Genomic DNA, 144179 nt, shown 5'->3' with positions numbered 1-144179 from the left:
TCCTGTGAGAATGATGCCAAGGTGCTATAGTTTACCCTGAATCTAATGTACCACTTCATGTAATGCATCACTACAAGGCATGGATTATTACAACAAAACTCCAGGGCTGGAGGGACACAGTGGTAAAGATTTTCAGGGAACATTTGAGAATGCCTCATGTGATGCTAGAAACTGTTAGTAAGGATAGAGCAAGTCTTTTCAATCCAGTCTAGTTTGTTGCACCAAAAAACTGCCACCAGTCTTAGTGAATAGGAAGTAAATAAACAGTGTCCAATAGAATACATGAAAAACACAATAAGTAATGTTTCTACTGACAGTGATAAATGTATTCATATTTGTCTAAACAGAACAGAAATTTCTCTAAGAATTGATTACAACTTACTCTGTCCTTGTCGTGCAGCATATCAGCATAAGATGACCTGAAAAAAGAAAAAAAAAAAAAAAGGTTAATTCAATTGTGAAAACTGACATTGACTATGCTATAAATATAGTTTTCAGACTATTTAACAGCAATCAAAACCATTGATGTCCATGAAGGTGAGAATATGTAAATACATACAGTCAAAAACAAGTTACTTAAAAGGCTATTATCAGGTAGTTTTATTGAAGGCAAAAATAAAATACTGATGGATAAACAAACAACTTGAGGATTAGATAGATAGATAGATAGATAGATAGATAGATAGATAGATAGATAGATAGATAGATAGATAGGAGATACTTTATTAATCCCAAGGGGAAATTCACAAGTACAGTAGATTTACAGTAGGGTAGATCTAGATTGTAAAGATTGTCCTAAAAAGGAAGTACACATTAGTAATGTGCTCAAACAAAACTCAAGTGATCATGATGGAATGAAATCTGACACATTGAGTTGACTGGCATAATACTCAGTTCATGTCATTTCCGGTAGATTAAGTACATGGTAAGGATTAATAATGCATCTACCTTGCTGCAACAAGTTAAAACTGACCAGGTAACATGCGGAAAGTTAAAAAGAATGTGTTGGTATAAAATGACCATGGTGTTTTTCATACCACAGTACAATTACCTGTAACTTTAAGACAGCTGAGCAGTCATAAAGCTGTGTGACTGTAGTTAAATTTATGAAATGTGACACATTTCTCTCTATTATAAAAAGAAATCCTGTCCTGGAAAGCAAATGCAAGGCTACGATACGTGATCATCTCGGAAGACATTTTAAAGACCCATGAGACCAAGTAGACTTGCCACGGTGCGTCTCGTGGGGACCATAAACATGAGACTTGGTGCCAAGACATTGTCCCAGGGCCGTAGCAAAAAGGACGGGCAGCGTGACAGCAGCTACCCAAACCACCCCCCCCACCCCACCAAACGCGAGCAGCGTTATACATCCTGCAAGAAACAATTCAACAACGCCCGGGGCCAGAAATAAGACAGGTATTGCTTTTACAATGTCACGCGAGACCAGGCAGTGAGCCATCATTTAAAACAAGTCAACAGACCTCTAAGCTAGCAGTTGTTGGATTGCTTTTGGCAGGCAAGCATCATGTGTTCCCAGCTCTTAAAACAGCGACATGCGACAGGCAGAAGAAGCAGCTAGCAAGCAGCAAAAAGACAGCAAAATGATCCAAAGGCATATCCTTAGCATACATTCAGCCGCAACACCCTTCACAACACGAGCAGCATTATACGTCTGGCAAGAAAGAGATGTAACCACGCGCGGGGCAGAAAATAAAGAAACAAGTATTGTTTTTACAAAAGTTTTTAAAGTAAAAGTGAAAATAATGCATATGTAACAATTCCCAAGAAAATAACAATCTATTTAAATTGTAGATTGCCTGCCTAAGGTAAAGTCATCCCTGATGAATGGGGACGTGGGAATGAGGGGTCCTTTCATCAGATTAGCGCTATTTCAGATGTGGAATGGCAAAATGGGGGAGGCAGCTTGATTAATGAGGTCTCCAGGACTTAAAACAAATCCAAATCATTATTATGTGATATCATCTAATGTGAAATTCTACTCCGTACTTCTAGAATTTTTATTTTTATACTGTATTGAGGATTTATTCTGTTCTATGTATTATACTGTATTGTACTGACCCCCTTCTTTTTGACACCCACCGCACGCCCAACCTACCTGGAAAGGGGTCTCTCTTTGAACTGCCTTTCCCAAGGTTTCTTCCATTTTTTCCCTACAAGGGTTTTTTTTTTTGGGAGTTTTTTCTGGTCTTCTTAGAGGGTCAAGGCTGGGGGGCTGTCAAGAGGCAGGGCCTGGTAATGCCCATTGCAGCACTTCTTGTGTGATTTTGGGCTATACAAAAAATAAATTGTATTGTATATCCGGTAAAACAAACACGGGTTGGCGAGCGAAGCGAGCAGGGAGTGGAGCCCCTAGTACTTGAAATATAATTAACATATTCATAGCTTAGGTGGCACATTAGTGCACAATGACTGGCACTGCCACTTTACAGATTCAGCATACTACTTTAAAATCCAGCACTTGATTGTCTGCATGGAGTCTGCATGTTCTCCATGTGTTCTTTGTGCAGTTCCTCTCGGTATGCCAGCTATCATCCTCCTGTGACACTGCCTTTAATATAAAAAAACTTCTGTACCATATATACATTTGGACTGATCATTAAAGTGTACAGCTCAGTGAGTTATTTCTATTGCCCAGCTGTAAGTTGTTCTATTTAGTAGACATCATATAGCTCTCTCGGATATTTACATTTTTTTGATACTGTTGCATATTTATTGCTATCGCTTTGTTTAGTGGTATTTGTCACTGAAAGCCACAGTTTATTCTGCCAGAAATGCACATAAAATTAAGTGTTGCGCTTGTGTGATGCCCCAGGTTACAAAAGACTTGTCACTCGTCTCCTGGGACATCGATAGTCATAACCATGGACTAGGACAATGATGACACAAACAATATGTCTAGTGCAAAATGCATTTATTTACAATCAAATCATGTTCAAAAAGTGCAGTGCAAAATTCATCAATAAATAATCCATAAAAAACAGTGCATATGGAGGTTAAAATTGTAAGTAAATTCTAATAAAAATGATAAAAATCAAGAAAAAAAAGTCAGAATCGGGTTGCTTCCTTGTTGATCCCAAGTGTGTGTTTCTCTCTTTTGCTTTCCTTACTTACCCTCTGGGTTTAAACAGCGGGGCTGAGACTCCACAGAATGCAGCCAGCCCTTTTCGGCTCTCATCCCAGCCACCTTAGCTGGTACCCATCGGGACTCCCAGACCCTGACTCTATCATCCCACCAGCATCATTCAGCATCCATACGAGGATCCTTGGAACTCTAGGCCACTGCTGTTCCTAGATCTCAAATGGAGTGACTTTCCCCTAGAGAGCCATTCAACCAACTTCCTCACAGGGTAACCTGACCTTTTTATTTCCTTGGCTCTGCACTGAATCAATCACTTCTACTCAGACCCTTTTAATCCATGGTGGTGTAGGTGCTTTCTTTAATGACACAAGGAGCGTCATTGGGATGTGGCTGTGCCAACTGTACTCTCACACATGAATGAGCAATCAGCCAATTTCTCCATTAAACACTCTGTGGCTACACAGCTTTCCACCAGCATGCACCTACACTCATGAGGCATAAGCCACACTCTGTTACCACGGTCCAATGACATGCTGCATTACAATGTGACGTCCATATCAGAGCAAACCATCGTAAATACCAATGCAGAGAGAGAGAGAGAGACAGACAGACAGATTGGGACCATGCGCTGATAGTGCGTTGCAGCATCCACCACACGAAGAACCACTTGGATTGGGACCCGAGTGCAGCGGGTGACACAAAATGCTAAGCCAATTTAAAATTACTAACTACCAGCCTGTAGTCCAATAAAAATGGAATTCTCTTTCAAAACAACACACACAAACTGATACCATAGTCAGTAATTAATTAAACCACGGTCAAAGCACCACGAGAAGAAGACACTGCCAGCAAAAACAAAGTTGTGCCGTGCTAGATAGGCCACAAAATCAGGACTATTCAGGTTGCTAAAGAATATGAATTAAACTAACCGTGAAAATCTGTGAAATAATTCTGTAGGTGATGTGATTGCAAGATCATTTACTGTAAAATCACATTTTAAAGGGAAAAAAAACGTTGCATAGCTTTGAATTTACAACCTATATGAATATGGCAAAATCGTGAGTAAAAATAGCGGCTTGTTCAAGCTATGTAAAATTTCAGCTTAGTCTAAGGGAATGTGGCTCGTCTGTATATTTTGATTTATTATAAATTTGTACGCCTACTTAACCTGTTTGTATAATTAATGAGCATGTGGGATTTTTTTATTTCCTGATGTAATGTATTTAATATACATACACAACATCAAAACTTCCCCAAAGCTATGTAAGTGGAAGAGCCATCGAAAACAAACTTTTATTAAAAATACGTTTATCAATTAGATTCAAATTCGAATTAGATATTGCATTCTCCTTAAATATTCACTCAAGCGTGTGTCATACCTTGCTATCTCTTGATGATAATCATATTCCTCGTCTTCTGCAATCCATTCCAAAACCCCGGTTGTAGGGTTTGGTCGTCCACAAAACGTCTTCATACTTAATACTGACACAATCTGCTTCGATTTCGAATTAAAAATAAAGTTACAGCAACAAGTCCCCTAAATTAGCATCGTGCTCCAGGGCGCAGCCATCTTCTACGGATTTCTCAAGTCACGTGACAATACGTAATTCTACCCGGGATGCCTCACGGGATTCACAACACGCTTGCGCCTTAGTTTTAGTAAAGAAAGAAACGGATGTAATTGGGATAATATTAGTAGATTCATAATTAGTAATGATCGGACGAAGCCCCGTTAGTCTTGTGGGGCTTCTTCTTTTTGATTGTGCCGGAAAACGATTCAAAGTTTTAGTAATAGTGACATCTGGTGGTTTACAGAAATCCTAGCTGCTATGAGCTCGATTTAGCCGTGGAGGACGGGCACATACCAGCACTTACTTGCTGATTACATTGTTTGAATCGGGCAGGTGGACTAAAAGCCTAAGAACGCTCTCTGTGTTCCTTTTGATCTTATGATAATCATGTTTTCTTTAAAATGCTGAAATAAATGTACATGTTCATATGGGCGGCAATTTTCTAATAAATAAAAACAATGTTTAAATGTGTTGTCCTGAATTTCCCCATGGGATTAATAAAGGTTATCTAAGATGTAATTTGTTGCAGTAACAACACCCATTATGAATACTGTAGCACTACATCAGTACCCACCTGCAGTGAGTGCTGATGGTTTCTTACGCATTACATTGTTCTTTTAGGTAGCTCGCTTTCTTCTCCCAGTTGTGGCATTAATTGGAATTTCAGTGTGACGTTCACAAGCTTGCTGTTTTTCTAAGATCCCCTGCAGCTGGTATTGAACCTGCTTCTTTGCTGCACATTCTGTTGATGACTCATTTCCAGGGTTATGCAACTTGTCAATGCCGTTACAAAAGGGATGTAGACAACAAAAATCCATCAGCACTCAAAACTGGCAAACACGATTCTACAATACATTATACGTAAACTGCCTTGAATTCATAATTACATTACAACTTTTTTATGTAATGGGATTTTTTTCTGTGAGACAATGTGACAGATTCATATTTTTCCTTCTGAATTTGTGGAATGATTGCAGTAAGGGCTAAAAAGAATCATAACAGAGTTTAGGGAATGTGCTTGAGGAACTTGGCATGTATAAGTGGGTTTTGAAGATGTTGTCTCACAAAGCCTGGGGACAACCCGTTAAAAAGTGTGTAGTGAATAGAGGCAAAATCCTGTGCTGCAAGGGCTATACCCATAGGGCTTCTTCCTAAAGCACCCACCTCCAATTTCTCCAGTCTATGTGTTTTAAACTGACGCAGAGAGAGAGAGAGCAAAAGATACTGAACAAAAGACTTGACGCTAAGAGAAAATAAAAGCTAAAATTGCTGTTATCCATTCAGGAGCTAAGTTATTACAAGATAACTGAAGCTTAATAGTTAATTTGCACGTGGTAATGAGTGCTGTGACAGTGGACACAGTCAGACACACACACATAAACCACTGGGCTTCACAAGTTTGACAAGTGTTTCTGTCTGCTACAGTATATTTCTGTCATTTTAGCTATTGCATCATTAAATGATGTAATAACAGCAAATAGAGTTTAGATAAGCATTTTGGTCAATAGATATATAAAATGATTTCCAATTAGTCACTAATGTTACATTTCTTTAGTTTTTGGTTTAGATGTGTGCAGTTAGAAGATGTCATTATGCAGATTTATTAATGTGGGTGTTTTGAGTACTGAAATCTGCATGTCCTTGGATTCTTCATTACCAGATCTCTTAACAGCATTGAAATGCTACATGAGATGGACGGGCATCCCGGCCAGAAAAGAACATTCCTTATCCTGGTGGAAAGTGTCCTGACTGGACATATTTGTAGTACCTTCCCTGGCCAGGATGAAAGGGAAGAACAGGGAAGAGCTGGCTGTAAGAGATTTTTATTTCCCCATGACACTAGATTGCAGCAGCCCTGGATAATGGTTCCTGTTTGGACACCAGCAGAGAATGCAAGGGATTGTAGTCAGGTAGCACAGCCCTGCTGTGCCCTTGCCACAAGAGGGAGCTGGAGGGAGATGCACTAATTTGGGACTTCCGTGCAACTCAGAAGTTCTTCAAATGGGCCAGAGCCCTAGCACCGGAAGTACTCCCAGGTCCTTAATAAAAGGAACTGCACTGCCTTGTCTAAGCGAGTCGGAGCTGGGAGGAAGGAAGGCAATACTCGACGGGAGGTGAGCAGTGTGGGGGAGGAGAGGAGAGGAGAGGAGAGAAAGCGAGAAAAGACAACTCGTTTTGGTGCTTGTGTATGCAAGTTATTTGTGTAATAAAATACCTTTTGTTTGAGCCAGTCTTGTGTGTTTGTGTTTGGGGTTTAGTGCCTCCTAGCTTTGACAGAATCTGACACACTATTTACTTCAAATGCGTATTTTGCAGTTTGTATTTTCATGAGCATAGCTGTCAATGCTTTCAAGCATACATCGACTCCTACACTATCATCATAACACTGAACAACAGAGAGAGCACACAGCACCCGCAGCAATATGTTGTTTGCCATTCATCTACAGTATTGATGTCTTTGAATGTCTGTGTATAATCTGATGCTACAAAAAAGATTTTCTCTTTTTTTATTTTTCAGAAAGGTTATGTTTATAAAACTCCATGCATACTCTCTGCTCTCTGCATATAATATACACATCCATCCATCCATTTTCCAACCCGCTGAATCCGAACACAGGGTCACGGGGGTCTGCTGGAGCCAATCCCAGCCAACACAGGGCACAAGGCAGGAAACAATCCTGGGCAGGGTGCCAACCCACCACAGGATACTATACACATTTAGATGTCTAATTGGGTTGTTTTAGGAAACTGTAGGTGATTCATCGTAAATAGATCGTTCTTTGTTGGACCAGGTTAACAGGAGCATCTCTGATCTTTGCAGTTCAAAACCACTGCCCCTGATTTGAGTGTCGCCTTCATAAGGTGTTGGATTGGTTTAGAAATGTGACACTCAGTTAGCTGTTTTAATTGTTCTCACCCACTTTTAAGCACAATTCCCTCAGGGTTGTTCCCAGATGTATATATTATATGCTTTGCTTCTGCAAGACTGTAAAAGATGTGCCTACAGTAGGCTAGAGTATAAGTGACACATTATAAGTTCAAGTACATAGCATGGTATTGTTGAATAACAAGTTCCATGTCATCTGTCACGCAGTAATGAAGTATCAATACATGCTTCAATACACTGTTTTCAACAGTGTGCTTCATTAAAGAATAAGTTTGGCATTTTCAGGTAAAAGGTATTTCTTCATGGTCACAATATATATTAATTTATCCTCATGAAATTGTGTTCTAAGGTGAAGCATATTTCATAAATTTAAAAAAATAACTAGTTTTATAATGGAGCTAATGAGTACCTGGGTCCCATTGTGAAGGAAAGCCTTAAAACTTTTGGAAAATGTTCACTTTAAAGTAGCAAAGGTTTTGATTTAAGAAAATGGACCTTCTGTGTTTTTGAGGCATGCTTGTGGCAATAAAAGTGAAATGGAAACACTACATTTTATTACAGATGAGTGGGACTATTTTCTTGAGGTAAGGATATGTTTCTTACTGTCTTGTCTGCTTACAGCAGGGGCTGTTAGTAGTGTTATGGCAACTCACCCTTCTGCAAACTATATTTTGCTTATTATGCTACTTTTGCTGCTGCAATTCTGTTTCTCTAGCTGTTAATTTCTGCCATGGCTTACAATAACATGCTCAAATCATATGATAATTTCTTCATTAACGGCACCTAGTTTTTTGCATATTGGAGCCTATGGAGCAAAATTCATACTGAGTGGCAACTTCATGGTGAACAGACCACACAAGAGGTTATATAGTACTTTATACACATACCAATAAATCTGAACTGAACTGATTATACAGCATTGTATTTTTAATAAAACTCTTACACTTTTGAAAGAGTCAAGCCTCCTGCACATCACACTTTCCGTTGCAAGTTGTGCATGCTCAAAATAAAAAAAAAAAAATAAAACCTCAGAAATTTTAAAAAAATGAGTATGCAACAGAGCGGAATGAAGTTCCACAAACCAATTATTATTTTTTTAATCATAATGATTTAGCAATTGATATTGTTGATGAGATGCTTTAACTGACAATCAGATGAAAATGGTCGCATGTCTCTCGCCCTCTCCTGGGGCCTCATGTATAAACAGTGCGTACGCACAGAAATGTTGCGTATGAACGTTTCCACGCTCAAATCGCGATGTATAAAACCTAAACTTGGCGTAAAGCCATGCACATTTCCACGGTACCTCATACCCTGGCGTACGCAATTTCTCGGCTCGGTTTTGCAGACTGGCGGCACCCAGAGTCAAAGCAGTGCTACTGTTCCTGTGTGGTTACCCTTTCTTTCTTAGATCCACATTCCTGACACAGCTTTATAAATACACTGAAACTAACTGCATATTGTTTATTAGTGTAATGCATCTGATTGTAATTAACCTGTAGCAATATAATGGTCCAGGGAATAGCCATAGTATTCCAAATACCATAACTGCTTTAGCGTTGTTACTTTCACTGCATCTTCTCCTTCTTTCAGCTGCTCCCGTTAAGGGTTGCCACAGCGGATCATCATTTACTCTCACTGCACCACTCGGAGTATTTATATCACTGTATCTGAGTGGGGAATCACAGCAGCAGCTGATCGGAAAGAGAATTATCGGTATACAGCATCAAGCAAATGCTTCAAAGCCTTTCCTGTATGGACCTCGCGGTTCACAAACAGTTTAATCCCAAGAACTATAAACGCACTCAATCAAGTGCTCCTTGTAGAACTGTTTGTACTTATAAGTACAATTACCTCACTGTAAACTTGCACTACAGTTATAATATTGCACAATCTGCGCCACTTTATAAAGCGCGTATGATGACAATATCATTTTAAAGATGAAATGCAGCAAAATATGTTGATTATATTATACAGGTAAAACTTTAACTTCATTTAAATAATCTGTATTGTTAATAATTAAACATGTGAGGACACGGTGCCGCAGCGCTAGCTAGTTCACGGATTGCTCCTGCCTTGCACTGTATTCTTGCTGGGGCTGACGCGACACTGGGAGGATAGACGGATAGAATAATTAAACATGTACTACGAAGATATTTCAATGTTCCTTAAAAGTTTTGAAGAATCGGCGTTCTAAGCTTACAGATGGCTTAACGTCTATTACAGAGCTGATTGTGTGGCGATTGGGTATTTGGATAAAGAAAAGTAAGGACAGGAATTGGAGGTTAGTACATCTGAAAGAGACAGTACTTCTGTAATAAATTATTTCATCGAAGGTCACGCATGGCGCAGCAAGCCTCTTGCGTGAGATATGAACAATCACTGTGCCTACGTGTTCCCATGTTTAATAACATGCTTTCATTCCTATCATCATGAAAAAGATATCACGTATACATCTCAGTATTTTAATTATTCAGAGAGCTGTAATATCAAGAATGTAATGGATTCTGTGTCCTGTCGGAGAAAGAGAAAGAACGGAAGCACATAGTGATTCACACACACAGAGCATATAGAAGATCAAATACAGAACAAAGCATTTAACATGCTACTTTATTTACGATGGGATTTGAGAAACTAGTAAAATAAATGATTTTAAGATGAAGTTTATGATGTTCTACTTTTATGACAAAATAAACTACGTGATTAAAGTGGAAATTTTGAGATTAAAGTTGATATTTCGTGGTTTTTCCCCACTGTGTGCCTATTTTTTTTCTCTATACCCTAATAAGCTTTCATATGACATTCAGACGGTGGGCTACGACTCGCCTTTCACAGCGACTTTGATATGTGACAACTTCTTTTTTATTTCGGGCACTGTGCGACTTTGTGAACTTGAGCTTTCGAGTTTCTCCGACACTATGTCACTCGATTAACTTCCTTTTGTTGATTATACCACTGTTTAAACCAACAAATAGTACGTTTTTCCTTTGCCTCCACTTGGTATTCGCTGAAATTCTTATATTTTCCCCCGTGCTTTTCCCATTGTCTTTTCACAGAAGGCTATTTATATTGATTTGCATATTCAAAGAGGCATAATTCTGGGAGGAGTTGGGGCGGGACAGAAGGCGTGTGCACGTGCGTTACTTTTCACGCTGATTGGGATTTATGTAGCGGAAGAACGTGGAAGTTTGCGTACGCACAGATTCCTGCATCTGGATTTTTCTGTGCGTACGCACATTCCCGTTTTTGTGCTTACGCCATGTTATAGTGTGAGTTCTACGCACGGCGTTATACATGAGGCCCCTGATGTTGCTTCACCCTCCTCTGGTATCCAATGGCATTTGCAGAAAATGCTGTTGTGACCATCATGTTTTTCTAATTCTGCAGAACCATCTATACTGTAGCTGCCAGAAACTGGAACTGAAGGTATTGTACATTGTGAATCATTGTATCCAACATTATGTCAATGTAGCAGTCTGAATCTCTGCCTGTTTTCCTTTTGATCTCTCACCTTGTTGACTTGGCCTCTGGATTTAAATGTAAATGTTGTCTAATAAGTTGAGTCAGAACATTGATGGAGGGATGCTTGCTTCACCATGGAAGGATATTGTATAAAAGCAAGGGTAGACTGACCATGATTTGACAGCCATGTTGAAAGAGCCTGTACTGCACTCTATATGTGGAGAATATACTGCAGATTCAGAATTGCCCATAAATTGGTTAAAGTGTGTCTTGTTTTTTATGATACAATGTGTGTTTTGAATTCTGTAATGTGGGTCAGGACTCATACACTATGTTTTCAATTTCAGTTGTTGCCATCAGGTTGTAGGTTTAAGGTTCCAAGGATAACAAGCAAGAGGTTCAAATAGTTCTTCATCCCAATGGCTATAAATCTTCTAAATAACTTAAACTTTAATTAATGTCCGCATGTTTAATCATGGAATGAGCAGTTATTATTTGTATAAATCATTAGTCAAGTCTAAATGTTGGTTTCATTTTTATTTGTAAAATGTTTGATTTAATGTTTCACCACAAGTATTATACTCACTGCTATATTGTATTTATTTGTACTCAGATTTTGATTGATGGCTGAGTTTTTGGTGATGAGTTTTGATAGATAGATAGATAGATAGATAGATAGATAGATAGATAGATAGATAGATAGATAGATAGATAGATAGATAGATAGATAGATAGTGTCAGAAAGGCGCTATATTGCGCCCAACCCGGCACAGACTTGACACAGGAGGCACGTATACATTACAAATATTTTATTATTCTTCAGCTGGAGGGCACGTCTTCCCCGTAAACCCCCCAGCTACAACACAGTTCCAAGCACTGTTCACCACCAGTACAGCCCAAGCACAAAACCTTCTTCTGCTTGGCACCACCACTCCTCTCTAGCAACCTTGTCCTACTCCACCCGACTCTGGCCCTCGAGTGGTGGTCGCTGGCTCCTTTTATAGGTCACCTGGAAGTGCTCCAGGTGCTTGATTACCGAGTTCCGGCGGCACTTCCAGGTGTGACAAATCTGTTGCCCATACGGGCTCAGGAGCCCCAAACACAGTACCCCCTGGCGGTACCTGCGGGACCCAACAGGGCTGCCCCCAACTCCAATTCCCAGGGAGCCCTGTGGGAAACCCAGGCACTACTCCGGCCCAGGGAGGCAGCCATCTAGCGTCCAGGGGGAGGTATTGCACTTTCTAGGGCTGCTCCCCCCGAATATAGTGTGCAGGGGCGTCCCGGCTGGGCATGGATGCCAGCCACCTGCCACAATAGATAGATAGATAGATAGATAGATAGATAGATAGATAGATAGATAGATAGATAGATAGATAGATAGATAGATAGATAGATAGATAGATAGATAGATAGATAGATAGATACTTTATTAATCCCAAGTGAGTACATTTTTACCAGCTTAGCAAAACATTCTTCTATTAAAATGGTCTATATGGTACAATAGCAAGTCAGTCCATTTCTATTGTATCTTGCATTTATGAACCTCTTAATAAAACTCTTACACTTTTGAAAGAGTCAAGCCTCCTGCACATCACACTTTCCGTTGCAAGTTGTGCATGCTATGAACCTCTGTGCCTTACATCCCTTCTTCTTTGTGCATGTTTTTGTCTCTTTTTCATCTAGCTATTTTAACCCTTTTTCTTGTTGCCTTTCTTTGATGGCATTCCCGTCCTGTTGTTGATGCTGGACGATGTGACGGCCAGATGCATGGATGTACGCTGTACAGTTTATGTGTCTTATGCTGTCTACATACTTTTGAGTATCGGACATTTTTGCCCTCTTTGTATGTACAGAGATACCTAATTATTTGGACTGTTTTTTTCCTTTCTGCTTTGAAAAAACTAAAGTTTGAATCCTGAATCTTTATTAGGCATTGAACTTTAAGACTATGGAAAGCTGCTAATGAAGTGTCACTTCAAATGATGATTCAGAAAATTAAGTCTTTGGGTAAATTATGTCTCAGAGTCCATCTACCAGGTAGTACAAATGTTTCCAATGAGTTCTCTAGTGAGCAGAAACACAAACCACAACTCTTCCTCCTTTTGAGCAATGCTCTTTGTGGTTTGTTAGTTACTATTGCAAAACTGCCCATTTGGGGTTTAGTTACTTTCCGGGCAGCTTATCTGTTTTAGCCTCTTTTGCAGCAGCCTCTAAAAAATTCTAAAAACTAACAAACTGAAACTGTTCTGGCAATGTGTTTTTATGGAACTGCTCTGTAAATCTCAAAATAAATAAGATATAGAAATATATCATCACAGTCATTTGAAAATATATGGTGTATTAACATAAAATATTCTTGTGGAGCAATTACGTTTCTTTTTCTAGAAAAAAGTAATGTCTCCTGTAAATGAAATTATTACACAGATAAGTCTAGGCAGCAACCTAGTCTGTCATAGTATACACATACATATAAACTTGGAGTCATTCATGGAAGGTGATTTTTATTTTTGTCTAAATAACACTTTTCAGTCAGGTGAGTGGTAGAACATGAAAACAGTTAGGGGGACTACGTTTTATTTGTGAATTTTCACACTGAGGGGTGTTTCTCTGTATTGAATAGAAGAACAGTTTGCTTTTAACAGTATTTTGCCTGTATTTTCTCACCTGGTAATTAAGTGCACATTATTAAATACATGTATGTAGAGGTGAAAGCACAATAGTCAATATGTACATAGTATTGTCTTTGGTGATTCAGTACTATATGAGCAAGAATGTTCCTTAGTAGCTAAAGACCCAACTGCCTAATGGGCAAAGGTATGCTGGACAATCCTCAACTGGTGCACAGAAATGCAAACACAGTTTTAGTAAATAGTCTGAGCGTAGTGAAGTATTGAGTGAAATTGAACTAAGTAAAGGTGTACTTTAATGGCTGAAATCCCAACTGTCCTGTGGGCACAATATGGGTGTAAATTTCATAGGTGAAAGCTCTATATACATAATACTACAGTTTAGATTATATACTGCCATATAGAAAAGAACCTAAGGGTTAGGGTCAGTGTGAAATAAAAAGCTTGTTCCATGATATCACAATCACCAAGACAGATGCCTTTAACAAACTGCTAGCAGGTACCACAAACACTGTGGTGTGCACAGGTAAACTGGCTGTGGATGCTCCTTTAACATTAGCCTAACTGTTGCATGTAAGTTGTTTAGATCCTCCAGAACCCCAGGCAGTGATGGTCTTCTAGCTAAACTCAACGTAGTGCGTTGAGCATTTACCATCTTGGCCCTGTTGTAGCTGCACAGAAAAATGTATTGCATTAGATATAAAAAATACAGGAGAATTATTATAAAGCCATCCAAGAGATTAACAAGATGGGAAGCAAAGGCCAAACACAAAAAAAAACACCATGTTATAGTTAACCCAGCCAAACCAAAAAACTAAAAAACAGTCAAAAGAAAAGCAAAGATCTAAAGCACTGAATCAAACAAAAGTTAAAGTTCACCACGTAAAGGTTTCTCCTAGCAATCCAGAGTATTGACTTAAACATACTTAAACATACTCCACGTCATTGTTGTCATCGTGTACATCCCTCCTCGGGCAGACGTGGAGACAGCGAGTGACATCATCCATTCTGCTGTTGCTAAGTTACAAACACAGCACCCTGAGACGCTTGTGCTAATCGCTGGAGACTTTAACCATGTGAAGCTTGACAACACATTACCTGCCTTCTCCCAGTATGTGGACTGTAACACCCAGGGAAATAAGACTATTGATTTACTGTATGCAAACGTTAAAGACGCATACAGCGCCACCCCGCTGCCTGCGCTTGGGAAAGCAGATCATAATCTGGTTCTGCTTCAGCCTCACTACAAACCAAAAGTGAGGGTCCTACCTGCAACCACATGATCATTCAGGAAGTGGACCCCGGAGGCTGAGAATACTCTGAGAGAATGTTTTGGAACTACAGACTGGGATATCCTGCAGGGATCACATAGTGAGAACATTGAGGAAGTTGTTGACTGCACTACTGACTACATCAACTTCTGTATGGACATTGTAGTTCCAGTAAGAACTGTACACTGCTATGCTAACAACATGCCATGGATTACAAGTGACATCAAGGGCTTTTTGAACCAGAAGAAAAGGGCTTTTAAAGGCGGTGATCAGCATGAGCTCAAGCGCGTGCAGAAGGAACTCCGAGTCCAGCTCAGGGCGGCAAAGGAGCATTATAGGAGAAACCTGGAGCAGAAGTTGCAGAATAACAGCATGAAGGAAGTGTGGGATGGGATGAAGATCATCACTGGCTGCAGCTCAAAGCGGGGTACCACCATCGAGAGAGACGTGAAGAGAGCAAACCAAATGAACAACTTCTTTAATAGGTTTGACCACCCTAACTCACTCTCACTCTCACCTCAGAGTACTGCACCCTCCACACATCCTTCTGCTGATACCAGAATAGGACAGACATCCCCACCCATAATTACAACAGCGCAGGTGAGCAGAGAGCTGAGGAGACTTCGTGCCAGCAAAGCAGCGGGTCCAGATGGAGTATTGCCACGACTGCTGAAGGTCTGTGCATCGGAGCTGGGGGGTCCTCTACAGCGCATCTTCAACCTGAGCCTGGAACAGGGGAGAGTCCCGAGGCTTTGGAAAACATCTTGCATCACCCCAGTCCCAAAGGTATCACGTCCTAGTGAGCTGAATGACTTCCGGCCTGTTGCTCTGACATCACATGTGATGAAGACCATGGAGAGGCTGCTGCTTCACCACCTGAGGCTACAGGTTCAACACACCCTCGAACCTCTGCAGTTTGCATATCAGGAGAAGGTGGGAGCGGAGGATGCCATCATCTATATGTTACATCGATCCCTATCTCACTTGGACAGAGGCAGTGGTGCTGTAAGAATTATGTTTCTAGACTTCTCTAGCGCCTTCAACACAATCCAACCTCTACTCCTTAGGGACAAGCTGACAGAGATGGGAGTAGATTCATACCTGGTGGCATGGATCGTGGACTATCTTAAAGACAGACCTCAGTATGTGCGTCTTGGGAACTGCACGACTGACATTGTTCAGCCTATATACATCGGACTTCCAACACAACTCGGAGTCCTGCCACATGCAAAAGTTCGCTGATGACACTGCTATCGTGGGCTGCATCAGGAGTGGGCAGGAGGAGGAGTATAGGGACCTAATCAATGACTTTGTTAAATGGTGCGACTCAAACCACCTACACCTGAACACCAGCAAAACCAAGGAGATGGTGGTGGATTTTAGGAGGCCCATTATATAAAGTTATTGTCTATTTTTACCTGCATTATTATCAATCTTTAATATTGTTTTTTGTATCAGTAAGGTGCTGCTGGAGTAAGTGAATTTCCCCTTGGGATTAATAAAGTATCTATCTATCTATCTATCTATCTATCTATCTATCTATCTATCTATCTATCTATCTATCTATCTATCTATCTATCTATCTATCTATCTATCTATCTATCTATCTATCTATCTATCTATCTATCTATCTATCTATCTATCTATCTATCTATCTATCTATCTAAACAGTGTTCCTATGGTGAGATGTCTCTGGATTTATTGTAAGTGGTGAAAAGACCAGTGGATAATAGCTTGAACCAGATTCATAGGCAAGGTTGAAACCAGGGAATTAAAAATATATCAAGCAACCAAAGCTCTGGGGTAAACCAAATCTGAAAGTCAAAGGCAAAGAATAGATTGAAACCAGAATGAACATAGCACTTGGCCTACTTAAAACTGAAACCAACTAGCACTAAATATTACTGTTATTATTTATATCCAGCTGAAGGATAATCCTAAATCACGTTGCGACCGTATTTATTCTGGTTACATCACAACCACAATGCCATGTATCTCATAATTTGTAAATGCAGAAAAAACAAACAAAATAATACTCAAAAGTACCAATTCACGACAGGAAATGTCAGTAGAAGGTACGATGAACCGTCACGAAAGGAATGGAGGATCACTGCTCTAATTTCTGTTTACACAAAGCACAAAAAGTGGAGCAGATTTCATAACTGGGCCTACTGAAATGGCCTCACCCCAAAGCAGCCTAACCCCAGCTCAGTGGTGCAGGCTTTTGGTTGAGGACTGGAGCTAAGACTTTTAATGTTCAAAAAATGTCAAGTCTAGGCAAGAATATGAATACTGGACTCTGTGATATGTGCCAGTCTGGATTTATGTGTATTTTTGTTTTAGCATTATTTTGTTATTTTTAAATTATTATTTTTCACATTTTAATGCAATTTATGTTATGTTTGTTTATGATTTTACATTTTTTACCATCTTTTCAAATGTTCCTTGTATTTTGTGGATGGAAGCCCAAGAGATTGCAGTGGGCTGGTGCCCTGCTCTGGGTATGTTTCCTGCCTTGCACCCTGTGTTGGCTGGGATTGGCTCCAGCAGACCCCCGTGACCCTGTAGTTAGGATATAGCGGGTTGGATAACGGATGGATGAAGCCCAAGAGACAGGGCAACCCTGATGTTACTGCTGTTGGTGTTGTGGAGAAATCTTCAGGAAAAATGAGCATAGTCTTCAGAAAGGCAGTCAGAATTTATTTTATTGCACAGCATTGAAAACAATTGCAGAGCACATAAAGTCTGTCTCAGTTCATGAAGTGAACCCCGAGCATTCCGTGAGCCACAAATTTATTACAATTCTTATCACAAAAATTATACTGTTTACCATCATCTACTGTACAGGGTTTTTCATAATAATGACAACATTCAGCACCTTTTCTCATAACAATCACATGGCGTTCCAGACTTTCTCATAACAATACATGTGTCCCCTTAGACACCCCCATAATAATCTTCTTCCCAATCCATCTTCTCATAGCAACCATTTTGGCTTGAAGGACAGATTTGCCACCCGGAGGTGAGCATCACCTGATTATCCCTGCCTTTGTTTTCACGTCCTACGATTGAGCCATTAAAGAACGATGGCCTTTCGGTTAATCAACTCTTAGAATTAAGTTGGGATCAGGAGGACCCACATATGAAAACTGGATTGCCTAATTAATAATTCAATTCATGGTTACTTGTTGCACTAGCATCCTGTAAGGCTAAAATAATAGACAGCTGTGTCAGTAAGCAGCGGCGCACAGCTTCACTGATAAGGGCCAAGCTGCAGACAGCCTTGACACAGTGCTTCATACTTCAAAGAAGGAAAAAAGAAAGGCCTTTTTACAATTGATTCTTTGATAACTAATGTGTTCTGCTGTAACTTTATCTATTATCATTAGGATATACAAAGAAGTATTGGTATATAAACTTAAATTCTAATCTGAAACATATATGTGCATGCTAATATAAATGCCCATGAACACAGACATCTGCGCTGTTATGTTGTAGCGCACAGCTGCACACTTGTCTAACAGGGCTAAGCTGCTGCTTACTTCACAGACATCTATGTGCAGGGAAGGATCCCTAACCTTCAATAATCAACTCTTAAGCTCCTATATAGCTCAGACTAGCTTGATATTATAATGCATTTTATTGTAACTTTATTGCCTAAGGTATTGATGAGCCCTAATACATCTAAATGCCATTTGAGTGCTTATATGCTTTATGCTCTAGCTTGAGAGCTTGCCCTTTACTCACACAGGCAAAGGCCCAGAATGTAGTTTGTTTAGTCTTCTGTCAATAAGAAACTCAGCACTTGCTTTCCCAAAACAAAATCTGCCTGCTTGCTTCTTTAGAGAACATAAAAACCTTGACTCACAGAAGTTCAAAACAAAGCAAGCAAAAGGTAGACAGGCAAAGGCAATTCTGCCAAATACATTGTGTCCTTTTAAAGCTGTTTCAGGCCTACACTTTTCAAAGCGAAGAGCACTAAAACTAAAAATGAAGCATATTGATCCTTGATCAAAATTCTCAATGCTGAGATCTCCCGCTGACCATACTGTATATTGAGTCAGTCAGACAATCTCTGCGGAACACTGAATGTTGTTTGGAGAGTCATGTACATGTAGCTTTTTGTGGGGATTTTATGGATATTGTGATTTATTTGCTCTGTTTTCTGGATTTCAGCCTTTGTCAGACTTCATTAAAACTTGTTTGTTTAGAATAACATTTTAGGCAAATCCCTTTCACCCTTTTGAGTATTTTTTCTACATATTTTTCTACTTTGTTAAAAAATCTTAATTTTCATAAAGAATCTTCTTTGCTTTTTTCTTTACAAGCCAGAGGTTTATGGTCACCCTCTCCCTTGTAAGGCATTTTAGTACATTTCTGATATATACATTTGTTGATATAAATTTTATTTTTGTACTCTCAAAACCAGTGCCCTGTTCAAGGTCTGTCTAGCCCGGTCTGGCTGGTTCAGGGTAAGTCTTTTTTATGCTGACCAATGAACATTCTGGCCTAATTTGTGTAGCATTTTGGAGTCCTCACACCTCTTTTTTTCATGTTGCAGCCTCAGAGTTACAACACTCTTGTACTTGGTAAGTATTATATAGTTCATTATTTTAAATATAAAAAATTAGATTCACAATAATTGACAATTATAATTAAATGAATTACTTGAATTATATTTAAATGGTGGAATGGTGAGGATGCGTTGAGTAGAGTTGGTGAAGATGGATGAGTTTAAATACTTGGGATCAACAGTACAGAGTAACGAGAATTGTGGATGAGTGCCGCTAAGATTCACACAGTTGAAGAGATAGTGATTTTTTTTTTTAGTGGAGATTCCAGGGATGCACCCAGCCTTGGCCGAGCCTCATGCACTCACAAACAGAGACAAAAAGCCAATGGAAATAAAACAGTAAATATAGAATGTATTAACAATAATAAATGAAAACAACGATCACACCCCAGTTCTCATTACGTGATTAGGTGATTATACATTAAGTACAACAAACCACAAACAAAAACCACACACAGTAAAGTCCATGAAAAAACAGCAACTGATGTAATGTAAAGATGATGATAAATAGTCCAAAGATCCGCACATTGAAGGGGAATGTAAAGATAGTCCTACCGGTAGTTCCAGAAATGGTGAAGACAGGTAGACGGTTCAGGAGTGCTCATTTCTTCACAGGATGGCCATAAATCCACATACAGTCCTCACGTAACAGGCAGACAGCAGACAATTCAGACCCCGACCCAGAAACGATCCAGGACAAAATGAGAAGGCACAGGTATCACAACGGAAAGTAGACAGACAGGAACTTTAGACACAAAACACAAAATGCTTCTCCCTTTTTTGGCAACACTAGCCCCCTTTTAAATGTCGCGCCGGCCTCTTTGTACCCAATAGCCCCTGCACCCTCAGCAGATGACCAATCAGAGCCACTGCAGGGACTGCTGGGAGTTGTAGATTCAAGCACCGCTACAGTAGAATGGATGGAGAAGAGTGTCAGGAGTAATTTGTGATAAATGAGTATCAGCAAGAGTGAAAGGGAAGGTCTACAGGATGGTAGTGAGACCAGCTATATTATATGGGTTGGAGATGGTGGCACTGATCAGAAAGCAGGAGACAGAGCTGGAGGTAGCAGAGTTAAAGATGCTAACATTTGCACTGGGTGTGACGAGGATGAACAGGATTAGAAATGAGTACATTAGAGCAGTGGTCCCCAACCTTTTTGACAACAGGGACCACTTTACTAGAAGCTAATTTTCCAGGGACCGGTTTTTTGAGGATTCGGGCCGGGTTCGTAGGGCAGTTTTATACACAATTTACATTACATTTCTATTATTATTAAGTTATAATATCGTAATAGAAATTATACAACTTACCATAATGCAGAATCAGTGGGAGCCCTGAGCTTGTATTCCTGCAACCAGACGATCCCATTTGGGGACAATAGAAGACAGTGACACACGAAGTGTGTTGCTTATGTTCAGTCTACTCCGTAATCTCGTTTTGGTTACTGTCATTGCAGAAGACACTGCCTTACAAAGATAGGATGTTGGAAATGGAAGCAGACTTTTCAGTGCTTTTGTGGCAACCTCAGGATATTCTGCCTTGACTTTAATCCAAAACGTATGGAGATTTGAAGTTGTCTCAAACATACTTTTAAGGCCACAATCATTTGTTGCCTCAAGCAGTTGATCCTCTTCAAGTACAGACAAAGTTGATTCACCTGGCTTATTCACAAATGGGTCACAGATCCATTCCTTCCCATTTCGGGGGTCTTTTGTAGTTGGGAATAATGCTCAAACTCTATTGAAAGATGAGATAGGTGATCATACACCCGCTGGGAGAAAGAAGGCCCTGGCTTGGTATCTTTAACAACATCTGCTAACGTTTGAAACATATCAAAAATCCCAATGTTCACTTGTCGGCCCCATAAATTAAGTTTGGCTTTGAATGTAGCCACTTTATCTGCCAACTTGAACAACGGGTATCTTCTGCCTCTGCCCCATGTGCTGCTGCTCCACCACTGCCTCAGATTTTCCTCCTCAGGCTCCTCCAGCCTGGCTGGATACTGAGTCTGCAGAGTGGGTAAAGGTGGGGTGCCCTAGTGCCTGAATGCCAGTTCATATCGTGAGGTTTCAGAACTCTTTGGGATCCCCCACTACCTCCCCCCCCACCACCCAACGGGAACATCACGCTGAAGTGCGTCCCGAAGTGCGATTGCTTCACAGTAGAGCTGTGAGCCTGATTAATAGTCTTAAACAGATGTGGTGATCGCATTTCGGGATGCTTTTCGGCGTGTTGTCCCGTTGACAGAGGTCCCAAGAGAGTTTAGAAACCTCACATTTTCTTGAATGAGTGCCGCATTAATAGAAATGTTTCTTGAACGAGCATCACTGAACCACATAAAAACTGTCTTCAAATGCAGCAGTTCGCATACGTTTGCAACCCGAGATTTTTCTTCTTTTTTTGCATGTAACAAAGACATATGCATTGCATTTGTCATTCCAACAGATTGCACATCACAAACATTACGACTGTTATCGTTTTTTCGTGTCTACCATTTCTATAGGAGGGTGACAATGAGTTAAATTCCAATGGATGTTTTTCAAATGTTGACAAGCAATAAGCAAAAGGTATCACTGAAAACCACAGAAAACAAAAATAGCAAAAAAAAAAAAACAGTACGAGGAAAGTTCGAAGAAAGAAATTTTTCTTTTTTACAATGTTTCTGTTTGGGGATCGTTGTGCAAATGTGCACAACTGAGCTGGGACCACAGATCTAACTGCTCTGTGGATGATTCATTCAAGCATTTCAAGGTCACTTCATTGTAATGAAAGTATCTGCTGAATGTACTTCATAGTAACGAGATTTCTATAGAATTGTGTCATATAGGGAAACTGTCGAGACCATAAAAATACTTTGTTGTAATAATCTCTCACCTCCGTCTCTCTCCTCTCACTGCGCCGCTGCAAAGCCCCGCCCGCTAAGCATTCTGAAAAGTCTGAGTGAGTCTCCATTGCTAGCAGTCCTCTCGCGGCCCAGCTGTCAGTAGTGGGCCGTGGACCGGGGGTTGGGGACCCCTGCATTAGAGGGTCAGCTTAGGTTGGACGGTTTGCAGACAAAGTCAGAGAGGCAAGATTGCGTTGGTTTGGACATGTGCAGAGAAGAGATGCTTGGTATATTGGGAAAAGGATGCTAAGGATAAAACTACCAGGCAAGAGGAAAAGAGGAATGCCTAAGAGAAGGTTTGTGGATATGGCGAGAGAGGACATGCAGGTGATGGGTGTAACAGAACAAGATGCAGAGAACAGGAAGATATGGAAGAAGATGATCCACTGTGGCAACCCCTAATGGGAGCAGATGAAAGAAGAAGAAGAAAATATAATCAAACACAATATTTAGGAATATTTATTACAAGATAGCAACTTTTTATAGAAAAAATTGTTAATATCTCCAGCGTTGCTGAGTACTGTAAACAGAGCCATCTGAATGGGAGGCAGGCGGGTGCAGAGGTAAACCTTTGTGTAACTGAATTAGAGATTTGGCAACCATAAGCAAAAGTGGAAACAAATTTAGAAAATCCTTCAGTTTCACTAAAAAGAGGATGAGAAAAATAAATAGAGAAGAAGCAAACAGAATACTTAAAAGGTTAATTGAGAAATTCTCCAGCCTACTCAACATAATGTTGGCAAGCATGTTAGGTCTGACACGAAGGTTATTGCGAAGGTTATTGTGGGCATTTAAGAAACATCGAAATAAATGTATTTCCAGATATCTGTAATTCATATTAAGATATTTTAAATATTTTTCCAGATATTTTAAAATGCATTTTGAGACACCTCTAAATGTTAGCTTGGCTTACCTTAAATAGATCACAAGTCATCAGAACACTAGACCATTCCATATAGCATCTGTACTTTATAGAAATGTTTTACAACTCCACAAACTAATATCACTTCAAGGTGGATCATCACTCTAAAATTCATGGCCACATTTTGCCTTGAGTTGGGTCTCTGGACTTATGAGTGCAGCTAATCATATATTTAAAAAATGACTGATTAGTAGGACAAGTAGCAGGAGGACATGAATCTGCTTTAAACAAGAGCAATAGCTACAGATAAACATGAAGTCAGTTACAGTTTATTGTGGAAGATGAATCCTGGGACACAGACAGACAGACTCCAAATGTCCAAAAACACCCACGTTTATTTCTGTCAGCACATTCCCAACCAATACAGTGCATAAATGACTATCCAGCTCACAGTCCTTTTCCTTCTCTCTATGTCTTCTGCCGCCTTCACCCTCCTCACGCAAGCTCCATCTTACTCCTCCCGACTCCGGCTCCCCTAATGGAGTGAGGCGGCCCCCTTTATAGTGCCCCAGATGTGCTCCAGGTGTTTCTTGATAGTCTTCTGACTGCTCTTCCTGGTGTGGCGGAAGTGTCGTATGAGCACCTGGAAGCACTCCGGGTGTACCTGGAATTACTTCTGGCAGCACTTCTGGTTGTGGCGGAAGTGCTGTATTCCAGGGCTTCTTAATCCTCCGGGTGCCCCCTGGCGGTGGCCACGGGCCCCAACAGGAATGAGCTTCCCAGCTCTGTTCCTGTGGCCCCCATACAGACCAGGGTGGCTGCCCTCTCGTGGCCCAGGGGAGGTATTGTCCCTCTCATGGTCCTTCCAGGAATCCCAGCTGGGTAGGGTCCCCAGCTGTCTGCCACAATATGTAAACTGACTAAACTCAGAGCCTAAAGTAAAACAAAAACAAGAGCAAGAAGAGCCCACTTAAACATGCTCCTGTCACAATTTAATGGACTTAGGCAGCTTCTGAGTAACTGATGTGGCCAAATAATAGTAGTTTTGTTTGGTGTGATGAGACAGATGACATAGTCAAATGAAAAAGAAACCAAATTGGCACAATTATATCCACAGTTTAGTTGCATATTAAAAAAGTACTTTATGTATCAGTTTTGTATCTTCTTCAGTGTGGTTTCTTGACAAAGATTAAGGACGACTGGATTCATATCAAAGGGTCCCCATAGTCAAAATTATTCTTATTTATAGGTGATTAACTCCTTTGCCTCCCGGTCCTTCAGTGAAGAAGATTGTAACTGTCTCCCAAGCAAATCCATATGATTATGTTTGAAAACTACTGCCCTTAATATGAGGGATTCAGAATTTGTACATTTTATGTGTGGAGTGATGTGTGCTGTTACCATCTCCTTGGTTGAGTGGCTATTCTTTCAACTTTAATTTTAATCATCTTCAACACAAGTTAAAAGCACTAGGTGGAATCACAAACAGGCAAGGGAAACTGCAATGATGCCCAAGAACTGTTGCTACAGAATTATGTACTGTATATCAATAGGCAGTTAGAAATAAGGGAGTGAGAAAAACAACTTGTATTAAAAGAGAAACAGTTGATAGAACGTATATAGCAGTTTTAAGGGCCATAGGCAGGTAAAGCTGCTGTTCCACCAAAAACAAGACTCTTAGATTCTTTGAACAAGAAGGATTAAAGCCAAGACTGTCACACCACATGTCATTACCTCCCCCCACTGGCTGATTAATGGAACTGGTTGTTATTATTATTTTTTTTTATCTTTATTTCACCTTATACAATTTCTTGTATTAGGAATTTGTTAGTTTTCACATACCCCTTGGGGTCAGAGTGCAGGGTCAGCCATTGTACAGTGACCCTGGAGCAAATACAGGTTAAGGGTCTTTTGGCAATGACAGGGATTTGAACCGGCAACCTTCTGGATACCAGCACAGATCCTTAGCCTCAGAGCCACCACTCTGCCCCATATTGTCAGTATAGAACTGCACATTCAGTATTATTTGATATGCTTTCTCTGTAGGGGAGCTAAAAAGGAGGACATCTCCTCATAGGACTAGATTTGGGTATTAACAAACCCCACACATTACAAAGACAAATATTAGCATCTCCAAATAAGGCAAATTAGTCTTAGAATAATACATGGCCTGGATCACCTAGTAATAGTAGAAGGTTTGGAGGACACAATGGGACGTTTCTGGAAGTCTCAGCCAGGTTTGGGTTTGCAGCCTCAGTTTAAGGTATAGAGGACCATTAAATAATAGAGCCTCAAGTGGATACGTTGGAATGACTGATGAGAAAAGTCATCTTTCTTATGTGGAAGATATTTTCAAGCTCCATGTGAGCATCAAAAGAGAAAAAACTCTCCTCTCCAAAAATGAAGAAGTGAAATCATACCAACGTATAATGTTTGACTTTGTCACCCAGGCTAAAGAAATTCTGAAATAAAGAATGTTTACGTTCCTATACACCAAGAACTTAAGCAGAATATAATGACTTTATTTACTTAAATACAAATCTTAAATAGCATCAACAGGGGTTATTTGCACATTAGCTTCATATTATACAACAGAATCACTAACAGACAAATATTTTTCACAGATGAAAAAATGATGTGATTTACAAGGTGCTGCAAAGAACTCTTTGTTCATCATGTTGGCACAATTATTTCCATCATTGTCTTGCAAAATCTTTGGTCGATATCTGCTCAAAAAGAAAAGTGTGTTTTAGAATATCATAGTAAATCCTGCCCTACATCTATTGCACTTGTAAGACTAGTATGGCATTTCCTTAGCTAATCAGCTAACTGTCAAAAATGAACCCCTTTTTGTGCTCCTTCTCCGTGCTTTGTTGAAACTCCACTGTCAAAGACTTTTCCATTTAAAATACATATGAGAAAGAGATTCTAGGTATAAAAATAACTCTGAAGAAACAATACCTACATAACAATCATCCATTACAGATGATGGAACACTCTTTGAATAAGAAAGTCAAAACAGGCCAGATCTTCACCTCTGCAAGCACTGATGGACAGTCCCATTCACCAATGACACCAGTTGAGCAAATTGTCTGAGCCTGCTTGAAGTGTACACTTTATATAATAGACAGCAGGAAACACTACCCTTAAGAGTGTTAAAGATGTCCTTGAGTATGCAATTCACTATTTGATTGAAATAATTGTAATACATCAATTTCATTCAATGCCCTTGAGAATTGTGAAGACCTGGGTTAGGGCCCCATGTAGTCTTCTCTGCTCAAGACTTAATTCCCCGAGATTTGCTTCAACTTCAGGCTCTAGAATTGTACTCAGTTGTTTTACTCTGTACAGTTTCTAGTGCTAACACACCTTTTTAGACCAGAACTCCAGATGTTATATACTTTGATTTAAATGCTATTGTCAATCTAACTTCTAAATCTTTTCAGAGGATGCTTACTGCAACACAGTGCCACCCATCTTGTAGTTATAATTAATGCTTCTTTTGCCTGCATGCAGCATTTTGGTAGAATAGCTTTTCCTAAATGTTTGCCCAGTTCTGAAGAGTGTTAGGGTTTTTTGAATTATTTTTGCTGTCACCTCAGTGTCTGCTGTCTCTTCAGTTTGCAGTGTCATCTACAAGCATTTACTAAGCAAACCAAAATTAATATTAATATGCAAGGGATGGAAAAATCCAGTAGTACTTTGCTATTATGGATCAGGATATGAAACATAGTCTCAGAATATAAGGTTAGGCACTGGGAAAACAAAAACTTGAAGTACCAAAACTAACATGGTAATCCAAATCATTGTCATAAAGCAAAAGCCAAAAGCAAGGAATCAAATACCTAGAACTTTAAACCAACAAAGATAACACACTAGAAAGTCTGGCTGTATCCTTGATCTTGGACAACCAGGAAATCCATAATGCTGATGTTTATGGACATCACACGTTGCTCACTTACAAACATTCTATCATAGCAATGTGGCAGAAACTACAAACAAAAATCCACAAAATGATGGCACCCATAATAAATATATATATTTTAAGTGACACTATTTCTATCTATTTTATTCAAAAATGTACTAAAAAGTAAAAGAAAAATTGTTTTTCTTGTACTAAGATTTTCTTGGTCATACGTGCCAAAAAATAAAATTGTGGGGCACCTATAAAAGAGTTAATTTAATTCAATTTAAATGCATAGATTCATTAAAGTGAAAATTCTACCCAGCTTAACTATTGAAAGAAAATGACACATCATATACAAGTTGATTAAAGTGTGTAGGATAATGGTTATTGGTATTGAACCTTCGCTAAAAGTATAATATAAGCAAACAAGAAATTTAAATTTGTAGTAATTAACGTACTGATGCCGGGTCAAAACTGATGAAATATTACATTGTCCCTGGAGATCAACATGCATGCAAAGTTTGAAGGAAATCAAATCAGTAAAAGTGGGTAAAAAATTGATTGCAAAATTTGACCCAGACAAACAGAGAGGGCAAATAGAGTAAAATCGTGTAAACATTCAACACACTAAGCACCAATGCTGCTTAATTTGCCTACTGAATCAATTTGACAACTGTGGTGGGTTGGCACCCTGCCCGGGATTGTTTCCTGCCTTGTGCCCTGTGTTGGCTGGGATTGGCTCCAGCAGACCCCCGTGACCCTGTGTTCGGATTCAGCAGGTTGGAGAGTGGATGGATGGATGGATCAATTTGACAAAACTTTAATATCAATTAATAAAAATGATTTTTTTTAATTAATTTTGTCTACATTGGTCTTGAACCTTCAACCATTTGATCGAAAGTCCAACATGCTAACCACTTGACCAACACTGCTAATTCATATATGGTTGTTGGCTAAAAGCACTATATATATGTGTGTATTTGCTAAAAAAAATAATATAAAGAAATGAGAAATTTAAATTTGATGTAATTAACATACAGATCCTAGGTCAAAACTGATGAAATATTGCATTGTCACCGGATATCAGCATACATGCAAAGTTTGAAGGAAATCGGTTTGGTAAAAGTGGGTAAAAAATTGATTTCAAAATTTGATCCAGACTAACAGAGGGTAAATTGAACAAAATCTTGTAAAAAATAAAATGGCATTGTGGGAATACATGAAATAAATCCAACAAATTAAAATGAAAATAAAACTGTCTCATAAATACTTCCAAAATTACCCACTAGGGGGGATTACCATCAAAATCCTGATTAGAGGGCTTTAAAGAATGGTCAAAAGACAGCAAAGGTTTCAAAAATCCGGAAAATCATAATAAGCACATAAGTAAACAATCCATTCCCTAGCGCATTTGAAATGAACCACCAGGAACTATGGAAGGCCTTCTAAATTATAGGGTGGAGGGCAGTTCCTGGCAGTGATAGACAGGTGGCCCAACCGCTTAGGGAGCCACCCCTAAAACACATGGTACATAACACAAGCTACATATAAACATAGGAAAACCAAAAATAAAGAATGAACATTATGTACATAAATTAAAGAATCAAAAATGAAGAAAAGAGACATTACACAAGAACTTGAATCCCAGGCAGAGGACAAGCCCTGGCTGAGATATGACAAAAACTAAAATTAAACATTAGAAATGACTACAAAATACCAAAAAGGAGCAAAGGAAAATACAGGAAAGTTCAAAACAAACAAGATAATAACAATATCATTAATTGGGATACTTAAGTCATACCAGACAAGGTGTCGAGTCCATTCAAAAATTGTCTGTAAATGATGTTTAATAGTAATATTTTAAAATAATTTTCTTAATGTATTGACTTTCGCCTGCAGTGGACAAATACATTTTCTTTTTTTGTCTGCAGGTAGCTGAATGGTTTCCTTATTCTGTTGCGTCTCTTAATGACAAAAGTGTTTTTTGAGATTTTTCAGTTAAAGAAGTCAGTTTTATGGTAATGCAGCTATGCTCAGTAATCGTGCTGTGTGTAACATGTCAATTAGAATACTGTATTCTAGAAAGAATTTCACTGTATTCTGTACACAGCACAATAATATCATATAAAAATATAAACCTATCATATAAACTAGAAAAAGTCCAAGGACAGGCATGTAAAAAACTCCACTGTTGACAATACCTACAGTATATAGAATATTCTCCTCTTATATGTACTATTTGCCTCTGAACAATTAACTATCTTGTAGTCCAGTTTTGTAAGTTAGTTGTGATGACAATAGCCACTAGCTTTAGCATTAATCTTCAGCAAGAAAAAATAATAAAAATTAAATTTATAACACACATTTTGTTGTATATTTGCATTTGCCTACTGCCGCAGCTGCCAGTTCAAAAAACAGGTCAGTTTGCCAGAATCTGTCTTTTTTAAACACACACTGCCTGTCATTTATTATGGTATTTTAGCTAGTCTTGTAACTTACTGGATTTCTTTTTAAATGTTTTATTTTTTTATGGAATAGAAATAAGGACTATTGGTCTGTATTTAATGGGATCAATTTTGTCTCTCTTCTTGTGGATTGGAAAAAACTATTGCAACCCTCTAGTCATCAAACATGTTCTTATTTTTGTGATGCTTGATAATTTTTATTTTTTTTTTATAATTTGATTATGACATTGACCTCATCAAGTAACCATTTTGCTGTTTTGTTTTCAGTTCTGTTGCTGCCATTTTGATGAAATATTTACCAATTCCTACCAGTTGCACTTCTCTATTCCTCACCAGTGCCCAGCCTATGAACCTTCAGGCAATACATGAATAAGCATGGGACATAGAAAAATGTAAGGCATTATGTCCACTGCCTGTTTTCCTGCGCCTCAGCTTCCCAGAGTCAGTAGGTGGCGCCCAAACAACACAACACGACCTGTAAGCTAAACTTGAGGTAAAGTGTGCACGCCATGTTATATATATGCACAGATGCCAGAGGCCACAAGCAAGCCGTACACAGTACAACCTCCGCCCGAACGCGACCGCGCACACCAGCTCATATACCTCCTTCGTTTAGTAATGTACCCCTCCAAGCCCGGATCCGTCGCCATGGTCACTTCACCATGCGAATCCGCTGCCGTCAGCTAACGACTTCTAACTAACGACACAGCCATAAAAAAACAAATACGAGACCGCAGGGATAAAAACAATAAACGCAGGCGCCTACAACGCGCTTCTGAAACACCAGAACCAGATGAGTGACGGCTCCAAAAAGAAACCACTTTAGTACAAATTCCATCCATCCATCCATTGTCCCCCCGCTTATCCGAGGTCGGGTCGCGGGGGCAGCAGCTTGAGCAGAGATGCCCAGACTTCCCTCTCCCCGGCCACTTCTTCTAGCTCTTCCGGGAGAATCTCAAGGCGTTCCCAGGCCAGTCGAGAGACATAGTCCCTCCAGCGTGTCCTGGGTCTTCCCCGGGGCCTCCTCCCGGTTGGACGTGCCCGGAACACCTCACCAGGGAGGCGTCCAGGAGGCATCCTGATCAGATGCCCGAGCCACCTCATCTGACTCCTGTCGATGCGGAGGAGCAGCGGCTCTACTCTGAGCCCCTCCCGGATGACTGAGCTTCTCACCCTATCTTTAAGGGAAAGCCCAGACACCCTGCGGAGGAAACTCATTTCAGCCGCTTGTATTCGCGATCTCGTTCTTTCGGTCACTACCCATAGCTCATGACCATAGGTGAGGGTAGGAACATAGATCGACTGGTAAATTGAGAGCTTCGCCTTGCGGCTCAGCTCCTTTTTCACCACGACAGACCGATGCAATGCCCGCATTACTGCGGATGCCGCACCGATCCGCCTGTCGATCTCACGCTCCATTCTTCCCTCACTCGTGAACAAGCCCCCGAGATACTTGAACTCCTCCACTTGGGGCAGGATCTCGCTACCAACCCTGAGAGGGCACTCCACCCTTTTCCGGCTGAGGACCATGGTCTCGGATTTGGAGGTGCTGATTCTCATCCCAGCCGCTTCACACTCGGCTGCGAACCGATCCAGAGAGAGCTGAAGATCACGGCCTGATGAAGCAAACAGGACAACATCATCTGCAAAAAGCAGTGACCCAATCCTGAGCCCACCAAACTGGACCCCCTCAACACCCTGGCTGCGCCTAGAAATTCTGTCCATAAAAGATATGAACAGAATCGGTGACAAAGGGCAGACCTGGCGGAGTCCAACTCTCACTGGAAACGGGTTCGACTTACTGCCGGCAATGCGGACCAAGCTCTGGCACCGATCGTACAGGGATTGAACAGCCCTTATCAGGGGGGCCGGTACCCCATACTCTCGGAGTACCCCCCACAGGATTCCCCGAGGGACACGGTCGAATGCCTTTTCTAAGTCCACAAAACACATGTAGACTGGTTGGGCAAACTCCCATGCACCCTCCAGGACCCTGCTAAGGGTATAGAGCTGGTCCACTGTTCCGCGACCAGGACGAAAACCACACTGTTCCTCCTGAATCCGAGGCTCGACTATCCAATGGACCCTCCTCTCCAGGACCCCTGAATAGACTTTTCCAGGGAGGCTGAGGAGTGTGATCCCTCTGTAGTTGGAACACACCCTCCGATCCCCCTTCTTAAAGAGGGGGACCACCACCCCGGTCTGCCAATCCAGAGGCACTGTCCCTGATGCCCATGCGATGTTGCAGAGGCGTGTCAGCCAAGACAGTCCTACAACATCCAGAGCCTTGAGGAACTCCGGGCGTATCTCATCCACCCCCGGGGCCCTACCACCAAGGAGTTTTTTGACCACCTCGGTGACCTCAGTCCCAGAGATGGGGGAGTCCACCTGAGTCCCCAGGCTCTGCTTCCTCATTGGAAGGCATGTTAATGGGATTGAGGAGGTCTTCGAAGTATTCCCCCCACCGACCCACAACATCCCGAGTCGAGGTCAGCAGCGCACCATCCCCACCATATACAGTGTTGACACTGCACTGCTTCCCCTTCCTGAGACGCCGGATGGTGGACCAGAATCTCCTCGAAGCCGTCCGAAAGTCATTCTCCATGGCCTCCCCAAACTCCTCCCACGCCCGAGTTTTTGCCTCAGCAACCACCAAAGCCGCATTCCGCTTGGCCTGCCGGTACCTATCAGCTGCCTCCGGGGTCCCACAGGACAAAAGGGTCCCGTAGGACTCCTTCTTCAGCTTGACGGCATCTTTCACCGCCGGTGTCCACCAGCGGGTTCGGGGATTGCCGCCACGACAGGCACCGACCACCTTACGGCCACAGCTCCGGTCAGCTGCCTCAACAATAGAGGCATGGAACATGGCCCATTCGGACTCAATGTCCCCCACCTCCCTCGGGATGTGGTCGAAGTTCTGCCGGAGGTGGGAGTTGAAGCTACTTCTGACAGGGGGCTCTGCCAGACGTTCCCAGCAGACCTTCACAACACGTTTGGGCCTACCACGCCTGACCGGCATCCTCCCCCACCATCGAAGCCAACTCACCACCAGGTGGTGATCAGTTGACAGCTCCGCCCCTCTCTTCACCCGAGTGTCCAAGACATGTGGCCGCAAGTCCGACGACACGACCACAAAGTCGATCATCGAACTGAGGCCTAGGGTGTCCTGGTGCCAAGTGCACATATGAACACCCCTATGCTTGAACATGGTGTTCGTTATGGACAATCCGTGACGAGCACAGAAGTCCAATAACAAAACACCGCTCGGGTTCAGATCAGGGGGGCCATTCCTCCCAATCACGCCCTTCCAGGTCTCACTGTCATTGCCCACGTGAGCATTGAAGTCTCCCAGCAGAACGAGGGAGTCCCCAGAAGGTATGCCCTCTAGCACCCCCTCCAGGGACTCCAAAAAGGGTGGGTACTCCGAACTGCTGTTCGGTGCATACGCACAAACAACAGTTAGGACCCGTCCCCCCACCCGAAGGCGAAGGGAGGCTACCCTCTCGTCCACCGGGGTAAACCCCAATGTACAGGCTCCAAGTTGGGGGGCAATAAGTATACCCACACCTGCTCGGCGCCTCTCACCGGGGGCAACTCCAGAGTGGTAGAGAGTCCAGCCCCTCTCAAGGAGATTGGTTCCAGAGTCCAAGCTGTGCGTCGAGGTGAGTCCGACTATATCTAGCCGGAACCTCTCAACTTCGCGCACTAGCTCAGGCTCCTTCCCCTTCAGAGAGGTGACATTCCACATCCCAAGAGCCAGTTTCTGTAGCCGAGGATCGGACCGCCAAGGTCCCCGCCTTCGGCCACCACCCAACTCACACTGCACCCGACCTCCTTGGCCCCTCCCATAGGTGGTGAGCCCATGGGAAGTAGTACAAATTTATTTATTTAATTATGTGAAAACTTTCCCAGGACGCACCCACCGTCCATGATTTTTCTTCCCTCCAAATATCGGAGGGAACAGAAAGTGATTGCCATTCTTAGATTTGCGATTCTTTCGAGAATCGCGGGTTTGCTGGTTTTAACATAAAACTTTTTCTTTCTTTCTTTCTTTCTTTCTTTCTTTCTTTCTTTCTTTCTTTCTTTCTTTCTTTCTTTCTTTCTTTCTTTCTTTCTTTCTTTCTTTCTTTCTTCCTCTAGGGCAGGAGTTCTCAACCTGGTTTGTATTTGACTGGGTGCAACAAAGATAAAGACAATATTGCAATTTGCCAAAATTGAGTGAAGTGCATTCTTTGATTTTATTCAGGTTTCAATTGGTGTCTTGCAGTGTCATTTGCAGATCATTTATTAGTTAATGACCTGTGAATGAGCCGCAATGCTCCATAGAGAAGGAAGAGGTCTAGCATTGATTTCTGTGCAAGCTATGATCATGAAATGTCACTGATTTCAAAGTTTGTTGGACATTTTTTCCATGGGTGGACAAGAGGGAGTGAATTGGATGTGAAACATCACCTGCTTACACTCAGCCCAACTCTCCTATTGGCGGTCCCGGCAGTAACTGTGTGACACATATGTTTTTTTTTTAACTACAATGCAGGTGTTATCGAGGAACAAAGCTTGTCAACTGTGTTTCATTGCTTAGCAGTAGGCTGGTGCCCATAGCTTCACAGGGGTCTCCAATCCCCCAAACCCCTAGATCACAGATTGTGTGTCATTTCCTTGCAGAGCTTGATGCTGTGCAGAATACCCCAACCCTCGGATTGTCAATCTTGTGTCTAAGCTTCACAGGGACACATTTACAAGATGATGGAGATTTATAGAGGTAAATTGCTCAATTTATATTTAAATTTTATGCACTGAGTTAAAAACTTATTTTATTTAGTTCCATTTGTTCACCTGCAGCACTGTATGTGGTTCTATTTATGGTTTAAAAATGAGAAATTTCAGTTCTTCACCTTCATATGTGACAATACTTTTGTAGTGGGTGCAAATATAAATCAAACATTTTGTAAGGTTACGGGGCATATAAAAAGTTGGGAAACACTGCTCTAGGGCTCATTGAGACCTCTCCCTGTACTTTGCCACTCTTCCATCCATGGTAGTTCTTGCCTGCTAAGCAACACATCACAGTTCATACAAGTTTTGATCTAAGAGATATCAATAAAATATTCATTTTTTTGACCGTCTTCATTCTTACATGTATTCCTGGTTTCTACGTTTCTAAGTCTAATACATAACACTAGCTTTTAATGTGACACACAGGCAAAGTTTGCGTGTTTACATAAAAATTACACTAGATGAAAGCCTGATTCTTTGTCAGTCAAGAAAATCATGAAGTGAAACAAAAATGTTGGCTATTAGATTAAAGTAATAAAGTTCAGTAGCACTTCTAGAGAGTCAGCAAGTCTGATACAGCAAATTAATATGATACTGTTATTGTGTATTGTCTGAATAATACTAATGAACACAGTTACTAAATAAAATTAATTTTACATCTTTCTAATAAACAACAATCTTGCTTAAATAAATCTGACTACAACACCTTAGTGCATATTTTAAAAATATAAGATTAAATACTAAAGAGGCTGTAAAATAACTAGCCATTTTTACAGAATACAGTATGCTTTTACTACCCTTATTAGACTTACCTTGCTGTATTTATTTTGGCTTCATGGACCCAGTGCCACGTTTTGCCAGGTTCTCTTGTATATCCAATCCAAATGCTGCCAACTGAGTGATTTGAAATGAATTCCTTATTTCCTTCCTGACAAAGAAATGTATTTCTTAAATTAAACAGCACATCTTTGCAGAAATCTGAGACTATTATTAAACATCGATCTTCCTTAATGTTATCTTACCCAATCATTTTGTTCTCTGAATACTATTAATGTTGCTTTGTGTTTACGACAAAACTCAGCTGCAGCCTCCCATTTAAGTTTATTATTCTTTTCAAAATAATACAAACGATCATTAAATTTTCTCCATGGTATTTCTTCACTTATATTTCCTTGATATCCTGTAAATACAGTATTTATAGTAGATAAATAAGCTGATCACACCTTGACTTGAATTCTTTTCAGTTCCCCTTGTTGCTAAGTTGCATCCACCCTAACCTCCATTGAGAGGTACTGTATCTTTAGAAAGGGGCATTACAGGGTTCTTCCTTATTCAATTATCTGAAAGTACAGTGGATTCAGTTTTTGGTTTTTAATAAATTTGCAGACATTTCTGAAATGATGTTTTCACTTTGTCATTATGGGTTATTGAATGTAGGTTCATGGGCAAAAATGGCAAACTTATCCTTTTATGATTAAATCTACAACACAATAAAGTGTGAAGAAAGTGTGATATCTAAATACATTCTGAATTCAGTGCATCTAAATAGAAATTTGAATAGTACAACTAAGTTTTTTTGTTAAAAAAAATAATAAAGAGAACTGGAAATGGGCTTAATTATTATAATGAAGCCATTACCAAGAATCTACACTTTAGGGAAGATTATGACCTTTTGCATTTCAGAGGTGAAAGTAGCTAAAGCAGAATTCTAAAACATCAACACAACAAAAGCCTAACTTTAGTTTTGCAGGTCAGATTGTTCAAAAGCTTTTACAAAACTACAATTTTTTATTTAAAATCTTTTGAACAAAGATTATGAAAATTCTGCATAGGCTGTTTCAAGCAATTTGTGGGATGATTGTGGGCTGTTGGACTGGCAACCATTAATTATTACAGTATTAGAAGTGATTCAGTGAAGTCTTTTGAAATTCAGTTGCTTGGCTTTCTGAATCACCTGACTATGTTTAATAAATGTTGCACAAAATTTTGTTTTATTTCTTGTTTAAAGGGTGAAAATGCTATAATATGCAAAAAAATATTCAGTGATGGTATAATAGTTTACAATTATCAGCACCACAATTACTGTAATATGATAGCTCATTAAGGACAGTTCTCTCTGAAACAGAGTGCCTCAGGAAGCAAAATTTTCTTGAAAATTTTTTGACCTTGTCCACCTATTTAGTATGACAACACCAATGCTGAGGATAACACACAAGTGTAGAAAGCAAGAGAGGGTTAGATGCACCACATATTTAAGTAATGGTTTCCTCCACCTACATTTTGGGCATACTCTACTGTTCCGAACTAAAATGTAAAGGTGTCACCCACCCCCAGATCAGGACTTGAAGGCTGCCAGTTTGAATCCTGACAGCGACTGAAGGAATGCTGTTCCGTTGGGCCCTTGAGCAAAGCCCTTAACCTGCACTTGTTCCTGGGGTGCTGTACAAATAGCTGACCCTACCCTCAGAACTCCCTGGAGAGTAAGTTGGGGAATGCAAAAAAAATGACAAATTCGAAATACAAGAATTTGTATATGGTGAATAAGGTTTAAAAATCACTAAATCAAAAAAAAATTCATTTAGTAAACAGTTTTAATCAATCAAGGCCAGAACTACCACATTACATAACAGTACTTACTTGCAAAGCTAGCTACAAGATCCATGATCCACACAAATTCTTCAAGCTAATTGTATACGTGTTTTGTTGAAATGGTTGCATGGAGGATGTTGGGGATTTCTGCTGTAATTGTTGTATATGTTTGTGCAAGTTTTTTTATTCCTATGTATCTAGCCTTGTTATGGTAATATCATGAAGTAAAACATAAAATAATCTTAGCTTAACAGGTTCCTAAAAACAAGAAAGACAATTACTCCCTTATGAAAATGCCTAGTAAATAATCAGACAAGCTCTGAAATATTCCCCTCAGATAAATTATGAAAAAATAATCTGTTCATCCAGTCACTTTTAAACCCATTTTTCCTAAACAAACATAATGGTGAGAATGATGCTAACTTGGCAGCACTGAGAGGAAGGCAGGAACTAATCTTGAATAGAAGGCTATTCCTAAAATTAGATATAGTAAGTAATCTAAGAAGGTAGACTGACTTATGGACAATAACAGATTAGTGTAGACTGAGCAGCAAAGCAAAATAAAGCCTCTATTTAAACTTTCCTTACCAGCTTTCTTGGCGGGTTAGCTTTGGATCTTACTTATGGTATGTAAGCACTTGACACCAGCAGTACATTTGGCCAAATCTGGTTATTCCCTTGGGTTAATCTTGATTAGCATAATTTATGGACCACTCACCTAATAAAAATCATCTGCAGTAAACAGTAAAGGGTAGCAAACCATAGGAGCATTTAGGTTAAATTTAATTAGCATAAAAAAGGGAAACAGACAATTACTAGTTTTAGAGTGTACATGATACATTATATTTTGTTTTTACTAAAAAAGGAGAGTAAAACTATCTATCTATTATAAAAAGAAATCCTGTCCCCTGTCCTGATAGTCTACGATACGTGATCTTTCTCGAAAGATAATTTAAAGACCCGCGAGACGAAAGAGACCTGCCACGGTGCGTCTCATGGGAACATAGAACGAGAGTCTTGCAAGACACACCCTACTTACATGCAATATCAAAAAAAACAAATCAGTAGTGTAAAGGCAGTCATGCAGCACACACAGCTCCAGGGCTCTCAGTGCATATAAAGTGTATAAGGTCAATACAGTGGAAATGAAATGAATAGGGTAGAAATGAAATGTCGACGATTAAACAAAGAAGAAAGAAAAGCACGGAGAAAAGAGACTCAAATGCGTTGGACAGAAAAAAGAGCAAAAAAGAATAATCGAGGTGCAAATTCAGAAAATAAGGAAAGTAATTATCAGCCCGGAACAAGTGGAATTGAAAAAAAAAGCACGTCCAATCCGGCTCAGAATTAAATGACAGTGAGTAAAAGACAAAGTAGAACTTCATAGAGATGTTTACAAACGTTGGCGCTAAACACATGCAGAGCAGGTTAGAGATTATGAAACCAGGGAAATTAGGAAGGCTCAAAAAAAAAAACAAAAAAAAAAAAACATGTGGAGAAAGTTAAAGGATATGAAAGTAGGAAAATTAGAAAATATAAAAAAGTAAAGATCGCAGTAGCGCAAACAAACAAACTGCCTCATTTAACTATCCACCAGTCTAACTTTGGTTTTGCACAATAACTACTACACTATTGCACCATAACACTTAATTCTACTTTATTCACATAATTGTACTTATTTATTATGTTCTACTATACTGTTATCTTTCGATCTATGACTTTTTGTTAATCTAACTGATATTCTTCTAACTTTGCACAGTTTTTGATAAGCGGATCAGGATGCATTTCACTGCGTGTTGTCCTGTATAACTATGCATGTGACAAATAAAGAATCTTGAGAATTTCAAAAACGGAGCTTACCGCACATGAATTTATTGGTTACTTTGTTAATGTATATATATTTATCTGTCTGCTTATTTAAAAACCTAAATTTACCCCAGGAGTCAAAAATGTTCTGTCTAGCCCTTGTACAAAAACCTAGACAAAAGCTGGGGTATCACCTTGGTAAACCCATGTACTTTTGGAACTGTGAGAGGAAAATAGCACGACTTTACAGACAGGAGTCCAATGCAGAACTCTACTTACTTTGTTACTTTGTAAAAAAAAATTATTAAATGCTGATGATATAGATCGTTTTGTCTACAGTATGCTGAAATTCCAAACAGAGAAACCTATCCTGACCTCATTAAAAAGATTCAGCATATTGGGACTCGCAAGATTACAAATATTGTTTTTACAGAAGTTTTGAAAAAAAAAGTGAAACTAATGAAATAGCAACAATTCAAAGAAAAAACAATCTTAAAAGTGTGTATCCGGAAGCCCCCTAGTTTTTATATAAAAGAGAGATTTTAACATAGAAGAAGGGTTTGAATATACAACTGCAGGAATGGTCATTCACACATTATTCATATATGACAACTTCAACAAATAGAAGTAAAATTTAAATGGAACTTTGTAATACTTGGGGATTTTTAATTAGTACAATATAAACTGATGGAAGAAATAAACTCAACAGTTTTTGGATTGAAATTTCTAATTTCATTGTAAAAATAAAAATTAACAAATGAGAATAACAGTAAAACAAAACAGTACATAATAAAAGCCGGAAGGAATAGTACTTATGAATTTTAACAACTATGATCCTACAGATCTTCAGATACTGTGTAATCATCTCAGGTCCACAGAGTCAATGAGCCTCTGAATTTTATCCAATTTCTGAAAAATGATCTCACAAAGCTACTCACCATTGACAGACAGTAGCTGTTGAAATTCAAGATATCCCAGATTGTGCGCTATGAATTTATAGGCAGGAGATACCAGGACAGCGCTTGTGCACCAGAATTCATTACTCAGGAAGGCTTGACCACAGAAGTTGTGTGTGGGATGACACTGTCCTATTGTAGGGTCATGTCATATAGACAGTGTGCGCAGAGGGCCTGTAAAAGTTTGATGGATACAGATGTGGACATTGTGTCTACCAATGGTTTCAGCAGCAGTACATGTGGCAGATCTGAAATGATTTTCCAGTCTGATGTGTCAGTGCAACTGTGGTGTGGTCACTCAAGGTTGACCAAATCTTGGACATCCTTGAGCCATCCTTTCTGTCAGTCTGCTGAAGCCTTGCCTGCAGTCGAGACATGGTGAAGGGGCTTATTAAATTGTGTCTGGCAATGCTGGCACATGAAAAACCTGTCTGCAGCATGCCAACTGTCCTCTCTTTTGCTCCTAGTAACATTCTGAAATGCACAAAAAACAAACTGTAGCCATACACTTCCTGTGACCCAAGATTTGAATTAAGGCCTCTTTCCATATGCACTATGTTAACTGTTTTTTTTTTGCTTTTGTGAAACTAAATAAACTGTAAGTGTCACTTTCATATTCCAGATAAGGTTGTATTCCTCTTTCCATGAGTATAAATTTGGTACAAATCAATAAATACTGGAGCACAGAAAAAAAGTGCCTCAATGTAAGCAGTGATTGTTTTCTAATTTAATGAAGAAAGGACTTTGTCAAGACTTTATATTCTATAATAATAAATTATCATTAAAAATAAAGAACATTGAAGTGTTAGAATCTAGTGATCATAATAAAATAAACTTCACAGTGTTTTTGACAGAAGAAATATGCAAAAAACTAAAACTATTAAACTTAATTTCAGTGAGGTGAAATCTGATCAATTGCAGCAAAATCTTTGTGGAAATGTCTGAGTAATAATTGGGTTTGCTTAAATGTGTATTTAATACAACAGAGGACTAGTTTAATGGAAGTATAAATGGACTGGGAGGTTTCAAAAATGAGTGGTGGATAAGTAAGCAAGTAAGAAAGAAATTATGGAAGATTAAGGAAGAAACAGCAGCTGTATAACAATATACAATATTTTTAACTCTAGTACGAACCATGGGACTTAAGACCACATTACAGCAGTGGTTCACAAGTTCAGTCCCAGGGTCCTTTGTAGTTTTTATTTTAATCAGTCTTATAAACAGTGCACTATTCTTACTTTATTTGATGTTATTAGTATTTAAATATCAGGCTTGCAAATATTTCTACAGCATTAGTGCAGTGCTTTAAAATGTATTAAAAATTGCAAAGCCAGATAGAGAGATGAATATCACTGCACATGAGGGTCAACCCTGGTAGGCTCTTTCATTATTTTAGCAGGAAGAGGAGGGTCCAGGATGTGATGAAATGTTTTGACAACACAACATGACATAAATATATTAACATATTATTATTACTATATTAACCTATCATTATTATTATTATGTCTGTGCAATGCAGCTTGAAAACCTGAGTAACATGAGGAAATCAATGCAGACACGACGAAAAAGTGCAAATCAAAGACTCATTATCTGTGAGGAAGTAGCACTAACCACTGTGCTACATGTGAAAAACACCAAATTAGAAATAATAAGTAGCGAAAAAGAAAAACACATTTTTAATTTGTATTTTCATGTTTTTATCTGTGGTGAAGTTGGAATACTCTCAGTAACTACAAAGAATATTAAAGAAATACTCAACAATAACTGAGAGAATGCTCTTAATGGGCTAAACTTGAAAACATTGCTATGCCATTTACTTAAGAGTACTCACTAAAGCTTGTGATTATACAGTATATATAAATATATATAAATGAAATAAATCACTGTAAGTTGATTAAATACCTTCAGAGAAGAAGGTAGCAGACATTACAATGTTAACTTAAAACTCGATTAGGTAGGCATTAGTAACCATAGACAAGTCATCTTAAAGGGCATCTTGGGTAAGTTAATGAAGTAAGTTGTTAAAAAAACAGAGAGAGAAACCCATGTGCAGTACATTTGTAATAAGCTAAATTTCCACGTTGGATGTACTAACTTGGGCTCTGATGGGACAGGTTGTACTGCAGTGTTAGGGGTTGGAAATTGGATGGTGTAGTGATTGGTGTGCAGCAACTGTAAATGAAAATGCTTTTACTCACTAGGATACAGCATATTCACATCTTTAATGAGGCACATTATAAATTACTAATATGGGAGACTTTTTAAGGAAAGGAACTTGGACCACTATTTTTAAAATTCATACAAATGGCTTTGGGCTGCATGGTAGCTTTGCAGTAAGGAGACCAGGGTTCATGTCCTGGATCCTTCCTGTGTGGAGTGTGCATGTTGTTCCCATGTTGCATGGGTTTTCTCCCCCTGTTCAAAGACATACAGTTTAGGTGAACTGGTGAGGCTAAATTGGACCTAGCATGTGCTTGGCGTGTGTATGTGTATTCGCCCTGCAGTGGACTGGAGCTCTGTTCAAAGTTTATTCCTGCCTTGCACCCTATGCTAGCTGGGATAGGCTCCAGCCCATCTGCAACCCTGATCTGGATTAAGCAGGTTGGAAAATGACGAATGATAAAGATGTGACTAACTTGAGGGTTTGCTCCCAGGATTGCCTCCCTCTTGGGTTATGTTTGAAAGAGTGTGTAAGAGAAAATCCCATCAATGTACCGGGTTCAACGTTTGAAAGTGACCCAAGATGCCACTACACCTAAATCTAGTTTTTTATTGCTATTACATGTATTTATTTTTATTTTTCCAAAGGTATTAAAATGTGTTCTATTACAGAAATAAGATTTAAACTATAATTCTTGGAAGTGATTTCAAAATGCTGATGTATAATATACAATGTTCTTTAAGCAGAAACGATTTTGTTAAAATTGATTTGTTATTCTCATAGAAACCTACCATTAATTACTTTTTTGTACTTTCATCTGTCTCTCTAATAAGTAAAAAATACTCTCTTACAAATGAATAGATGCAAACAGTATTCCTGTATTTAGCAGATTTAAGGAGTTAGAGAATAATTAAGTCATTAATATTCAAGAATTTGTTTCTTTCCGATTAGAGCACAGTGGCACTGAGGTTTTGTGCAGCTGCATCAGATCTAAAGAAAATATGGCTTAAGTCTCGGCCAGATCCCTGTATGGGTGGAGTGTACATTTTTGTCCATGTCTATGTGCCACCATCTACAGGTACTTCAGTTTCTTCCCCCATCCTAAACACGTGCATCTCATGTTAAACAGCCTACACTTTTTTATACAATTACTGTTTCATGCAAAAAGAAAAGGGTTAACCAGTGCTCAAATATCGCCTAAATGAAGGGGTAGGCACCTCAAGATGAACACGCCAGCGTGCAGTATGCTTTGACATTCTGTAATTCATTTTTCTGATACTTCTCATTTTACATTGTACTTCTATATGCTGCTCTTCTAAGGTACTTGCCCCTTTTGCTTTGGTGATATTTTACTGCAGCTTATCCTCTTCATCTTTGAATATATATATTGTTATTGTGTATATTTGATTTAAAGCTTGTCCTGTTTTCATCACTCTAATATGTCTGTTCTGTGGAAAAATACTTTTAGTTTTTCCAATGATAAGATTAAGGAACAGTTAGGTTTTCTTAACTTTCAGATAACTGTTCATCTGATTTAAAGACCTTTTCTATAAACTTGGTAAAATTAGCCAAATGTAACACTAGCCATTCTGTTCATACAGATTTTCTTATTAATTATTGTACAAATTGTAAGAGGTCTAACTTTGTATAGTGGATGAATATATAGCAAAATGCTGTCCATGCTGGAGGGTGATTTCCTTCACTCTCTGTTTTTCATTTAGTAGTATGCTTTCATTTTTGATTCATCCCTTCATGATATGGTCTTTTTAAGTTAAATTATATTTAAGTTTTTTGCACACATGAATATACTGTATGTCTATACTTTGACATTCTATCGTTAATCTTCATATCACTCTATATGTCTTTTCCTTTTATAACATACTTTTATCTGTTGCTTTTCTGTGGTACCTGCTTCATTCCTTTGGAAACGTTCAAAGTTAAACCTACTCCATCTTAGTTTAGTATTAGTGGGTTTAAAACTGTAGGAATGAGCCAGGCATTCTGTCCATGGTTTGTTCCTGCCTTACAGCCAAGACTAACTGTGGCAGTCTGGATTTCTGTAATGTGGGAAAATGGGCTGCTGGGTGGAGTTTTCATGGTTTGTTTTGAAGAATCTCTTTAACAGATCAACATACCCAGGGCCTCGGTTATGTTCTGGCTGATGTTTGGACCCACTTCTACAAACAAAACAAAAGAAATAGTTACTTTTATGACCTACACAAGTATAAGGAATGATTAAAGGGAAAGATTATGCTACTTTTAAAATAATTTCTAATAAAACATAGTAACATTTGTGCAAACAAAACTTTGTTCAGTTTGCATCCCAATCTGTTTACATGTACATAACTTATAAAGATAATCAGAGGATGGAATCATGGCGTGCTCACCAGTAGTGACTCTCTAAGAGGTAAAAGATACACATGTGCTTAATGCTTTCCAGAAACTGTTGGCAAAGGCTGCTATTGCTGAAATTTATTTTCTTTAACATATGTACTACTTTATTTGTGTTAATGAAATTGTAAATTAATTATCCCAGCAGTAAATAATAATTAATGGCAATGCATTTGTAATCTTATGCTATATGATCTACTTTATTTGTAATAGACTGTGCAGACAAATTAAAGGGTCACATCATAATAACAACTGTTTAATGAAAAATAATAGTTAATAGAATTTAGTCAATATCTGTGATAGCTAACAGTAATATAATGTTATTTGGTGTGTTTCTATCCCTTTGTACATATCAAGGAAATACAAATAGCAAACTTGAGATACAAGTACATAAAATACTTAACATAACTATAACAGACAGTAAACAACATGAGTTCTGAGCAAAGCGCTGTGGACGTTAGAGGGCGCTGTTGCCCCGTGAAACCCAACAGACAGATGCTCCGGATACAAGTTTAAAAGCACTAAGCAGATTTTAATATTCTTCTTAAATATAGTGCCTCCAAAGCACCACATCCACCAAATACACCACAAATCAATGCAATACATTTCCTCCTCTCCTCCCAGCAGCTCTGTCACTCTCCCTCCCAACTCCAACTCCCTTACTGGGTCTCCACCAGTCCTTTATATATTCCTTGACCCAGAAGTGCTCTTCCAGGTCAAACGGCGAATCATCAGTCCTTAAGCAGCCCCGAAGTACGGTGGGCTTCCGTTTTCCTGACTCCGAGGAAATTCTGGGTTGTAGGGAAAGTACGAGGCCCCAGGTCCTTTATGAGCTGCCCCTGGCTGCACCCATGGCACCCAACAGGGCTGAGAAAGCGGACTCCATGTCCCAGAATGCCCTGAGGGAATCCGGGGCACAGCTACTGTCCAGGGGAGCTGCCATCTAGTGTTCTGGGGGAGGCAGTGTCCTGAAAAAGCTGCCTTCCTCCATTCTTCCAGTTCAGGAACGTCCCGGCCGGATTGAGCTGCCGTCCATCTATCACAGCGCTCTCTGTAACTGAAATTTGAGTTTTATTGGAAGGTGACATTATCGCTAGGAATGTATCTCATAGTTACAGCCATAGCCTCAAAAAACAGCAAATACAACAAGCAATACAATATATGGCATCATGTCAGCATTATATACAACAAACAGGGGTGTCCAGTGCTTCTCTGGATTTGGGTACTAGCAAAATTTCAGAACAAATATAGCCTATGGTGTTCCCTTGAACAAATAGAGAATCTGCTTAAAATTTAGTGGAGACAGGTCTAGCAGTGTGGATTTCCATTTCAGAGAAATAAACACTGGGTTACCTGACACTGTCCAGGGACAACAACAACTACATTTTCAATGGAGTAGACTTTCATATTAGACAAAAAAGCACATGTAAACTCACATTCACCTTTATTAGTTTCAAGCAACCTCTGTGGAGTTTGCTTCACTGTGAGTTCGATGAAAATTCACTGAACTCAATGAAATGCATTAAATCAAAGGGAAGGAGGAACAGAAATAGATTTGAGTGGCTTATAATGGTGCGTCACATAAAAAAGATGCAAATGGAATTATAACCACAAACAAAATACAAGAAATGGTAAAACACTAGCAGTAAGTTAAAAAAATACATATACTCTGTCATTGTGCTCACAGAGATCCAATTCTGGGGAACACATTATCTGTGCAATGATTGTCTGAAATCTGGGCACAAGGTGTCACTCAAATGACTTTTCGTTTCTGATCTAAACGTAGAAGCTTTGCACCTTTTTCTTATATGAAGAAGATAGTTGCATATGTTTTCTTTTTCATGGAGGGGTGGACTCATTTAAGGCTTTTTATGAGATGGTAGCTGGGAAAATGGCTAATTATGTATGCTGTCACAAACGTGCACTTGGGAGACAACTTAAAAGCTTGTCTGATTGTAATTCCACCAGAGTCGAGGGTTGGTGCTGTTGCCTAATGCTTCTTCTCCTTTCTCCCCAACACATCAGATGACCAGCAGTTTCAATGTCATCAATTCATGGTCATGGTCCCTTGGCCCAGTTCCATCCAGTCAGTCTTCTTCTTAAGGTGTGCCACCATCAGTGTGATTTGACTACTGTCTTTAAAAGACCTTATTATTATCATCAGCAACTGTTTTTGCCATTTTTTTCCATCAGTTATAATGGGTTTGTCCTCAAGTAGCCCCAAATCTTTATCTTGTCTTGTCTCCTGTTTTATAATGCAAATTAGCCTGGTGGCAGTGAACTGCCTCCACAAACGAATCAGTGTTATATGTCCAGTGACAGTTCTCATAATTTTCCCATTATAGTTAGCTAATGTAACCCTTAGATGAAAATACTGCAAGTTTTTTATTTTTATTTGCATGCAGTGTGGAAGGCTGAGGCACTGATTGGGTGGTGACATCACGGATCCCCAAAGCAGTTCTGCAATGATCTTACAGTAGGCAGATATGAAAGCTCTGAGCATTTATGCTATAGCTCTGTGATGTTATACCAGCCTTGCAAAGCAGCATGGGGTGCTAGAGTAAAAAAAATATTCATTTAAACCAGCTCCAGGGCAGATTTACAGGAAAATATTTGGTGAACATGATCACTGGTGAATACAGCATATTTGCTGCACATTGATCTATTTTTATATATTGCATAGTAGCAAATAGTACTAGAGTGCAGAAAAACACAGTAATATATTAAACAGTGTGACAATGTGTAGAGTTGCACTCATACATCTAACAATACAAGTGTTTAAAAGTAAACATAGTTTAGGTTGAACACAGGGGTTTGGAGATCTCCGGAAACAAATCAACCATTGGTTTTGGCTGCAAAAAGAAAGAAGATGTTTTACATGGTGAGTGATTAATGTTTTTGTGACAACAATAAGTAAAATACAGTGTTGTTGATTAGCTGACACTTCCATGTCTGGTTTAACCGGACATAAGAAATTTGTCAGAGCACACTAGCTACAGTGTGTATATACATCCAACTATCTTTAAACCAACTTTATTCTGTTCAGGGTTGCCTACCCCAGCAAACCTTGGCACAATCCTTGTGCATGGTGCCAATCCACAGCAGAGTGGCTGGCTTTATATATGAAATCTTTAATTTAAATACCACACCACTGGTTATATTGTCAGCTGATAGCTCTCATTTTCATTGTCCTGATTCCTGGCTCTTGCACCAACACTTCCCTTCTGTTTTTCTCACATGATCTGTTAGAGAGTAGTGAATTTCAAAGTGATAAAGTGTGTGGTATTTTTCCAATCGTTTCATCCTCCCAATTCTATTGTAGGATATTCTAAAAAAAGTCTAAGTCCAAACCAAAACAGAAATATAGCCATTCCTGTAAAGTTGACAAATGGAGTTTTATAACAATCAATGCCAGTCTTGAAGCTAACTAGTAACACTCTGACCTTCAGTTCTCAAAGAAAGGTGGAACATGCACATTTATGCCATACAACATCCTAGGTCACAATGCCAAGTTGTTGCTGCTACATAAATGGAAGGCATTGTGGCCCAAGAACTGACATAAGACGGTGTAACAGATAGAAGCTTTGTCCACCTCTTGAACCCTCAGGTACCACTCTGAACACCAGGTGAAAGTATAATTCTTATTTATTTTATAAATAAACTGTGCACAAAGCACCCTCCACTCCACGCTCATAAACACAATAACTACAAACAATACTCTTCTCTAACCAATCCTCCTCGCCCAGACACTTCGCCACCATACCTCCCAGCTCAGCTCAGTGTCTGGGCTTTCCCACAGTCCTTTTATATCCCCTGACCCGGAAGTGGTTCCTGGCCAAACCCACAAGTCTGTCTTCCTTCCGGGTCAGGGTAAACAGTCCTTTTCTTCACCCCGGGAGCACGTCATTCCTTCCTGTCACGTGACTGTGATGTACTCCCGGGTTATAGGGCACATAAGAGCCCACGAGCCCCCCTACAGCGACTCCCGGTGGTCCCCAAGGTATTCAGCAGGGCTGTGTATACAAACTACATAGTCCATGAGGCCCTGCTGGAACTCGGGGCACGATCATGCTGTCCGGAGGGCTCCTCCTGGTGGCCTGGGGGTGGCGACCGGAGTCTGTAGCCGGTCGTCCATCACAACGGTCATATTGACTGGATGTCATTATGCCTGTACTCATACAGAAAATATGTAATAGAATCAAGTTATACACAAAGTCCATGGACTAGATATTTAGAAAAATAACCTCTAAAGTAAAAGAGTACATTAAAAATAATGCTTTCATTTTTTGGTTCATTTTGTGGAATGTCACAGGGTTTTTTTGCCACAAATTGTGACAGATTTTTTTTTAAATGATACTAACTAGAGTTGCAGTTGCATTACTTTCAAGTGTCAAAATTTTTATCATTTTTAAATGTAAAACATTACACTTTGTTTCAGAAACATTATTGACAAAGAGCTGTCTATAACAGCATAGGAATTTTTAAAAATGTATTAAATTGGAGAACTGGCAACATTAAAACTTAGTTTTATATACAGTTGTGGTCATAAGTTTGCATTTATGGTTGTCACCATAAAGTTCAATTTTGGTCTTGTCACTCCAAAGGTCTTTGTTCCAGACGTTTTGAGGCTTGTCTAGTGCTGTTTGCATATTGTAAGTGGGCTGTTCTGTGGCAATTGCACAGCAAAGGGTTTTTTTTTCTTGCAACTCGACTGTGCAGCCCATTTTTGTTCAAGTACCTCCTTACTGTGCATCTTGAAACAGCAACACCACTTGTTTGCAGAGAAGCCCGTAACTCTGCTGAAATGGCTGGGGGTTTTTTTGGCATCTTGACAAATGATCCTGGCAGTTGTGACTGAAATCTCGGTTGGTTTGCCTGATTGTGGCCTGGTAACAACAGAACCCCTAACTTTCCACTTTTTTTAAGAGTTTGAACACTACTGACAGGCATTATAAGATCTTCAGATATCTTTTTATATCATTTTCCTGATTAATACAAATCAACGACCTTTCTCGCAGGTCCTTTGACAGTTCTTTTGCTTTCCCTATGGCTGCGTATCCAGCAAAGTCAGTACATCTCTGCATGAATTTACATTGACTATTTATACAGAGACACTGATTACAATCAAAAAAGTTACAGTTGTGAACACTTTCCCTTAATCACCCTTAATCTGAACCTGTGTGAACCGTACCCAACATTCAAGGGTATGTAAACTTTTGATCAGGCCCATATGAGTGATTTCAGTTGTCATTATAATTTGAAAAGGGCACACACAATTATGTGATAATAAATTGCTTTGCCTGAGCACACTCCCTAATTAAAAGGAAAGCTTTCTTCATGATTACTTATATTTTCCAAACAATGTCCAATATTTCACAAATACTGCCAGGGTATGTAAACTTATGAGCATGACTGTATTTGCAGAAAAAATATTAAATTAGGAAACTGACCATAAATCAGATTGAATGATTCTTCGCTCTGTGGAACTGGAAATGGGTTGAATATAGTATTGAAAACATAAATGAGTTTCATGATTTAATTTTAAATTAAATGTTTTGGGTGAATAGAACACTTAAATGCTTTTGAAAAGCATTTAAATACTTCCTAAATTACAACAGAGGAAAAGGCTACTTACGTAATATCCACCTGTATTCAACAACTCTATAGGCAGCTAAGAGACCTCCAAAAAGAACCAAAGCTATGGCAGTCCATATCTTAAGGCAGCAGCTACTTTCAGTATCTACAAAAATAACAGGGAAATTACAAAGTTACAAGAAGCAATGTTATGTAGCTCAAGATAACATTAATGATTCAAAATAATTACAAACTTTTAATATGTAGAATGCAACAAAGTTTTTAACAACATTTTCATCCTTGAAATAGCATTCTCATATGTGTGATTTAAAGCACATTCTTCAGGTCTCTTACGAGTGCTTTGAATCCTGTACTAATAATCATATTTATCATCAAATAATTTACATTGTCTGTTCTAACACTAATGAAGTAGTCACGGAAGGGGGTTTAAAGGGCTACCATTAAAATTTCCTTTCAGAATATTAATCATTACAAACTTCCATTATGCAAAGAAAGAAAAAGAAAGAAAGAAAGAGTTTTATGTTAAAACCAGCAAACCCGCGATTCTCGAAAGAATCGCAAATCTAAGAATGGCAATCACTTTCTATTCCCTCCGATATTTGGAGGTAAGAAAAATCATGGAGGGTGGGTGCGTCCTGGGAAAGTTTTCATTTAATTAAATAAATATATTTGTACTAAAGCGGTTTCTTTTTGGAGCCGTCACTCATCTGGTTCTGTTGTTTCAGAAGCGCGTTGTAGGTGCCTGCGTTTAGTGTTTTTATCCATGCGGAGTCATATTTGTTTTTTTATGGCTGTGTCGTTAGCTAGAATTCGTTTGCTGATGGCAGCGGATTCGCGTGCTGAAGTGACCATGGCGGCGGATCTGGGCTTGGAGGGGTACATTACTAAACGAAGGAGGTATATGCGCTGGTGTGTGCGGTCGCGTTCGGGCGGAGGTTGTACTGTGTACGGCTTGCTTGTGGCCTCTGGCATCTGTGCATATATACAACATGGCGTGCACTCTTTACCTCAAGTTTAGTTTACAGGTCGTGTTGTGTTGTTAGGGCGCCACCTACTGACTCTGGGAAGCCGCTGGGGCGCTGAGGCGCAGTGCACATGCGCGCGCTTTCGGCGTGTCTGGCATCCATGCATATATACAACCTTCGTTTAGTAATATAGATAAAGGCAAAATAAAATTGGTTTTCTATTACTATTTTCAGACCCTTATGTCAAGCTTCATAGCTAATTGAATATTTTTGTGTGTTAATTTTCTTTGGGCTTGTTACTGTTTCATTTTTTGTGCAGTTACAGATTTTCTGGGGTTCCAGATGGTCATACCATAAAGTCACTGCAGTGACCATTGTGCCTGAGCTCGTTTGGGCCATGGACATGCTCATGCTTAGCAAAGGGTTCAGTGTGTGTGTTCTGCCAGTTAATATCACAAGCAGACTTTGTTAAGAGTGCAGAAAATCAGGAAAAAAGTAAGTTATTCTGATCGCTTCAGAGAACCTAACACCATCTGTGTAATATGATGTGTTTTGCACAGTTTATTTAAACATGTTTATTTTTTGCATTTTATAACCCTGTGTCTTTTAGACAATGTGTGTGTGTTTCTTTAACTCTCCTCCTATTCATCTGCATCAAAATATCATATGTTCTTGTTTTTGGTGAAACAAGAAGCCATGGTATTCCAAACAGGCACTACATAGACTCAGTGGCACAGAACTAAACTCTTGTTTTGGTAAATATAAACATTTTTTAAAAAGTCAAATAATTGCAGTGGTATTTTTCTACTTCCATTAAACAGTCAAAATACAGAATCACAGTTCAGTGCTGTAGAAAACATACATAAATAAAAATACACATTGATACTTAATACATGGGCATTTCAAAAAGTTGAATTAAATGTATATGCAAAATGTCAGAATTAATAAAATTAGAGTAGACCAGAAATAAAAAGGAACATTGGGCAGATCAATGTTAATTGGCAACCATTTTTCTTGATTTAAATGAACAGCATTTCACTTTGGATACAAAAGTAAACTAATTTGTGATGAGTTTCTATCATAATTGTTAATGTTTAATGACGTTTAAACACAAAAATACTTACTGAGAATTTTCTGTTTTAAGTCTATTTATTGAGTTGCCAGTTATCAAAGTAGTACAATAGCATTTAGGTGTTATGTATACAGTATGGTAAAATTCTTTTTTTCTTTTTTGATGTACTCAGTTTAGTCTGTTTCTCTACCTGTTCTCCAAATGAATGGGATAAAAAAGTCCAACAATTGACTACATAAATAACATAAAATAAACACTAAATGCAAAAAAAGCATTTGCTAAAAGATTAAACAATTTTCTGGTGATTAAAAAAAAGAGCTGACTCCCCCTAAGTAACCTTTTTAGGGTGTTCCTTTTGTGGAACATTAATAAGCTAACATTGAGGGGAAAGGCCTTTAGATTGTTTATGATGCATAGTTCATGCTAAATAGTTCCAAAAATGAGAATTGTTAGATGAAGGTGTTTCAACAGCAAGAAAATAAATATCCAGTAAAGAAGGAGTGGAGAGCAAAGCCAAAACACAAGGCCAGGTATTGCTGATGCTACGTGGCAGTCCTCAGAGGTAAGAAATAATACACAGTGTAACCACAAGGGGGCACCACTGATCCCCAAACAAGACACAGTAAAGCCCAACACAGTTTATAGTTTTAAATATAAGATGTTTATTAAACTTCAGCACTTTGCCCAAATCACACTTCCAAAGCTTATTTGCAAAATACAACCAAATAAGCCAGTTTTCCTCCTTTCTTCCTTCTGTTAAGTGTTGCCCGCTGCCTCCCGACTCTGACTCCCAGATGTGAGGCAGTGGGCTTCTTTTTAAGCCGGACGCAGAAGTGCTTCCAGTGCCATGTTGTGTCTTCCCAGGAAGCACTTCCAGGCCAAACAGAAAGTAGTGAGGTCCTCCCCTGTATCAGCACCCAGGGAACCTGACAGGGTTGCACTTCCAGACTCCAACTCGCAAGCACCCCTGCAGGAGTCCCGACTGGGCTTCCACATGAGGACTACTGCCATCCCGTATGTGGGATGGAACTATTCCCATCTTCCAGCTTTTGCTTGTCCATCCATTATTTTATGCTGGATATCTCAGGGTCCACGATTCTTGAGGCTGATCCTCCAATTAGCTGTGAACCACCCAATCTCACTGAGATTGCACAGGTGGTGAACCAGCTGAGGGGAGGAAAGGCTGCAGGGATCTGCGGTATCCGGAGTGAACTTCTCCAGGCTGGTGGTAAGGCTGTCCTCCTGGCATTGCAAGCAATCTTTGCTTCCATTTGGGAGACTGGCATCATCCCAACTGACTGGAAAACGGGACTTGTCAGCCCTATCTGGAAAGGGAAGGATGAACACCTGGATTGCAGCAAATATAACACTGCTCTCTGTGCTGGGTAAGGTCCTTGCTAGGGTCGTCCTCAATAGGAACAATCTGGTTTTATGCCTAAGAAGTCAACCATTGACTGCATCCTGGCACTGAGGGTTCTCATGGAGCACAAACGTGAATATTGGCAGAGTTTCTTTGCAGCCTTTGTCGATTTCCGTAAAGCATTCGAATCAGTTGATCCAGCTGCCCTGTTGGACATCCTGAGGGTTCACGGGATCCCCTCGAGGTTGCTGGATATCATGAGCAGCCCATACACTGGTACTGTGAGTGCTGTGCAGAGTGGAGGCAGAACCTCTGTGTTTTTTCCAGTTGATTCCGGGGTTCGTCAGGGGTGTGTTCTTGATCCTACTCTGTTCAATGCTTGTATGGACTGGGTGTTGGGCAAGGTTGTGGCATCTGTTGGTGAAGAAAGATTCATGGATCTTGACTTTGCTGATGATGCTGTGATCTTCGCATAGTCAATGGAGGCTCTGATCAGGGTGCTCGAGAGACTGAGCAAGGAGTCTGAGTGTCTGGGCTTGCGAGTGTCCTGGATAAAAACCAAGATTCAGGCCTTTAATGACTTCTTGGGCACAGCCATCAGCAGTGTGTCTGTCTGCGGAGAGAGTGTCGACCTTGTTGAGAGGTTTACTTACCTTGGCAGTGACATTCATGTCTCTGGTGACTCTTCCTATGAAGTCAGTAGACGGATTGGGAGAGCATGGGGCCTCATGAGGTCTCTGGAAAAGGGTGTGTGGTGCTCCCGATATCTATACAAATGGATGAAGGTCCAAGTCTTTAGAGTTCTGGTGCTTCCTGTCTTGCTATTTGGTTGCGAGATATGGACGCTATCCAGTGACCTGAGATGAAGACTGGACTCCTTTGGTACTGTGTCTCCCCAGAAAGTCCTTGGGTACTGTTGGTTTGACTTTGTGTTGAATGAGTGGTTGCTCATGGAGTCCCGAATGATGCACATTACCTGCATTGTGAGGGAGTGTCAGTTACGGCACTATGGCCATGTGGCGCGTTTCCCCGAAGAGGATCCAGCACGTAGGATCCTCATTGTTGGGGACCCGAGTGGCTGGACCAGGCCAAGGGGTTGCCCATGTAACACCTGGTTGTGTCAGATAAAGGGTCATTTCTGGAGGGTGGGACTGGACCGGGTGTCTGCCTGGGGGGTTGCCAACCGGGATCCTGAGTTGTTTCGTTGTGTGGTGGGTGCGGCAATGCACTGCACCAGTGCATGCTCCCCAACTTGACTTGACTTGCTACTGTAAGATCTGCTACATGTATGTGTAATGTAATACTCCAATCTGTACTCCAGATGTATTTGCACATTACATGTGTTTAAAAAAAGAAAAAACATGTTGTATTTTTAATTGAAGACTACATTTGCTGATTATAATTGGAATATTATGAGTGCTTCCACTGGATATATAATACTGATCCATGTGATCACTCACTCACTGCAGCACAGTTCCTAATGGTTAATTTCATATACTATTTGAATGTATTCATAATTAGCCATGTGCCGCAACCAAGAGTCAAAAAAAAGCCTTATAGGAGACCAGAGAGTCAGAAATCACGTGAGACCCTGTGAAATAATAATAATTAAAGAGTTATTATTATTTGCAAGGCATTCCATCTTCTTGATGGAAGACAAAGTGCAAAACCTCTGCACAAATATTCCAGCTGTGCCAGACTTCAATCAATGGAATAGGCCAGTCCCAAGATGCTTAGTGGTGTGGCCAATGTGTGCCCCAAGATTAGAACTCTGTGAGCACAGTGATATATATCATGTATATGTATAGTTAGTTCTAATTACTGGTAGTTTGAGGCCATGTGTTGTATTTTGTATGTGGTTATCCTTCTGTCTGCATCTTTTGTTGTCTGACTGTTTGAGGCCTGGTAGTTAAATGGTTATACTGCTGCCTCACAGGTCAAGTCACATTTTTAGCTACAATAATCGGTCCAGCATAGTTGGCAGATGCTCACCTAACATGCAGGGACACTTATAATACCATTGCAGGATTATAATCCTATCAAACACTAGTTTGGTTCCTCCTTTCCATTGACTTCAGTGCACTTTGCAGAGCTCTAAGAAGTTTACATCTTAAATGGCAGATGTTTTTGATGTGAAGGCTGCAATAAGGCAAATGATGACATTTTTTACCCTTTAACAAGATTTTGTAACCAAAAATATTTAAACACAAACCAATTAGATTCATTTCAGAAAAAAATAAGAAAAATAAAGACACAAACTGAATATAAACTGTACATAATACTGAAAGAATAAAGAAAGAAGTTGCACTGTTTGATTATTTCTTTGCTTTTCTGAAATTATTTTGCATCAGGGGAAATTACTTTAGGTATAGAACATTTTAAGAGAAGACTGGGTGTCTTTGCGTTTATCTTTCACTATGGATGTGGTAATTCCCTTCACTTCCCTTATCGTTATACCTTAGTTTTACCTTGTCGAGAAGTGGTAGAGTTTCCTGTGGTCCAGTCAGATTTTCCTGAGGACAGGTAGATGCTGGTTCTCCAAGCTAGTGAAACAACAAAAAAATGCAACTTTGAATTATAATTGGAAATGTATTTCTATACTGGTGCCACTCTAAATTTTCATCTGCTAACCACAAGGGAAAAAGAAGCCAATAGATGGCAGACATGAGTGTATATAGCAGAGTGAGTGTCTCATCTCTGTTGTTTTATGCTTAAGAGAAAAATGTTGAAATAAAAAAATGAGATTTTATTTGTGGTCAATCAAGGGAAAACTGTGCTTTACAGAACATGAATCCAAAGTGCAGTACCTAGAGAAGCAAAACAGATATTAAAGTACAAACTACCTTACAAAATATTACACACATTAAAACAAAAAGCAGTACTTTCAAAGAGAATTGGCGTTTTTTGTAATCAATAATTATCTTGTCAGTTTTTAAAATGTTTAGATTTTTTTAAACATATTGACCAACTGATACACCACCTACCCATTAAAATGCTTACTCCTTGTCTGTGATCAGGCTGATCAATTTACTGTCATTGGCAACATTTATACAATAAAAACTGTTCTTTTAAGAAATAACTATCAAAGAATAGAAAATGGAGTCTGAAAAACTCAGATTGCATGGAAACTGAAGTGTGGATTAATACTTTAAAATGGAGTTGAATATTATGGTGTAGATGAAAATGAAATTGATAATAAACATCACAGTTTCTCAAGTGGACCTCGCAGTAGGATAATATTAAGTGCTACAGCGTTAAATTTCTAGACACATGGTTGGAGTCTGCAGGTTTTCCATGTGTTCCTGTGGGGTTTCTGCTGTAAATTAAGTAGACAGAATCTTGAAAGTATTGATTTCCCAGGAAGGAGCCCTCATTGAATCAGCAAACATGAAGAGGTAAAAAATGTTTTTGAGATGAATGAAAATAGAAGGAGAATTTTATCTCAGGGTGGCGCAGTGGGTAGCGCTGCTGCCTCTCAGTTAGGAGACCCAGGTTTGCTTCCCAGGTCCTCCCTGTGTGGAGTTTGCATGATCTCCCCGTGTCTGCGTGGGTTTGCTCTGGTTTCCTCCCACAGTCCAAAGACATGCAGGTTAGGTGGATTGGCGATCCTAAATTGATCTTGGTGTGTGTATGTGCCCTGAGGTGGGCTGGCGCCCTGCCCGGGGTTTGTTTTCTGCCTTGCACCCTGTGTTGGCTGGGATTGGCTCCAGTGGACCCCCACAGTTAGGATATAGTGGGATGGATAATGGATGGATGTTATCTCAGGTAGTCACAGAAATACTGCTTTTGGCATATTCTTCTCAAATGACACCTGACATTGTGTTCTGGGCTGTCCAGGGATCAAAAGGAGAAGAGACTGGAAGTAGTGGAAGTAACATCAGTTTTTTTCAGGCAGGACTTACTTTCTTACTTACTTGGGAACAGGATTTGAAATGTTAGTGATGTGGAAATGCAACCATCTTTTCCAACACCCCAATGCTCACAGAAACTGGTCCTTGTAAGGCAATCACCAAACTGACATGTTTGAAACTCCATATATTATAAGTGGGAATCTTGCAAATGTATTACATTTTCATTCTTGGGGTCTTGGTTAAATTCAAAATTGATTCTCAATTCAATATATATATATATAATGTAATCTTTATAAGGATTATTTCAATAGCTACTTGCTCACATAGGACAGACTGATAAGTGTCTCTGTGTTTGGGTTCATTAAAAAAAAAAAAAAAAATGCACTTCATCCATTTGAGCTGGCTCTCAATGTTTGTTTGAAAGATCTGGCACAAAAGCCAACTTGTCCATGAATGATTGTTAGTGGCACAAAGGAGAGAAAAGCAGAGATCGACTGTTTGACAAGAGAAGAAGAGTGCTGGATACCAGTTTTATTAAGATAGGCTCTTAAAGAGAAATATACTTAGGATAGTCTCATATTATTTCCTAGCTGTGTTTGTTATTTTGAAGGCACTTCCTCTGGCACTCAGCAACAGGAAGAGACCTGCTTATTTGTTAGGCTTAGCACAGTTTTATTTCTAAAATAGATATGCCTGGAATCAGGGGATTAATGTCACTTATTGAGTGTGCCTTCAGGTGTCTCAGTATTCATTACAATGTTTTTGCAGTCTGAAAAATGTTTAACTAACAAATAGTAAATGTATTAATAATTAGCTGTGCACAATAATACAGTATATGAAGTATTTCATGAATATCCATAAACTCTCATTGCAACATCCATTTGACTGCATACATATGGTAATAATAAACATGCAACAACATTACTAACATAGAGCCTTAAGCAATGGAATAATTGCAGTACATGATGAATGTTACCACTGTGAGTTTTACAGTTATGTTAGTGTGATTATCCAATGCATTCAATCAAACATATAAAAAACTTGTCTTTTCCGGAACCGTGTACATGCATTAATGTGTGTATGAGTGAGATACAGAAAGAGAGAAAGTTAATGGTGTTTTTACCTTAATGTGCTGTTATTTAGTAAAGAGGAAATTGAGACCATAAAATAAAACAAAAAAAGATTGATTATTGGAATCTGTAAATGGATTTTGCATGGTAAAAGAATCAGGATTCTTAAGTGAACTGATTTTTCCCTGCAAGTCTCCAATACACCCCTGGTTTCTTCCACTTACTTGGTAGGCTAAATAGTGATTCCTAATGTGGCCTAATAAGAGTGTGTCTTATCATGGGCTTATGTCCTAACCTCGATTAGTTTCTGCTGTTATGCACCTAAAATCTGGAATAGCTTGCCAAAAGGAATTCGCCAGGCTAATATGGTGGAGCACTTTAAAACACTGCTGAAAACACATTACTTTAATATGGTTTTCTCATTGCTTCATTTTAGTTTAATCCTGATGCTCTGTATATTCAATTAATTATCATTATTATTCATGATGGCTCCAAAATCTGTACTAACCCCTACTTTCTCTGCTGTTCTTTTTCCATTTTTCTGTGGTGGCAACCTGCGCCACCACCACCTAATCAAAGCACCGTGAACCTTGGAACCCCTGCAGATTTTATTTTTTTTCTCCAGCCGTCTGGAGTTTTTTTTTTTGTTTTTCCTGTCCTCCCTGGCCATCGGACCTTACTTTTATTCTATACTAGCAAAATGCCCGCACTTTGCAGCGGCGAAGTACTGCTTTAAAATTTTAATTAAGAAGAAAAGTAAACCTTTTTAAACTGAGGGAAAATATACCAATAATTACAATTTGTGAATTTCCCCTTGGGATTAATAAAGTATCTATCTATCTATCTATCTATCTATCTATCTATCTATCTATCTATCTATCTATCTATCTATCTATCTATCTATCTATCTATCTATCTATCTATCTATCTGTCTGTCTGTCTGTCTGTCTGTCTGTCTGTCTGTCTGTCTGTCTGTCTGTCTGTCTATCTATCTATCTATCTATCTATCTATCTATCTATCTATCTATCTATCTATCTATCTATCTATCTAATTATTTGTTAAGGATCTCTTTATATACCACGTTGTCAGTTCGGCCCTCCGGTTGTAATATGACCAAGCTGTACGCTGAGCTTACTCTTGAGCATGCAACGTATAGTTGGCCATGTGAAAAGCAATCTTGCCTCAAAAAAATGCCAACCTTTTTTAGGGTCTGTCCCTGAGACTTATTAATTGTCATTGCAAAGCAGAGCCTTACTGGAAATTGGAGGCATTTGAATTGAAATGGGTTTCATCGATAACTTCGCATCCAGCGTTTGAGAGTTTAAACATTCATAAACATCAAAGTGTCCACTACTCAGATCGTCACCTGTGAATCTAAGATGTTTAAGAGGCATTGGCGGTTGCCCAAAGGTGTAAAATATTTGGCCATGAGAATAAAAAACCTGGTAAAATTCTTTTTCTTATATTATAGAGTATTAGCTCTTATACCCAGCTTTGCCTGGGAAATTCTGTAAAACAACAGTCCTCAGTTATGGTGTTGTTGCTTAATCAAATGTATCAGAACTATTATGTAACTAAGTGATTTTTTTTTTAATTGGCAGGCAGTGTGTTGTGGTGGTTAAGGCTTTGGACCTTGGACTTCAAACTCTGAAGTTGTTGGTTCAAATTCTGCTGCTCACACTGTGTGACCATGAGCAAGTCACTTCATCTGCATGTGCTCCGATTGGAAAAACACAGGAAATGTAACCAAATGTGTTTCAAAAGTTGTAAGTCACCTTGGATAAAGGCATCTATTAAGTAATAATAATAATAATATTATAATGTCACTGGATATGATTAATCTTGAACATGCTAAACACAATTGTCCATGAATAAAACATTCCTACATTAGACTTGGCTTATGTTGATGGTAATTGCAAAATGCAATTTTGCAGAAAAAAATGCTTTTGAATTAAAATTCATAATTAGTAGGAACTAGCAAAATACCCGCGCTTAGCAGCGGCGAAGTACTGCTTTAAAATTTTTATTAAGAAGAAAAGTAAACCGTTTTAAACTGAGGGAAAATATACCAATAATTATTTGTTAAGGATCTCTTTGTATACCAAGTTGTCAGTTCAGCCCTCCGGTTGTAATATGACCAAGCTGTGCGCTGAGCTTACTCTTGAGCATGCAACGTATAGTTGGCCATGTGAAAAGCAATCTTGCCTCAAATCAATGCCAACCTTTTGTAGGGTCTGTCCCTGAGACTTATTAATTGTTATTGTGAAGCTGGAAATTGGAGGCGTTTGAATTGAAATGGGTTTCATCGATAACTTCGCATCCAGCTTTTGAGAGTTTAAACATTCATAAACAAAGTGTCCACTACTAAAATCGTCACCTGTGAATCTAAGATGTTTAAGAGGCATTGGCGGTTGTCCAAAGGTGTAAAATATTTGGCCATTTTGGTACACTTGAAAGCTACAACCGAACAATTCAGCGGCAGCCATCAACTCCCATGCAGAACCATAGGTGAAGAGCTTAAGCATTTCACTCTTATAGTTCTCCTGTGTAGTATAATAATCTCCTGTACCGTCATCAGTCCACACCTTGAACCTGTCCCAGTCATTCAATACATAAGACACAATGTTCCTCTGGATATCAAGAGTGAGCCTGATATGGCCATGCAATATGTAACACAGAGAATGGAAAAGGCAGTCGCCATCTCTGGGCATGGAAACCACTCTGTAAATGACAGTTCTTGGATCGATGGTGATCACCTCGATAGACATGTTAATGGGGGTATGGTTGGAACGATAAAGGAAATGGGTACCTGAACAATATAAACTAAGTCTAAAATACCTACACAATAACTATAATCATAATAAATGAACAATAAAACAGCGGAGAAGCCTTGGATTAAATAAAAAGGCTGCAGTTATCAGCAGGGAGATGTCAATACTGTGGCGAAGCAAGAAAGGGAATGAAGAGACCGGAGCGGCAGACGGCCTAATATAGGCAGGCAGCCAACTACGTGGGAGGCGTGGGGATGGGGGACCCAACGCCGCCTCACATGGTGACCAAGCTGCAGGCTATGGACGTATATATGTATGTAAGTAGGATTCAGTTAGCGTTGAAGATGGGCCTATAAGTAACAAAGACCGTTGGAAAGTTCAATATGGCGGCCGACAGTGGCGTCATACCACCGAAATAAGTACGTACATCGATTTCGGTTAGCACAGGGAAGCTGCCTACCAAATTTTGTGAAGATGGGGCCATAAATAAGAAAGTTTAACATGGTGGACGTTGTCGACCGTTATGACTGTTACGTGTAGAATTTTGAAATGAAACCTGCTTAACTTTTGTAAGTAAGCTGTAAGGAATGAGCCTGCCAAATTTCAGCCTTCTACCTACATGGGAAATTGGAGAATTAGTGATGAGTGAGTCAGTGAGGGCTTTCTTTACCTTTTATTAGCATAGATTAATTAGTGTTCTCTAATTTTAATTCTTATTTATTTTGTCTTTTTTCTCTTTCTTCATCATGTAAAGCACTTTGAGCTACATTGTTTGTATGAAAATGTCCTCTATAAATAAATGTTGTTGTTTCTTTGTCCTAATGAGGTTTGATTAGGCTCATACCCCAGTAGTATAATAAGTGCATTCAGAAAATGACTAGATGATTGGATGGATGAAACATTTAATGGACTAAAAGCAAAGAGTTTTAAATACTGGAAAGGAGAAGATCAAGAAAATTTCATATTGACAATACTTTGAAAATGAGTATATGCTATGCTGAGTTTTTAAAAACGTGTTCAAAATTAAAATTTCCCTTTTTTACAGTAATGTTTTTTATCTACATGCTTTCATTATACTCTTTTCTGTATTTTAAAAGAAGAAGTAACTTAGTCCTAACATCTAGAGACAAATATTTCAGTAAATTTTGGAGTAGATAAAACAAAACTTTCATTTTAAACAATTTGTTTTGGTCTTTCTTCCTCATAATTGTTTAGTTCCTTTTTTTTGAAATTCCTCAGATTATTTTACAAGAAAGGGGCAAAAAGTGATTTTTTTCTTTATTTTACTCCTTTTATAATAGTAAATGGATTTGTAGAATATTTCACTTTTTTCAGTTGCTGAGTTCAAAACCTCACTCTGTACAAATGATAATGAGCATTACCAAGAAACTCAGAATGTCATGTTTTAGTCTACTTAAAACGAAAGAACGCAACATGAGCAGCATGAGATGCAACACCAAATCTTTTGATATTCTGTCTTTCAATAGTAAAATAAAAATTATGTACAGTATTTTCAAGGAACCAACAAAATGAAAGAAAGAAAGAAAGAAAGAAAGAAAGAAAGAAAGAAAGAAAGAAAGAAAGAAAGAAAGAAAGAAAGAATTGTGTTAATTTGAAGGAAAAACCTGTTAAAGAGGGAATCTCTTCAAATAAATGGCTTGTTTGAACCATCATTATTGATGGCTCTACCATGTTAGTAACATGAAACTTGAATACATGGGAAGAACAAAACCAAGTTGTCTCAACTCTTGAATCTACTCCCTATTGCAAAGTGAAACCTGTCAGTGTGAGATAATAAATACATTAGAAGTCTCCACTTTACAAACAGAAGTGAATGACAAGGAGAGGTATTGTACCTTTGCTTTAATAAAGACAAACAGTAAAATTAAATACTTCTGAAAACTCATTTTATGTACTGCATGTGAAATTGCGGAATCATATTCTTAATACAGAAATCTTAAATGACATATTTGATTTGTAATTTTATAGTACATGAAAAATTCTTTAGAAAAAGCATAAAGTTATACACTCCATTACTTGACTTAAAGGCAGGAAAGTTTACTTGTTTAACACCTTATGTCATCGTATTCCGTTCACAGTCTTAAACACAGAGTTTACTTTGAAAAGAAGAGATGCATGAGGTAGCATTTAACAAAGTAACAAATGACATTATGCAAGTAACTGTTACTGTAGCTTCTAAAAATGACATACAGTATGCTAGAATGGAATAGTACATTGCAGATTCTACGGTGCTCTTGAGCCATCCCTGAACTCAAAGTTACAGCCAAGAAGGTTAAAGGCATAAAAATAGGAAGAACATCTTCCTATACTATTGGCTTAGGGTTACCAAAGATAATGATGAGACCCACATAGGTTGTCCTGGAAGAGCTCGATCATACAGTGGAGGGGCTCTACAGTACAGTGCCATCTAGCAACTTTGAAGACTACAAATATTTTGATAGGAGTTTGCTGGTGCCCTGCACTGTTTTACTTTAGTTCTTTGAACGTAAAGCCCCTTGTAGCACCACCTGTTGAACATAAGTTTTGGCATTACTTGGGAACCCTTCACAACATATTAATGAAATCCTGAGCCGTATTCTAAAGAGAGAAAGTAGCATGTGCATATGCAATTTAATAAGTTTTTCTTTTAAATAATAGCTGTTTTCACTTAAATGAGAAAAATATAAAACCAAGTTTAATACAGGAAATGGACTGAAAGCAGAAAAGAAAATGCCTATCAGACTCCTGAACTCCTGAATTACACCATGTTACATTGTAGGTGAAGTTGACGGTTATACTATAGCAGTTCTCCCTTTGAATTTAAATAGAATTAAGAAGTATAAGACATTTAAAAAAAAAAAAACGATTTTCATGCCAAGAAATGAACATGTGCATAAATGCAGCATTAATTTCTTTCCGAGTGCCGCAGGGGATGGATGGGCATCCCAGAGGGTGATTCCTTGCTCAGACAGGATGCCACAATAAAGGAGAATGAAAGGACAGACTTTCCGCCTGGATTAGAGCATGAAATTTTCCCCAGCAGGGAAGCTAATACATTGGAAGGACCTGTGAGTATCTGAAGGGGACCTGAATCCAAGGGATGCTGGCCCCCAACGTATCGGAAAATGCAGTACCCACATTCTGTTTTTTTCTCCTAGGTAAAATTTCCTGTTTCCATCCAGTCAGAAAGCCTGTCCTTCTATTCACCTTTATTGTGGTGTCCAGTACGGGAAAGGAATCACCCTCTGGGATGCCTGTCCATCCCCCAAGGCACTCACACTATCATTAATTTTTTTAAATCTGTCTTCTCCATCAAAGGGTGCAAAGAGACAGAACCTACCCTGACCATATCAGGTGCATCAGGTGTTTAGAGTTTACTCTAAACTACTATTATACAGCATGTTAATATGAAAACATGAATCAATAAAGGTTAGAAACAATACTAGATCACCTTCTTTAGTACAAGTAGCATAGTAAATGTAAACTTGACAGAGGTTTCAATTCATGATTTTTTTGTGTTTAAAATGTAGACCAGTTTGTAAGAAAGAAAAAATAGCATATTTGGTTGCACTGTCTGTGCTTAGGTCATCCACATTGTGTTACAGGTGTGACTGTTCACACTATTAACAGTACTTTTAGATTTGAAATGAATCACAATATAAAGAACAAAACTATAAGGTCTGATATAGAAGGTGTAATCTTTTAATTTGCTAAAGCTAAGAAAATGATGCTAAAACAGAACTCATTGCTGTCAGCATGGGAAGGGTAGGTTCACATCTGAAAGTGTCCAGAATAAAACAAGTATGTAATAAAACTTGAAGAGCCTATTTATTAAACACATACACTTGCACTGCATTTAAATTTTACAGAAACGATTCACACAACCTACTGAAAACAAAAATACAATAACATCTGGCAAATCCTTTACCTAAGGCACATCAGTTTAGACAAATCATGATGAGATTGTAAAAAGGAATCAGTTTTTGAATGCAGGGCATCTTCAAAACATGGGTCTTTACACCATAAATTACTCTTAAATTTCAATGACAAAGACATTGTGTAACGGGGGCAGGGTTAAAAATTAATTTGCCATCTTGGCCGCTTCCTTCACATGTGCAGCTCCTCATTGCTGTGGTCTACTGCAAAGCTGCTGACCTTTACTCATCGCAATTGCAGAAGTCGTTTCAGAGCTATTTGCCACACACCAGACAACAGGAACCTGTAATGGCACCATCGTTTCAGGGTTGTTCTCTCTCAAAACATGCTGTCATCACTCTGTGAGAGTCCCAAATTTTATAAACCTGCCTTTCAATTTTACGCATACTTGATTCAATTTTCATAGATTTTCATATATTTTTAGAAATGGTAGTGTGTAATACTGGAGCACATCAGTGAACTGTCCTGTCCACCTTCCTGTTTACCTTGTACACAACAGTCTTCTAGCACAATACCAGCGCTTGCCATCTACAAAAATTTTAAGATGACTCGTTCATCATAGGCTGTATTAATAATGGAGACGAGTCAGAGTACAGGAAAGAGACAAGTCACTGTTCAGAGGGAGGATGTAGAAGTGGGGAAGAGTTACAAGTACTTTAGAGTTCACATAAACAGCAAACTGGACTGGTCTGGCAACACAGTGGTGCTGTACAGAAAGGGCCAGAGCAGACTGTACTTGCTAAGGAGACTCAGATCTTTTGAAATGTGCAGCAAGCTGCTGGAAATGTTCTACTAGTCAATAGTAGCCAGTGTGGTGTTCTACGCTGCACTCTCCTGGTGAAGCAACCTGAGCACAAAAGAAGCACAATGCAGTCTGCTAACAAGCACCTCTAGGGGTCTTTTACAGAAACTATGACCTCTCCAACTAGTTTGGCTGCAATTTAACCCTTTGTTCATTCTATTCAAATGAAGCAATGGAATGATACATGTATTAAACAAGCCCAAAATTCAGTTGTTTCAAAGAATGGGCAATCTACTGTAGGGAACATTTCACAAAAACCACATTTGGTGACACAAAATGATTTACTATACTGAGTAGTGAATCATCAGGACAAAAGACAACATCAATTATGCTTGTTATTAGTGGGGATCTGAGAGGGGATAAAACCCGAGAGTACAATTTCCAGGGGTTCTCAAAGTCGGTCCTGGGGGCCTACTGTGGATGCAGGTTTTTGTTCTAACCATATTCATAATCAGTAACAACAACTGATAACACTGATCTCATTTAATTAGCTGGCATATTTTTCTGTTCTGTTATTCTACATTCAGAAAAGCACAGCAGCATGATTTTTACATTTATAAGAAACTTAGAAATAATTCTGTTTTTGCTATGGATTTAAATGCTTAACTCTCTTTTCATTGTATTTTGCCCTTTCTCTGTGCAGTTTACCCCCTTCATTGTATCTTAATAATGGCAATTAAAAACGAACAGAGCGGACATCCAGGCAAATAACACTGAAACATGAAAAGCTGCAGCTACTTTAGCATCATCCCCCACATTGGATTAATTAAACAATTAAAACACCTGGAAAAGTAGAATGAAAGATGAAAATATTGTTAAAAATATTTTAACAATAGCAACAGCAAGATGCCAGTTAGAGCTGATCTGCACCCGGGATCTTCTTTAAATCCTTACCTCTTTAATCTGATCATGGATATGTTGACTCATGAAATAAAAGACCAAAGACCAATTCCTCTGGTACATACTTCTTGCTGATGGCATTATGTCATATAGCACCAGAAAAGAGAAAGAGGAGTGGAAGTTGGTAGAATAGAGGATTCAGAATTTAGCCTGCATGGAGAGCTTTTGAAAAGAATGGATACACTTAAATATCTAGGATCAGTGGTAGCCCAAGATAGAAAACTAAATGCCGAGAGAACCCACAAAGTGAAGTGTGGATGAAACGATTGGAAGAACACATGCATTTTCAAAATTTCATCTTGAAATGTAAATAGATGCATATTTACAGATGCTGTTAACACACCTACAAGGTTATCGTTTCAAGTTATTGGGTAGTGATGACCACTGGTGAGTACCATGGTGTTACAATATTACATACTAACATGTTTAAGCTGCTCATGTAAACTATAACTTTAAAGAATAAAAACCAAACAAATGCAGCCTTCAAAGTCAATCATAAAATAATAATCAAATAATAAGACACTTTACTGTTTATATACTTTAAAACAACACATTTTGCACTTGTGATTCTGGTGGCGAGGATGATATTGCTATGTTAGAATACCATCTACAAAAACTTTAACACTGTTGGCACATAAAATAACCAATACATAGACGCTCAGATTGGATAAATTATATTACTTACATTGCTGAATGACACACGAATAGCCCTTTGGTTGCATACATTTTGTCTGCTTCCTGATTTTATCTATTGACAAAAAACTGGTCAAATACTGGTGTGGAACACTTACTTTTTTCAGCATCTTTATGTTTTTTGATATTGATATGCTGAGTAGGGACTGCTCTTTGTCACCACTATTTTTCACAATTTTTATGGACAGGTTCTCTAGGCACAGTTAAGGAGTGGAGGGTGTCCAGTTCGTTGGCCTCAGGATCACATCTCTGCTTTTTACAGACAAATTGGTCTTATTGGCCTCATTGGGCTGTGACCTTAGACATGCACTGGAGTGGTCTGCAGTCCATTTTGATGCAGCTGGAATGAAGCAAAGCAACTCTAAGCCAGAGGTCATAGTTCTCCGCCAGAAATGGGTGGAGTGCCCTCTCTGGGTTGGCGATGAGGTGCTGTCTCAAGCAGAGGAGTTTAAGTATCTTGGGATATTGTTCTTGAATCAGTGAAAAAGGGAACAGAAGATCAACAGATGGATCAGAACAGAACAGCTTCCACAGTCATGCGGACATTGTACCGGTCAGTCATAGTGAAAAGGGAGCTGAGCCAAAAGGCAAAGCTCTTCATTTACTGGTAGATCTACAATCCTACCCTCAATTATGGTCATGAGCTGTGGGCAGTGACCAAAAGAAGTAGACCACAGATACAAGTGGCAGAAATGAGTTTCCACCACAGGGTGTGTGTCCTTGGACTAAGAGATAGGGTGAATGCAGACATTCATGAGGAGCTCAAAATATAGCCACTGCTCCTCAAAAGGAGCCAGTTGATGTGGTTTGAGCATCTGATTAGGATGCTTTCTGGACGCCTCCCTTGGGAGGTGTTCTAGGCATGTCCAACTGCAAAGAGACCTTGGGGCATACCCAGGACACGTCGATAAGATTGCATCTCTTGGCTGGCCTGGGAATGCCTTAGTATCCCCACAAAGTTGTTGGAGGAGGTGGCAGGGAAAAGGGACATCTGAGCATCTTTGCTTAGACTGATGACTATGTAACCCATAAGCGACAGAAATTGATGGATGGACGGATATGCTGATTAATATCTCCATGTTCTCCATGTAAATTAGAAAATCTTAAATGTCTGGCATATCAGTTTGTTGTTCTTGGAATCAGATCTTTTTTCAGAAATTTGGAATCTCTCTGAAGTGATGCATTAATTGAGTCCAAAAATGTAACATGAAAGTGCTCTCTAATGTTATGAAATGGTACCAGCATGCAGAGCTTTCATTTTGTGACTTAAAACAGGCTCTAGCCATACCCTCCATACTGAAATCTCCTGACTTTTTTGCTCTTTGTATTTTACAGACTGATGCTGCTGTGTTAAGTCAGATTGTTGAAGGAGAACACCTAGGAATGTATTTGAGCCAGAAACTGTTAAAATGGGAGAAAATGAAATAGTAGCTCTTGCCATGAAAAAGGCAGTCATGCAATCAAGGTACTACCTCCTGGGCCAGAAGTTTACCCTGATTACTGCCCATTCACCATTACAGTGGATAGCTGCGCACAACACAATCCCCATTTAACCACGTGGTTCCTTGACTTACAACAGGATGAGTTTTGAGATGAACACAGATAATTAACTTTATATAGGAATACAGATGAACTCTACAAAAACAGAAATTTAAAAACTGCTCAACAAATATGTTGTCTAAATCAAAATACATATGTTTGAGAACATTTGGAAGGCAAAATGCAACAGCTAGGAATTGTGGCCAATGGCAATTCTGCAGTCTTCATCAGATGGCCGTGTTCCTAATTGCTACAGCACCTGAGGGAAACTGGCTAACTAGAGGTCCTTCTTGTAATATTATAAAGCATTTTATATGTTTGTTTTGGTTTCTTTAGGGGGGATTTTCATATCAGGATGCTGTTTCTTGAGCTACAGTTTGTTTTGAAGAAGTTTTATTTTTTTTCCACCATGTTTATGTCATTTACGCAACATGTTTTGAATATATTTTGATTGTAAGATCACCGTGGTAATGATGTCAAGGAAGTAATGATATACTGTAAATATGGCAGTCATTTCCGTATCCATTTTCTCCTGTTGGATAAACATTGATTTTGAAATCTTTAGTGCTGTTAGTTTTATTTCAAAGTAAGCCAAATCACTTGGTTTGACTCTTGATTCTCATCTTGCCCTTCTCTTCCTAATTGCTAGGTACAATCAATTTGCCAATTTACACCTTTGCCTGTCTTATCTATTTTTTTCATCTTCTGGTCTAGCTGCTTCCTCTTGTGCATCATAGAACGTATTAATTAAGCTAAATGAGAAAAGATAATACAAAGACAGAGTAGGGAAAAACAGTAGAATTGTTGATTGAGACGATACCAAACAATGACAGATAACATCAGTTGTTACATGCTACTTCAGCTTCATGGGCACCACCTTGGCATATGGGTTCATGAATCGCCCATTGGAGTGATTAAAGAAAAACAGTTTTTCATACAGTATTAGAATGAGGATGCAGTTCCAGCTGCAAACAGAAAAGACATAGTTTTTATATTTCAGTTAGGGTTTTTTCTCTGACTCAAGTGTGTTTTTTATTTTTTAAATCCTTTTGTTATCTTTTAGATATTATTTCATATAATATGATATCAGTTCTGTTTTTGGATTTAATCAATGTGTATCTAGTTAATATTGTACTTATTATTTTTACAATGTTATGGTATGTTATTAACTTATGTTTTTTTTCTATGCCCTGTCTCCTTTATATGGAGCATAAGCTGTTGAAGCCACCTATTGATAAAGCTGGGGTATTTACTCCAGCAGTATAAAAGGAAAGGAGAGGATTCTTGAATTTCCTGGTTTTGACTCCACATTCATTTTAAGATTCTGTTTCTGGCTTGTGTATATTTCGATCTGTCTGCTTTTAGGGTTTGCCTTTTAGGTAAAATCTATTTTGCTTTTTGTTCCTGCCTTGCTTTTCTTGTTAAAATTTTCCAATCCATTTAATAAATTTAAAAAAAGCAATTTTCTTTGCCCTTAAAGTAGAGTTTTCATGGTTTTAGTCTCCATTTTTTGTAGACAGTGTGAACATTTTTATGTTATGTTAGGTAGAATGCCCAGAGGGGACTGGGCGGTCTCATGGCCTGGAACCCCTGAAGATTTTATTTTTTTCTCCAGCCGTCTGGAGTTTTTTTTTTTTGTTTTTTCTGTCTCCCCTGGCCATCGGACCTTACTCTTTTTCTATGTTAACTAATGTTGTCTTATTTTAATTTCTTATTTTGTCTTTTATTTTTCTTTTCTTCATTATGTAAAGCACTTTGAGCTACTTTTTTGTATGAAAATGTACTATATAAATAAATGTTGTTGTTGTTTCAAAGCCTTTGCCCCATTTTGGGCTTGTGCAAACTAAAAGCAAGCCTTTTGAGTTTGTGGCTAAGCTATTTGAGATGGTGAGGCCTCTTCCTTTGTTGCTGACCTGTAAGCAGGTTGAGTAGGTCTGGCTTTTGTTATTGAGGCCTCCATTTCATGTTTGATATCTGAGATTGTCAGGTTCACAACAATGGTGACGTTTCAAATACAGTGAATACGATTTTGGTTGATAAGATTACCAAAGAGAAACATGGAGAATGTTTTAAATGGTGGTTGGAGAAGCATGACAACTCCCTAAATAAAATCCAAACTGGTGTCATTGCATTTAGTTACTTTGAATATCCCCTTACTGTTGACGTAATCTTTCTGATCCAGCCAACATCGCTATTGTGATTCTCGCAACACAAAATGGTCAAAAAGGGTGAGCAGGCCCCAAAATAACAGAAGTTAGACCAGTGCTCATATTTATCAAGCATCTCAGAGCAGGTAAACTGTCCTGACTAGCTCAAAAACCTCAGAAGGGCAAAATTTTGCTTGTACTTTTAGGAATAGGAGTAAAAGTATTTTATCAGTTTTTCTAATTTAGGAGACTACTCCAAACTACGAGTGCTCCAGAATGCAGAGATAAGCATGCACATCCCAAGAAAGGTGGATTGTTTTGAAAAATGCTGGACAACAAAGAACTTCATCCATCCATCCATCCTCTTCTGCTTATCCGAGATCGGGTCGCAGGTGCAGCAGCTTGAGCAGAGATGCCCAGACTTCCCTCTCCCCAACCACTTCTACTAGCTCTTCCGGGGGAATTCTGAAATGTTCCCAGACCAGAGACATAGTCCCTCCAGCATGTCCTGGGTCTTCCCCGGGGCCTCCTCCTGGTTAGATGTGCCCGGAACACCTTACCAGGGAACTCCTAGGATCACTGGGACACACAAACCCCTCCACCATGATAAGGTGGCGGCTCGAAGAGGAGAGCAAAGAACTTGTAAAAAGATATTGATTTGACAGCGATGGAATTATATTTATCTCAAATTTTATATGTTACATGATTACACGTGATTTGAAGCCTATGTGCCACTGCTGTCAGCCAAAATGAAAGTATAAAATTACATTTAAAATGAAGCTTTGCAATAGTGATGATCTATGTATATCACAACCAAGTATTTTCCAATTTTGCAAATAACTTTAATTACCCTAAAATGCATGAAGTAATATGCAATTTATACATTTCTCCACTACTCCACATGAAGTAATGTTAAATAAAGTAGAATTTATGCAAAGTGGTATGCATATAAAGAGCATTGCCCCAAGTGTTGATGAGCATGCAGATGTGAATCACAATGATACAACAGTGTCAACACAGAGGTAATAGTGGGTGCATACCGCATTGTAGTAGCCTGCATATTAATCTGAAAATAGATAGGGCTGGATGGGTGATTGACACAGAATTGTCACAAAGGTATGCTGAGCTTTGCATTCCATGAACCTCTGGAGCATTCCCATTACATTTTACAAGCCCAGGAAGGTACAAAAAGGCATACAAAGACTCCCTGGGCAATGGATAAATAGAGCCTTGCAGAATATAAGGGGGAATCACGGAAAGAGGTACGGGACTGTGGAAGATGCATGGAACATCGTGAGAGTGGACATGATTTCAGAAAAAGTGCAAAAATAACCATGACTAGTTTCAGTAAAACTATTACTTTATGAGGAATTTTCTGTTGGCATAACAGCATCAAGGTGATTCATCTGAAAGTAGTGCTGTGGATCACCCACCCATTCATCCATCCCCTAACGCTGCCTTATCCTGAGCAGCGTTCCGGGGAAGCATAGAGCGCAAGGCAGAAACAATCCCTGGAGTATTCCTTTAAAAACTTTTGCAACCACCAGATGTACACTCTCTCCACATTCTTAAAGCTCTTGGCCTGGATGTAACTTCTGATCCATAGCAAAGACTCCACTACCTAAGGCATGCTGTACCAAAGGCTGGAACAATCCCTTTTACTCCGAAGAGTAACATGGTACTATACTGGAAGAGTGAAAGACTTGTCTGTATTGGGGTTAGATTTGGGTACCAGAAGTCCAAATCTTACTAAAATAAAACAAATTACAAGATCAAGAGAGGGACCATACATAAAAGCCACATCTTGCTAAGGATGGGAGTTGACAGATCAACAACTGTCCTGCAGAAATAAATTATTCTTGCTCCTTTTATAGAGTTGCTTCGGTTGTTGGCTCCTTTTTCTTTCTCTTGGCTTGGAGTTGAGTTTTGCTTTGATTTGTTAAATTTGACTTGACTGTATGAAATTTTATTTTTTTGTGATTAAAATCAATAAAAACATAAAAAAGAAGTACATTTTATGCTAGCAGAGGAGAACACTTTGTGTAAAAGCTCAATGAGAAAATTGCAGTAGCACCCACAACCAGAAAGTGTGATCAAGACAAAGAAGAAAAAGAAGGAGAAAAGCTCCAGAAGAAAGAAGGAAGAGTTTGCTTAACCTTCTTTCAAGTGTGCCGGAGAAAGCCGACATGGAAGGATTGGAACAAGGCATCGCCTACACCAAAACAAAAGTATACCTACTTCGATTCTGAGAACTATCAATTGTAACTTAGTAGCTAGGATAAAGCCTGCTAATGTAATATGTATTGGTATTACTGTAACTGAAAAGTACAACTGGCCAACTTTAATGTAAGAGGCAAAAGAAATAAAACAAAGAATAAAAGTTAATATAAAAGTGGTGCATGTAGTTGATGTGAATAGCACAACTAATATATAGATCAGGTAAGTACCATTAGTAAAACAGTTTCAAGTTATTTATATTTTTTATATATTAAATTATATTTACTATTATTTTAATACAGTACGTACTAATAGCAGCTTATATACTTTATGATTTTTTTCTTTTCTTTTTTGTATTGCATATTATTTATAACAAAATAATAAAATAAAATAAACAACATTTTTATTACTTGTAACATTTTGGCATAGGTTAGCCTTCATTAACAACATAATAAAGGCTCATATGGCAATCCTGGTTAACATTTAAAGATATCACAAAATGAATTTCAGATAAATCAAAATGCAGCTTACTTTCAAAGATCTCAAATACATTTTAAAATATCTCAAATACATTTTGATATATCAAAAATTGACCTTACATGCATTTTAAACATCTGAAATGTATGTCACGATATCTCAGAATCAACTCCTGTAAAACGTCCAATTCTTTCAATGAGATTTCCTGCCAATTTTAAGTTTTCTTGAAATGTAAATTTATGGTATCTTGAATGTTTACAGGAAATGATTTTCTGATATGTTAAAAATGTATTTGAGTTAACTTGAAATGCACAGGAGGTTATTTTGACATATCTGAAAATGCACTTCAGACATCTGAACTTGTCTACAGATGTATTTTAAGATATCTCAAAATGAATTTAGGTTAACTTAAATACCCTTAAATGCATTTCAGATATCTTAAAATGTACATTTCAAGATATCAATCATTTATTTGAAATGTCCTAAAATGCATTCCAGATATCTTGAAATAGAGGTATTTTCAGATACCTGTAATTCTTTAAACACACACAAAGTTATTTTGACATATTTGCAAATACATTTCAGACATCTTAAAATACCTACAGACAAAATGTATTTGGGGTAACTCATAATGCACATATTTAAAGATATATTGAAAGGCATTTCAGATACTGTATCTTAAAATATACAGCGTATCATTTAAAGATATCAGGAAATCTATTTGTAGTGTCTTAATATGCATTTCAGATATCTTGAGATAGAGGTATTTTCAGATACCTGTAATTCTTTTTGAGTTATGGTTTAACACATATTCAGGTGTCTCTACATGTTCAGTTGACTTGCCATTGCCTCAGTTATTAAATGTATGCAGCATGCCCTAATACTTCTCTCTCTCATGATTTTTGATTATTGTTAAAATATTATAATTACTTGAACTTTCTTTATAATTACACTTTAAAAACAATATAGAGTACTCATAGGATAAGCTCGGTATTTTTTGAAGCTAAAGAACTTATTCACAATTGTGGTGTGATGTCTTCTGCTTTACACGCTTATTTAGCGATTTTATAATTTTACTAAGTAATGCAAGTGATTTGCAGCTGTGATGAAGGGTTTGGAAGGATCATGTGTAAAGGAAAAACTTTTTATCATTTAACTTAATTATAGGCATTAATATATTTTGTGCTAATTAGGAATTAAGAAATTCAACAAGAGTGACTAATTTGCTGTTATTTCATATTGTATGGCAAGAACTCTCAAAACTTTACACATGGACATTAACAAAGAGGAGGTCAATGTACTGAATTAAATTAATGCCAGTGAGTACATAAATCCTAATAAAACAGCTTGATTGATTTTTTAGCATCTTGTACATACAGCACAAAGCAAACTTTAAAAATATGACTGCCATTAAAATTAAAAATATTTTCACATGGCAAGGAATATCATTTAGCCACAGCATTTTGTAAATACTAAATATTATGATTAATTATAATTAATCTTTGAATGCGGAACTATAATGCTTTAATGCAGCTTATGTAAAGTAAAACATTAAAGTTCTCTGATCACATCACAGTACTCTTATCACACAAAGATACAACATACTGTATGTTAATCTATCTGATAATGTTTGTCATGTTGCTGAGTTTACTGTATTGTATCTGTTTGCACCTGATATTGCTTTATCACAACCACACTGTATTTATTTACAGTTGTGGACATTTGATGTTGTGGTATTTATGAACAGAATAAATTAACAGTCTTTCACATCTGTTTTTTATGCCTACTTGTACTGTACAGTACAAAAAGGTTATACAGTAATGGATACTTGGCCTTAAACAGTCATTTAACCTCTAAATTATTTTCATAGTTAATTCTAAAAGGTATCTTGACACAGTATTAAAGACTGTGTTTTTATATTATCGATCCCAGTTTAATATAAAATTTTTTACTATTATATGGAACAGTATAATTTGTCTTTTCTCCAAAAAGGCAGACTCAATTCATATTATTAAATCAGTCCAAAAGCATAGTTTAGATTTAGATTATTATTAAAGTTACTCTACCTTCTTGTTTTCCCGTTTCTGTGTCCCCTCTCGGCATATTACTGTAAATGTTCTTTGATGATTTATTGCTCAAAGTGCTTCTCTGCTGCTAAAGGGCTCAGAAGTAACAAACCATCAAGTGTTGTCTAAAGAGGAAGTGCTGACCAGTCGTACCGTAATAATAGGCTGAATTAACAATGTAGGGTTTCTAAAGACATTCTGAAACTACAAGAATGGATACATTTTTGTATAGTTTTATATACAGTACAATTTTAAAATTATAAAACATAGAATTTTATAAACAGTTTGGTAATAATGAATAAGATAAAATTTAACTTTTCAGATTTTTTTAATTTAAGCTCCTGTTGCACACATATTAAGATTTTATCTTTACATAAATATATTTTAGCTTTCTCACTCTGTCTATCTCGCTAATTCTCTCTGAATTCTCTCTGAATTCTATGTTTTATAATTTTAAAATTATAAAACATAGAATTTTATAAACAGTTTGGTAATAATGAATAAGATAAAATTTAACTTTTCAGATTTTTTTAATTTAAGCTCCTGTTGCACACATATTAAGATTTTATCTTTACATAAATATATTTTAGCTTTCTCACTCTGTCTATCTCGCTAATTCTCTCTATATATATTACAATGATGTCTTCCTGTGTACGTAAGCTTTGTCTGTTTTTCAGAAGGGAAATTTGTGAACATCATAATTCTAAAATTAATCACCATTATTATTTTGTTCTGCACATACAGGTGAAATTTAAAATTGACAGATGTACCTAGGAAAAGATGTGTGATGGACACATCACAGTTTTTATATTTATTGTTATTATGCATTTTAAAGGCAACAGAAGGTTCAGGGATACACAGTCACAGACAACAACTGGAGAAAAAGTTGGCTTGCCCCTGGCCTTCACGCTGGAAGTGAACCAAACCAGAGTAGTGTTTAAAGCTACCAGAAAGACTACAACTGAGTGCAGAGGTGGGTGGACTAAATATTTAGGATGTGGGTGATATGAATGGTATGTAGAGGAAAAGATAAATGACTGTAAAACTCCTTAAAAAAGTAAAGCCAATGAAATGCCAATGAAAGCAAACTTGCCTGCCTCTCTGCTTCTCTGAAGTAAGAAACTATTCAAAAGTTTTTACTGAGACTAAGTTAAATTAAACCTGTGCTGCACATGGCCAAGTTGTTTCAATTTGGGGGAAACATTGTATGGTAGCTGTTAGATTATCCTGAAGATAGGCAGGGCTGGATACTTTATTGACAGAGACCTGTCACACAGGTATGCAGATTGCTGTATTCCACAAGTTTCAGGAAGGTTCACACTACAGTCTGCAAGCACAAGAAGAATTAAGAATGCCAGCAGAGGAGAGGAGAGCCCCATTCAGCTGGTCTTTGAAGGCACAGAGAGTGGGAAGGATGATCAAACATCTTGACTGTGTTACGAGATTGGTGCAAGGGTAGCTGTGTCAAGTGCATATTTGTGAGTTGTTGAGACTCCAGTGTTATTTATTTACAGTATTTCTGTTCAAATACTAGATGTTCTTATTTATACGCGGGTTTAGGACTGGCCTATTGCTCAGCACATCTTTACCAGTAGGCTCATGTTCATCTGCAATGGGAAAAAGGTGAGCAGGAAAGACAAAGAGAAGGAGCCTTTTCTGCCATGATTGGAACTGTGGATGACACTGGCAGAATTTCACCAGCTCCTACTTCTACAGATTACTTAAACAGAGATATTATCTTTGGTACACTTGGGCAAGGACTTGTTGTACCATTTGCTTGACAGCTTGCTGTTAAACAGCACTTAGATATTTTCATTTTCTTATCATTATGGACTTGTTTGTCATATACTAGCTAACTCACATTCTCACTCATCTGTTGCCTGCAACATAATGTGACGTGATGCGACACAACACAACAAACCAGTTGCTCACTGTTTTCCTTATCTTAAAAAATGCACAAAATATGCGTTTTTTATTTTCAATAATTAAATATATTTTTATGAATGGTTTTGTGAAGGTCTGATGAAGGGGTCCTTTGGGTCTTGAGACTCTCATGCCTTGCAGAGATTGTGAGGGTGTCCCCTATGCCAATTAGTGGGAAACAGGGCACCTGTATATTGGACAATGGAAGTAGAGGGGGGCTCAACCTCCCCCCAGAAAAAGGTTATGGAGAACTCTTTTGGTCACACCAGTATAAACAGGGAAGAAATGGGAAGGAGTTCAGTTCACCTTTCACATACAAGGACACAAGTACTCAGCTTGATACCCTTTTCCAGCCATTCCATAACAGAGCCAAACTCTCAAAGGACAGAGCTCAGGGTTGCAGACATAGGCTGAAGAAAAAATAAAGTACCAGCATGCCTGGTATCAAAGAAGTATTTTGGAGTTCTTTGTCTTTAGCGGTAAGACTGCTACATTTTATTTACATTTTATTGATAATTTAACAAGAGGTTTCTTTTTTTGATTAGTTCAGTGTTTTAGTTTTCCTATAACCTTACAATTCAGATATGCTAATTTTCCACTAACACAAAAGATCAGGTAGAATTTGTAATGATAGTTGATGTTGATCTGTGAACCTGAGCGCTAATAGTGAGGTCTGAACTAATTTACATACATGAAGCGGTAGTAGGAATTGTTGTGTTTGCAAAAAATGTTGTACATGTCTATGATTGTTCAAGTAAAGAGTTATGCTTTTCCAAGCATCGTGTCGCTGAGTTATTGGAACCCACAATAAAAACAGCACATGATGTCAGGAGAGTGGGTTTGGAAAAGACAGTTCAAGCCAAGTAATTGAAAAAAAGGAAGAAATGGAAGGTCCACAGCCACCCCCAAAGCTTCAGTTGACTGGTAATGTAGCTGAAAACTGGAGGAGATTCAAACAGCTTTATGAACTCTATTTTATTTGCAACTGACACAGATTGTAAAGCGGAAAAAAGTATCATTTTTACATGTTGTCAGGGACAAAGTGCTTGGAATTTACAATAACATTGGTCAACAAGCATTTTGCTACTGGGATTCTTTCATCTGTACTTTAACAAAGTTCACTTGCTGACTCCAAATCTGAAAACCGTTTTCGTCAAGCACGTCCCATTTTTTAGTTATGATGTTCCAGGTCTTGGACAACTAGGGTGACTGGACAGTAAAGGTGATGCATTTCAGCATTTAAGAAATAAGTTTGGTCTCGAGAAAAGTGAAGCTAAAATTAAGGAAGGTGTTTTTGTTGGCCCTGAAATACCTGAACTGATGCCTGAAAATGAATTCAAAAGGAAACTGAAGCCAACTGAATCAGCACCCTTATTCGTGCAGGTTGTCCAGAATTTTCTTGACAGTCACAGAGCAGATAATTATACTGAGCCTTTGGAGAATATGTTGAAAGTATATTAGCTTACGGGAGCCAGAATGTCACTGAAGATGCATTTTTTACATTCTCATCTCGACTTTTTTCCACCAAATCTATGTGATGTCAGAGATGAGCATGGGGAAAGGTTTCATCAAGATATAAAGGTGATGGAAAGTGATACTGGGGAAAATTCACTCCGAGCATGATGGGTGAATACTGTTGGTTCTTGCAAAGAGAGATGGATGTGCAGTACAAGCGTAAAAGCGAGTGCCTCCAATATTTTTGGGCACACTGACCTCACTTTTATATTGAGGTAAATTGACATAAATAAGCTTTAACGTGTCTCTGGTATCGTCTTCTGGTTTGTTTTCAGAATAAACACATCAAAACAATTTTGGTGGGACATAGTCCAAACTCCAGATATCATGTTGATACAGTATATTATGTTGATATTCACAAGTGTGAAAACGTCAATGATGTGTATTTCAAAAACCTGATGTGCTTGCTTAATTCCGATTTCATATATGAAATCTGTGTAAATAATAAATAAAGAGATTAATAAAGAGATGCTCTGTAGCATCAGCTCAGTAGCAAACAAAAAATATTTTTTGTAGACCAGTGTAATTTTGTCTTTGAAGTTTGGTATGAATTAAAACTGAAACAAATTTCTGGACAAGTTTGAGGCATACTGCATACCTTTAAGAAATGTGACCTACAAAAGACATCAATATTTTACACACACACGGAAAGCCAGAGAAACAATTGATCAATATGTGACGGAGCTGAGAAACAGCAGCAAGACATGCAAATTTGGTGAGCTTACAGACTCTTTCATCAAAGATAGAACTGTATGTGGAATACCTGTGCTAAGAGAGAGACTGCTTAGAGAACAAGACCTAGATTTAGACAAAACATATGCTATGCAGGGCTGCTGAAACTGTAAAGTCACAAGCCAGAGAACTGATAAGTGAAAACTACATGTTCACATGTTCTAGAAAAGCGTGATAAACAAATGGCATCCGAAGAGAAGAAAGTGGCACAAGCAGAAAGTTCCAGAAACGATGCAGACAGAAAATATCGCTCCAAGTGTAATCGCTGTAGAATGCTGCATAGACCAAGAAAGTTATTTGTAAAACCCTCAATGAATGTGTATTATGAATTCAAATGATGATGATCAAACTTCAAAGTTATGCACTAAATGCTGTATATATGCCTGGAAAGCGGATGTGTACAGCAGATACACTGTCCAGAGTAGCTGATCCAAAGTCTCCACCTGATTATCAAGTAATTGAAGACATTAAGGGTATGTGAACCTGATTATTTGCCTCTGGCAAATGCCAAAATGCATCTAATTAGGCAGGAGACTGAGAAAGATGGGACAATGATGTAGGTGAAAAATACTGTACCATATTAAGTGGTTGGTCTAATGTGAAAAAAGACTAGTATGAATCTTAGTGAGTATTGGAACTACAGGGCTGAGCTGACTGTTATTGATGGTATTATTTACAAGGGCAGTAAAACAGTAGCTTCACAAGGATTAAGAAAAGACATCAGGTCAGGTCAGGTCAAGTCAAGGAGCATTCACAGGTACAGCACATTGCCGCACCCACCACATGACGAAACAGCTTAGGATCCTGGTTGGTAACACCCCAGGCAGAGGCATGATCCAGTCCCACATCATGGAAATGGCCATCTATCTGGTGCAGCCAGGTGTTATGTGGGCATTCTTTTGGCCTGGTCCAGCCCCTTGGATCCTCAACAATGAGGAACCTGTGAACTGGATTGCCCTCACCACATGGCAGTAGTGCTCTGGTGCTCACTCACAATGCAGGTAATGTGCCTCATTTGGGACTCTGTGAGCAACCACTCATTTGGCAGAAAGTCAAACCAACAGTACCTAAGGAGTCCAGTATTTGTCTCAGGTCACTGGATAGCCTCCATGTCTCACAACCATATAGCAAAACAGGAAGCACCAGGACTCTAAAGACCTGGACCTTTGTCTCTTTGCAAAGATATTGGGAGCGCCACTCTCCCCTCACCAGTGACCTCATGATCCCCCATGCTCTCCCAAACTGTCTACTGACTTCATTGGAAAAGTCACCAGAGACATGAATATTGTTGCCAAGGTAAGTAAACCTCTCGATGAGGTCGATTTTCTCTACACAGGCAGACACACTGCTGATGGCTCAAGAGGTCATTAAAGGCATCCAGGAAACTCCTTGCTCAGTCTCCGTTTTACCCCTGACTGCGACTCTTTGAGGAACAAATTTGGATGTGTGTAATGCTTCAATTTCTCTGTAAGCAGGATGTGGGTCACTGGACCACAGATGGTGTGTAACTTGCTCACAGATTTCTCTAATAAACACCTTTTTATATGCTTTCAGAGCCCTCACAGCAATCCTTCTCATTTTCTGGTACAGACAGGAGTTGCCATTGAGCTGTGTGCTGCAACTCCTATCAAAGATATCCAGGATGCCCTGCGGGATGAAACACCTCCTTCTGGGAGCACCAGCCACACCAACACAACACTCAGCAACCTACAGAGTCTTGTCACTGAAGGTCTCCCACATTTCATTATGATCAGGAGTCACACTCAAGTCTGCAAGTTCCTCACACAGACTCATTAGAAACAGCATGATTTTGGAGTCTGACCAGGTCCACCCACATTCCCCTAGAAGGTGGTAGCCTAATGGACCTAAGCTGGATCTTCAGAGTAGCAACAACAAGTCTGTGGTCAGAATTCATAAACTGGGCACTTCTGTAGCCTCCAGCATCTACCCATGAGGATGTGATTAATCTCCTTCAACACACCACCAAGTATTGGAGAACCAAGTCCAACGATATGGCTCAGGGTGCTGGAACAAGGATCCAGAGGTCCGCAGCTGCTGACCTTTTGCAACATCAAGGAACATTGGAGTCACTTTCACCATGGTCTCCAGATCCATGGGGACCAATACAATCCTCATAGCCAGCCCTGTCAGTACCAGTGGTCTCAATTAAATCACCCATGACCAGAGGATTGTCACCTCGCAGGCACCCATCAACCATCGAGTGATGACATCACTAACATCCCCTGGAACATACACTGAGATAACAGATGAGTCACCCAGAGAGTGACTTAACCTGAGTCTCATAATTTACATTTGTTCAAAGGAGTGACATTGGACACAATTAGTAGAAGCTGATCCGCCACAGCAACAGCTACTCTTTAAGTATGACAGCCATCAAAGTGACTAGACCAATGAAAGTTGTGCACCTCAGAGAGTGCCGCCACTGAAATGCAGGATTTACAAAGCTCCTGTTGACAGCAGAGGAAGATGATCATCATGCTGGAAAAAAAAGATGTTTCATGTGCTTAAAGGGGTGAGCCGCTTCAAACTGGGACCAGAGTGCTGCTGTGAAGATGCCTCAGCACCACACTAGTTCGGCTCCCCAACAGGCCTAACCCCTTTGGCTCTACAGTGGTTTAGACTCTTGAGAGGATGAGGCTCCCCAGGCCTTTCCCCCATTCCCTTCATAATGCGAGCAGCCTTCTTAAGGGCGGCTACAGCAGAGCTACTCCTGTGGAGAGCACAAAGGAGTCCTGTCTGCTGTTTTGGAGCTGCATGAAGTTTTTATGGTGGCTGGAGTGCCAATCCTGCCACCAACCCCCAAGTTTCTCCTGCCACTGAGGACCGTTTGCAAGGGCGAATGCAGTTTGACATCATATCCAGGACATAAGAAGTCCTCATTTTCCACAATCCAATGGTCTGGTGGAAAAGTCTGTGGGCATTATTAAACAGCTCATGTGCAAAGCAAAAGACAGTGGAAGCAATTTTTATAAGGCTCTTTTAGCATATTGCAGTTCACCATTAGGTTGTAACTATTCATCAGCTTATCTCCTAATGGGTTAACGTATTCATTCCAATCTGCCAGTAAAAGATTATTTTTTAAAGCACCGGATGATAAGAAGATGAGACAGTTCAAAGAACAACAAAAAGCTAATCAGAAAATGTATTTGGACAGAGGAACACAACATTTACCAAAACTATGAGAAGGGGACAGTGTAAGGTTCAAAGATAACACAAACACATCAACACCAAGACTGTCATAAAACAACTGCAACCCAGATCTTACTAAATTCAAATAGAAAGTAGAGTAATATGGAGGAATCAACAGCATCTCCTGAAGGAAACAACTTTTAATCAAGAAGAACACTCTAATGAGGAGCAGGAGAATGTTGTTGAAGAAAGAGTAAAGGAACAGCAACAAGTACCACTCAGGTAATCAGCTTGTCACAGGAAATGTTCTGAAAGACTGATTCAGTCATTTTAAAACAAAACAAAGAATATGAAAATTTTTGGGTATTGGCTATTATACATAGTTTGAAATAGTGAAGTTTAGAATACTGGAAAATATATTGATACCATGTTAAAGAAATGACAATCTTAGATTAATGCTTGATTGCAGACTTTCACTACCTAATCCTCAACTCTCACTTACAATTCTCTAGAAGTTATATAGCCTTGCTATTTATAACTCCATGCTTTTATAGTTTAATAGCCTATTTTTGTGTTTAAATAAAGTAATGACTTTTCACTAGACTATTGGCTGAAATTATGTTTCTTAAAGATAAATGTATGCTTATATTAACAATTTAGCATCTCCCTTAATGATTTCATTGACTGCATTAAAAGGCCTCCTTTACACTTGACCTCAAACCAGAATTGTAACACATTTATATCAACGTAAATATCTATAATATATTGTAGCAACGTTTGTTAACCCCATTACCGCAGTGGTAAGAACAAAAAGCACACACTTCAAATAAGGCACACTACCTCTTTTCTGCTTTAATTAAACATTGCTTTCATTTCCCTTATAACAAAGTGTTTTCTCTTTTACTGTTAAGGTCTTTGCTAACTGTTATAGAAAGTGTTGATAAGAAATACAGTTTTGGCTTTGTTTAACAAAATAACCACACATTAAACTGTTGAGCTTTCTTAAATAAGAATAATGCATTATTACCGTAGTTATTTTGGAAAGAATTTGTCCATACAAGGTAATTTAGTAGTTTTCAGAGTTATTGAAGACTGCATTGTTTTTTATTTATATTATTTTTTTTATTTTCTGAAATAATGGTATGCTAAAAACTTTAAAATCTCATTTTAATTGAAGCTACAATAATTAATATGCATAATATTAACAGCATAAAATGTGATATAACAATCAGGCTTTGTGAGTACAGAAAAGAGCAACCTTATGAACGGATATCATGAATGAAATCTCTGTTAGGTCACAGTTTCATCCATCTATTTGCAGATAAACTTTTCTTTCGCAATGTAACACCAACCCATTGGCAATTCTGGTAGCAATTAATAAGAGTCAACAGAGGACACCAGTCCATCAGAAGGCAGATTCATCAATCTAAGTAACTGTATGTGTTAGGACTGCACATGTGAACCCGAGTCCATGGAGGACACTGATGTGACCACAGGGAAAAGTCAAAAGAGAAGTCAGTGGCTGCCAAAGCTCTATGAGACAGAAACACTATTAGCTATGTTGTGGTGCCCTATTTCAAATATATAGATTTTTTTTTATTAATAATATTTTAATCATGACTTTTTTCAGACGTACAGTATATGTTCATAGCACTGTTACATGAGCATGGTGAGATGTACTAAATACTGCATAACTCAGAAACAAAGGAATAATCTTTGGATGTGAGATGGTAGTTTAATATATTTTTCTATTTTCTACCTAAAAGCAAAAGTGAGTTTTGTCAAATTGGGTTAACTGCCTTTTAGCTAAGTGTTACAGCCTGGCATAGAGTACTAGTGTATAAGGGGCTATAATTGAAATGGGACAACCTGGTCCTGGAGATCCATGCCAGCTGCAGACTTTAATTCCAACCAAATCCTTAACTATAAAGAAATGTTTTTGATTTAATGAAAAGAAGACATAATTAGATATTCTGATCATTGTTGTGTCACTATTCTGATTTGGCAAAAATCACCAAGCTTATATTTGACTTTTCTTAGAAAATCAATTAAATGGTAGTGAGAAAGATAAGAACCCCTCAAACCTTCAACTTTCTTCTGTCCACTTTTTTCAAAGTATTTTATTAAAAGCTTTAACACATACAGTATATTGAGATAAAAATACATCAATCTAGCTGATTAGCGGTTGTCTCCATTATTATGTTCTACTCAAAGTTAATTTCTTTGTGCTTAATTAAACAAAACAATAAATGACTTAATATTCTTGACAGACAAGCAAATTAAAATAAAGCACTGATAATATCAAATCGATATAAATGCTGCTGACTAAAAAGGAAGTAAGCATGATGTGAGATTAAACAATAAAGAGTTACATCCATCCATCCATCCATTATCCAACCCGCTATATCCTAATTACAGGGTCACGGGGGTCTGCTGGAGCCAATCCCAGCCAACACAGGGCGCAAGTCAAGAAACAAACCCCAGGCAGGGCACCAGCCCACCGCAGGGCACACACACACACACACACACGCACACACACACACACCAAGCACACACTAGGGCCAATTTAGAATTGCCAATGCACCTAACCTGCATGTCTTTGGACTGTGGGAGGAAACCGGAGCACCCAGAGGAAACCAACGCAGACACGAAGAGAACATGCAAACTCTGCGCAGGGAGGACCTGGGAAGCAAACCCAGGTCTCCTTGCTGCGAGGCAGCAGCGCTACCACTGCGCTTCTGTGCTGCCTCATAAAGAGTTACAAAGCGGTATTATTACAGATTAAAAAAAGTCGTTTGTTTCCAGTTCTCTACTATCACACTCACACAACAGAGGTTACAGAGTGTATGCTGCATCACAAACCTGTCACTAAACTGAAAGAACAGATAGATAGATAGATAGATAGATAGATAGATAGATAGATAGATAGATAGATAGATAGATAGATAGATAGATAGATAGATAGATAGATAGTTTTTAAAGTAACCTTTATTGTAAACATAAGCAAAAAACTCAAACATAAACATACACAATCAATAGAAAAGAAAACCAAATTTCAGAATAAACAACAGAGCCATACATCAGACCCCTATTACTCCCCCTTTACACTCCTCCTACTCCGCACATTAATAACAAAAGCAACAGTTAATAATTCATTACAACACAAAGACCACCATAACTCCCCCTTTACGCTCCTCCAACTCCACACATTAATAATCACATGGTATTGATGCCCACCATTTCTTTCTCTTTCTCTTGCCCACCAAGTGAGATCAGAAGTTCATTTTCAGCTCCCCTTCATCGACTGAGCACAGCACCCCTTTCACCCCCCACACATTTTCAAACACCCCCATTCTATTCATCTGTTTATAAAAAGCAAACTCCAGTCTTATTCTTGAATAAACATTCAACTTAAAAATTAAACAAATATCCGTCGGTTCTGACCCACATTGCTTATTATTTCGACTTTTGAGAATGGCCAGCTTTGCTTCACCTAACAGAAAGTTAAACAGCTGAATCCTGCATCGAGTTTTCTTATAGATAGATAGATAGATAGATAGATAGATAGATAGATAGATAGATAGATAGATAGATAGATAGATAGATAGATAGATAGATGGCTCCATTTGGGTTGTCCTCACTTTTTAAGTTCTGGGACCAGAAGGGACAGGGCTAATTACCTTCACCTGGTATTTTCTCTGAACTGTGGAGGAAGAACACAACAGGACTATTAGAAACAGCAGCCCCTCTTGGCTCAAGGTGGTGTTACATACCTGGGAAAAGTTTGGACAGTGTTCCTCAGACGTGCACACGTGACAGCTGCTTTGGAGTTTAACCATTAATGTTTTGATAATTGTTTATAAATAGTTATTTAAGTAAGTAAAAGTCCTTCACCCCAATTCCCCAACTCATTCTTTAGGAATGCCATTATCTTTTGTTAAGATATATGGCTAGGTGTTTGGGATCCTGCATTGAACTGGTATGGCAAGGGATTGTGTTAAGCTGTATTTGGACTCATATAAGCCCATAAGCCATCCCTTGGAGGAAGGCTATAAACTGCCTAGCTGGCAGGAACAAGCTACAACTAAGCAACGCGGCTGGGGAATGAGTTGCACCTGGGTGTTTTCATTGGTAAATGCCCCAGGAATGGACAGGTAGACTAATTCTATTGGTTTCAAGTATGGCTGTTTATGATTGATTTTGAATCACTGGCTGTTCTGTACCTTGCACCCCATTGGTTCATGATTTGTGGAAAGAATGGTATAAGGTTGGTCACCTTGCTGTCTGGTCATGAAGTAATCTTGTTGAAACCAAATGTATGATATACATGTTTGGAGACAAACACAACTGAATTTTGCTTAAATCTAGGTGGGAACAATTAAATGGCTCACAGACGAGTGTCACATTTCTTAACCAGTCCAATGCCTCATGAAGGCAGCATTAAAAGTAAGAACATTGATTTTGAACTACAGAGATTAGTGGTGCTCTTGTTAACCTGGTCTGATGGACAGCAAGCTTCTGTTAATGTTGAACCATCTACAGTTGAAACATCTTCTAAAAAACCTATTAGACATATACATGTGTTTTGTGTGTGCAGAGAGCACATTGCACATTATAAAAATAAAAGTAATTTGAAGCAAGGGGAAACCTTTCTGTATGGAGATTATACATTGGCATTCAACAGTTACGAATGGTAAATGTGAACGATATGTTGTCACATGCGCTGTGTGGGCTTACTGTTTTGCATTGTTATGATGATAGTGTAGGAGTCAATGAAATCATGAAAAAACTGGCAGCTTTATTCATGAAAATATACACTTCAAAATATGCATTTAGAGTAAATGGTGTGTCACCAACATACCTCAATCAAAAATCTGCCTAACAACACCAGTAAATGCACAGATGAGGCTGCACAACAGTCACCTTCTGACTGAATGTCTAAACAAATAACTAAAGAAAGTTCACATTACTGGCTAATTGGAAATACAAACATACCATGACAAAATAGCTACAGTGTTTAAACACGTTGTACATCTATGGACCACAATGCATATCTAAGCTCTGTTTGCTGTTGCTATATTATTTAGTGATGGAATATTTAAAACGACAGAAGGATATATTAGCAGACAGAAAAACTTCTCAAACATATGGAGCCTATTAGTCGCTATACTGTATTCTGTGTGTGTGTGTGTCTGTGTGTCTGTCTCCACAGTCGCAGCATTCATTACAACATGCAAATTAATTATTAAACTTCAGTTACCTTGTGCTTCTGAGCTCCTGACTGGATAACAGTAGCTTTAGCTTTTTATCTTCTCTTAACTTTGTCTTTTGTTCAATATCTTTTACTGTCTCTCTGAAACCTCTGTGGTGGTTTAAAATGCATTGACTGGAGACATACAGCCCTATGGGTGTAGACTTTGCAGTGCAGGATCTCGTCACTATTCACTGCACACATTTTAATGGGTTGTCTCTACATGTTTATTCTTGTTTGAGTATCAAGTCTGGCCCAGCTAGATTAATCATGAAGAGATAACCACCTCTCTCTCTCTTGCAGTTTCTCCATGATGTAGACAACTGTATCTTTGGCAGCCATATTGAGACAGGCATGTGGGCTGTTTCAATATGTCATTCAAAGGCCATATAGTAGCAAATTTAAAGCTACAGTGCCAATAAGCCGAGGGCCACATATGGAGGCAAGACGCATTGTTACTTAGGCTGTAAATGGTATATTTGTCACATTCATTTTATTTTATCTATAATACATTAATAATTTATAGTGTTAATTACTCCTTCTGGTTATTTTACTCTGTCTAATTGACTGAGGGTTTAGATAAACAGGGGAAAGGGTAAGGATGTGCCAAAATACCTGACTACAGAGTGGTGAGTGCAGAGGATTTAAGACATTTTATTAAGGTCTACACAGCAAAGAGTTTAAAGGGAATAATAGGGTCACAAATAAAAAACAAGCATATAAGTAAACAACTGTACAAGATTAGCACAGATATCAGTCAAGACTCAGCAGAAGTGTGCAAAACTATAATTAAATGTCAAATAATAAACAATGAACATCAAGAGACAACAGAATTATCCCTAAAATGAGGACTGCACCTCAAATTGTGTTTGAATTTTCACATAATGATCATATAATATTATTATATTGTTTTACTGTTTGTGAAAAAATATGTAATGTCTGGTTGATAGAGGCGGCACGATGGCGCAGTGGGTAACACTGCTGCCTCGCAGTTGGGAGACCTGGCGACCTGGGTTCGCTTCCTGGGTCCTCCCTGCGTGGAGTTTGCATGTTCTCCCCGTGTCTGCGTGGGTTTCCTCCCACTGTCCAAAGACATGCAGGTTAGGTGGATTGGCGATTCTAAATTGGCCCTAGTGTGTGGGTGTGTTTGTGTGTGTCCTGCAGTGGGTTGGCACCCTGCCCGGGATTGGTTCCTGCCTTGTTGACTGGGATTGGCTCCAGCAGACCCCCATGACCCTGTGTTTGGATTCAGCGGGTTGGATAATGGATGGATGGTTGATAGAACATTTATGAGTTGAATTTGTGGTGCATTTCTGATTTCAGAGATAATTCAACTTGCTTTTGTTGTTTATTGTTAACATTTTTAAATTTTTAAATCACTATTTTTCCCATTTTATTTGATGCTTGATTGAACAATCACCTACTCACATAATGTATGTAGCTTTAAGGTGCTCAGTTAAAAAAAAACATTTTTTTTGCAACACTCATTTGCCTGACACAGGCCAACAACAGAAAGATTAATTTAATTTTAAGCATGCACATGACTTGATCATATGCACACACAGATAAGAGAATACCCAGTACTTCAAGTACCCTAAATTCTTGTCTATAAGCCGCGGCTTATCTAAGGAAAAAAGTTGTGAAAATGAAAAAATAGAATATCGGCTTATACATAAATCCGGTTTATACAGTAATCCCTCCTCCATCGCGGGGGTTGCGTTCCAGAGCCACCCGCGAAATAAGAAAATCCGCGAAGTAGAAACCATATGTTTATATGGTTATTTTTATATTGTCATGCTTGGGTCACAGATTTGCGCAGAAACACAGGAGGTTGTAGAGAGACAGGAACGTTATTCAAACACTGCAAACAAACATTTGTCTCTTTTTCAAAAGTTTAAACTGTGCTCCATGACAAGACAGAGATGACAGTTCTGTCTCACAATTAAAAGAATGCAAACATATCTTCCTCTTCAAAGGTGTGTGTGTCAGGAGCACAGAATGTCACATAGATAGAGAAAACAATCTCTAGCAAACAAATCAATGGTGCTGTTTGGCTTTTAGGTATGTGAAGCACCGCGGCACAAAGCTGTTGAAGGCGGCAGCTCACACCCCCTCCGTCAGGAGCAGGGAGAGAGAGAGACAGAGAGACAGAGACTGAGTTTGTTTTTCAGTCAAAAATCAATACGTGCCCTTCGAGCTTTTAAGTATGCGAAGCACTGTGCAGCATGTCTTTTCAGGAATCAGCTTTACAAAAGATAGTAACGTGAAGATAATCTTTCAGCATTTTTAGACGAGCGTCCCTATCGTCTAGGTGTGCGAACAGCCCCCCTGCTCAATCCCCATACGTCAGGATCACAGATAGTCAGCGCAAGAGAGAGAGAGAAGTAAGCAATCTAGCTTCTCAGCCATCTGCCAATAGCGTCCCTTGTATGAAATCAACTGGGCAAACCAACTGAGGAAGCATGTACCAGAAATTAAAAGACCCATTGTCCGCAGAAATCCGCGAACCAGCAAAAAATCCGCAATATATATTTAAATATGCTTACATATAAAATCACAATTTAAATGACCGCTACGCGCGCGTGTTGACTCGGCGACGCCCAGAGCAGAAAGAACGCGCTCCGGCCGCGCCATGCGGGGAGTGAGAGAGACGCCAATATCTCACACTCTCTCCCCCCTTAAAGAAATTAAATGGGTGCGAGTGAGACCACTGACCTCCCTCTCTTCTATTAGTTATAGGTTATAGTACGTTCGGCTTATCCATGAGTCCGGCTTATCTATGATAAGATTTTATTTTAAAAATTCGTATGATTTTTGGTCTCCGGCTTATACACGAGTCCGGCTTATAGACAAGAACCTAGGGTACAATACTATTTATAAAATGCTTGTTGCCGCCTGAGGAGGCCTAAGTAAATATAAACTGCTGGTCCCACACTTGCTAATGTTATCAACACATCAAAGACACATTATTCTTTTTTATATTCTGATGAACTTTCTGGTTAATGACAATAGATATTTTCACTTTGATGAAACTTGGAGAAATACAGGGCTATTCAAAATGAAAGAGCAGATTTCAAAAATTTATTTCAAACAAACTGTATAAGACAAAAACACATTCCGCACATCACTGGATAGAGGAAAGTTCAAAGTTTGGTCCTATGGTCCTTGAGGTTGCATGCACTCAACAGAACACCAAGTGTAGCGCGACAAACATCAAAATGGTAGACCATTTCTTGACACACACGAGTCAACTGGTCCCTAGTTACTGAATTCACAGGTTCCTCAGTTTGATGTCACAAATCTGGAAGATTAGCAGACATAGGTGGAACAAACACTCTTTCTTTAATGTACCCCTATAGATAAAAATCGCAGGGGGTAAGGTCTGGAGACCTGGGAGTCCATAGACGATGAGCAGGATCTTGTTGTCCACCTCTTCCAATCCATCATCTTGGAATGGTGTCATTCAGGTAACTCCAGACCCCCAAGTGGAAATGAGGCAGGGCACCATCTTGCATGAAAATGAAATCAGTGCTTGGTGGCATTCACTGGTAGTTTTAGGCAGGCTTTTAAACTTTGAACTTTCCTCTATCCAGTGATGAACGGAATATGTTTCTGTCTTATATAATTTGTTTGAATTAACTTTTTGAAATCTGCTCTTTCATTTTGAATAGCCCTGTATTTAAGAAGATGATTACAAGACATTTGAAAAAGAATAGCCAAAATGTGCCTGTCTCTAGTGAATGTCAGTGGTACTGATTCAAGCAAATGAATCATCCATCCATCCATTTTCCAACCCGCTGAATCCGAACACAGGGTCACGGGGGTCTGCTGGAGCCAATCCCAGCCAACACAGGGCACAAGGCAGGAACCAATCCCGGGCAGGGTGCCAACCCACCGCAGGACACACACAAACACACCCACACATCATGCACACACTAGGGCCAATTTAGAATCGCCAATCCACCTAACCTGCATGTCTTTGGAATGTGGGAGGAAACCGGAGCGCCTGGAGGAAACCCATGCAGACACGGGGAGAACATGCAAACTCCACGCAGGGGTGACCCGGGAAGCGAACCCAGGTCCCCAGGTCTCCCAACTGCGAGGCAGCAGCGCTACCCACTGCGCCACCGTGCCGCCCGCAAATGAATCAATTAAATATAAAGTCACCATGATCTTAGCATATTCTATCACCATTTTACATTTATTTCTTACATGATTAAATCATGTGGTTGGCTGTCTGCAAGATGTAAGAGCATTTTAGCTGCTGAGGATCATTGGTGAGACATACTGTATACGCCTATAGGCCAGCATGGTAGTTTCCAAAAACAGGATATTCCTTAAATTTGTTTTTGAAGCGTTTTACAAACATTAAAATGTACATAGCAGGATCATCAGTGTCACCCTGGCCACTGGAAGGGTTTTCAAAGATTTCTGAACCAACCTGTTTTGACATTTTTTTTCAGTATTCACTGGCTCAGTAATTATAAGCATAGAGTTTCAATTTGAGTTGAAAGAAATAAAAAAGAAAGAAAGGATCAAAAGAGAAGCTCTTACACAATACAGGATATTATGCAACAAGCACTTAACCAAAAACAATGCAGGATGCTATGTAATAAAAATGTAGACAAGTAGATTTTTCTAGGGGCTCTAAATTAAAAGCGGCTTGAAACTGGTTAAATTGAACAACACAAGAAAGAAGTTTGGTGTAAAGTTATTTATTTTAATGAAACTGTTCCAGGAAATACAGGCAATTGTTAGTATAATAATAGATGTTTTTTATCCACAATAAACAAATGAAAACGTTCAGAATTTTCTGTTGTAATAGGTTCAATGAATATTATTTGATCATGCACACATTAATAGCTAATACTGTGGTAGAGTAAGAAAATTATGATTGCAAATCATGCTAAACAAAAAACACAAGGTATTATATGCTTAAAACCTTAAAAAGTATAACAAGTGCTGATATCTTGTTTAAAAAAGTTCACAGCATTATTATTTAAAAGTACATGTATGTTAATTTCCTTAATATATGAATTTGAATTTAAGAAAAAAAAAGTTTAAAGGAAGACTGCTTTTTGTACACCTGAAATTAAATTAAACGAGAGAAAGAAATATTTTCATTGGCATCTTGATCAATTTTATTGATATGATATAGAGTCAATAGCTGGAACCATAGGCACATGTACTGGTTGAATGTAAATATTAAGAGGGGGAAAAGCAACATGGAATGTGTTATACAATTACACTGTTGAAGCAGTGCAACAAAATGCACAAAGCAGATGCAGTGCTGTATCCTCGACTAGGATCCACATGAATAGAATATAACTGCAAAAAGAAAAGAAACATTTAACAGGAAAGTCCATGGGACTGCAGAGCCATCCAAATAAGGCAAGGCTTCTTTGTCAAATGAGTTTCCTCCGCAGGGTGTCTGGGCTCTCCCTTAAAGATAGGGTGAGAAGCTCAGTCATCCGGGAGGGGCTCAGAGTAGAGCCGCTGCTCCTCCGCATCGAGAGGAGTCAGATGAGGTGGCTTGGGCATCTGATCAGGATGCCTCCTGGACGCCTCCCTGGTGAAGTGTTCCGGGCACATCCAACCGGGAGGAGGCCCCGGGGAAGACCCAGGACACGCTGGAGGGACTATGTCTCCCGGCTAGCCTGGGAACACCTCGGGACTCTCCCGGAAGAGCTAGAAGAAGTGGCCGGGGAGAGGGAAGTCTGGGCATCTCTGCTTAAGCTGCTGCCCCCGCGACCTGACCTTGAATAAGCGGAAGAGGATAGAGGGATGGATGGATTCTTTGTCAAAATCTGGCTTTTAAATCATTGAGGTCTGTCCTCCTCAGAAGGGCGGAACGGTGGCTGTGAGGAAGGTTGCCGGTTCAAATCCTATAAATGCCAAAAATGCTACTTCGTTGGGCCCTTGACCTTAACCTGCATTTGTTCCGTCCTGGGTATGACGTTAATCTGCATGTAGGCCTTCCAATCTGTAGGGAAAACCTGGGGGTTGGTGGCAGAATTGCACTCCAGCCACCATAAAAAACCTCACACTCTTCCATTCCATCACCTGTTGCATGGCTACACTCGGGTCTTAATCTGGGATTGTCATGTGGTGGGTGCAGCAATGCGCTGTATCAGTACATGCTCCTAACCTCTCTCTCCTCAGAAGTTGATCTATCAATGAATGCTGATTTCCAGTGGCTGGTCCTTTTAAATATCGGCTAGACCAGACCAGAGAGGATGGGACTTGGGAGAGCTGGACTGAAGCGATGTCAATGTTCATAGGTCCTCCTGCACTATAAAGGCAAAAAAGGAAATGCAATTACTGACAGCATCATTTTGTTACCCTTCTTCTGAGTCAGAACCCATGAAACACCTTGCTTGCATTTTTGACAGTAGGTTACCATAGTAAACAGGGAGTCCATCTGAATTTAGACAAATCTGTTTTATCTGTTTAATTTAGACAGAAAGGCTTTGAAGTATTACAGGCAATGCAAAGCAATGTGTTTTTAAATGTTTAATTGTTTCCTCAGTGTGTTCATCGTGCTCCTGTCCATCCTTGACTTTTCCTAATTGCTGCACTGCCAGCATCAAAGTTGTGCCAAGTGTTTGAGAGCAGTAAAGTTCTCCGTATACAAAATACACTGTCAGCACCCATTTTAAATGCAAAAAGGAGAACATGCAAGATGGAACATTGTGAACAGGACAAGTTGCATGTACAGAGCCGAGCGCTGAAGAGCACAGTGCACATCAAATTGATGCTGGGTGTGTAATTTGCATTCCAAGTTGTCTAAAAACATTACATTGCACAGGCACTGCTTTCCCATCAACGTATGCAAAAGCAACACTAAGTGGTCATCTTTCTTTGCATGTGTACGCATCTACCATAAAACTGTGTGTATGGGATTCAGTACGTTTCCCAGCATTTCATTATACACTACCAGTCAGTTTTTCAAGTTTTTCTTCACATTTAATCAGTTAAAATGCAATGAATGACCCAACATGTTGAAAAAATAAGCAGTAAATTGCCAGAGGTTTAAATTTAAAGTTTAGGTTTGCAAAAAATGATAAAAAGAAAATTTCAGAATATTACAAATGGGTTGTCTTCAAGGAACAACTAACAGGTTTCAACCTACAGATATTCTGCAGCAATTAAATTAAGTTAAGCCTTGCAAGTTCAAGCTAACAATTTGCATAGACATCCCAACTTTTGTTGATTACTTAAAAACCCTTGGTTTGTTTTAAAGCAGAGATGGAACAGACTTTGTTACTACACCCTCTGAAGTACTTCTTGGACAATATTACAGTAAATAAAGTTGTAAAGTCCAGTGATAATGGCAATTGTCCAATGAAATGAGACAGAGCATTATTACCCTTAGAAGTGTAGGCCTTTTGAAAGAAATTACAAAAAAAGTGTCAGTAAGTACAGTGTCCTACACAATCTAAAGGCAACTAGAAACTGGAAGAAACTCTAATAGGAAGAGATTTGGCAGACCCAAAGTCACAACCCGATGAGAAGGCAAGTTTCTGTGGGTCACCAGCTTGTGTGATAGGTGTCGCACAGTACAACAGCTTCAAGCACAGCTTAACAGTGGCTGAGGAAAGCAAGTCATAGTTTTTACTAAGAAGAGGAGACTTTGTGGCGCAGGTTTGATAAGGCAAGCAGCAGTAAGAAAGCCATTCCTTAATACTAGAATCCCTGAAGCATACAAATTTTTTTGTTATTTTGCAAATATGTCAATTAGCAGCACACAGTTTGCACTAACCCCCCTTCCCATTCAGCTAGATGAAGGCATCACCCAGATACAATTGTCTGTTTTAGCTGTGTGTTCAACATTTCTTGCCTTGCATTTCCTCTGTCATTCTACCTTTACATACATAGATCACTGCAGACACAGAACACACATGAAACATTCAGGCTGCATCCTGTTAACTGACACATTTGCAAATCAATAACAGGTAATTGGCACAGTGATAAGAACTACAAGCCTTGCATATGTCAGGAATATTGAAGGAGGTCAGGGACAACGAAAAAATTTGTAGGCCTCAGTGATTCTAGTGTTAAAGGACAAAATACGGCCTTGAAATACTGGCTGTGGTCTACTGCAGAGTGGAAGAAAATCTTATGGACTGATTAATCAAAATTTGAAATCTTCAGTACATCATGCAAGGTGTGTTTGTACGCCATCGAGTTAGTGAAAGGATGGTTTGGCTCTTATGTCAGCAAAAGGTGGCTACTTTGATGAAACAAAAATTTGAATAAAAGTTTGTACACTTAATGATTCCTGGACCTGGCATTTTTTATGTGTTCTATGCCTTGATTTCATGAAACATTAAAACATTAAACTGCGTGCATTTCCATAAAAACTGAGGTGTTCTAAAACTTTTGACAAGTAGTGTAGCTGTTTTGTTTTGTTTTGTTTTTTTTAAGGCACCTCATTTGTGGCCAAGTACTGTGCTCCATTTGTTGAGATTCATTCTTTCATTCTAACATTTGCATACATTGCTGGGTCTGTGGAAATATTGCTGGTGAGCCTCTTTCCAGTGCTGTTCTCTTTACACGCAGCTCACTCCATCCACAATGTGTCATCTCAAGTATTCTTCTTTCCACATGCCAAATTAATACTGGTGGTGTTCTTTGTATTCCAAGTTGTATGAAAACTTTGCAGTGTGTTTTCAGGTGAGTTTATATACTTTTTTATACCTAATTGAAATAACTAGAGCTGCAATAGCTTTTAGATTAGTGCATTACCATTTTCTAAATGTACTGAAAATGTGGGAGTGGTTATAAGTGATATATTCTTCTGTGATTATTGTATTGTTGAATGGAGGAGAGTTAAACAATAATTCATATTTGGGTAACAACATACAATACGCATGAGTGTGTATATATGATTCATTACATTTATTACATGCACAAGTATTTCAATATAATGGTACTCATGTTATAGTTTTTTTTCTAAAAGGCACCTCATTCAAGTGGCCAAGTACCATGTTGCAATGTTCCTTCCATTTTACACAAAGAAAGCCTACTGTTCTTTTTCTCATTTGCATACTTCATTGCGTCTGCAATGTTTGTGAAAACTTTGAAAGCAAGTTGCTTCACTCACAGCTCATTCTGCCAAAATCTGCCATCTCACATGTTCTTGTTTACACACATCAATTGATGCTGGTGGTGTACTTTGATTTCCAAATGTGTGAAAACATTTTACACACTTCAGTTCACAACTGCAATGTATTTCAGCCCAAAACTACAGTCTACTACCTTCTGTCACTAATTTCTTCAGACTGTACCCAGGTATGAATCTGGGCCGGTTCTAGACAGGCATATATGAGGGGGCAGACAGAAATGTGAAGGGGGCACATGGTGGCGAATGATGTGGGAAAGGGGTGGGGTGGTTGTGGGGGGTGGGGGTGCTCTGGATAACTGTTTTTGTCATGTAATTGGATTGCACTTTGTCAGGCCTCTACCCTAAGAGCTGTCCAACTTGGGAGTCCCACCTGAAGTCTAAGCTTCTGCTGGTGTAGCTCTTAGGGTCACTGAGGCACGCAAACCCCCTGACCATGATAAGGTGGCAATCCCTCAGGAGGAAAACATAAAAATAAAACAACAAAAAATAAAATAAAATATTCCTCATCAGATTATAACAACTAAAAACATGACAGGTACTAAAAACATACCTTAATTGGATGGCCTATATCAAATATATTCGAACCCAACAATAACACCTCTCACTATTGGCAATATTAACAAAACTAAAAAGGGTAGGCCAAGTTATAAAAAAAAAAATCAATTCACCAAGTCTTGAAAAATAAAACTGAAAAATAGAATAAAAAAAATAAAATAAAATAAAGAATAAAATAAAATATCCATCCAGATCTTTACAACCAACAACATAAAACTTATCTTAATTGGATGGCCTAATTCTCAAATAAATTTGCAAAATAAAGTAAGAATAAAATAAGACCTCTCAATATAGCCAATATTTACAAAACTAAAAAGGGTTGGCATAGTAATTTAAAAAAAACAATTCATCATGTCTTTTCCTACAATTCTCAAACTAATTTGTAGAACACAACAGATTTAGAACAGAACATTTTAGCTGTTTTCTTCTTTTTTTGTCTTGTTTTAAGCTTGTTTGTTTTGTAAGCAACTGAACTCTCTGTTTGCAGTTGAACAGCTCCACTCTCCTTTCTCCTCAGTCCACTCTACAACAACAGTCTCCTGTTTCCCTTTGCAAAAACTCTTACAAATTCATCCATATCCAAGTTATTTGTTATGGACTTCTCATGGGCCAAGATCACCAAATTCCTGTTTCTTTTATGTAACATGGTGTGATGATAGGGGGTTAGGACCCGTGACAAAGTAGAGAAGGAACTCTCATACGATGCTGAAGACACACCAATTACCAGGGCTGTTACATACAATTTATGCAACTCAGGAAAGGCTTCCTTGTACTCCTGCAAGAGTTTACACACGGTGGACAGGTATGTTTCCTTTGAACATTTTTTGAGCAGCATCTGTTCTGCCACAAGAACTTCATTTTTCAGACTTACAACATCTGCTACAGTGCCAGCCATCATAGCCAGAGGGTGCAACAGGGTGGGATCTAGAAATGCGCTAGATTTGGGTGCAAGACTAGATATGGCTCTCATCAGGTCAATATTCTTGTGTGAAAATCTAGTTTCCATTTCTGAAATGGCCCTGTCAAGGATGTTGAGCAGGGACCTTTTCAGAGACTGAAGGGGGGAAATGGTAGGGTCACCAGAGTCTGTATGGCCCAAAGTTGGGAGCACAACACTTTGATCCAGTTGTTTGCTCATTGTTCTCCTTCTCTTTGTTGGATGTGACTCATCCTCAGAAGGAGATGACACTCCCCAACAGTCATCCTTTAAGGAGTCCAGTGCTGCACTAACAACCTCAGAAGCACATCACAGATCAACTGACTGAGACTGTAAAATAGCATTTGCTGGTTTCAAGACACCAAGCACCCGTACAAGGAATTTTCCTATCTCAAAGAAGTGATGCCTCTTAATTTGGCATAGCAGGCCTGATGCCTCGGTGCACAGGTCAACTGCATCATCATCATCCTCTGTCATCTCAGATAGGATACTAAGGATTTGTTCTTGATTGTCCACAGTGCACCTTCTCACCTCATAGTGGCTTGTCCATCTGACAGCAGCCTTTTTAGACAAGGTGTATCATGTTTATTGAGCACATAGTGGTGGTGAAGAAATTTGTAGAGTGAACTAGATAGGCTAAAAAATCTTTTTGCACATGGCTCACTCTGCATGGCTTGCACAACCACTAAGTGCAGTTGGTGGTTGTAGCAGTGGATGTATGGGACATATCTGTCAAGCTTCTTTTGGAGCAGAGCTTGTACACCACCTCTAACCCCATCCATCACAGAAGCCCCATCATAACACTGGCTAAGTATAATGTCAGCACTGTAGCCAGCATCAGAAAGGTGTAACAGTATCTCAGAGGTGATGTACTCTGCATCAATTTGTTGCAAGTCAAGCAACCCAATAAGATGCGCCTCTGGCATGGAATTTCTGACAAACCGTATTATCACAGACAAATTTTCCACATTGCACCTATCCCTGGTCCCATCACTTTTGAGGCAAAACCCTGCAGAATCAGCACTTTCATATTTTTTCCTGACCTCTCCAAGCATCATGTCACCCAGTGTTTGGATAATTTCATTTTGGATATCCTTAGATGTGTATTTTGCATTTTTTGGGATACCCTTAGCAATGCTTGCTAGCTTCTCATCCTTCTCTAAGGTATATTCCTTCAGTTTTAGAAAATACCTGAAGCAATGTCATCATCATTACCCGCTGCATCACAGAGGTGTAACTAGAACATCATGTGTGGGTGGGCATTTGGCTTGTCTGGGGGGGGGGCAAAAATATCCATCCATCCATCTCCATTTTTGTAGGGGGGGTCAAATAATAATAACAACATAGTTTTATATAACATATAAAAGCAAAAATTGTGGCATACATCATAACCTATTGTTCAATAAAATCAACAGAGGCAATGGAACTTGTATTATTATTTTTTTGTGTACAAATATAGAACTACATCTACAAGGTAAATATCAATAAAGTCAAATGTATACAACATATGAGAGCAAGAACAGATACGTGGCTTATTGTAGTCATGGGAGGCTATAGCACATCAGTTTCCAGTGTTTAACCTGGATATTATCTACAAGACCATTCTGCGGTTACTCTTGGCAAATTCTGAAATAAATTCATTCATGTCTACATTTTCTGTGATGTTTTTCTCATGTGCCAGAAAGGCTAAATTTCTCTTCCTTGAATCCAGCATTGTTCGGCGGAGTGGAGTGAGAATGCGGTTCAAAGTAAAGAAAGTGCTTTCGTATCCAGCTGAAGACACACCAATGATGAGTGCTGTGATGCAGACATGGCTCTGACGTGCGGGATACTAGATGCGTGTTTGTGGAAGCCGACACTGTCTTTTTCTGGAGCTTTTTTCCAATTAGTGTAGACGTGTTTGGTGAATATGTCCTCACGGTCCGAATTGGAAACACTAAATTTGCGGCAGGCAATACAAAAGCTGCCATCACGGACAACAGAATATTCAAGCCATGGTCGAGACTGATACCAGCTTGCACTAAAACATCTGAGTGTTTTTCCGAATGCGCGCTTGGGATAATTAATTAAAATGGGCTGGGATGGGCTATCCATATTTAAGTCAGGCAGACCGAACTGTATATTTTGTTGAAGGCAGAGGTTTGGAGTACCCGACACGGGCGCAGAGCTGGAGGATTGTGTAGGCTTATCTTCATCTTTTGGAGTTCCATTTCCCGATGTGGGTGCGCTGTGCTCCGTGTTGGTAGCAGTGGTGCTGGGCTCAACCGTGGAGCCAACAGCTTGCGGAGAGACAGAGGTTGAAGATGTCTGCTTTTTAATAAGCCACCTATGCATAGCCTTTGGTGTTACCAACCAGAAAATAAAAGAAGAATGGAACGTATACGCTGTTTTAATTAAAGAATATGGTCAACAAGTTCAAAACATGCTGCAAAATGTGCAGCGAAATGAACTGTGAGCAGTACGGTGCCTGTCTAGTGGAGAAGACACTGACGGATACGCCCCAAATTCAAACGGGCCGATTGGAAAGCAACTCAGCTTTGAAAATCAAATGTTATTCTTCTCCAGGGTTTTCACTGGACAGACAGAGCATTTCGCAGGGTGGGCATGGCTTGTCTCTGGGGGGGCAGTGCCCACCCCAGCCCCCCCATGGTCACGCCTCTGCTGCATCATGTCTCAAGGTTTCTGCAGTCCCACGGAGCCCCAACTCATTTACACAGAGAAACCTTATAGCACTACCAATATTCTTCACATAGTAATGTTTTTTTTCAAGTTGTGTTTTACCAACCAACATTGAATCCACAGTCCCCCCTGTGCCTCTCTGCTTTTATGCTCAGTCCAGATGGTTGAAGCATGCACATGGTTGTGGCTGGAAACATACCTCTGCAGCCCATTGTCTCGATCAAGTGCTGCTTTCCAGTTGTTAACACCAGTTAAGGTAAAAACTACATCCCTCTCATTAACAGTGCTGCCATATTTCTGACAGGGGAAACAGAAGCATGAGTCCTGCACAACAGAGTACTCCAGCCATGGTTGTGTGCGGTACCAGGCAGGATTGAATGATCTTAATGTTGTACCACCAAATACACGTTTGGGGTAACTACCCAGTATTGGCTGGCATGGTGTATTGCCATTTAAGTCACTGGGTAGCTGAGCGGGTTGCTTTGGGGCAGCAATTATTGGCAGAGGTACAGGAGAAGCAGTGCCTGTTGATGCCACAGGAGTAGACATGCTAGCTGCTGTCTCTGATGTACCAGCAGCTGCATCCGTGCTACTGCTATTAGTACAGGCAGGAGCAGCACCACACTTTTTAAAATCTTGGAAAAAAGGATGCATCTCACAGCATTAACTTTCCCTTTGTGAGCTGCTGGAAGCTGGGGTGGAAAGTGAATAAGCATTACTAAAATCGCTGTGATTACATCAGTATATGAAACGAGAAAACTGTTGAGTGCAGAGTTGAAAACTGGGGCGGGGCTTTGTGTCGGGGTCTGACAGACAGACACAGGTCCTCCAGTGGGCTCTATGCAGCAGACAGCCTCACAGTGGTGCTTGTGGGATCGAGAAAGTAACACTTCTCTACCAGACTGAAACTGTGAGAAGAACAATGGACTAGTCCCCCATTGACTGTACAAATACAGATGTATTTTTTAGTTGTTGTTAATTATCTCACGAGTCGCTATGATTTTGACAACAGAGAATGGTGCTTCCTCAAAGCCTCCCGCTGTTGCACAGCTCATTTTGCTCTGCCCTGCCTACTGAGAAATCTGACACTGGGTCATTTGCATACTAACAGTGATTAGATGTTTAGCTGGGGGGAGGGCGAGTGGGGGATCTCTGCCGAGTGCTGTGTGAGCCTGCGCACAAACAGAGCAGGGAGGGAAAGAGCGAACAAGAGGTGAAACCTATCATCTCATTTGTGCCTTTTCCAGTGGATTTCTCAGCTACTGTAGAAAATCTTGTCCATATTCAGTTTGTGGGTAATCTATTATTTTCTTTCTCAACTTCTAAAAGTTTGATTTAAGGGGGCAGGACCTTTGTTTAAGGGGGCGTTGCGTCCTCTTGCCCCAGCGTAAAATCGGCCCCGGGTGAAACCTATCATCTCATTTGTGCCTTTTCCAGTGGATTTTTCAGCTACTGTAGTAAATCTTGTCCATATTCAGTTTGTGGGTAATCTATTCTTTTTTTTCTTAACTTCTAAAAGTTTGATTTAAGGGGGCAGGACATTTGTTTAAGGGGGCGGCCCCGGTATGAATGTTACTCTAGCTTATTTGTTGGAGATGTACCCATCTCATGTCTGATTGACCTAGCTAAGAAAGGAACCTGGATTCCAGTTCCTGGCAGTAGAATAGACCAAATTAGCAAGCAGGAGAACAATCTTAATAAGTTTTAATCTTTAAATATTATTCCAATAACTAGTGATGTAAGCAAAAGCAAATAGAGTGTGACAACATACACTGTACACCCTGGATCATCCTGTAGTTCTGTGAAACAGAGAAAGATCAGCAGCACATCCACTATGTCTACCATTGTATAGGCAGCTGATGTCTTGTAATTTTTTGAAACTTGGGTTGTGAGGGCTTCTTTAGGGCTTGTTTTAGGAACTGCAACTGTGCACAATGCTAATTTGCATATATAATTAGCCACGTGATGCTCTGCTGCCTGCTCATATGGATCAGTGTTATGTGTCAGGTGGCAGTACTTATAATATTCTTATTATAGTAACCTAATGTGCCCATCAAATAACAATGCTTACATTTTTTTCTAAATGTATTTTGTATGGAAATCTAGCAGTGTTTCTCAACCTTTAAGGCTGCAGGACCCATTTTTATCTTTTTAGGTTTACTGATAACCCACATACAGCAATCAGAGTCTAATATCAGGTTTGGGAGAATGGAATGACTATGAGTGGAAGAGCAAGGTTTACCCCTTGTGAAATAAGTGTAATTAGAGATGGAAAAAATATTGCTCAGCACTGTTAAAAGCTTTGGTGGACTGGTGGCTGGGGGTGGCTTCTGTGCAAGCCCTTGATAGCCACATCAGTAATGAGCCAATTTTCTAATATCACTTAAAAATTCCACTGTGCACTATTCACAGCATACTATGCATTGAGTATTGCCATTGTCTTGCTTATTTTCACATTTTTGATTAAAAAAATCTAAATATCATATAGCAACACACATGTTAATGTTAATAGCATGTTATTAAACTTTTGCTGGAAGAGCCCGAATTAAACACACAAAATGGTATTAAACCTACAGTTCTCTCTATAAAATAGACAGACATTATTGTCCGTGCCTCAACAACAGCATGTCAAGTTACGCCTTTTTCTTTTATTTTATTTGTACATTCAAGCCTGTGGCCATCATCTGTTTTTTTTTTTTTGATTGGGTAAAACTCTCCATCAGGGCCAAGTTCACATATAGTCTGAGTACCCACATTGTGGCATGTCAATCAGACTGAATGTGCTCGCACAGTTTGAGCATATATTTGACCGGTGACTTTATTTTTCAGTGTGAATAACTACTTGCCCACAATTTGTAAAAATCACGCTTTACAGTAAACATGCATGAAAGTTCTGTGCATGGCTACTACAACTCTATCATGTCACACTGGCCTCACAAGGCATCATGAGGCACCTGAACAAAAATGTTGTCTTAAGCCAGACACGAGGTGATTTTCCAGGAAAATATTTGGCAGTCAAGGTCATTGACAAACACAATATATTCGCTTTAGTGAATTTTGCTGATTAACACTACTGAAGATGGTGAACCTTCTGGCACACACTTGCAAAGTCATTGACATTATCTTCAATTATTTTTGCTCCTTCTGGTAACTTGCTGGGGTTTCTTTATATTTTTATTTGTCAGGCAACTAAAACAGGTGATGGATCTGAAGGTAGGCTGCTTTACACTGCTTTGAAAGGCAGCATTAGATTCCTGTCTATTTGAACTGTTTGACTTTACAAACTAAAAATAAACGCACAAAGAAAAGAGAAATGTACTGTTTTTGTCTCTTAGAAAACCTGCACTGGTGCAAACTACAAAGTACAGTTTAATGAGTTGCAGACTATATTACAAATAGAAATAATCCTCTAAAATACAGGTGTCGAACTCCGGGGTGGTATCAGATGCCTCATCTTGGATGAATTAATGCCAGTGAAACTCATCCAGGATAAGTCGGTTTTTCAAACGCAGCCGCGCAGTAGATTAGCCTAGCTGGATCTAATCATCCGAGATGATTGCACATGCCCGCGCTGATTGAAAAGCCCATATATATTGAGTCTAGAAAACATGATCAGCAAGTCTTTGATAGGCTGTAGCAAAATGACGAAAGAACGGGCGCATTTTTTTTTCACACACGCGGTGCAAAACCTTTTATTCGAAGGACATGAAGAATTTCAAGATTTAATATGCACAAGGGGTAACACTGCAAAAGCAGCCCAGACCAGAAAAGACGGCTGGCAAAAAGTGGCCGACAAATTAAACGCTAAGTAGTGTGCATTGTACTTACTGAATGCAGCATTTCATTTCCTATGTGTCAGATTAATTATTATTTAATATGTCATAAATCCAGATCAAACGTGAGCACAAGGAGAACATGGGAACAGGTTAAAGTGAAGTACAAGAATATACTTCAAACTGGAAAAATATTGGTATATAACTATTTAAAGAATTGTTGACATAAATAATCATATATAATATAAAAAACATTAATTTTAAAGCTATTAAGAAGGCAGACAAGCAAAAAACATGTGGAGGTCAACGCGGTCCAGACCTAACCCTTGCAGAAGAGTTGGCTCTCCAGCAAAATGCCCATCGCCCTGTTTCTGAGGGCATTCCAGGGGGAAGCTCCTCCTCAGAACCAGTGGCAGGATGCAGTGGTCACTTCATTTCAGGTAAAGGATGGTCATTGCATATATTTGTCCTCCATGTGTGCCATAGGTATGTTCCATATAGCCCTCTTTTTTGTTGGGTCAGTTGCAGGGAATGTCATATCCCTTGAACCTGTGTCTGACCAACGAGATATTGACGAAGGTCAAATATTTGATGAAGACACCGTGTCTGATTAATCATCAGGAGGAGAGGTATATTTTCCAAATAATGTTTGATCAGACTCCACTCTGATCAGTCCCATGTGCCCCAATCACATTTGGAAATCCTGGTAATGAGAATGTTAGGCTGAGTGAGATTCTTCATGGAACTGTGGGTGTTTTTGCCTGTGTATTACCTACCTGCAATGGCATGAAACGCCTCTTTTATTGTCTGCACACGCAGGTGTCCAGGAAACACTATGAAAACCCGAAGGAAATATTTCAGAGCCAAACAGACTTTACAAATTGCCTGGCAAACTGCACTTTTAGTTAGATTTTCCGCATCGCCTACAGTATATAAAAAAAGTGCCGCTTGTAAAAAATCTCAAAGCAATGCATACTGTCTGTGTGGTTGTGAGAGCCCGACTTCGCCTAGTTTGACTTCGAATATAAGGTGCTAATAAATCTTTGAGGTACAGTATTCTCCCTCGGCTAAAGCGGTATCTTTCGAAAAGAATTTCCTCCAGGAGCAATAAAGGATCTTGGCGATCGCGCAAAACCCTCTCTATATGAAATTGTCTTCGTATTATTTGCGCACCGATATCAATTGGTCTCTCATTCATGAACGGCGAAGCCATGACTGAAAGACTTCCATGTACCATCACTGATTACGTGTGTAAACTAATCCTTGTTTATGTAGAACAAACCTGCTCCGAGCAGGTTTGAGGATTAGGATGTGTTGCTATGACAACACTTCCTGCAAGAGTTTCGAAAAACCGACAGATCCAGGATCAGGCCAAATCGTCAACAATTACATCCGGCTAAACGACTAATCCACGTACGAAAAATACCCCCCAGGCCTGGAGGGCTGCAGTGGCTGCAGGTTTTCATTCTAACCTTTTTCCTAATCAGTGACCAGTTTTCACTGCTAATTAACTCCTTTTCCCTTCCTTTTAATAGCCCTGTTTTTAAGGATTCCGTCCTCTGAATTGATTTTTCTTCATTAAATGGCAGCCAAACAGAAATGAGACGTGAAACGAGCCAACAGATGACCAGCTAAACTGGGGCTTCAAACTCCAACCAGTTTCTTAATGAGAAGCTAATTCTTGCTATTAATTAAAACGTTACTTAATTCCATAGCTTGCTGCTGCTCTCATTCTGCTACAGCAGACATTTCCCAAAGTGTTGATTTTCTGTTTCTGATTATTGACCTGAGAAATCAACCTTACCGAGACCCTCACCTTTCTTTATGTTCAGATAATGTGGTTAGCTGGTCACCTGTTTTCTCATTTTGTGTCTCATTATTGTTTGGCTGCTAATTAAGGAAATAGAAAGAACTAAGGGGTCTGAGTCGAGTTAATTAAATCCAAGGCAAAAGAAGTTAATTAGCAGGAAAAACAGGTCACTAATTAAGAAGGTGGTTAGAATGAAAACCTGCAGTCATTGCAGGACTGGAGTTCGACACCCCTGTCTAAAACAAGGGTCGCCAACTCTGGTCCACTGTGGCTCCAGGTTTTCATTCTAACCCTTTTTTTAATTAGTGATCTGTTTTTGCTGCTAATTAACTTCTTTTGAATTTATTTTAATTGACTTGCTGTTGAACACTCAGACCCCTTAATTGTATGTATGGTAGGCTGGTGCAGGAAATGTGGTGCCACAGACATGATCTGGGGCCTCATGTATAAACGGTGCATATGCACAGAAATGTTGCGTAAGAACGTTTCCACATTTAAATTGCGATGTATAAAACCTACACTTGGCGTAAAGCCACGCACTTTTCCACGGTACCTTATACCCTGTCGTATGCAAGTTCTCCGCTCGGTTCTGCAGACTGGCGGCACCCAGCGTCAAAGCAGTGCTACTCTTCCTGTGTGTTTACCCTTTCTTAGATCCACATTCACGACGGCGGCTTTATCAAATACACTGAAATTAACCGCATATCGTTCATAAATGTAATGCATCTGATTGTAATTAACCTGTAACAATATAATGGTCCACAGAATGGTCAAACTATTCTAAATACCATAACTGCTTTAGCGTTGTTACTCTCACTGCACCTTCTTCTTCTGTCAGTTTCTCCCGTTAGGGGTTGCCACAGCAGATCATCTTTTTCCATATCCCTCTCACTGCACCACTTGGAGTATTTATATCACTGTATCTGAGTGTGAATCACAGATCTACAGCGATTGGAAAGAGAATTATCAGTATATAGCATCAAGCACTCGCTGCCTCAGTCATTCGTTATTTGAACTGCTCTCATCCGACTAACGCTTCACAGCCTTTCCTGTTCGGACCTCGCAGTTCACAGTTTCATCCCAAGAACTATACACGCACTCAATCAGTCCATCAAGTCCTCCTTGTAGAACTGTTTGTACCTGCAAGTTACCGTGAGGTAATTGTACTTATGATACAGTTATAATATTACACTGCCTGAGCCACTTTATAAAGCACATATTTACATATGATGACGATATCATTTTTAAGATGAAATGCAGCAAAATATGTTGATTATATTATACAGATAAAACTTTAACTTTAACTACACGGTGCCGCAGCGCTAGCGAGCTTGAGCTTTGTTCATGGTTTGTTCCTGCCTCGCTCTGTATTCATGCTGTGGCTGGCGCGACACTGGAAGGATAGATGGATAGAATAATTAAACATTACGAAGATCTTTCGATGTTCCTTAAAAGTTTTGAAGAATCGGCGTTCTAAGCTTACAGATGGCTTAACGTCTATTACAGAGCTGATTGTGTGGCGATTGGGTATTTGGAGAAAGAAAAGTAAGGACAGGAATTGGAGGTTAGTACGTTTGAAAAAGACAGTACTGCTGCAATAAAGCATTTCATTGAAGGTCGCACATGGCGCAGCAAGCATCTTGCTGTAAGACATGAACAATCACTGCTGCCATGTTTAATAACATGCTTTAACTCATACCATCATGAAAATGATATCACGTATACTTCTCAGTATTTTAATTATTCAGAGAGCTGTAATATTATGAACGTAATGGATTCTGTGTCCTGTCGGAGGAAGAGCACGTAGTGATTCAGGCACATAGAGCACATATAAGATCAAATACACAACAAAGCATTTAACGTGCTACTTTAGTTATGATGGGATTTGAGAAACTAGTAAATTAAACGATTTTAAGATGAAGTTTATGATGTTCTACTTTAATGACAAAATCAACTACGTGATTAAAGTGGAAATTTCGAGATTAAAGTTGATATTTCATGCTTTTTTCACACTGTACCCTAATAAGCTTTCATATGACACTCAGACGGTGGGCTACGAGTCGCCTTTTCATGCCGACTTTGATATGTGACAACTTTTTTATTTCAGGCACTGTGTGACTTTGTGAACTTGAGCTTTCGAGTTTCTCCGACACGCTATGTCACTTGATCAGCTTCCTTTTGTTGCTTATATAACTGTTTAAACCAACAAATACTACGTTTTTCTTTGCCTCCATTTGGTATTCGCTGAAATTCTTCTATTTTTCCTCGTACTTTTGCCATTGCCTTTTCACAGAACGCTGGGCTTAAGGGCTATTTATATTGATTTGCATATTCAAAGAGGCGTACTTCTGGGAGGAGTTGGGGCGGGACAGCAAGCGCGTGCACGTGCGTTTATTTCCACGCTGAGCGGGATTTATGTAGCGGAAGAATGTGGAAGTTGGCGAACGCACAGATTCCTGCATCTGCATTTTTCTGTGCATAAGCACATTTCGGCTTTTGTGCTTACGTCATGTTATTGTGTGAATTCTACGTACAGTGTTATGCATGAGGCCCCTGATGTCAGGCAGCAGGAGCAGCAATGAGGATGCCATGGCTGCAACAGCTTCCCTTAACTCAGTCTCTCCCCCTTGGAAATTTGTAGCTCTTTCAGATAAATGTTGAGCAGGCTGGCCTCGTCTTGACACCAACTGATGGAAAGCCATAGGGAATGCATCTGTATCTAAATTTTCAATTAAATCTAAATGAACACAATGAGTAGTCATGCATTTGAAGCATTTTTCTGTCCTCCGGCCAATCTTCACTGTAAAAGGGCTAAAGCAGTTGACCCCTGTTGACCAGAATGGTGGTTTAAGCAAATGTAGTTGTGCTGGAGGCAGATCCGCCATCTTTGGAGCCTCAGGGTTGGTGCTCCATCACTGGCATTCCCTACATTGGTGCTAATGCCATCTGGTAGCCTCACAACACCGTGAAATCCAATATTTACGTCCCCAAATATGATACGGCCTGAAATGTAGGAATGGATATATTATAACAAATGAAATGAACAGACAAAACATGAAATATCTTGGGTTCATACTGTCTGCAATGAAATAAAAGTCAAAGTAAATTTAAGAATCACAGTTTTTTTTTATTTGCATTTTCCATACCATCACAATTTGATTTCCATGTGTAATTAATGAGGTAAAATATCAGTGAACTGTGTGTGCATATCAGTGTCCACTGTACACATTTCACTATATAATGTGTGCATTTTAGCACGCAACGTATGTGTTTCACTAAAAAGTGATCTAATGTTAATGGGTTGTCATTAAAATTCATTCTTAAGTGCAACCCACCTCAGCCGAAGCTAACAGAGTGCCAACAGTATACAGTATGTAACAGTTTTTGCTAAAAGGGAAGTGGAGTTCATCATTCTGAAATGAAAGTGCATATCTCAAAATGCTGGATTGGAGCACATGTCATGTTTTTGTAAAATATTATTTCAGGACTCTTGATCAACAGACTTTCTGCTGAAATCTGTTTACATGGTTCAAAAGCTCCAAAAATGCCATTTATTAAGCTTTGCAATAAAACTCTTCATATTCTTTGAAAGAGGCAAACATTTAACAGCAACTATCTCAAAACTAAAATACAACAAAATACAACTAAGTTGCAAACCTGGATGGCAAATAAAAGAATGCCTGATGCATGCACGAAGGTATTGCTTCCCTTTTTGTTTTCATCGCCACCAAATCTATGTAATTACACAGTTACATGTCCATTTGGGAAAAGATAAGAGCAAATAGTGTGAACACCACAAAAGAGTTCCTTAACATATCATTGATGAAAATTACAATTATGTTTGACACAATTGGTGACACAAAGGGAGGCCAAATCCGAGAACAGATGCATTCTTTGACATTGCTGTACTGTATTTGAGTACAATGATGTGGCCTGTAGGGGGCACTCTTGATCCATCTCTGAATCAGAATACATCTAAAAAATAAAATGGAAAAATTAAAGGAGACTGAATAAATAAATAACAAACACAAGAAGGAACTTTCAATAATGGCCAACCAGGTACATTTTGTAACAACTATTGCCAGTTTTCTTCAAAGAAGTGATTAAAAATGACATGTATGAAGCTTGTTTTGACTATTGAATATTCATAATTTTGTTGTATTACTTGAAGTGTGGACAATTTTCTGCATAGAAATCCATTGAAACTGGGGGTCTCCAAGCGTCAATGGGCATGTCTTGTGTACAATAGATAAGTCACAGTCGCAGCTTCACTTCTGTCACTGTGGTCTGCTTGTTTAACAAAATAAAGCAAAATAAAAAAAAAAGACCCAGTGCAGCAATACCCCTATTAATGGTCACACCTTATGTTTACTACATATTGTTGCTTTTTCTTTGCTTCTTACAACAAAAAAAAAACTGTATGCATTCCTAAAGGGAGAAAAGGACACTTGGGGCAATGAGGGACGGGGACAAGTGCTTGAGTGACTACTGCCACCCTTTTGTGCAGGTCCATGCAATGTGTTACAAGATAGTTACAAAAGTAACTAGAAGTGAAACATAAACACAAAACATAATACTTACCATACATAGAGAAACATTAGGAAAATATAAAATAAATGTATACAGTAATAATTTTATGATAATTATATATACAGTGTCACACACATACGCTTAGGAGGCAGTCAACAAGCCCTGAGGTAAGTGAAACATCGCGAGATGAAGGGTTGATTTGTGGTACTAACTCCTCTCTCTTTTTTTCATCAGACTAAAAGAAGAAATAATTCTTTGTACTCACCACTCCAACGTCCGGATTCACGAAATGGCCACCCAACATCACTCCGGTCTCCTGTTGATGACGTCACTTCTGGTCTCCCGTTGATGACGTAATTTCCATCACAACCACGATAACATCATTTCTGGTCTCCCGTTGATGACGTTATTTCTGTCCACCTGTTCTGACATCATCTTCTGCCACAACACTTCCGTCAGCCATGTTTTTCTATATAAATATCATGTCACTGTTTCTGTTGATCAATTGCCTTGCTTTTTGATCACCTTTTTTGCAATCATTTTGTTGCTTGTCTGCTGGACATTATACAGGGACATTCCCCAACTCCTTTATGTATTGTGGAGAATGTTTATTCATGACAGAAGATCTATGGCTTGCCAGAATTTTATCACATAGATCTACAACGAGTTCCTTGGACTTCATGGCCTGTTTTTTGTCATGTAAGGCAGTGTGAATTGGAGGCCCTTTTATACACATATGTGTGTCTTTGTTAACTAATTCATAATTTACCACTAGTGAAGTTCTTAGACACATCTTAAGGAGAACTAAAACAAACAGGATCCACCTGAGCACAATTTGAATTACTACAGCAAAGGGTCAGAATACTTCTACGAATGAGAGATTTCATTTTTTTGATGTGTAATAATTTGCAAACCTTTCTGAAACATGTTTTCACTTTGTCATTATGGGTTATTGAGTGTAGATTGATTGGCAAAAATCGCACATTTATCCATTTAAAATCTGAAATCTACAACACAAAGTGTGCAGAAAGTGAAGGGGTCTGGATACTTTCTGATCCAGTGTATATTGTCTTATTTACATTTCTAAGTTGCAGAAATTACAATAAAAAACTGTTCTATTCAAGAGCACACTTTTCTCCTTAAGAAATACAGTGTTGGAGCCTTTCAGCAACAAGTAAAACACAAAACAAATTTGAAACTAATCTGCAATAAAAGTCGACTTCTTTACAGTCTTTTCAGACTTAATAAATTTCAACAGCATCTTCTGCAAGAGAGGGATGGGTTTGCCACGTTTGACCCGGGGAAAAGCCTAACACTTTTAAAGACTTTTACAGTGCATCCGGAAAGTATTCACAGCGCATCACTTTTTCCACATTTTGTTATGTTACAGCCTTATTCCAAAATGGATTAAATTCATTTTTTTCCTCAGAATTCTACACACAACACTCCATAATCCATCCATCCATTTTCCAACCCGCTGAATCCGAACACAGGGTCATGGGGGTCTGCTGGAGCCAATCCCAGCCAACACAGGGCACAAGGCAGGAACCAATCCTGGGCAGGGTGCCAACCCACCGCAGACACCCCATAATGACAATGCGAAAAAAGTTTACTTGAGATTTTTGCAAATTTATTAAAAATAAAAAAAAAATGAGAAAGCACATGATCATAAGTATTCACAGCCTTTGCCGTGAAGCTCGAAACTGAGCTCAGGTGCATCCTGTTTCCCCTGATCATCCTTGAGATGTTTCTGCAGCTTAATTGGAGTCCACCTGTGGTAAATTCAGTTGGTTAGACATGATTTGGAAAGGCACACACCTGTCTATATAAGGTCCCACAGTTGACAATTCATGTCAGAGCACAAACCAAGTATGAAGTCAAAGGAATTGTCTGTAGACCTCCGAGACAGGATTGTCTCCAGGCACAAATCTGGGGAAGGTTACAGAAAAATTTCTGTTGCTTTGAAGGTCCCAATGAGCACATTGGCCTCCATCATCCATAAGTGGAAGAAGTTCAAAATTACCAGGACTCTTCCTAGAACTGGCCGGCCATCTAAACTGAGCGATCGGGGGAGAAGGGCCTTAGTCAGGGAGGTGACCAAGAACCCGATGGTCACTCTGTCAGAGTTCCAGAGGTCCTCTGTGGAGAGAGGAGAACCTTCCAGAAGGACAACCATCTCAGCAGCAATCCACCAATCAGGCCTGTATGGTAGAGTGGCCAGACGGGAGCAACTCCTTAGTAAAAGGCACATGGCAGCCCGCCTGGAGTTTGCCAAAAGGCACCTGAAGGACTCTCAGACCATGAGAAAGAAACTTCTCTGGTCTGATGAGACAAAGATTGAGCTCTTTGGTGTGAATGCCAGGCATCACGTTTGGAGGAAACCTGGCACCATCCCTATAGTGAAGCATGGTGGTGGCAGCAGTGGGGATGTTTTTCAGTGGCAGGAACTGGGAGACTAGTCAGGATAAAGGGAAAGATGACTACAGCAATGTACAGAGACATCCTGGATGAAAACCTGCTCCAGAGCGCTCTTGACCTCAGACTGGGGCGGCGGTTCATCTTTCAGCAGGACAACGACCCTAAGCACACAGCCAAGATATCAAAGAAGTGGCTTCAGCACAACTCTGTGAATGTCCTTGTGTGGCCCAGCCAGAGCCCAGATTTGAATCTGATTGAACATCTCTGGAGAGATCTTAAAATGGCTGTGCACCGACGCTTCCCATCCAACCTGATGGAGCTTGAGAGGTGCTGCAAAGAGGAATGGGCGAAACTGGGTAAGGAATAGGTGTGCCAAGCTTGTGGCATCATATTCAAAAAGACTTGAGGCTGTAATTGCTCCCAGAGGTGCATCGACAAAGTATTGAGCAAAGGCTGTGAATACTTATGTACATGTGATTTCTCAGTTTTTTTATTTTTAATAAATTTCCAAAAAGCCTCAAGTAATCTTTTTTCACATTGTCATTATGGGGTGTTGTGTGTAGAATTCTGAGGAAAAAAATGAATTTAATCCATTTTGGAATAAGGCTGTAACATAACAAAATGTGGAAAAAGTGATGCGCTGTGAATACTTTCTGGATGCACTGTATTACTGTGAGATATGAGGATTGTCCATTAAGGTAGCTGACATGCATTACTGTAGATTCCGCACCTTTCTGAATACTGTAAGAAAGTTTTTTTTTGTTTTTTAAAAACTAAACCCTGTCCAGAAAGTGGAAATGCAGCATTTTGTAGTCCATGCATCACAATTCACTGCAGAGGGTGCAGACCTATAAATACCTAGGAGTGCAGCTGGACGATAAATTAGACTGGACTGCCAATACTGATTCTCTGTGCAAGAAAGGACAGAGCCGCCTGTACTTCCTTAGAAGACTAGCATCCTTCAACATCTGCAGTAAGATGCTGCAGATGTTCTATCAGATGGTTGTGGCGAGTGCCCTCTTCTACGCAGTGGTGTGCTGGGGAGGCAGCATTAAGAAGAAGGATGCCTCACGCCTGGACAAACTGGTGAGGAAGGCAGGCTCTATTGTTGGCATAAAGCTGGACGGTTTGACATCCGTAGCAGAGCAACGGGCACTCAGCAGGCTCCTATCAATTATGGAGAATCCACTACATCCATTAAACAGTATCATCTCCAGACAGAGGAGCAGTTTCAGCGACAGACTGCTGTCACTGTCCTGCTCCACTGACAGACTGAGAAGATCATTCCTCCCCCAAACTATGCGACTCTTCAATTCCACCAGAGGGGGTAAACGTTGAACATTATTCAAGTTATTGTCTGTTTTTTTTTTATCTGCATTTTTTATTACTCTTTAATTTAATATTTTTGCTGCTGGAATATGTGAATTTCCCCCTGGGATTAATAAAGTATCTATCTATCTATCTATCTACAATACACGTACTGTAACAAGGTGAGGGTGCTTTGAAGTAGACCACATATTCAATAATAATACCAGCACAGTCCCAATAAAGGTTTGGAAACTCATCTAACTGACCAGGTGGAGGCCCTTTAATAGTTAATCCTGGGCCAAATCCATTCTTGTGGCAAGTACTCCCAGTTCACATTTGCTTCCATGGAGACTCCGGAAAACACCACACTTCCCAGTAGCTTCTGCAGGAACACCAAAGTTTTGCAGCAGTATGGAGCTGCTTCCTACTAGTGGACTGGGTGGAATATAGTTTGCTCTAGCATGGAGCAGAAAAGCTGTCAGCAAGGCATCCTGGCTGGGTAAGAGCATCCCTTCAGGGGTATGTACTTCTGTACATTTCTGATATTCTATGTGTTTCCTTTTACTAAGATGATCTGGGTCAGGGCTTATATGAACAAGCATGGGAACCCATCCTGCACAGAAAACCATGAGTAACCTGCCCTGGCAGGGATACCACATAACTGTAACTGCTAACAACAGGAGGCTGCTACTGAGGTCCCTGCAGACTTATCAGGTCCTTTGGTTAGAAAAGGGCAAGCAGTCTGTCAGGGATACCTGGGGCCACCAGACAGAGCTCAGGGCAGACAAACCCTGGGGTTTTGTAAGGGTATGCCTGATCCAGAGATACTTCAGAGGAGATCAAAAGTGACCTTGGAAGTGAACCAGGGAGTGGATGTAAAATTTGCCAGCAGACACTGCTTTTGTGAACTTGGAATTATGTGGAGAGAAGATTAGAGTTCACTTGACAGGAGGAAGGAGAGGGCAAAAGGATGAAAGAAGAGAGAAAGGTTGAAGATGTAGACGGGAAGGTGTGAGGAGTCTTTTAATTGATAGTTTATTAACCAATTTGTTGTGTTGTCTCCAAATCCTTGTAACCTTTTTTATTCAGTTGTTATAAAACCTTCGTTCCCTTATATGTTTAGTTTTTTTGGCATTATTTTGGGTTGGGGGACTGCAACAATACACACGCACACACACGCACACACTCATAGGGAAGATTTAATTTCAAACAATGACAATTTCATTTTGATATACAGTCGACCCTTGATATACGACCGGCTTGACATGCGAACAACTTGATTTACGACCAAAATTTTTATTTTGATTTACGACCAACATCTTGCGTTACGACCTGAATGCGGTCACGTGTATCCGCTTGCGCGATTGTAAACAAACAGAAACATTCCTATTAATGCGGCACTCATTCAATAAAATGTTAGGTTTGTAAACTCTCTTGGGACCTCCCCCAACTAGAAGACATGCCAAAGTCCAAACTCCATATGGAAGACTGTTTATCTGTTGCTGGGGCAACAGCCGGCTTAAAGCTGTGCTGAGTCTTTCAGCCAAAGCAAACAGAAAAGATATTGATGGGTGATATGCATGTGATATCCCTGCCCGGCAATGGACAAGCAAGCTTCCACAGTCGCGGCAATCGCGCTTCAGGACGCACTTCAGAATGTCGTTCTGATTGAGGGGGGTGGGGGAGTTCAGAAACAGTTCCTTGTATCATCGCAAGGAAATGCTGAGAAAAATTCTCGTCAGAATAACTTGTAGGCAGGAGGAGATTAAAATTAACGCAAAAGAAGCTATTGAAATGATTGCAAATGCCTGAGCGCAAGTTAAAGAAAGCCTTTAAAAAGCCTTCAGTTTCATTATCATCCTCCTCCCTTCCTGCAGCCCAAAGATGTCAAATTAAATGGTGAGTACAGTATGAAATTGTTGTTTCTGGTAGGCTAGGCACTTTTTTATTACTTTTTGGTTAGTACATTAGAAAAATTATTGGTGTTTTGGTAAATTATGCACATTATACAACCCTTTTTTTATTATGAAAAGGTTAAGTAAGTGTTGCAGTGGGAGGTTCGGAACGCATTATGGGTATTTCCATTATTTCTTATGGGAAAAATAGTCTTGACTTACAACCAACTTGAGTTACAACCAGCCCTCGCGAACGAATTGAGTTCGTAAGTCAAGGGTCCACTGTAATACATTTTTTTTTTGCCAAGGTGTAAGCATTGGTAGACCAAAGGACAACCAGGTACTGAATGTTAAGGAGAAAAAAACTAAACCAGTATCTGATTAGGGTAAAAAATATGAAGAATAAATCAAACCAAATCTCAAAGTGTTTATTTACATTAATAGACTTTTCCAGTCCATCCTCAGTACTGTACTCAAACCACATACTTGAAAAAAAAACCCAAGCCACACCTCAGTATTGCATCCGTTGCAACCACTGGCACTAGTGATGGAGCATAGTGAAGAATTTCATTGGACATCCAAATTTACAGAGTACTTCCCAAAGCATCTAATGGTTGATGGTGTCAAATGCTTTCCATAGGTCTATGAAAGCAAACCCGAAGTCTCACTGGTGTTCCTGAGACTTTTCTGGGTGTTGGCAGAAAACAAAAATTATGTTCATTGTGCTGCATTTGGAACAAAAGCCAGCTTGTGACTCCAGTAGTACTCTGTCTGCAAAGTGACGGAGTATCACGAGAAGCATGACACGGGTAAGAACTTTCCCATCAACATCCAACAGTGAAATACCATGCCATGTTGCCACAGTCCAATCGGTCCAACTTCTTTTTGTAGATAACACCAATGGTAGCATGTATCAATGAACAGGGAATTGAATGAGGGTGAAGATCTTTGCTGGTAGGTAAACATCTGCTCTCTTCAAAATCACTGTTGGCGTCAAGCAAGGCTATGTCATGACTCTGGCGCTTTTCAACATTTACCTTGTTGCCATCACTCTTCTCCCCAGAAATATGTTGGACAGCACTAATGGAATGTGGAACCGGTACCGACTAGATGGCAATATGTTTAACCTCCGAAAATTGTCAGTCCACTCGAAAACTTCCTCAACAATCATCTGTGAGCTCCAGTATGCTGACTATGTTGCTGGTGTAGTTCTTCACCTGGAAACCCTTCAAAGGACCATAGAGTCCTTACACTCAACCTATTCCTGAATGGCCCAGGAAATCAGCACCTCTAAGATACTTCAGAATGCCTTCCAGCACACAGATCCTGAAATGGACATCAAGACTGGCAAAAAGACACTGGGGAATACACAATCCTTCCCCTACATTGAATGCATAATATCTAGTGATTCTTCTGTAAATGAGAAGATTGTGAACTGCCTCCAATTAGCCTGTTCTGCATTTGGCTGCCTACAAATATCTTCTGTAACCAAAATCTCACATGCAACCAAAGTTGTGGTCTACCACGCAGTATATATATTAACACTTCTTTATGGATGCGAATCCTGGACTCCCTACCACAAACAAATCTGAACAATAGAAGCTTTCAAGACCCGCTGCCTCTAGAATATCCTGGACATCACTTGGGAGGAAAAAGGGTTCTGCACACTAAAATTCTGGAACCCGGCTCATCAACAAGCATTGAGATCATACTGCTCAGCTGTGTCTTCCACTTGACCGGCATGTTATCCGCATGGATGAATCTTGGCTTCCCTGGATGGTCCTGTGTGGTGAACTCGTTTAAGGATCCCAAACTCAAGGTGGACTACTTGAAGCATTTTCTCAAGGCCTACTCCATTGCAGCTTGAGACACTTGCTTTGGAGACAGACTTTAACTGAATGAGTTTATCACTTCGTACAACAACAAACCCATCAACAAGAGGAGAAGAGAATGGCAAGACATCACCATCGAAACCAACCCATTGTTGCCTTGGGTTTGCTTTTCCCGAACTGACCTGCTCTCCCATCAAACAAAAAGGAACGGGAGAGACAGAGATGGACAAATGGATAGACCGTGTCATGTTGGATCAACAGACAGTCATGTCTGACTGACTGACTTGTCTTTCTTCTCGTGATTGTGTGCTGCTATAGTTTGGAAAACAGTTTCATTCACTTTGAACTCATTTTCTTGATGAGTTCAATATAGTTTCTTATTTAATATGCTTTTCTTTAAATTTTAGTCTTTCCTACATTTCTGAGCTCTTCAGGGGCTCTTAGAACTAATTAATTGATACAAAGGAAAATTATTCAACATACCGTTTCATCTGCCACTTTGTGTAACTATTCTCACAGCACTACTTCCTTCTTTTCTAACCTGTTTTGTTAATACACAGCATTCTCTTCAGCTACTGCATAGCAAGCCTATGTGTAGCTTACTAAAAAGCACCATGCAGCTTCTGAATTTGCTTCAAGTATAGGAACAACTATGAGAGATACAATATAAACTTCTACCTGGATATGAAAGATTATTCTCAAATGTATTGTAGTAGATACACACTAAGAGATGAACGGTTTTTGTCAAGTTGTCAGTGAGTAACAGTCAATGTGAATGCATGGATGGTTTTAGACAACTGTTTTGCTGAAACTTTAATCTTGATAGAGCACTGCAAGCTAAATTCATTTTCATTTCTATGACTGTGATGTGCACCATTAAACTTGGTTATTACAAACCACATAAACTCAAAACACTGATGTGCAGTGAATGTTTATTAAAACATACTACCAAAGCAAGTAAATGTTAAAAAGGCCACATTTGTATTTGTATTTCTCTCTTGATTAAGTAACATATGCTGATCTATAAAGGCAGGATGTTAGCCTGCTGTTTGACATCCGGGTTTAATGGTGCTATTTATAAAACAGAATTATATTCTGCAATGATATCTTTCAACTGTAACTTTGTCAGATAGAATTGAAAAAAAAAGTTTTACAAAACAACATATATTTTACTATGTTGTAATAAACCCAGTTCAGACAAGGATACAATAAGGACAAGATATAGTCAGAAACATAATTCTGCCAAGAATGAATTTTCCACTGGCACATCTCCAAAATTATAAGATGATAAAGTAAAGAAAAGGTAGTGGCAATGTCACCTCATAACTTTAGATAAATACCAAGTTTTTTGTTGTTAACACAATGATAAATACTAAAATTGAAACTCTGACTATTTACCAAAAATGTTTCTGTTCCTGTCTGGCTGTTTTTGAAATGTGTGTAACCAAAGTCTAAAGTAAAACAGATAATGTTATCTGAATAACAAATTATAAGAAAAACAACACCAAAGTAATATAAGTCAGATAACATATAAATCTTAGTGTGTGCTATGTATATAAAATGTTTCAAAGTGAAACTTAACTTGAAAAATTATACTTGGTTAGTTGTGACAATACAATAAAATATGAAGCGGAAGCGTTTTGCATTTCAATGTGCATTAAAGAGTAAAATATGTAGTTGTTACATTATTTAGGGCTTTTAATGGTCCAGAAGAATGTTTCACTATCAATAATTATCTAATATATAAAAAAAAATCTGTAATTACCTTGCTATGTAATTGGAAGAGACTTCACTAGTTAATGATTTTGTGAACATGTTACACAGTACATAGCAAAACATGGTTCAGTTTGTTTATTACAGTAACCATCAGATTTTCTCCCATAAGTATCACAAATAAGCATTTTTTCATACACAATTTTATTTCTGCTTCAACTTAACCTTTGTTTATTATACTCACATTGCTTGGCTTACATTATACTGTACCTGTTACCACCAACATTATCAATTTAAGGGAAATCACATAACATACGGAGAAAGTAAACTGAGCACCAAACTTAGAAAATGGAAGAAGCTGAAGAAGTTGCCAAAGTGTAATTTGGGTGAATTGTTTGTCTGGTTAGGGCAGGTTCAGTGTCAGACAGAGTTGTAAAAAGTACTCAGAAATGATACTTGAATAAATGTCGAATCACTTTGTAAAATTTTTAATTTCACTGAATTAAGAAATAAAAATAAAAAGTATCTCTTTTAAAATGTACCCAAGTATCAATGAGAAGTTTCAAGGCTTTGTTTAGAAATCACAATGCATTTAGTTTATTTTTAAATGACATTCTCACAATATTTATTGCTACAGAAATGTACTACAGATTAATACATCATGCAAATAAAATCAAGCCTTTAACCATTAAATAACTGCTGTTAGTGCCATTATTTCCTATTTATTTTCTGCATAAATTACTCAAAACACATGGTCCTCACCATGGCTTCCCTTCATCCTATCAGTTGAACCCTTGCTAAACTGCCATAGATAAATACTATATAAGCTGTGCAACCAAAATGCTCTAAAAAGCTGAAGTACTTCATGTCCAGACACACTGCTCTCTAGTGATCTGAAAAGTCTCAGTATATTAATGGCCGCTCTCCACTGCCTCTTATTTTCTAGTTCACAGATTTCTAAGGTTCAAAATTCATCTGGTAGTTGTCCCTGGTGGCTATAACCACAGTTGCTACCTGTGTTTCTTGTGCATTACAAAACAAACTAAAATTAAGAGTAGATCAAAATAAACATCAAGATTATATAAATATTCCAAACTTTGCATCTGAGAACTGTGGTACCATAGAGAGAAACTTGTGCTCAATACACTTTATGAAAGCACATAAAAATGTGTTTTCCCGAAGGCAGTTAACATTACAGGATATTTTGAAAGTAGTAGTGAAGAATGTAACCAGAATGCATCAGAATTATGAAGGGAAACATAAAATAAAATGTTTAGAGAAAATGAAACAAATAATATTGTGGCAAGGCACCACCCATCGCAGAACAATACTTATAGTAGTAGTGTGTTGTAACGTGTTAGCCATTATGGATGCAATGAGAAGCCAAACAAAATGACACCTTTTATCGGCTAACTAAAAATATTACAATATGCAAGCTTTCAAGGAAACTGAGGCCCCTTCTGCAGGTTGTCTCAAAAAACGGTGCATATTGTAATCGGATCAGTTAGCTAATAAAAGGTGTCATTTTGCTTGACTTCTCATTAGAGCCACACTTAGAAAAAGAAGATTACAGGTGTCACACAGGCAGCCATATTAAGAAGATGTGTGAAACAGACATCGTAAATGTTTTATGCCAGCTTAAATGGAAAGATGCAAATGTATATTAAGCATTTGAAAGTCCCACTCTTAAGATACTGATATACTACATGTAGGATGGGTGAATGAAGATTTAGCATTTATTAAATGTGGAAGTGCTAAGAGGTCAACTGAAACTAGAGTTAGAGATGCAGCAGTGACTTTTTCCAAAACTGTCATTGCAAAAGATGAATAAAGCATGGTTTGCTTCTAAATTGATGGCACATAATAACAGCTTTGGATATATCATCACCAGCAAGCCCACGATTCTCGAAAGAATCACAAATCCAAGAATGGCAATCACTTTCTGTTCCCTCCGATACTTGGAGGGATGAAATATCATGGAGGGTGGGTGCGTCCTGGGAAAGTTCATTTAATTGAATAAACATAATTGTACTAAAGCGGTTTCTTTTTGGAGCTTTGACTCATCTGGTTCTGGTGTTTAAGAAGCGCGTTGTAGGCGCCCTTGTTTATTGTTTTTATCCATGCAGTCTCTGTTTTGTTTTTCTATGGCTGTGTCGTCAGCGAAAAGTCGTTTGCTGACGGCGGCGGATTCACGTGCTGAAGTGACCATGGCGGCAGATCCGGGCACGGAGGGCTACATTACTAAACGAACGTCATATATGCAGTGGTGTGAGCGGTCGCGTTCGGGCGGCTGTACAATCTGGCGTGCACACTTTACCCGAGGTTTAGTTCACAGGTTGTAGCCATGGTAAAGTTTTCATTTAATTAAATAAACATATTTGTACTAAAGCGGTTTCTTTGTGTGGGCGCATTCGTTCATTGTTTTTATCCATACGGGCTCGTTTACAGGTCGTAGCCATACGGGTTCGTGTTTGTATTACTAATCGTTGAGCTCCTTCCATTTGGAGCTGTGACTCCTTTGCCTGTGCTGTGTCAGAAGCGTGTTGTGGGCGCGTTCGTTCATTGTGTTTATTCATACGGGCTCGTTTTGTATTTCCGTTAGTTGAGCTCTTTCATTGTGGTGCCGTGATGTCTTTGCTTCTGGTGTGTCTGAAGCGCATTGTAGGAGCCTCCGTGTATTGTTTTTATCCATGCGGTCTCGTCTTTGTTGTTCTGTGGCTGTGTCGTTAGGTAGAAGTCGTTTACTGTTAGGAAGCATACTCCAACTTACACACACTGACTGCTGGCACAGTGGATTAGAGCAGGTGTAGTTTACAGGTTGTGGTGTTTGGGTGCCACGCACTGACTCTGGAAACTACAGGCTCGGTTTTGTATTACAAATTGTTAAGCTCTTTCCATTTGGAGCCGTGACTCTTTTGCCTCTGTGGACACCGACTGCTGGCACAGTGGATTAGAGCAGGTTTAGTTCACAGGTTGTGTTGTTTGGGTGCCACCTACTGACTCTGGGCAGTGCGTCCGCCGTCCGTGCATAAATTAAACTGTCGTTTAGTAATATAGATACAAGAGTTTCATAACTACTGCTGAAAAAACCATACAGCTGGTCAAAAATTTAAAACAATTATTTGCCTAAGGAATAGATTCAATGCTAGGAAGCAGTAAAATCTAAATTGAAGTTAAACAATAAGATGACTACAAAATTCTGCAAAGTTGACCTAATGCCAACAAAACTCGGTCAAAGGTGAAATTAAAACTTAAAAGTTTAAAATGGTCAGACATTCTTTCTAATTGTTGTTTTACTACTGTAACTCATCTGTGGGAGACATCCAATTCATTTCAATGTACTGTACACTGTGGACCATCCTACGTGGCTGTAGGATGGCACGTACAGCCATCCTAACCCGACACACCAGACACAGAGGCACAAGTCCCAGCACTTCACGGACTTTATTTACAGTTTCCAGCTCACACAGTAAGCCACCACACAGCACACAGTTCCTTTCTCTCCTTGTCTCTTCTGCCTCCACTCCTCCCCCTAAGCTTCGTCCTCCACCTTCCGACGTTGGCTCCCGGAGTAGTGTCTGCTGGCTGCTTTTATAAGGCACCCAGAAGTGATCCAAGTGCTCATTGATGCATTTCCAGCAGCCCTTCTGGGTGTGGCAGAAGAGCTGCCAAGATGGGCTCAGAAGCAGCTGCAGCGCCCCCTGGCAGTACCCACGGATCCCAACAGGGCTGTATCCAACTCCAACTCCCATGGAGCCCTGCGGGAGTCTGAGGCAGAGCTGCAATCCAGGGGGGCTGCCACCTAGTGCTTCGAGGGATGTAATGCTCTGGATATGCTCCCTTCCCCAGTACCTCCAGTGTGAAGGCAACCCAGCTGGTCATGGGCCCTGGCTGCATGCTACAACACATATGAGCTTATAACCCATCCTGGGTAAGACACTGAGTGTGTTTCAGTGGCTCATTAGTTTTGTATTGGGCCAGCTTTTAAAGATCTTAACCAAAGGTGAAGGACCAGAGGCACCATGGGGAAAAGCTAACAGTGAATTTAGGCAGATGAAATTATTTTATGTATTTCAGGAACTAGTCAAACTAAACAATACAGGAGCAGATTTGCAAGCTACTCCACCTTGTAGTGAATGAGGTGCTCATGTAAAACAAAAAAGATTTTATTAGATCTTTTGTCTAAGATCACAGAATACTGTATGTAATAAATCAATTTTAAAAATCACTCAGATATTTTACAAGTTTAAACAGATGTAGCAGAACTATCATATTATACCTGAGAACAGATGAAAACTCTTTTATTTTAGATTAAAAAATATCACAATGACTGCAAACATACTGACAGATGCGCTGCTATTTCTGGAAATTTTTTACTTCATGTTATTTAGGTTTAGATATAAATGGAACAGAAATAGAGGATTTTTTAGAGAAGTTCAGTTATTTTTTTTGAAATTAGGAAATAAAACTGATTTTTCATTGTTTTACACAAATGTTTTAATATAAAGCTTTCATACAGAATACCCTTATCTAGGTTGGATTATGTGAATCTAAATTCTCAAAAGTAATATTATACAATGATGGAAACCTGGGACATAATCAAACAGGGTGCATATTTTATTTTGCTTATTTTACTTTGTCTATAAACATTTTGGGTAATACAGCAATTCAAATATATCTAGAATAAGCAGCTGTCCAGGCAGTATGGTGTTGTGGTTAAGGCTTTGGACATCAAACCTTGCGGTTGTTGATTCGAGACTGTTTCTGATACTGTGTGCCATCAGTAAATCACTTCACCTGCTTGTGCTCAGACTGCAGAAACAAAAGAAATGTAATTAATCTTAAATGTTGTAAGTCATCTTGGATAAAGGTGTCAGTCAAAACTGTAAATTTCCAAGTTTTACTAATGGCTTTCCAAGTATACAGTAGAGCATATGCAGACTCTGGTACAATATTTCACTCAATGTCTAGCCTACCATGATGTATTCTCATAGGAAATGCTTTTCGTTTAATACTGACCCTAAACTTTAAGTTCTTTGCTATGTGTGGGAATATACTGCAAACAACGTAAAAACCGCAGACTAAACAGAAGTGAAGGCAAACTGTTCATCAATTCAATGTCATTTAAATTTACAGCATAGGCAGGAGTACTACTTAACTGGACTCTTGGAGCTGCAGTTGGTTTAAGTTGGTCTTTCACTACAGGTGGAGCAATTCTTTGTCACAGACAGAGCTTATGTCTTTCTCACATGGGTTATTATGTGTTGTTTAATGTCACAAGGTGAACTGTCCCTCACCGTGTCAGCTCCAGATGTCCAACTTATACAGAATGTAAACAGTGTTTTTACTTTTGGCCAGTGATTTAAAGGGTATGCTGAAGCGAGCAGCAGAAGCCATGAAGTGGAATTTATTACATACCTAAGGAAAATGGGAATTTTGTCAGTCTTCCAAAAGAAAGGTACTACTGGTAACATTTCTGCTTTCTTTATATTATATGCAATTAGAAGAGTAAAATAATAAAAAAGCAGACCCAGGAATCACATAATGTTTTGTATACTTTGATCCCTCTAGTTGACAGCACATTTATACTTCACAGCCTAAATTTAAATTCCATTTCTAAATCTACAAATCATTCCTGTCTTGCACTGTTTAATGTGTTTTTCCATCTCATATATCAGGAAATCAAATCATACGGTGACAACATATCTTGTCTTGAATTAAATTAGATTGATTATTTAGCGGATGCTATTGGAGATTCTAGTATTTGCTTTGCTGGTGAGGTTATTTTGCCATATTTCTGTGACTTCCTATAAAGTATCATTCACTTATAGTCTGCTTTTAAAACTTGATGTTACACTTTACTATTTTTAATTTTCCTGAAAATCAGTGGCACAAGTATTTGTGAGTTGTCTGCTAAGTGGATGAAGCAAAGAGCCTGCTAATGTAAAAGTTGATAAATGTAAGCATTTAGATAGATAGATAGATAGATAGATAGATAGATAGATAGATAGATAGATAGATAGATAGATAGATAGATAGATAGATAGATAGATAGATAGATAGATACTTTATTAATCCCAAGGGGAAATTCACATGCTCCAGCAGCAGCATATTAATAAAGAAAATATTAAATTAAAGAGTGATAACAATGCAGGTATACAGACAGACAATAACTTTGAATAATGTTAATGTTTATCCCCCCGGGTGGAATTGAAGAGTCGCATAGTGTGGGGGAGGAACGATCTCCTCAGTCTGTCAGTGGAGCAGGACAGTGACAGCAGTCTGTCGCTGAAGCTGTTCCTCTGTCTGGAGATGATACTGTTCAGTGGATGCAGTGGATTCTCCATTATTGACAGGAGCCTGCTCAGTGCCCGTCGCTCTGCCACAGATGTCAAACTGTCCAGCTCCATGCCTACAATAGAGCCTGCCTTCCTCACCAGTTTGTCCAGGTGTGAGGCGTCCCTCTTCTTTATGCTGCCTCCCCAGCACACCACCGCGTAGAATAGGGCGCTCGCAACAGTCGTCTGATAGAACATCTGTAGCATCTTATTGCAGATGTTGATGGACACCAGCCTTCTAAGGAAGTATAGTCGGCTCTGTCGTTTCTTACACAGAGCATCAGTATTGACAGTCCAGTCCAATTTATCATCCAGCTGCACTCCCAGGTATTTATAGTTCTGCACTCTCTGCACACAGTCACCTCTGATGATCATGGGGTCTTTATCTATTATGAGATACAGAGAGGAGACCAGAAAAATTGCAAGAAAATAATCAAAGTTTAATCTGTGGCAGGCAGAGCACATATAGTAAATATGTGAAGGTTTAGTTCATGGTAGGTATAGGTACATAAATGTGTTTGAGCTACTATTTTTGAACATTGCTCAGGCATTGTGTTCTTCAAACCACATGGCTTGCACTTCTGAAAGAAAACTGTGACTGAAACAGTATGAGCCCAGAGCTGCAACTGTTTAATGTAAATGAAAAGAGATCTGAGATGTCATTTGTTATGTAGGTGCTACATAAGATAAAGACTGATGAGCTGGAAATGTAATAAACAGTCCTGTTGGTGTATTCTTATAAGCTGAAACATTGCGTATATAATTTTTTTTTCAGCATGGTATAAGCTTTCAATGTTTATTGTATTCATTTTACGGAGTTTGGTACGAAGGTCTCTTTCTCTATGAAGTCCAGGCTACTATTTTTAAATTAATTAACTATTCAAATTGAAAATGCAAAGCATGAAAAGTGTAGTTATTTCCATTTTTTGCCACTTCCTTTGTTTCTATATGCATTTTAAGTTTCTCAGTATGACTTTGTATTTGTAAAACAATATTTTTTATATATTAAGTATTGATTTATATTTATATGTTATTGCTTTCTCATTTATACACTCGATGCCTTGTTGTGGGTATATCAACAAGTTTCTGATGGAGGCTCATCACTCTCAATATTTTTTCTTTTCTCCAACTGCCATTTTCTATACTGTTAGTTTGTATAGGTATGCTATTGATTTGTGTATAAAGAGTATTGGTTTCATTTCAAATAATTTTAATTTAAGTGTGATCTATCTTAGTAACATTGACTAACTTGAATTCTATTATATTAGTTTGCATTGTATGCATTTAGAATTGGCGCATAAATTAACTGTTAACAATCTATTGACTATATTTATGTATCTAGATTACAAATACCATACATTGCATCAATGTTCATATTGCTAACTACACATCAATATTGCTGCTATTTCTTTGTCTTGTCTTTGCACAATGTCTTGTCTTGTTTGTGTTTTAATTTTAAATTTAAATTTTAATTCTATTTTTAATTTATTATTTGCACGTCATGTTGTTACACTGTGGACCCAGGGCTTCGCAATTTCATCTATCTGTATACTTGTATATGGTTGAGATGACAATAAAGTTCACTTTGACTTTGACTTTATTTTGAAACTGCATGTTATTGGCCTGAAGTTATACTATATAGGTTTGTGGTATGTGTGGGAAACAGCTAAAGGGCCTACAAAAAATTAATTATACACCAGACCAGGGGGGTGGCGGAGTTTGCTAATTGTCTCTCTCCGTCTCTTGCAGACCATTCTCGGGAAATTCTGCTCGGTTCCGGTGCCGACAGTGATGTCACTTCCGGTCAAGAAAACGTCACTTCCAGTTCCGGCACCGATGATGATGTCACTTCCGGCCAGGAGGCCGCTTTATCAGTTAAAACCGCTATCTTGTCTCCATGCAATCAGTTCTGTTCTGGACTCTGTTCTATGCACATCGTGCTACTTCAATTCAAACTTTTGCAGCCGGGAAAAACAATATACGGGTGGCTGCCCCAAATCTTTATAATGTCTGTGACTCACTCGCTTTCTTATCACAGCATATAAAATTAGCTAGTCATATGAACTTGAAGTGAGTGAGTTAATATGTCTATAAACTGAAAAATGAAAGTTTCCTGAATTGATTCTGTGAATGGCTTTACTTTTATTCATTAACAAATTAAAACAAGTAAATATCTTGCCATAAAGCATCACACAAATATTTTTTATTGTGAATGGCTTCCATTTCTTTCATTGGCAACTATACAAGTCAGGTTTGGTTAAGGTAAAGTGAAGGAGCTACCAAAATTGGACTAGTTGACATACAATAGATACACCCTTACCAAAGTATCACATATGTAGAATAAAGAGATATTATTATGTGTCATCTAACCAAACTAATGAGAAGCACATAAAAACCTGCAACATGTGATACTGAAACTAACAGGCCCTATTTTGGGGCTTAGGACTGATGCTTTCTGTAGCTTGTTAGCTGCTGTTGTTGTCGGTCTTTTTTTAATTTCTGTGCACTTTGCTATTTGTTACATGCTTTCTCTGGCACCTACAATGTAATTATAATGTAATGCTAAACGGATATGCTACAGGCATGGTTGATGTGGTATAACAGATGGTTGAAACTGTTTTCATGCATTTTTGGGTTTTTATCTTTTATTTCTTTGCTTTTATAGTGTATTATCTGGCTGACCCTCTTCTGTTGTCTTATAAGACATACCATGATGATGGTTTTTTGTAATCCCAAGGGGAAATTTAGATGTATACAGATACATTAACTTAAAAACAAAGATGCAGACTCACAGGACAAATAATACAATCAATCTGTACATAAATAAATAAATACATATTGTGCAGAAATATAAAAATGAATACAAGAGATTTTAAAGAGTGTAAGTATTCAGCCTGGGACATCATGAGAAAGCATTCAATTTCCTGATAGAAGCAGGCCACAGTGGCCTAGGAATAGAGCACTTCCTAGAGTGAGTAGAGGGGATTTTTCATGATGGCATCCAATTTTGCCACTGTTCTCTTTCCCACAACAGCTTCCAGTATGTCGATGTGATGCCCTGTGATGGAAAAGGCTTTCTTTAATTGTTTTTTCAGGCATTTTACGTTTTACGAACTCAGGTTGCTTAACCAGGGAACCACAGTGTAGAACAATACACTGGCTACTACAGGATGTACTTTCAGCTGCTTGCTGCGCACATCGAAACACGTGAGTCTCCTCTGGGTGTATATTCTACTTTGGTCCTTCTTGTAGAGTACCACTGTGCTGTGTTTTCAGACCAGTCCAGTCTGCTGTTTATGAAACTCACAGGTATTTGTAGCTCTGCACCACTTCAACGCCATCCCCCTGAATGATGATGGGTCTCAGGGGCTATTTGGCACACTGGAAGTCCACCACCATCTCTTTAGTCCTGCTGATGTTGAGTTGAAAGGGGTTCTCCCAGCAACACAAGACAAAGCTCTCCACAAGCCTCCTGTACTCCAGTCTCCATTATTAATGTGGCCTATGATGGAGGACTCGTTTGACTGAATTTGAATTTCTGTAGATGGCAAATATTTGTATTATACTGAATTTTCCCCAGGCGGCATGGTGGCGCAGAGGTAGCACTGCTGCCTCGCAGTTAGGAGACCCGGGTTCGCTTCCCAGGTCCTCCCTGCATGGAGTTTGCATGTTCTCCCTGTGTCTGCATGGGTTTCCTCCGGGCGCTCCAGTTTCCTCTCACAGTCCAAAGACATGCAGGTTAGGTGCATTGGAGATTCTAAATTGGCCCTAGTTGGTGTGTGTCCTGCGGTGGGTTGGCACCCTGCCCGGGATTGGTTCCTGCCTTGTGCCCTGTGTTGGCTGGGATTGGCTCCAGCAGACCCCTGTGACCCTGTGTTCGGATTCAGCGGGTTGGAGGATGGATGGATGAATTTTCCCCAGTGAAAATAACTTAGAAATAGGAGAGATAGTTTTAGCTGTTCTGATCATCCACAAAGCAAAATAGCCTTTAAATGACATCAATTTTTTGTGTGACTATTTTTTTTTTTTTTTGCTTTCTTTTTTATTTTTTAGGAAATGTGGCATTTTTGTGCTCTCTAGGAGCTAGCTGGTTTTGCAGGCACTCTCCTCTGACTACATACACTAATATAGGCTTGACACAATGTTTCCAGTCTACCTTAATATCCCAGCTTAGTGGGTAGAGCCTATTAGGAGTTTAGAATTACTTGTTCAATTTTATTAGTTGCCATGTGACTTTAATACTTTTGGTGATTCAGCATCATGACTATGAATCTAATTTATCATTTTTGTAGTTTTGTGCCAATTCATTCATGAATATAGGGCATGTGTGTGTATGTGCATCACACATGCTATTTCATAAAGGTACATGGCAAAAAACTCTCTGTATGTAATAGACAATAGTTATTCTGTGACATTTCATGTAGCAATGGAGCTTTACACTGAACTGCCCATGTTTCACTGTATTCTGCTTGTATGTAAATCTTAGTTTACTGCAGACATTGTCCTTTAGTGTTAGTAGTGTATATTTAAAGTAACAAAAACAGTGATAAAAAGCCCACATATTATAAATTGAGAGAGACATTATTTTCTGTGTGCTATTAGCTGTCTGTATTTTTTTAAAGGCTAGTGTACTATACAAGGTGGCATTATATTCACTTTCGGCAACTTGAATAAGCAAAATATGAACAAGAAACAGGGTTTGATTGAGTGCAGGTAACTTCTAAATGGAATTCTAGAGAGAAAAGAGTAAGTGTTTGTCAGCAGAAAATGGGAAACAAGAACAGTAACAGTGGTCATAAGGAAAATGGTCAAAGACGGAGGATGTATTATTATTCTCTCAGATTTTTTTCATGTTTGACTCTCCATGGACCAAATACTTCAGGATGCTTGAATGTTATTTTAAATTTGGCTGATTAATTTATTCAAGGAGGCTTAAACAATAAGGATATGTTAAAATGGTCTGCAGGTCTTTTTAAAGTTTGGAAAGGTGGGAATTAGGGGCTCCATTCTGTTGCCTAAGCACACACAACACTCTCTAACTACAATTAAGCTACTAAACATCAAAATGTAAGTAGTGAATGCAAGTAATATGTTAAAACCCTAATGGAAAAGCAAATACAAGGGTTTATACCTGGAAGAAAACATATGTAGAGCTCTTATGATATTCTTATCATAAATTTGAAATATGAAGTTTAAATATAGACTTCCTAGGATGAGATAAAATGTTCAAGAAAAAGTGTACATTTGCGCAGAACTAAACAAGGATTATGTCACTGCAGTTCATTTTGTATAGCACTTTTAACTAAGTACAGGTTCAGGGTGCTTGCAGAAGACCCAGCTGCAAAGCAGTCACAAAACTATTTAAATCATACATCATTATACAGTTAAGTCCATAAATATTTGGACAGAGACAACATTTTCTAATTTTGGTTCTGTACATTACCACAATGAATTTTAAATGAAACAACTCAGATGCAGTTGAAGTGCAGACTTTCAGCTTTAATTCAGTGGTGTGAACAAAACAATTGCATAAAAATGTGAGGCAACTAAAACATTGTTTTTAACACAATCCCTTCATTTCAGGGGCTCAAAAGTAATTGGACAAATTAAATAACGAAATAAAATGTTCATTTCTAATACTTGGTTGAAAACCCTTTGCTGGCAATGTCAGCCTGAAGTCTTGAACTCATGGACATAACCAGATGCTGGATTTCCTCCTTTTTCATGCTCTGCCAGGCCTTTACTGCAGCGGCTTTCAGTTGCTGTTTGTTTGTGGGCCTTTCTGTCCGAAGTTTAGTCTTCAACAAGTGAAATGCATGCTCAATTGGGTTAAGATCAGGTGACTGACTTGGCCATTCAAGAATTTTCCACTTCTTTGCTTTAATAAACTCCTGGGTTGCTTTGGCTGTATGTTTTGTGTCATCGTCCATCTGTATCATGAAACACCGCCCAATCAATTTGACTGCATTTAGCTGGATTTGAGCAGACCGTATGTTTCTGAACACCTCAGAATTCATTCAGCTGCTTCTGTCCTGTGTCACATCATCAATAAACACTAGTGTCCCAGTGCCACTGGCAGCCATGCATGCTCAAGCCATCACACTGCCTCCACCGTGTTTTACAGATGATGTGGTGTGCTTTGGATAATGAGCTGTTCCACGCTTTCTCCATACTTTTTTCTTGCCATCATTCTGGTAGAGGTTGATCTTGGTTTCATCTGTCCAAAGAATGTTTTTCCAGAACTGTGCTGGCTTTTTTAGATGTTCTTTAGCAAAGTCCAATCTAGCCTTTCTATTCTTGAGGCTTATGAGTGGCTTGCACCTTGCAGTGCACCCTCTGTATTTACTTTCATGCAGTCTTCTCTTTATGGTAGACTTGGATATCGATACGCCTACCCCCTGGAGAGTGTTGTTCACTTGGTTGTCTGTTGTGAAGGGGTTTCTCTTCACCATGGAAATGATTCTGTGATCATTCACCACTGTTGTCTTCTGTGGACGTCCAGGTCTTTTTGCGTTGCTGAGTTGACCAGTGCTGGCTTTCTTTCTCAGGATGTACCAAACTGTAGATTTTGCCACTCGTAATATTGTAGCAATTTCTTGGATGGGTTTTTTCTGTTTTCGCAGCTTAAGGATGGCTTCTTTCACCTGCATGGAGAGCTCCTTTGACTGCATGTTGTCTGTTCACAACAAAATCTTCCACATGCAAGCACCACACCTCAAATCAACTCCTGGCCTTTTATCTGCTTAATTGATAATGACATAACGATAGACTTGCCCACACCTGCCCATGAAATAGCCTTTGAGTCAATTGCCCAATTACTTTTGAGCCCCTGAAATCAAGGGATTGTGTTAAAAAAATGCTTTAGTTGCCTCACATTTTTATGCAATTGTTTTGTTCACCCCACTGAATTAAAGCTGAAAGTCTACACTTCATCTGCATCTGAGTTGTTTCATTTAAAATTCATTGTGGTAATGTACAGAACCAAAATTAGAAAAAAGTTGTCTCTGTCCAAATATTTATGGACCTAACTGTATAAATGAATGCAAATTGGGTTGAAAACATAATAAAACAGAACAATGTTTGATTATAAAATTGTGACTATATAAGCCCATTAGAATTAAAATTAAGCTATAGCCAGTAGCCAACAGAAAAAAACAAACAAAAAAAAAAAACTCATCAGCATGTCTACAGTAACTAAACCTCAGGGAATCTACAGTCAGCTCTATCAGTCAGAATCAAACCCAGACAAAGTCACACTCTGGGTGAACAAAACCAATTTGCCACCCACACCTTCTTGTTTCTTTAAGGTTTTGGAAAGTCTAAATTGAAAATTAATAAACATTATTTCAGATACTGTATGACTTCTTTTCTGGAACCAAAGCAATGATTACTTGCTGGAGAAGTACATTTATGTTTACCTTTATTCATTTAATAGATGATTTTATGCAACGCGACTTATGAAATAGGTGAACATAATTGAGTAAACAACATTTTGGGGGACTATTTTCAAACAAGTATTACAGGACAAGGTTACGAAATTGATCATCATAAATGAAAAAGCAAACAACACAAAATTAGATTTTTAATTACAAGAAGCCATTATCAATTAGACAAATAATTACAGAACAAACATTTTCACAGAACAAGAGTCTCTGTAAACACTTCTTCAACCCATAGAAGGAATCCGCAAGTGGGCAGCTTGTTCCACTTGCTAGGAGTTACATATGAAAAGAATCTGGACTGAGATCTGATCACTTGCAGAGGTGGCATCACCAGAATCCCTTTACTAGCAGACCTGATAGAAGAAGCATAGGATCTCACAAGTGTCTCCATTTACATAGGTACTGATCCATTGGCTACTTTGTTGGCAAGCATCAAGGGTTTGAACTTAATAACCAGCAAATTAATTGGAATGGTAAGAAGGCACACAATCAATTGAAGCTAACAACTGCCAGATCCATGAACAAGAGAATGTGAGAATTTAAGAATTTATATTCAAGAAACTGTTTTTTTCAAGTTCATTGTTAACAAACATTTTGAGGTTGTTAGAGAGGTTCAATATAAAAGCACAAGCACTAAATTCAGAAGCACTAAATTTAAAAGTTTCAAGGTGGTCGGTTTAGCTTCTTAAAACCACAGAGTCATTAACAGAATTGTATTCAGTAAGTTTTAAAGAAATGAACAGCAAAACAGCAAGTATACCAGAACACAACAAACATTTATGCAAATGACAGAATCATTCATTTCTCCTCTGGTTCAAAGGTATAAAATGGTCATAAACCACAAACATCATAATACAGGATTGTATTTGTGTAACAGGTACATGTTTGGTTGCTTTAACATTCTTGTTTTATTTCACACACTTCAACTGCTTACCTGAATTTTGTTAGTCATTAACCAATTATTGTGATTGATGCCTCACAGTTCCAAGTTGCTAGGTTTAAATTTTAGCCTGATCTCTGTATACAGTTTTCAAATTCTCTATCTATCTATCTATCTATCTATCTATCTATCTATCTATCTATCTATCTATCTATCTATCTATCTATCTATCTATCTATCTATCTATCTATCTATCTATCTATCTATGTTCTAACAAGTCTAGTATTCAGTTTGGAATTAAGGGTAGCTAATGTAAAGTACAATAAGCCACAGAAGATATTTCAGTAATGCTACCCTAAGTGACTTTATATGAAAATTCAATTTGTATTAAATATTTCATTTCATGTCAAATCTTCAAAAATCTCTCCATTCAATTTAATGTTTTCTGCAAACATAAACAAATGTGTAGTTAGGCTTCTCATGCATTTGCACAGGGTTTACCTGGAGTACAGTTGTGAAGGTAGCCACTAAAGTTGTTACGGAAAGCATCCCTTTTTTCTTCAAACTGAGATGAATCACATGTCTCCATCTGGAATTTAAAGTAAAAGTGATGCTATTAAACAAAAAACAATGTAGCATTTTCTAGCTAAACACTTGGAGACAAACAGCATCTAATTGTTTTCCAATTAACACGTCTTTTGGAGAGCACATCTTTTTTTCAGTTCCTCACATATTACCATACCATTATTTTCATCCATACATCTAAAACATAAAAAACATAACAAGGGAGACCATACAGTGAAAGCTCAATTGGTTAATTAGCAGTTATGATGACTTTACAAGCTGGCTCTGCTTCTGTTCCTGTAGTTTACTCTGTAGTTTATTTCAGATCCCTATTTCCCATTGAGTGAAACATTTTCTTGATACAGCCTTAAATTCCACTAATCTCAGGGACGTGACTCCCTCTTTAACTGAAAGAACTATACTGAATTAACATAAAAATTTTGAAGATGTGAATTAGGTTCTCACATAGCCTTCTTTGTAATGGACTGGTAATGAATATCTCATTTACCTCCATGATGTCATGGCGATATCTTGCATGCTGATTTGCATCTGCAAGTAAGAATTTCAGTGTATTCTGTACATGTAATTGTAATGACCCAATAATCCTATAAACATATGGAGAAGTTTATTTCTGTGTACATTACAAGGTTGCTCTTGTTTAGTTACCAGTCATCAAAGCACACATTTAATTAATTCTCCAAAATAGTAAAGAAAACAGTTACTTCCATAGTAAAATTTTATATCTACGAATTTTAAAATGGCCGTCAGACAAAGGTGTTTGAATACCAATCCTTTTATTTAATACTTCGATCCATCCATTTTCCAACCCGCTAAATCTGAACACAGGGTCACAGGGCACTAGGCAGGAACCAATCCTGGGCAGGGTGCCAACCCACCGCAGGACGCACACAAACACACCAAGCACACACGAGGGCCAATTTAGAATTGCCAATCCACCTAACCTGCATGTCTTTGGACTGTGGGAGGAAACCGGAGCGCCCAGAGGAAACCCACGCAGACACGGGGAGAACATGCAGACTCCACGCAGGGAGGACCTGGGAAGCGAACCCAGGTCCCCAGATCTCCCAACTGCGAGGCAGCAGCGCTACCCACTGTGCCACCGTGCCGCCCTATTTAATACTTATTAAAAAAAAATTATCTGCCAAACTCTTGGAAGGGTGATCCAGATTTCAATAAGAAAATTATGCAATTAAGTATTCTCAAATATATAGACCAATGAGGCGGCCTCATATCTGATGTCGGATGTAAGCAAAACATTATACAGTACTGTGTCTTACAGTATTTAGTAATCAAACATTGAATGAAAAACAAAAACAGAACTGAGGTGACTATTGAACAGAAACATTAAATTTGTATTTATAAGGTCAGGCAAGTCAGAAAGAAATTAGTAGTCATACCAACAGAGACTGAAAAACTGGCATTTTGTGCAGTACTGTGGTTGATAACATGACTTAGAAAGAGAAGTAATCTGCCCTATGAAAACATTTCTTCATTACAAAATTACTCAAACATTGTGCAAAGTATGGAGAGTAAATTAAGAAAGAGGCAGCAAAACTTTAATTACAGACATGACTCTGTCTGAGAAGACATGATATTTTAGTGATATCATGGCTGCTGTGGCATCTTCTCTTACTCAAGTGTCAGGTTTAAAACACATTTTATTTTACAGATACACCTCAAGAACATGTTTTTTTCTTATTATAATTAGCATAACTGTTACAATTACAATTCTTTCTCTTCCACTCCTCCCAGACAAGCTTAGTCCTCCTCCTCTCCTGACTCTGACTCCTGTGGGTGAGACAGAAAAACTTCTTTTTTGCCAAAACAAGGTGGTGCTCTCCAGGCAGCACCTGTAGAGTCACCCAAGGATCTCGACAAGGCTTCCCCACCCAGAACTACAACTTCCATGCAGTTCTTCAGGTGTTCAAACAGGAGCCATACCAGAAGAACACTGCCACCTAAAGCACTTGTTCTTGGGAGACAGTTTTCCTCTGTCCACCTGATATAGCTTCTTCCCAGCCAAGGCAAGAACAGCACCTATCCCGGCTGTGACACCCTCTTGTGCATGTTGTCCTTCCATGGTGGCCTCCGGTCTGGAATAGTAAGAACAGATGTCGTGGGCTGGATGCCCATCCATACATGTTGTCCCTCAATTATGATGGCTTCCCAGCTGGTTAAGGGAACTTCATTCATCCTGGCCAGAATGCCAGTCCATTCATGTCATCCATAACATTGTCAAGGATGGGTCTTTGATGTGTTTAAAGCCACATTATACCATTTGTACGAAGACAATCTCTGCAGAAAGTCAGGATGCTGATCTAATATCTGAAACTGTTTGTTATTTTGAACGTAATTAACAAATCAGAAACTCAAACTGCCCTGAAGTGCCTAATGAAACATACTATAAAACTGTAGTGTATGGTGTATTGTACTGTATTGGGATTTGTATTTACATGTTGTAAAGTGTGTTCACTGGATCTGTACTCTGTACATACAGAAAGCCTATTCTTGTTAACTCATCAATTATGTGGCAATTGTTCAAAAAAAAAATTATAAGAGCTGATCTGTTAAATGGATTCACAAGATGTCTGCCCAGTTTCAATGAAAGCTTGTCCCGATGCCTCAGATTTTGGGGTTATCTGCAAATTTTACAGGTTTACTAGGTTTTGGATGTCCTCAACTCAAGTGTAGCATTCTTCTCTTCTCTCTATTGTTTATGTCTGGCAAATTAACTAGTTTATAACCCAGGTAAGATAACCTGATGCCAATAGCTTCTAGGTTCACACTTACATTTTAATATTGAATTGTGTTTTGTGCTCTTTGAATAAGTAAATTATGTTGTATGGTTTTTGTCTGCCACTCCAGTTACATTTTCAAAATAAGTGTTAAGCCAGTATGTTTCTCTCATAATCCCATGTTGTCATTTGGAATATTACTTTTAGACGGGTATCTTCTAATTAATTTAAAATATGAATTTCTTCAGTCTTTAATTACTGTCATTAACTTTATAGCGTCTCCTTTTTGTGTGCTAGAGTCACATTTCCTACTTACCTTTCATTGTGTACTTCTATCGTCTGAAACAATTGTCCTTTGCTTAATAACACTTTATAAAAATGTCTTCAGTTAATTCAGGCAAAACTGACGAAACCTATTAAGCCCAGAGATTTAGGTTGTCCTCAACATGCCTATTGTGTAAAACACACTAAACTCTTCTATTTTAAAATCTTTAAAAAATCAGCCTGAGTTTTCATTTATATTTACATGTATTCAAAAGCAGGAGACAGAGCGGGAGGCGGCAGAATTAAAGATGCTAAGACTTGCATTGGGTGTGACGAGGATGGACAGGATTAGAAATGAGTACATTAGAGGGTCAGCTCAGGTTGGACGGTTGGGAGACAAAGTCAGAGAGGTGAGATTTTGCTGGTTTGGATATGTGCAAAGGAGAGATACTGGGTATATTGGGAGAAGGATGTTAAGGATGGCGCTGCAAGGTAAGAGGAAAAGAGGAAGGCCTAAGCAAAGGTTTATGGATGTGGTGAGAGAGGACATGCAGGTGATGGATGTAACAGAAGAAGATGCAGAGGACAGAAAGATATGGAAGAAGATGATCCACTGTGGTGACCCCTGATGGGAGCAGCCGAAAGAAGAAGAAGATGATGACTTAGCAGACACTGTTATCTAAAGTGATTTACAATTTTCCCTCTGTTTAAGCAATTGTATTTATTTATATATTGTGATTAATACCTTTTGAGACATTTTTAAATTGATTCACTATTTCTTGATCATTTAAAATAATTTATTTCATATGCACAGTTTTATTTGTGCATTTTCAGGGTCTGACAGTATACAGTGCAGAGTTCTTGATAGTGTGACAGATGGCCGGAATCCTTACTCGGCCAGGACACCCAAAGTTTGGAAGGATCGGGAGAAAGAGGATTATTGGGACAGTTTCTTCCCCGGGCCAATAGAGGGCAGCCCCCTTGGTTTCCATTGGGCCAGAGTGTGCATGGATCTTTCCAGGTCCTTATTTGGTCACGCTTCTGCCACACCCAGAAGGATGGTCAGAAGAAGCTCGTTCAGCACCTGGAGGAGGAGTGGAGGGAGAAGGACCGACAGCAAGAAGGCGACTGTTGTTTTGGTGACTTGTGCACAGTGCGTTTACTGTAAATAAACCGGGTGTTCTCTTGAACCTGTGTCCTGCCTGTGTGTGTCCGGGTTAGGGTGGTGGTACGCTCCTTGGTGGCTTACAACAGTGAAATGAGAATAGTCACCACCATAAAATAGAAAAACTGAAGAAACTGATTTTCAGCATTTTAATAGCCTACCGCTGAATTTGCTAAACTGCTGAACTTGAGAGCAGTTGCTATAACTTTATTTGATGCAATTGATAAGTTTAGTACAACTTTTATTTTAAATCTTTAAACAGAAAAAATATTTAATAAAACAATAAGGATAATTTCATATCTTGCTTAGCTTCTTCTTTAGATGAAAGACACAAAATAATGTCTGGGGAAGTATAACTAGCTGACAGCAAAAGACATTTTCTAAATGAAAGCTTTCTTACAAAGGTATAACAGAACAGGAATTTTGTTTCAGTTGTAACTTCAGTAAATGGCTTTATAGCAGACTACTTCAAGAAAATATTCACTTCTGATTTGTAAAATGCAGAAACTATCAAATAGTAACTTCTGCTTTTTTTGAATATTCATATTATTTTATTCTTTCTGTTTTAGACAATGCAGTGATAACAGTCACGTTTCTAACTCCTTTGTTCTGGGTACAGCATCACTGGCACTCACATCAGTAGAGCTTCTATACACAGGCCATAAGTTTACTGAACAATTAATCATAATAACAAATACTGTTACATCAAAACACTATGTATATATATCAAACAAATATTTGCAAATGTATATGGCATACATAATGAGAATGAATGAAATACAGCTAGAAGGTGCAATAATAAATAATCAAATAGCTCCATGTATATTGCATACCTACCCTTCTTGAGACTTCTAACAAAACAGTTTGCTGTCAACCATGTTATAACCTTTTTCTGAAAACTTTAGAAATCTTTTATTGCACACCTTGAAGGTATGTTACAGACTGATGAAAAATCTGAATGTACATTGTGAAGTAAAAAGAATCTACACAGAAGACCACAACACAAAATGGTCTACCCCTGAATTGGCTATTTGCATATTTCAGTTTTATGATGTGTCATACTTCGAACATTATTAAATTAATAAATGAATCGTCTAAATGTTCACAGGGTTGGGATGCATTTCAGCTTAGACCTGTAGCTTAAGTATGGTAGTCTGGCTTAAGAAAAATACACCCTCACTCACTCATGTTAACAAATGTAATGAAATTTAATGTCAGAAAGCTGGAGTGCACTCAGTCACAAACATGACAAATGTGAAAATTCCATGGGACATTAATCCATTACTTATGATTATGAGGCAAAATTATGAGGCAAAGGAGCTAAGTGTACCACCCTCATTAGTACATTTTCATCCCTATTCTTTCTCTCTCTTTGGGTCATATGAGGAAACTTGATTACTTTAAATGAAATGACTAATTTGTCACAAAATTTTGTTGGTGACTGGCCCCTTTCAGAGATTGCAAACATGTGATATGACAATCTTAAAAAAGACTTTATCAGCAGCCAGTTTAGATAAGGAAGAGTCCTTCACTTCTGCAAATGTACTGAGGAGGAAAGATGTCAGATATTAGGGCTACCTATGCTGCTGTAAATACTTTCAATAAAAGGGAGGGAAAAACACTTTTGCAAGAAGGTAAGTAAAATTTTTATTTTAGTACTTTTATTGGTTTTCAACAGTCTAGTTCATGGTAAAACATATTCAAATTAATAATTTACCCCCTGTGATTAACACCGGATTAATTGGGGCTATACATTGAATATGTGAATAGAATTTTAACAGGAACAGGAATTTGTTCAGGATAAAATACCTAATTTGTGTGTACTTATTTTGATTTATTTTTTATTTGCTTACTGTATACTAATTGCCATTTTATTCACCTGTACAATTCTTCATATAAACCATCGCTTTAAACAAAAGCCAATACTAAAGAAACTAGAATATGGCTTTTTGTACAGTGTGTGAAATCTGCTGTGCATATGTACTCTAAAAATATGAACAAGGATAGAATTACAGAATTTCAATTATGCATCCTTCATCAGGTTTGTTTTGTCAGATTTAACTATAATATTTTTGTGATTTTCTCTGCAAATATTCTGAGATTGGCACTATAAAAATAATAAAATTACCAGTTTACTGTAAAAGAGTCTTTATTAAAAGTGAAGTAAGTAAGTTGACTTGAAATGATCAATCCACTGTGAATATATTTGTATTTCACAGCATGTTGTATTTGTTTTAATATTATGTATGTTACTGGTAATGTATGAAAACAGGCATTCTATAGAATGCGCGACATTTTTAGGCAAAGAATGAAATGTCTGTGTTTTATGCTTTCTCTAGGCATTGTATATAATACCTAGGCATTATACAGAATGACTTGCCAGTGCCTCGGAAATGTTTGAAATTTTAATCGTTTCATACTTTGACGTCCCATTTTTGGCATTCTATAGATTTTCTAAGTATTCTATACAATGCATAATTTCACACAGAAATCCATGCATTCATTAAATTCTCCTTACCTAATTGAGACATTGAGGGTATCAGGTGCATATCCAGCAACACCGAGTTCAGACTGGTCTGCATGTACTTGGAATGTGCACGGAAAAATATGTGCATGGCAATAAGGAGACAAAACTTCACTAATGATGAATCTCTATCTGTTTCTCTTCTACTGCTTAGAGGTTTTCAAAATATAAATTTACACTGAATATCTTGACATAAGGTCCCAAGTTGCTTGTTTTGATTTAGTATAACCATGAACCATGGTGTATGTCAGAATGCTGTTAGCTGAATTTTGAGTAGCAAGCGGCAATATGTCTTTCATCAGATGAATGAGACTTATATCAAAATGAGAGGAACCTTTCAGTAATTATTTTTTACAATGCTGGCTTTATAGTGTTGCAATGGGATGCAGTGGATAGAGATGCTGCCTTGTAGCTCTAGAAAACTGTTTCTCAGACTCAGTCCTGGGGCTGCAGGGTAATATTACAAATGGTTTCATAATTAGTTAATGATTTTTCGAATTACTTCTATTTAATTACCTTATCCTTTTTCTCATCTCTTATTCTACATTCAGAAAAACACAGCAGTGTGATTTTTACATTTATAAGACATTTAGAAACATTTGTATTTTTGCCATAACTTTAAATGCTTAACTCTGTTCTGTTTTTTTTTCTTTTAATTTGCCTTCATCTGGTTTTCTTATTTATATCTTAATAATGACAGTTGTACAAGGCACAGAGCAAACACCACCACCACCACCATTTATTTATATAGCACATTTTCATACAAACAATGTAGCTCAAAGTGCTTTACATGATGAAGTAAGAGAAAAAATACAAAATAGATAAGAATTAAAATAAGACAACACTTATTAACATAGAATAAAAGTAAGGTCCGATGGCCAGGGAGGACAGAAAAAACAAAAAACAACTCCAGACGGCTGGAAAAGAAAATAAAATCTGCAGGGATTCCAGGCCACGAGACCATATAGCCCCCTCTAGGCATTCTACCTAACATAAATGACCTCAATCAGTCCTCATTATATTCAGGGTTCTCATGGAAGAACTTGATGATGACAGTCATGTGGATTTCTGGCCGTGTAATCCATCAATGTAAGGACATCACGGTGCTTTATACAGGTGGTGGTGGTGCAGATCGCCATTAAAGAAAACTGGAAAACGAACAGAAGAAAGAGCAGGGGTTAGTATGGATTTTGGAACCACCATGAATAATAATGATAATTAATTGAATATACAGAGCATCAGGATTAAACTAAAATGAAGCTATGAGAAAGCCATGTTAAAGTAATGTGTTTTCAGCAGTTTTTTAAAGTGCTCCACTGTATTAGCCTGGCGAATTCCTATT

At 38.8% G+C, this 144179-nt stretch overlaps 3 protein-coding genes across 4 annotated transcripts in view; 1 reads left to right on the top strand and 2 right to left on the bottom strand.

Moving 5' to 3' along the window:
- Window positions 1-4803, bottom strand: part of prmt7 (protein arginine methyltransferase 7) — a 43372-nt gene extending 38569 nt beyond the window's left edge. The window contains exons 1-2 of the mRNA XM_028809896.2: window positions 4483-4803; window positions 383-419 (exon numbers count right to left, since the gene is read on the bottom strand). Coding sequence (XP_028665729.2) covers window positions 383-419; window positions 4483-4577 — 132 coding nt within the window. The 5' untranslated portion in view covers window positions 4578-4803. The remainder of the gene's footprint in view (window positions 1-382; window positions 420-4482) is intronic.
- A 20470-nt stretch (window positions 4804-25273) lies between these two features.
- Window positions 25274-75868, bottom strand: LOC114657184 (early activation antigen CD69-like). Of its 2 annotated transcripts, XM_028808923.2 has the most exons (7): window positions 75757-75868; window positions 55755-55829; window positions 49930-50034; window positions 44039-44080; window positions 35414-35571; window positions 35204-35319; window positions 25274-25969 (listed from the first exon to the last, which is right to left on the bottom strand). In XM_028808923.2, the coding sequence occupies exons 1-7, from the start codon at window positions 75791-75793 to the stop codon at window positions 25828-25830; spliced, it is 675 nt and encodes a 224-aa protein (XP_028664756.2). In that variant the 5' UTR covers window positions 75794-75868; the 3' UTR covers window positions 25274-25827. The 2 variants fall into 2 exon arrangements, with proteins under 2 accessions (XP_028664756.2, XP_051787800.1); XM_051931840.1 differs by lacking the exon at window positions 44039-44080.
- A 65891-nt stretch (window positions 75869-141759) lies between these two features.
- LOC114642557 (uncharacterized) overlaps window positions 141760-144179 on the top strand; it is a 469497-nt gene continuing 467077 nt past the window's right edge. The window contains exon 1 of the mRNA XM_051932215.1: window positions 141760-141947. Coding sequence (XP_051788175.1) covers window positions 141872-141947 — 76 coding nt within the window. The 5' untranslated portion in view covers window positions 141760-141871. The remainder of the gene's footprint in view (window positions 141948-144179) is intronic.

The sequence above is a fragment of the Erpetoichthys calabaricus genome, chromosome 9 (genome assembly GCF_900747795.2).
Source record: "Erpetoichthys calabaricus chromosome 9, fErpCal1.3, whole genome shotgun sequence".
NCBI classification, from domain to species: Eukaryota; Metazoa; Chordata; class Cladistia; order Polypteriformes; family Polypteridae; genus Erpetoichthys; species Erpetoichthys calabaricus.
The sequence above is the reverse complement of the archived record's forward strand: the minus strand, read 5'-3'. Positions and strand labels throughout refer to the sequence as shown.

Excerpts from the sequence above, each read along its gene's own strand:
- LOC114657184 (XM_028808923.2), bottom strand. The coding sequence starts at position 75,793 with ATGCCGAGAGGGGACACAGAAACGGGAAAACAAGAAG. Across the intron at positions 44,081-49,929 it reads TGAATACAGGTGGATATTAC|AAGTGGGTCCAAACATCAGC; the intron begins GTAAGTAGCCTT and ends TTTTGTTTGTAG. Across the intron at positions 25,970-35,203 it reads GCCAAAATAAATACAGCAAG|ATATCGACCAAAGATTTTGC; the intron begins GTAAGTCTAATA and ends CTTTTTGAGCAG.